At 39.5% G+C, this 144,179-nt stretch overlaps 3 protein-coding genes across 4 annotated transcripts; 1 reads left to right on the top strand and 2 right to left on the bottom strand.

The window, feature by feature from the left end:
- The first annotated feature begins 29,805 nt into the window (after positions 1-29,805).
- paqr3a (progestin and adipoQ receptor family member IIIa) lies at positions 29,806-43,131 on the top strand. Its single transcript, XM_038288131.1, has 8 exons — positions 29,806-29,960; positions 32,762-32,981; positions 33,123-33,285; positions 35,999-36,154; positions 39,980-40,177; positions 40,258-40,348; positions 40,424-40,603; positions 41,227-43,131. Exons 1-7 carry the CDS (start codon positions 29,900-29,902, stop codon positions 40,564-40,566), a joined length of 1,032 nt encoding a protein of 343 aa, XP_038144059.1. The 5' UTR covers positions 29,806-29,899; the 3' UTR covers positions 40,567-40,603; positions 41,227-43,131.
- bmp2k (BMP2 inducible kinase) lies at positions 42,767-119,371 on the bottom strand. Of its 2 annotated transcripts, none has more exons than XM_038288129.1 (17): positions 118,604-119,371; positions 86,266-86,384; positions 83,705-83,810; positions 79,286-79,428; positions 72,103-72,224; positions 68,248-68,329; positions 66,312-66,444; positions 65,717-65,820; positions 65,554-65,633; positions 64,991-65,139; positions 64,258-64,424; positions 61,268-61,393; positions 57,017-57,240; positions 55,673-55,842; positions 55,415-55,519; positions 43,792-45,284; positions 42,767-43,706 (listed from the first exon to the last, which is right to left on the bottom strand). In XM_038288129.1, exons 1-16 carry the CDS (start codon positions 118,752-118,754, stop codon positions 43,915-43,917), a joined length of 3,351 nt encoding a protein of 1,116 aa, XP_038144057.1. In that variant the 5' UTR covers positions 118,755-119,371; the 3' UTR covers positions 42,767-43,706; positions 43,792-43,914. The 2 variants fall into 2 exon arrangements, with proteins under 2 accessions (XP_038144057.1, XP_038144058.1); XM_038288130.1 differs by having other exon boundaries at positions 55,673-55,839.
- A 7,073-nt stretch (positions 119,372-126,444) lies between these two features.
- On the bottom strand, positions 126,445-143,407 carry LOC119785425 (ankyrin repeat domain-containing protein 31-like). The gene is made up of 15 exons (XM_038288107.1): positions 143,287-143,407; positions 141,901-142,164; positions 141,678-141,821; positions 141,446-141,588; positions 140,506-140,659; positions 140,310-140,389; positions 135,213-135,309; positions 135,031-135,127; positions 131,684-131,950; positions 129,939-130,213; positions 129,709-129,852; positions 129,480-129,622; positions 126,686-126,851; positions 126,525-126,595; positions 126,445-126,480 (listed from the first exon to the last, which is right to left on the bottom strand). Exons 2-15 carry the CDS (start codon positions 142,133-142,135, stop codon positions 126,445-126,447), a joined length of 2,052 nt encoding a protein of 683 aa, XP_038144035.1. The 5' UTR covers positions 142,136-142,164; positions 143,287-143,407.
- Between the last annotated feature and the right edge of the window lie 772 nt (positions 143,408-144,179).

The following is a 144,179-nucleotide window of genomic DNA, read 5'->3' as shown; positions in this document are numbered from 1 at the left end:
TTAAGGATAGTGCCGTTTTGTTTTTGCCTGATGCAACTTCTCTATCCCTGCTTGTGAGACACAATGTGATTCTGCAAACCACTGTTTGGTTGTGTTCCGGATAAACGTGACCAATGGGCCACAATCGGTGCTGGTGCCTATCTCCAGCTGTCTACGGGCAAGAGGTACACCCTGGATAGGTCGCCAGTCCATAATAGGGCAAAACAGAGACAAACAACCATTCACACACACACTCTAACTTAAAGCTAATTTAGAAAAGCCAAGAAACCTAACAGTCATGTTTTTGGACTGTGGGAGGAAGTCGAAGTAACCGGAGAGAACCCACACATGCTCAGGGAGAACATGCAAACTCCATGCAGAAAGAGACGGGAATCAAACCTGAAACCTTCTTGCAAGGCAGCAGTGCTACCCACTGCACCACTGAGCCGCCCATGTAAAAAACTAATTACTAGATTAATTTTACATATGTGTAAATAAGTATTAATTAATTACCTTCCCTCTTGATTTGTATAATCTGATTTCGAAAAGTCCTACATTTGCAAGAATAAAAACTGAAAAATCTCATTATTAAAGGAACAAAGTTATAATATTAAGTATTAAGGGTATCGTCTGGCTTTGAAAGTGAAAAATGGCTAGAAGTTAAACTTTAAAATCTATGAAAAATGTAATTAGAATTTGTTTTGAGAAAGTTTTACCAGAGGTTATATATATTGTGGGCAAAGAATTTTGCTAACATCTGAGACCCTTCTTCTTCATGGTTGTTTTAAATGCCCTGTGTCTTAAACAGCAGCCTACTTCTTGAGGCTTTCTTTTTTGCTGATTTTCAAGGGCAACATTTGTGAAGTGGTTAACTGATACTGGCCCTTCCAACACTGAAGCTTGCCCAGGGTTGTTTAAGGTCCTTCTGAATTTCTTTCAGGTCTATTTATGTGACCAATTGAAGAATAAGGCATTTATCCATTTGGATGTCAGGTTTCTTTGTTTTTTTCCATCACAGATAACACTAAAAATATCCTTTTAGAGTATTATTTCAATCAAGACTGCTCTCTGAATGCCATGCATGTTCAGACTGTCCTCTTTCTCCTAAGGCATCAGTAAGCTTCCCTCGCCGCCTGCAGGAGCATCTGTCTGGGCCTGAAGTCCTGAAGGACCAGATTAGAAGCTAGATGCTCCATTTGCTGCCAACAGGATCCATTTTTAATGCTTTGGGGCAATTTAGAGCCCCCTTTTAATTGCACATCGGTCCCAGTGTAATAGGAGTCATGGATGCTGGGAATGAGAAGCATTTGCTGGCTCTATGGCCTCGAAGGTGCTTTGGTTCTGGTCTTGGGACTTTTGTGAGATGCTGGAGTTGACGGCTGACCCTGAAAGTGTGAGTTCCAGCGAATGAAAAAGTCCCAGAGGTGGCTTTGAGGGAAAGATAAAATGGTCCTCCACTTGTGACGATCAGGGGTAAAAGCCGCTGAAAAAGCACTTTCTTGCAGTTAATGAACCGGAGTGTCCCAAGTGGGTCCGTCTACTGTAAACGATCAGAGCAGATGACATTAGGAAATGCCAGCAAAGAAGGATGTTTATCACAAAACTGCTCACTTGCAAAAGGATCAAATTATAAAGTAGATTTCTCTGATGAATTTATGTTTGGTTACGTTCTTCATAGAATACAGTAGAAACGTCAAACACAGATTCCAGACATTTGGTTAACTTGGGTGTATTTCCATGTTATTTCTTTTTATTTTTACATAAGCCATCCCTTTTTAAGTATGAAAAACTTGATTTATTTGAGAAATCAAATTCCACAGATTTATTTATTTAGGTTCTTATGAAAATCAGTTAAGATCGATAATAAATTTATCAATCTAATGTAGAAAAGTGACGTTTTAATCTAAACCAGTGGAGCCCAATGAATCCTGAGTGGTCGCTGCCCTGTATCCTTTCCCGGGTTCACTGCTTCTGAACCAAATGATGGTTCATTACCAGGCCCATGTAGAGCCTGAAGGCATCCTGAGGAGCTAATCCATACATTCAAATCAGCTCAGAATGTGTAAAGAGGCATTCAGGCCTTTAAGGAATGAAGTTAAACCATTTGGTCTGCAAAATCAAAGTAAAGTGTACAGTCTTCAATTGCTAAACCATAACAGCTAATTATTAAAGAAATCAGTGCATAACTATGGAAGGTTTTGTGGAAGGAAAAAATGTGTTAAAGAAGGTACAATGATAACACAGATAGCCACGGCCTCGACAGGATTATAAGGCAAAGTTCATTAAGGAGATGTACAATACATATTTTAACATCTTCCTTAACACCTCAGCAGGTGTTAGGGAAGAAATAAGCCAAGGTATTCTAGTTGATAAAGATGCATCTTTTCTATGGTTTTAATAAAAAAGGATTGAAAATGCTCAACACGGAGACAAGAAATGTTTTGTTTTTGTTTCTTTTTTTATGTGTTTAGCAGTTTAGTAAATTTTCCAAAACCCTGAAAATAAATGTGGAAGACACAATCAGCAACATTAGAGCATGTCTGTTTGCTGACCCTCCCTCTCTCTCTGTCTGATGAAGATAAACTTTATTTTCTCTGCTGCTTCGTGGTCACTGTCGGGTCACAAACAGGGCCAGGGTCAACCTGGTCTCAGAGTCGGTCTGTGGCCTCAGAGAAAATATGTGTGTACAAGGCAGACAGGAAGCCTCCCCTCTGGTGCTTTGGGTCAGGGTGGCGTGTCTGTCACTTAGCCTGGCTGACTCTTCCCTCTCCATCTCCGTCTCTGTATGACTATCAGGATGGCAGATGACAGCGGGGTCCACCAGGGGACCACAGGCTCCCAGTGAAGCTCCATTTGCCGACCTCTATGGAGAATAGTCCCCACCAGCTGTATTTCAAGGCCGTCAAACTGGTGCTGTCACGACAAAGACCACAGCAACAAGGCGAGGCCTCTCCCATAAAACATCAAAAGCATCCACTGCAATGAAAACAAGAGAGTAGGGGAGGGGGGTACATGTCAATCTGCTCAACCCCTCTTCTAAGTGACTCTAGCCCACTGCCACTCCACTCAGCTTCCATCCTATTCATTTTTCATGCTGCGCTGTCGGTGATCCAAACTGTGCCATCCATTCTGCAGCTGACATGTCCAAATGTCTGAGTTACCGCAGAGTGCTGCACATAACAGAGCTGTCTATGAAAAGTTTTATGATATGGAAATATGGTAAGAGAATGTGTGATGAATGGCCATTATGTAGGCAGGAATAACAACAGGGCATTCAAACGTGTGAGCATCTGGAGCCTTTTTACTGATTAAACAAATACTCTAGCGATATGATTGTTTTTTTTTTTTGCTTTTTGTTAAAATCAAATATTAGCTCGCCCTGTCATTCATGTCATTGGACACTTTTCTGTTTTGCTTCAATAAAATCACAGACTTTATTGAATGTTCTATAAAGAACCAAGACAAAGTGGACAATACTTATGACTCTGTAACTATTTAAGGAGGCGGTCACATTTTCCTGATGCTCTGCTACTCCCTGATCTGTTCCTGCTTTGCAATGTCTTGTCTTTTCTGAGCCCTCTTTTTATATCAACCGAATTCAAACAATGGATTTGCTCAGCTGGTCAATGCAATTGATCAAATGTTCTCAACTGGAAGAAAGGGAAAGGGGGACCCTTCCTGTCCTACCAGGACATGCTTCGTGGGATACACCATGGATGGCTTGGAGGATGGTGTGTTTTATAATGTGATCAGTGGAGGATATGAAAGCTGTATGGATTTTCGGATTTATGATACTTGGATTTATTCTGTTTGGATTTGGAGGATACCTGATGTTTCTACAATTACAGAGGATGTTGGTGGCAATTTGGGCATCAATCAGGCTGCTCATAAAAACTGTGAACGAGCAGGACCGGGAGCTGAGCCATATGCTAGGCTGCAATGGTAGAACTCATAGGTGAGATGGGATAATATCTTGGATGTGCACGCTCGCTTCAAGGCAGAAGAGCTCAACAAATTTGGAGTATTGGATCTGCAATGAACAGCGAGCAAGAAAAGACTCAAGGCTGATGGATAAATCCTGTGCAGCCTTCTATCAAAACAATAAGCGTTATTTTGTATTCGGACTCCCCTTTATCATACCTACGTTATGGCGGAAGGGCCCTGAAGAACCTGCGGATGGGGCAGCTGCCAATAAAGGTCCCAGAGGGAAAGAATTGGTCGATACATGAACTCTTTCGGTGGCTTATTTTGGTTTCTCAAAGGAACCATTAATCATAGAGCCCTATAGGGGATACCTCGGTCAGTCAAGACTAATGTATTTCAAAGACGACATATGATACGATTTTTCTGTCAAACTGGAAAGTAAATTGAGCCAGTGTTGCTGGCCTTCCGACTTTATCTGAGTGCTACCTTTAGCTGAGCCCAACCAGGAAGAAATGCTGTAGTAACTCCCCTGTAGTGAGGAGATATGGGCCGCTGGGGGAGAGTCTTGCCCTGGGTGTTATTTAATATAAAACCCTAATAGTATTTGAGTACAATGAAGTATCAGACTGTAAAAAGATTGATGATCTAGTTATTGACAACAGAAATGTTCCTACTTGTTGGTTAATTTTAGTTAGATTATTCCCTTAGAAATAAAATAAATCATTCTAAATTGAAAATTCTGTTGTTGTTTTTTTCATTTATTAAAATTAGGCTGATGAATACACCTTTCAATCTAAATATTTATTTGGTATTTGTTCATCATGTGTGTTTTTAGCTTATCTATCAAGCAGAATAGGACCAGAGAGCAAGAAAACGTCAGGTCTATAGAGAGGATGGGTAGATGGGTGATCTGTGCCTTCAAGCACTAGACTATTGTTTCTGTTTAGATGATGTGAGAGCTTCAAACTGGGAACAGATTGGTGTTAAAAAGTCTCTTTTTTTAGTAAGAAAGTCAGTAGCTGTTGTCTCAGGCTAAAATGATTTGAATAATGAAAACAGTATCTATGACTGCAGAATCATCCAGAACTTTGACATCGTTTATCTGTTGACAGGAGCCACTGGTCATTTTCTACACCACCATTAAGTCTGTTTTGTGTTCATAAACAACCATGAAGTTCAAATCCTCCGTAAAATAGGAAAGGTCTGAACTGCAGTGAACAAGGACTTGACAGGGCCAGGAAAGGGCAGCTGTTTATTCCCCCAGACTGTCTCTCTTAAGATCGGTATGTTAAAGTGTTACTGATCATTAAACACCTTCCATTTCCCAACACTTATTAAACTTTGTTTATATTCAAAATGTATTTATTGAGGGCAAAGAGAAACCAATTCAAACTCATTGTTTGTGTGCACAATCTTGAGAATTTCTGATATGATTTGAATAAAAAAAATTTTTCTAATACCGAGCATCCTCATGGTAAAAAGAACACTGTAACATTTGACCAAAGTATTAGCCTAATTTAACATATATTAAACCCTCTTTTCAGGTCAATATACAGCACTTGGTGCAGTTTAATTTTCCATGCGGGTTGCCCTTCTCTAAGAGCATCACTTTAGGGCAGTCTAAGCTCCCCTTAAACATGTGAGCTACCGGTAACTAAAATAAAGGTTGTTGTTATGCAAAAAAAACAATATTACATTTACAGAATCTAATTTTTTTTTAGTTTCTACAGTGTTTTCAGCTGCTTTTAAAGCCTATATTTGGTGCATAACAGTTAGGAATAAGAAGTCATTATAAGACCAGTTCAAATGTATATAGGAATAATCATAAAAGTTCATGAAACAATATAATTTATAAAAAGCATTTCATAGAATTCCGCTACATGAAAAACCAAACTGATAGATCAAACAAATAAACAGAAAAATATAACTTAATAATCAATGTTCTTTTAATTTGGTGGATTTTTTTCTTTTGCTCTTCAGGTTTTTAAAGTCTCAATTTGAACACAATCTGTGTGCTAAACACCCTCCTATAGTATAACTAAATGTCTACAAGTCAACTAGAATATCAACCTTTTACACCAATGGAAAAGAAGAATCCCCAGACTGATGGTTCAAGAGACCCTAGAGAAACACCCCCCACACACACATACACCATTACCCACACACACCACGTTCTTTTATCCACATTGTTCCAGGGGCCACACTCATTTACATAAACAGATAATCCTTGATAAAAATTTCCATTAGACAAAGGTGAAATGGATCAATTTCTGCTGCCAAGATAAATCTCACGTTTTACATCGACAGGGTCATTACACGAGCCACATTTCAGAAATAATGTATTTAAAAAGTCTGCCGATAGCGGCCATTTCCCGTTTTCCAATTACCTTTAAGAAAAGCTTATTCTGTGGACAATAAAGCACATTATGGCACAATATGATACAGTCCATAAAGATCAGTGTGTTTGATGAGAGGTTAGCGAAAGCTCAGCATATTTCAGCGGGTATGTCACAACCCCGTGGTTATGGTTGACACCTCGCTGTGCTCACCATGCAAATGTCCTATTATGCCCAGTCCAAATAGATTAAGAGGCCTGTTCCGAAATAAACAGTTTTTTTTCCTGTGCACTCCCTCCCTCTGTCTCCCCACAGTGAAGGTGGGAGGAAGTAAAGATGGCATGGGTGAGAAGAAGGGCCGAAGTGGCTGGGGGAGAAAATGAGGAGGTGATTGACAGGAAAGAGAGGTGATGCCACCTGTCCAGGTCAGGAAGAGAACGGAAAAACTCATTAGTCAGCCTCAATCCCAATTCCCTGCTCCGCTGCTGACCTTGCGGCATCCACGCCCCCATCCATAGTCAACCCATTCAGAACTCCCCAGATCAACCCCCACCTTCATCACCAGCATCCTTTAATTTAGCCAAATCTCATTTGGTGGAGGTATTTTAAGCTATTTCTGTGTCTTTAAAATGTATCATGATAGGTTTTCTTTAAATTAATAAGATTAATATATCTTGCTAGATGGGAGTAATGGCAGCAATACATTATGAGGCAAACTGATAGGTAGCTTTATGAGGATGTTAGATTGTGATTTCTGAAACATATGAGAAGCTTTTATAGACCAGTCAGCATTTAGATGTCCTGTATGAATACATGGGCATAGTTGTTGGCATCTCTTTAATTTAATGCATGAAAAAAACACAATGAAAAAAAAAATTTAATCTGAACAAAGAAACAATAAACAAAAATTCTATTAAAACTAAATAAATGAAAATCAACTTGCTTTTCGACCATGCTTCAAGACAACCATTCCTAGAGCAGAACAGAGCCTCATCCATGTTTCATAGTAGGGGAGTGCTCTTTTCTTGATATGCTTAGATTTTCTGTTTGCCAACATATACACCTAATGTGCCTTGGCAACAAATTTATTTTTTTAGTTTGACAAACTCCAACCTGGCTTGTTATAATTGGTTTTTAACAATGGTGTCCTCCTTGGTTGTCTCCTATTAGGACCAGTTTGGCTCAAAGACAGATGTTACGTGTTCCTTTAGCTTGAAGTTCACCTTTAATTCCTTCAGAGGTTTTTCTGGGCTCTTTTAATACCATTCATATAATCCTTCTCTTATAATCCTTCTTTGATTTGTCATCAATTTTGCTCCTGCAGCCACATCCACGGAGGTTGGCTACATTCCTAAGGATCTTAAACTTTTAACTAATGTGTTCAACTGTAGTCCCAGGAACATTAAGCTCCTTATTGACCTTACTTTTAACATGCTTGTCTGTAATTTTCTTCCTAATCTCCTGAGAAAACTCTTTCCTTCGCTCTGATCCATGTTGAGTGTGGTACACACACACTGACTACCTGTAGCCCTATATATAGGCCCACTAACTGATTTCAAGATTGTAGATACCTGATGCTAATTAGTGAGCACACCTTGATTTAAAATGTCGATTTTGCCCCATAATTCTTGTCCAGGCTTTTTTCCGTGAGTTTTTGAAATCATTCTATTAAATCCTCTTTAAAAAGCAATGTCTGACTTCATTTGTTCATTTCATAGAGCTTTTATTTTGTCAGGTTTATGTTATTTGTGTGACCCTTGTGGGTTTTTCTTTCATAAAAAAGGGGTAACAACACTTTTGTCTACCTGTCTAAATCTATTTTATGGTTTCTTTTTTGGTTCTTTTTAAGTTTCTCAAAATAACTTTAACAAACTTTCCAAACTTTGATTCATTTAGATTTATTTTAGTTTTTCAAACCAACATCTTAGTGTTAAGTGACCTGGACATAGGTTTTGGAGACATGTAGAGAGATTTTTGACATATCCAGAGAAATGCTTTGAAGCCCGACTTGTCTGATGATTGGAGTTACCATTGATTAAAAATTACATATTCTACCTATTTCTGTCAAGGCTCAGAAAGTAGAAACCAGAATTCAGGCAGACAGAACAGGTTTGTTTAAAAGTGCTTTATTGACTGCTGTGAGTATTGTGGCTCATCAGCTGGGACGGGCTTAATGGAATCTCTGTAGAGATGGATGCTCAGGTTAGTGACCGCGAAACTCAGACGGGGAACTATAATGAGCATGTGAATCACTAAACTGGTTCTTAAAGTCTGTCAGTGCCCAGAGGAAAGAGTGGAAACCAGTCGGATGATTTCTCCATAACATGCGGCGGGAGCCACCCAGAGAGTTCCCGGAGTGAGGCAGAGCAGACCGATGAACGGAAGCCAGGAGACACGGAAGAGCAGAAGAATCTGAGGGGAGAATCCAGAGCAGGTGATATACAAGAAGCAGAAGTCCAAGCCAATAGATTAGAGAATCAAAGAGGTTGTTAACAGACAGAATCCAAACAGCAGTCAGGAAACAGGAACAGGCAGAAACAGACCGGAAAAGGGGCAAACTCAGGAGTCCAGAGGCAGAAACGGGTCAGGGTCAGGTAATCAAAATACTACAGGGTACCCTAGAGAACTCTCACACTCGGCTTAAATAATCTGGCACTGTTGGCTGGAAACAGGCAGCTTGAATAGGAGCTGGAACAGGTGGATCAAATAAGTGCAGATGAAAATCGGTCGGAGCTAAGCTGGTGGAACAAATGAACTAATAATCCAGTCATCTGTGCCAAGATCATGCCAATATCTATACATAGTTATAATATTGTATTATAGGGCTATATTTTGTTGTTGGTGCTTCTTAAAAAAAAGCATAACTTTTGACTAAAGTAGTAGCTTAATTTAGGTATACTAAATATTTTTTCAGTTCAATTTACAGCACTTGGTGGATATCCATGCTATATCCAGGGCTGCCCTTCTGACTCAAGTGACCCAGATCACCACTTTACATCAGTCTTCCCTTAACCACGGATTCTAACAAAGCTAAAATTTGTTGTCAAACAGCAGAAGGATATGAGCCTTACCTGACCAGATGTATTTTTGTGTTTTGTGAGGATTTAATCTAGAAAGGTGAAAGAGGTCTTGTCTTCACATGCCACTCCATGCTTGTGCTCCTGCTTGTTTAAAGTGGTTTGCTATCAGATTCCCAAATGCTGTTTAATATTGTAACAGTGCAGTGTTGCCAGTTGCGTTTAAAGGGTTCTTAATTCTAAAAGTTGCATGTCTAGCGCCCATAGTGCCTTAAAGTTGCACAGCATTGCTTTAGATTTTTAACTCTCATGTCAATGCCATCCTGTGAAGCGTTATGATTCACCCATGCGCCCATTTTAAAGATGGCAATTATTTTATCTTAGGTAATTTAATGGATTAACTGGAGCTCATGAACTGTGTCTCTCTGTTTTTGCTCTATGGTGGAGTGATGTATGCTTTTCAGTCAGCTGCAAACATCAAACAGTTCATAAATCATCATTTTTCAATCTATCTCTGAAATCTGACGTTCCACAACATGCTGATAGCAACTTATCACACAGCTTTTCGTATGACCCCACCCTGCAGAAGAGCATTCTGAGAGGTGCTACAGTATGTTATGACACATTACCACTAAACACCCTGAAAAACATGTAAAAAAGGGAGAAATAAGTGCAGCTTCTAATGTTTCCATTATCTTGTTTAGCCATAAAATCAATGTAGCTAATCAACACTGTGGGGGTGATGGCCTAGTGTTGAAAGAGCAGGGTGTTCACACCCTGAAGATGCTGGAGTAGGAACCCGTAACCCCAGGGCAGCGCAGGGATTGGTTGAACCAAATTGATACATTTCTCCACTATCGGATGTAAACAGAACTAATTAAATTATAGATATAAGTATTTAGTGCTTTTATCTCCCAACAGAATCAGAAGGTTGGACTTTAAGATTTAAATATGTTAAAAAAGATCAAAGATTTCAGCCTTGAATTTTCCTTTACATTTGACTCAGGTAGTTAAATCATCAAGTCTTATGAACAGTTTTGATTTTCTGTAATTATGAGTGAAATGAAACTGGTATGTGAGATACAGACTGCAGCTGCCCTGATGGTTTACTATTATTTATTATTAGATACTAATGGTTCAACCCACAATGGTAAGCGAACTCCAACATTTAAAAAGACTTCAGACTTCAGAATATATAAAAATAAAAACATTTTCTTCTTCGTTCAATGAGAAGTCGTTCCCTTAATTACTACACTTTATTATTTTGTGGTTTATACACATCTGAATATATTTACTACATAATTACAACTTAAAATTGACAATGAATTTGTATGTAGAAAATGCTTTACTTATATAATTATATATCATCCAGCTTAAAGTTAGAAGAAAAAACATTACCAACAATTTCAATTTGTTTATTGATACAATTACTTTGTCTTTGGCACTCAGACCTCGGCAGTAGACATAGCGCTGAATTTTGATGGATTTGCATGAACAGGAATAAAGAACAGGGCTGTTTCCCCCCCCAGGCCTGAAACTGATGCTGGAGTTGAGATAGATGAAGTTGGTCAGTTTGTAGACTGCTGGTTAGCAAGACAGTATGCTGAACTTTATGAGGAGAAGAAGTGAATTGCGTGAGCTGATACTAGAGCTTCACTCAGGGACCTGGAAGATGGAAGTCCAGTTTGGATAACACAGGTTGAGAGAACCTGTCCATGATGAGCAAGCATGAAGCGACAGTGGAGAGGAAAAACTCCCCGTTGGGAAGAAACCTCTGGCAGAATCAGGCTCAACATGGCGGTCTTCTGCCGGACCGGTTGAAATGAAACGTGAAATGCAGTAAGAGTCCGCAAGTAATGAAACAGATCAGAGGCCTTTTAAGATTATCTTTGGATGCTAATTGGTCTTTCGTGGAGGTGTGGTTCAAAGCTGATTGGCTGTGTCGTAGGCGAATGAAGGCGAATAATCAATTTATTCAGTTGAACTTCCGCCTAGGTACCATTTTGTAATGAACTATCTGTTGGGATCTGGAGCTGTACCACCTTCCTCCAGCAGAGTGCACCGTGGGTCTCCTGGAGCTGGAGCCTTCCAGCACACCTGAGACGCATCTACTCATCAGGAGACCTCCCCTTTATAACCAGCTGCCAGACCTTCCTTCGACGCTGCAGTGTTGACCTTAGTTTGGTTAGCAACCTGAGCCTCTGATACTAAAGAATCTTTGTTGTCTCTAGTGAGAGAACTGATTCTAACTCTCCTCTGTTTTTGCCTCACAGGAAACCTGTCTCTAGCCTGAAGCTCTGGGTGAGCTTAACCTGCCAATCTGCCCTGGTGGGCCAAACCTGAAGATTCCTATGTGGATTTCCCCTGCTGATCTCTGTGAAGAGCTGGAAACTCTGATCAAGGTCTGCCGTTCAAAGTCAGAAGCTAGACGCTGCAGCTGCTCGTGTACTCTGCTGAACCAACAGTCTCTGGACCCAACGGTTCCCTCTCTCTCAAAGAGAAGCCCGGACCCAGTCAAGGTAGAATATGAATTATCTAAAGGACTCATTACTCATCTGCCTGCCCAGCTAATCAAACTATCATCTCTGCAGACTTCAGTGAACCAGCCCGGACCTGTTCCAGATCCTGTACATTATCTTGTGTTTCTGAACCTTCAATAAACTCTGTTAAACTTTTACCCAGCCTCCGTTGTGTTCTGCATGTGGGTTTGATATTAAACCAATCATGACAGAACACTGCGGCCAAACACAAAGCCCAGCAGATCACCTCCGGAGGAGGCTTGAGGAACAGGACGCTCAGATCCTTGGACATGCGCATACCCTCCGTGAGTTACACACAAAAATTGAACATCAGAACCAAATACTACAAACGTATGCCAGCTACATGGGAAATACTAATGCCACGCCAGCAGTACGTCCAGTTCCGGATCCACTTCCTTCTCTAAGGTCCGTCCTAGTCCGCCTGAAAGATTTTCAAGTAACCAAAGGGATTGTAAGGGATTTTTGTTTCGGTGTCGTTTACTTTTTGAGCATTCTCCCAGCAGTTTTCCGAATGACAGAAAGAAAATATCCTTCATTCTTTCTCAACTCACTGGATGAGCCCTTGAATGGGCGGAGGCAAGGTTCTCTTCAGAATCCAGTTTTTCTTGTACTTTTTCCGAGTTCATATCTGAGTTTTCCCAAGTATTTAACCACGACTCAGATAAAACAATTGACTCCCGAGCCCTGCTAAATTTAAAACAGGGAGATTCTACAGTGGCTAAGTTCTCCATCGACTTCCGGGTCAAAGCCGCAGCCTCAGGTTGGAACGAATGTGCACTTAAAAGTGCTTATTTTAAGGCCTTAAGTGATAACATCAAGGATGAACTAGCCACGATCAACGAACCAACTAGTTTGGAGGATTTAATCCATTTAACTATCAGACTGGATAACAGGCTCCGAACTAGAAATAACACTAGACAAAGAAGTCTAAATTGTTATGTGTCAGCTCCTGTATTTAATAATGCTTCTGTTTTTTCTGGATCCGCAGAACCCAGTTCCAAGCCAAAGTCTAAAAACCAGACTCTTTCTGTGCCTGTCCAAGTCTCTCACTCAGATGGAGCGGAGGTCGAACCCATGCAGATTGGACACACAAGGCTATCCCCTGAGGAAAGACAATGATGATTTAGGGGCAATCTGTGTCTATACTGTGGTGAGACTGGCCATTTCATAGCTTCATGTCCGGCTAAGTCAAAAGCCAGGGCCCGTCAGAGGAATTGAGGAGTCTGACGGGCCATTTGAAAACTGAAAAAGCTCCTCATCTGATGTTGCCTGCTACTCTTTTTTTTTTTCTAACCAGAACCTCACCTTGTCTGCTTTCATTGACTCTGGATGTGAAAGAAATCTCATTGATTCAAATCTGGTCCAACAATTACACATTGAAACCGTTCCTTTATCCAAACCTCTCAGAGTATCCGCTATTGATGGAAAGAAACTTCATCAAGTCACTCATCAAACACAACCTCTAGAACTTTTGATCTCTGGAAACCATCGTGAGACATTAACGTTTTTTGTTTTTCCTTCTGCATGCTCCCCTCTGGTGCTGGGATTCGAGTGGCTGGAACATCATAATCCCCATATCAACTGGGCTGAATGCCACATTGAGTCTTGGTCCACTTCCTGTCACGAGACATGTCTTCGTTCTGCAGCTCCTGCTATTCAGTCCCCTAGAGGTAGGGGGGAGATGGACTCTCCTGACCTTACTTCTGTTCCTCCCGAGTATCATGATCTGGCACCAGTCTTCAGTAAGGTCAGTGCGACGTCTCTTCCACCTCACAGACCATATGACTGCGCCATAGAATTATTACCAGGAGCTCCCCTTCCCAGCAGTAGACTTTATAACATCTCTAAACCTGAACGTGAGACCATGGAAAAATATATCAATGAGTCTCTAGCTGCTGGGATAATCCATCCATCTTCTTCTCCTCTTGGTGCTGGTTTCTTTTTTGTGGGTAAAAAGGATGGTTCCCTACGACCCTGTATAGAGTACAGAGGCCTAAATCAGATAACCGTCAAGAATAAGTACCCCCTACCATTACTGGCATCAGCATTTGAACCTGTTCAGGGTGCAACAGTTTTCACTAAACTCGATTTGAGAAACGCTTATCACCTTCTTAGGATAAGAGAAGGAGACGAATAGAAGACAGCCTTTAAGACCCCCTTAGGCCAATTTGAATATTTGGTCATGCCTTTTGGTCTCACAAACGCTCCTGCCTGTTTTCAAGCTCTAGTCAATGACGTCCTCAGAGATTTTTTGAATGTATTCGTTTTTGTGTACATCGATGATATTTAGATCTACTCCAAGAACCTCTCAGACCACAAGAAACATGTCCGTCTAGTTCTTCAGAGACTTTTGGAAAACAAGCTCTTGGTGAAGGCAGAAAAATGTGAATTTCACCAACCATCTGTCACTTTTTTAGGGTTTGTGCTCGAAGGCGGGCAGGTTAAGCCATCCGAAGACAAGATAAAGGCAGTTCTGGACTGGCCGACACCTGAAAACCGCAAACAGCTTCAGAGATTCCTTGGGTTTGCAAACTTTTACAGACACTTCATAAGAAATTACAGTCAAACAGCTCTACCTCTCACAACTCTGACTTCTGTAAAAAAGACTTTTAATGGACACCTGAAGCCCAGAACGCTTTTGAAAAATTAAAGAACCTGTTTTCTAGAGCTCCCATTCTTATCCAGCCAAATCCCTCTAAGCAGTTTATCTTAGAGGTGGATGCATCAGACTCCGGTGTTGGAGCTGTTTTGTCTCAGCAATCTGACTCAGACCAAAAGATTCACCCCTGTGCTTTTTTTCACATAGACTCTCACCTGCGGAGCAAAATTATGATGTTGGAGACCGAGAACTTCTTGCCATCAAACTCGCCTTGGAGGAATGGAGACACTGGCTCGAGGGGGCCGAACATCCAGTTTTGGTCTGGACAGACCACAAAAACCTGGCCTATCTCCAATCAGCCAAACAATCTAATCCACGTCATTCAAGATGGTCATTATTCTTCTCCCGATTCAATCTCATTATCTCTTACAGACCTGGGTCCAAGAACGTCAAGCCCGATTCTCTCTCTCGTCTGTACTCCGCTGATCAACCTGAGACACCCGAGCCTGTTCTTCCTGCCTCCAGTACTGTTGGAGTGGTTTCCTGGGAGATCACTGATCTCATCAACTCTGCCCTAGCCTCTGAACCTGACCCAGGTAACGGCCCTCCAAATAAAACCTATGTTCCATCTTCCGTCAGATCCCGACTGATCCAGTGGATGCATGCTGCTAAATTTTCCACCCATCCTGGAGTGAGCAGAACTATTGCCCTGATTACAAGACGTTTCTGGTGGCCATCATTACACAAAGACATTAAGGAGTACATTTTGGCATGTCCCATCTGCGCCAGAAACAAAACCTCTCATCAACCACCTTCTGGCCTGCTGCATCCTCTACCTGTTCCAACCCGTCCTTGGTCACATATTGCAATAGATTTTGTCACTGGTCTCCCGATTTCCAGAGGTATGTCCACCATTTTAATAATCGTCGACCGTTTTTCCAAGGCCTGTCACTTAATTTCCCTCAGGAAACTTCCCACGGCTTTCCAGACGGCCCAGCTTCTCGTGAAGCATGTTTTCCGACTCCATGGCATCCCACAAGAAATCCTCTCTGACCGCGGTCCACAGTTCATCTCACAGGTCTGGAAAGCCTTCTGTTCTGCGTTAAACTGTAAGTCCTCCCTCACCTCTGGTTATCACCCACAGTCTAACGGGCAGACGGAGAGAATGAATCAGCAACTAGAGTCCACTCTCCGCTGCCTGACCTCTAACAACCCTACTGACTGGAGTCAGTTTCTGACCTGGATCGAATATGTCCATAATTCATTAAGATCTGCTTCTACTGGTTTATCCCCGTTCCAGGTTTCTATCGGTTATCAGCCTCCACTTTTCCCTGCAGACGACAGAGAGATATCAGTCCGATCAGTCCATCACCACATCCGCCGTTGTCAGAGAGTCTGGAAGGATACCATCGCCACCCTGAACCGCTCATCAGCCTCCACTAAACGCTTCGCTGACTCCAAGAGACGCCCGGCCCCTGACTACTCCGTAGGCCAAGAGGTATGGCTGTCAACACGAGACATTCCCCTCAAGGCTATGTCTAAGAAACTGTCACCCCGGTTCATCGGCCCATATAAAATAGCCCAGATCATCAACCCCTCTGCTGTCCGTCTGCACCTGCCTCCGAGTCTTCGCATCCATCCCACGTTCCATGTCTCCCAAATTAAACCTGTTATTTCTAGCTCCCTGTGCCCACCGTCCGACTCCCCTCCACCCGCCCTGGACATCGATGGTCATCCAGCTTTCACCGTTCGCCGGATCGTGGACTCCCGTCGGCGAGGTCGCGGTTGGCAGTACCTCATCGATTGGGAGGGCTACGGTCCGGAGGACCGCACATGGGTTCCTGATTCATATATCCTCGATCCATCCCTAATCGAGGAATATGAGAGCTCCGTCCCGTCGACATCCTCTCGACCGCCAAGAGGCGGTCGTTGAGAGGGGGGTACTGTTGGGATCTGGAGCTGTACTACCTTCCTCCAGCAGAGTGCACCGTGGGTCTCCTGGAGCTGGAGCCTTCCAACCTGCCAATCTGCCCCGGTGAGCCAAACCTGAAGATTCCTATGTGGATTTCCCCTGCTGCTCTCTGTGAAGAGCTGGAAACTCTAAACAAGGTCTGCCGTTCAAAGTCGGAAGCTAGACGCTGCAGCTGCTCGTGTACTCTGCTGAACCAACAGTCTTCGGACCCAACGGTTCCCTCTCTCAAAGAGAAGCCCGGACCCAGTCAAGGTAGAATCTGAATTATCTAAAGGACTCATTACTCATCTGCCTGCCCAGCTAATCAAACTATCATCTCTGCAGACTTCAGTGAACCAGCCCGGACCTGTTCCAGATCCTGTACTTTATCTTGTGTTTCTGAACCTTCAATAAACTCTGTTAAACTTTTACCCAGCCTCCGTTGTGTTCTGCATGTGGGTTTGATATTAAACCAATCATGACACTATCGTCTATTGTTTATCTTAGATGTTAAATGCCTATTTATATTTCAAAAAGGATATTACATTGGATCAGTCTTTAAAATAGGCCTTCAGAAGATTTTTGGATGGTTAAATTCAATGTTTAACAATTAAAAGATAACTGCTAATGAATATGGAAAGTTGCAATATATTTATTATCACATTTTCATTAAATAATGTAGGACTAAGAACCAGCGTTAGCGGATGTCTAGCCTACAGGAGGGCTATACTGTAGGTGACCTTGATGCCGTGGTTCTGATGAGAAAATGTTTATCTTAGTTCTGAAAGAGATAAAGTTCTGGGAGTTCTCAAGTCTGAATTAGGGCAACAGACTTGAGACTACCTACACCTGATTTGGAAAAAAAAAACAAAAAAAAAACTTGAACATCACATGTTGTTTTATTAAGATCTAGAATCTGAACAAAGATACCCCCGTAGTTAAAGTAATAGTGGGGGATTTTCGCAAATTTTTGAAAAGACCCTCCCTCTCCACTTTAAAAAAAAATGCACATGCACAACCCTGTACTTGCTCCCAAAATGGACTGCCTAATAAATGCGTGAGGGAGCACTAGCATATTTCTCCTCGTGCATGATCCGTTTAAAAGTTGCTGTTTGCATCACTCATACAAGTTTATGTTCCAATTGCAAAATTGGATTTAAAATTTTTACAGTATGTCAGGCTCACCGCCGGTAAGTGAAAATGGGGACGAGGAGGCAGGACGGCCTTACGTTAACATATCACCAGAATGATTGAAAATTAGGAGGACCACTAATTTTGATGATCCAACTGGAAAAAGAATATCCTCGACTATACATTTACATAATTCCACAAGTCTACACTTGTGAGTTTAGTTTCCTTACATTATTAGCACAAAATGTAGAATAGCATTATATAGACTCCCTGGAGAGGATGCTGCTCTATTTGTTTCTGTGTTATAGTTTAAAAAAAAAAAGAGAGAAAAGTCTCAGTCTGGCAATCCTCTGAAACAAGTGGATTCAACCTGAACTTTTAAAGGTCTTTCTGTTTTGCCTTTGCATTGAGATGAGATGTAACTTTCAGAGAACAGTATTATAAGCAGTGGTCTGAAAATGTGGAAAATACAGCAGAAACAAAGGAAATCAGCTGCAGGTATCTTCTACCAGCAACACCCCTTTCATTGCGAGGAGACATTAAACCCATTATCTTGATGAAATCTGCAGAAGCATCCTGGGTTGCATAAGATAAAGGCCTCACATCTTTGAAGTAACGTTTCAGCAGTTTGAGATTTTCTGACAGCAGGTTGGGAAATAATCCTTGGAGAAAATACTTCTACAGGACCGTATTTAAAAATAGTTTCTCAGTCTATTTAAACCCAAATTATTTATCAACACTGATTTATCTGCTGATCCATTTTAATCATCTGGACGTCCCAGTCGCCCCTTTCACTAATCATAACCTCAGTTTGTACCAGGATTTAAAGCACTAACTTTTAATAAATCATACTTTGATTGCTGCCTTCTTTATGCAGGAGTCAATTTAGGGGCTCCCATGTCTCCATGCTGTCCCCCATCAGAGTTACCATAGCGCCCCCCTCAGCCTACAGAGTGAAAACAAAGGGCTCCTTTAACTGTCTGACTCATGGCTCTGCAGCTGGGAGTCTTTTGTTGCAGACACATAGTGAAGGAGCTACAACAAACAACTGGGTCCAGTCTGGAATTTACATCCTGAAACCTTGGTCATTTAGACTAACTCAAACTCACCCTTATTAGAATATCTAGACTCTTTTTTATAAACCTTTATTATATAACTAATCTTCCATATATTAAAGATAACCAAAGTATGACTCAGGAAAATAGATTTAAGGATTTGTAAGGTTCTAAGATAGCAGAAAAGATCCTTTAAAGCAAAAAAGAAAAATTAACTAACAGCTAACTAACATTTAACAGTTAAATGGGCAAATTTAACTCTGATCTATGGATCCTACAGTATGTGGCTCTATACTGTACCTCTTCTGCTCCACATTGATGGACAGATTAGAATCAGCAGCTCTCTACTGTTAAATATGAGGCAGCTGAGTTATTTACAGTGGGTGGCATTCTGTTGATGCCCAAAGCAGGTACAGAGTGACCTCCAGAGGAGAAGGCTGGAACTGCAGCCTCTCTTCTTACGAGACTCACAAAATTTAGACATCATTTAGAGTGTAAATATACATCAGGAAGAAAGACTCTGATTTATTTCCCTGAAAATGGTTGGCAATGTTTTTTATTAACCTAGAATAGCTTTTCCTTCAGAGGTGAAGCAAAAAACTAAATGATTTCACTGCAGTAATTTCAGTACACTTACACTGACAACCAAGTGTAATACAAGCTGATAAATTGTTTTTTGAGGGTTTTATTGATCGAACTAAATCAAACTGATGCATACAAACAAGAAAGAAAAACAAACCTTTCAAAGGGGAAATATCACATACAGTGGACATTAACCTAAAGGAAAACCATATTTAAAACACATAAAGGAATAAATCAGTGGGTTAAAGGGACAGAGATGCCATACACACAATTATAAATGGATTTGTTTTAATCAAAGCTTTTTGTTGTTTTCTCATCTTCTTTTACTCAAAAAAAAGTATGTTTCTCATAACCAGCCTTAACTAATATAATTTCCCTGTTTGTTAATTCTAATGTAAACCATAAAACAAATCTACAAAAATAAAAAAAGGAATCTGGAAAATATTAATATATCCTGGTGAACAGAGGTTTTCATCCATCCATCCATCCACCTGTCTGTCCGTCCGTCCGTCCATCCATCCATCCATCCATCCACCTGTCCATCCATCCATCCATCCATCCATCCATCCATCCATCCATCCATCCACCTGTCCATACATCCATCCATCCATCCATCCATCCACCTGTCCATCCATCCATCCATCCATCCACCTGTCCATCCATCCATCCATCCATCCATCCATCCATCCATCCACCTGTCCATCCATCCATACATCCATCCATCCATCCATCCACCTGTCTGTCCTTCCATCCGTCCATCCATTCATCCATTCATCCATCTTTCTTAGAAGCATATCAGGTCTCATCAGTTGTTTGCATACACAAGTTACAGGATGACTCATTTATGTCTTATTCAAGGTTATTCAACTCAGTCTAAAGGGAAATAGTATTCAGAAAGAAAATGAGAAGAAATAACATAAGAAAAAGAAAGTATAAGTGGAAAACACTGACAGTGTTTCTCATTTTGCATTTTGCTTTTGACCTAATTAGAATATATATATATATATATATATATATATATATATATATATATGTGTGTGTGTGTGCGCGTGTGTGTGTGTGTGTGTGTGTGTGTGTGTGTGTGTGTGTGTGTGTGTGTGTGTGTGTGTGTGTGTGTGTGTGTGCATATGGAGAGTTTTTAACAAAAAATGCTGGTAATTGATAAAAATAAAGGATTTTTAAGTTGATCTTTTACAAGAAACATCATTAATGCTATATATTTCCCATATTCGCTGCATTCTTGTAGCTGGGTTTATTTCAATATTGCAATATTTGAAATGGAAAAAAAAAACATAATTTCCTTTCATGGTCAGGTATTTTGAGCTGGCTTAAAATATGCTGCATATTTTCTGATCGCTACATGTTGCCAATCATGTAAAACCTCTTCAGGTTAGAAAAAATCCACAATTACATTGCTTTTGAAATCTAAATCTTCTTTTCAAAAGTCAGGAAAACTAATCTGTGTTCTGTGTAGCTCTGCAGAAAGCAGATAACTCGCGGCGCATATGCAGCTGCAATCTTTGCAGAGTTTTGTAATAAAGGGCTTATTTTAGCTTCACACTGAATTTAAGGGAAATAAATTACCAAGCGGACATCGTCTTTGTGTCATTAAGCTTGCTGTCTCTGAGTGATGGGGATGAGCTGTTTTCTGGTTTTTATCCATTAAGGATTACCACTAAGTTTCGTCCAGCTGCAAAAAAAAGTGCAACACATGCAGAGCTGTAATCCCATTCCCAACAGCAGCTAAGTGTCTTGGAACTACTACCCTGCCCTTCTGCTTAATCCCTACATTATAGTAAAATAAAAAATTGTTTTTGACTTTTGTTTGGACTCCCAGCAGGAATTAAAAGTCAAAGAACCAGATGTATCTTCTAAGACTCAAAAAAGTACACGTAAAATCTGCAGATTAAGATTAATGCCTTTCAATATTGTTACACAGATGAAACTTTCCACAAACAAATGAATCGCAGCAACGTCCCAGAAAGAGCTCAGTGGGCCAGATGCTTTGAGGATAAAGTCAGATATTTGTATTTGAACATTTGTTCATTTGACATTTCACTTTTCTTTTTTCAGTCTGATTCACATACGGGCTCTGAAACAAAGCTGCTTGCTCGGAGTTTATATATCAACTTAGTTTACCATTTTTCCAGTATCAAAGCAGAAAGCAAACTAATAAAAAAAAAACAGAGTGAGAAACTGAGGTTCACCAATCCAGCTATTGAGCAACAATCCATTTTTAGTTCTTTTTTTTATAAAAAAAAAAATTATTTAAGTTTATTTATCTCATATTCTTTTCTTGCCTCATCATTGTTACCTTTAACATGAAGAACTCTCCAGTAAGACCAGAACCAGGCTCAGTGTGAGCAGCCATCTGCCACTACTAACAGACAATTTACAAACAACAAATCCATTGAGTTACTCTAACTAAGAACCAGTCATGGTTGCTATGGCGATTCCCCTCTTTCTTTGGGAAAAGAAACCCACATCAACACTTTTTTCATCACCACATTTATATTATTTATTTTGCATAGCGCCACCTAAACTGACAGCAGGATATTTGGACATTTTTTACAAACTGGAAAAACGATCTAAAAATAAGTAAAAATGTCTTAAACTAGGTGTATTTAAACTTAATTTGAGTAGGTAAATTAGATAGTTTGCCAATGGAATAATTGTTTTCACACTTAAAATAAGATAATTAAATACTATGCACTTGAAATAAGACAGTTGCAAAGGCAATTGTGTTTTCTTATTTTAAGTGTAAATTTTCTCGTTCCATTGGCAAAATGTCTCTTTTACCTCCTCAATCCAAGAACAAATGCACTCATTTTAAGAAAAGAATGACTTATCAAGATTTCAGTTTTTTTGCAAACTGAGCATTGTAACAGATACAGAAGAATATAGAAAAGGAATAATAATCAGTTTACTTCACCGCTTTTGCATTTTCACCCGTAATTAAACTATGCAACTTTTTACAGTACTATGTATTAATTGTGGAAACAGCAAAAAAGCAAAAGGGGCGGGAAAATATGCATTAACATTAAAGTCTAACAAAATCAATACAATGTGGCAGTACATTTTTTAAGAACACCAGATTTCCTGTTTTGTTTTAGTATGATGCTATTTATATAAAAAACAGAAATATTGGGGCCATAGAAGACCTTGAAGGACACAGTGGGAGTTGATAAAGGCCTCTTATCATATCTTCCTGCAGGGAGAAACCCAGAATTTGCAGCTTGAGTATTGTGCAACAGAAAAAAATTGGAAAGTCACAGGACCCTGACCCTTAAGAACTGGAGTTTAAAGGCGAGTGGCAGGAGGAGCTGCAGACTATTGTTAAGGCAACCTGTTGGCCTCTTGCACCTGATCTCAGAAAAACAGAAGACAATACAAAAAGACAAAATGTATTTTCTATCCTGTTCTAATTTTTAACAGCGACAGACTATTAAGCTGCTGCAAGCTTTAATTAGTCATCACTTAGAGAGCCCAGTTTGCTTAGAATGCTTTCCAAAAACAGAGCGATTCTAACATCATTGTGTGAAATTTTTAGAGACATTGAGATTGCATCTTATTTTTTCTGAATATTCAAAAACCAACACTTCCCTTCTTGGAGATAAGTTAAAGATAATTAACTGATTTGACCAATTTCCTGCTTTACTTTCAAACTAATTCCCACACTGACAAAGTCATTTTCCTCAAAGCTCTTGTATTATTTGAAAATCAGATAATCCTAAACTTTGTGTAAACCTCTGTTGAGCTTTTAGATCTAATCTGCTGCCATAGAGCTTTTGTTAAAAACAGACCAAAAAGTGTCAAACAATATATATATATTTTGCAATATTCCCTAAGCAGGTGCTTTTATTTCTAACCACTGCTTTCCTCAGAGCTCTCCTTTTCAGGAACACATCAGCAGAATGTTTTCACACTCCTCTTCCTTTCCCTCTCTCTGCGGCAGACTGAATTCACCCCCCGCTCTGCAGGAAGAGCAAAGAGCTGTCCGCAGTGCTTTGTGTCAAGGCTGGAAGCGGTCAGAGGCGTCCTCAGTACGAAGAGGAGTGAACGGGAGAGGAAGAGAAACTCTGTGTGACATGGAGGCAGGGGGGAGGAGGAGGAGGAAGATGGGGTGAGGAGAAGCCGAGGCCGCATCAGGCGGTTGTCGAGCCACACCCAAGTGTCAGGGTCCCAAAATAGTGGCGAGCGACGAGCAGACTGAAGACACCAAACAAACAACAGCTCTCAGTTCGAGTAAACATCGGCTAAGATGCATGCGACAAACTGTGAAGCCTCCCTCTGTCTTCCGGTCCTGTTAATCAGATCCATGGAAAAAGCAATAGGAGAGGACACTCGTCCTGCTAGAGGAGACCTCTGCCTCCTCTCTCCTTTTCTGGCCAGGGTCCTTGCAAACAGTACGCCTTTGAAAAAAGACACAGTGACAAGCTCCCTCTGTGCAGCGCTGTGTGGACATAAAGGGACAGAGTCTTGTCTCCAGCAGATGTCTTGTGGCGCCGACTATAAATAAAGCCAATGAGACCCATCGACTGCTGACGAGCGCTCTGCTACAAGGCAGCCTCCGCCCTGTAAAGGGCCTAATGGTAGTACTGTGTTTCTCTTTCCTGTAGAAAGTACCTCTTGGTTGGTGCTTCCATGTAATTTTCTTTCTCCTTTATTTTTGCAATTCAAAGTCAACCAAACCTAGAACTACCAGGTGTTTAAAAAAAAAAGAAGTAATTTTTACTTTCCACTGTCGCCACCTGCTTGCTAGCTTGGATATACATTTTTCTCCCAATTGACATTACGAAGTAAATTCCTTTGAATTTTATTGTACCTCGGTTTGAATTGGAACATTTTTTATTTCATTCTAATCTGTCTTCACAGTGGAATTTTACTGGATTTGTTTTTATTATGCATACGCCACTTTATTAAGGGGAGCTGTTTAATTTAACAAATAACCAATCTGCCAAAAGCAATGCAGAAACTCATTTCTACCAAGAACTGGTGAAGACAACTTGCTCAAGCACTAATTCAGCATCAGTATGAGAAAAAGAAAGGAATTTTAGTAGGTTTAAATAAGCCAAAGGACTTTAGAGGAGTTACTGATGGTACTACTAGAGGGGCTGGTCTTGTCATTTCTGCTGCAAATCTCTTGCACAACCATCAAAAAGGTTTAAGGATAATGGATTAAAAATATGGCGAGGTTTGTTGCGTATGATTGAAAGGAAACATTAAAGCAAATTCACCTGTAACAATGAGCTAAGATATATAGATTGTCATTTCTGGACGAGATTCAGCAAAAGAACACTACCTGAAAAACCAAAACATCCCTGTCTCACTATAACTGGACAGTGACGGATCATGAAATTGTTTCCTGATTTAATAATTATCATTTTTAGTTGCTGCATTCGGACAGAAGGGTGATAATTTTTGGGCAACGTTAGCTCAGGAGGTAGGAGTTTGTTCTGTAACCAGCATGTTGCTAAGTTTGGCCAGTTTGTTGCTGGTTCTGTCTCCCCTCCTTCATCAAGGTGTCCTTCGGCAAGAGACTTTACCCAGCTTGCCAGCCGCTGGTGGTTAGACCAATTGGTGGTACCAATTAATGGCAGCCTTGATGCTGTCAGTCTGCCCAGAGTAGCTGTGTTTGCAATATACCTTACCAATTAAATTCAGTTTATTTATTTGTTGCCAATTCAAAACACATCATCTCAAGACACTTAATAGAGACAAATCAATTAGACCATCCATTTAGCTTGGTTCAAAGTCTTCTAGTCAATGCTTGGTTCAAAGTCAATGCAATCAGCTGGAAAACTAGCCTATTGCATTGACTTATTGACTCGAGAGCATTTCCTCACACTGCTTGCATGACAGTGGAGAGGAAAAAACAAACCTCCAGCAGCACCATGCTCAGCAGGACGGCCTTCTGCTGGTGCAGTCTGGGGGTTCAAAGAGACAGAAGCAAACATACAAAATGAAGATAGAAGCACTGATCCAAGATAGTTTATATGTTAGAAAAGGTAATAGTAAAGTGGTTCATTTAGCCAGTCAAAGTAAAACTGAACCCATAGCTAGGAGAAAAAAAGGACTGAATAATAACTAAAAAAAAAAAAAAAAACAGGCCCAGGTCCATCATCTATAATCTAAGACAGTGGTTCTGAATTCTGGTCCTCAAGTATCACTGCCTTGCATGTTTTAGATGTCAACAGGCAGCAAGTAGAGATCTAAAACACACAGGGCAGTGCTACTTGAGGAGCAGGATTGAGAACCACTGATCTAAGGTGTTGATGGCAGCAGTCCAGGTGATATTTCTCTCTAGGGTATAAAAACTAAACAGGAACAGACAAGATGAACCTACTATGACAAGAAAAGCAGAAGGAGCATGATGTTAGGGTTTACACTATCAAATACTGCAGAATGAGAGAATAGATAGATTGAGGCAGAATGATGAAAGTAGTCCCTATGTCCTCCAGCAGTCTAAGCCTATAGCAGCATAGCTATAGAGATAGCTCAGGATAATGGGAGCCACTCATCAAGCTTTGTCAAAAATGAACATTTTAAGCCAAGTCTTAAAAGTAAACAGGGTGTTTGCCTCACAGACTTGGCACCGTTGATGTGTTAACATGTTGGTAAATGACTGAATATGGCTGCTCCTGGCAGGTAAATGAGCCGTATCAAAAATTTTAAATAGACTTAAACTGGTAACAGGAAACTTAAGGATTTCTCCAAAAACTCCACAGTCTCCAGATCTCATCCAACAAAGCACATGTAGGATGTTGTAAAAAAAAAAAAAAAAAAAAAAGGACAATACCATTATTGGTGTGCAGCTAAATTGCTGCAAGTGTAAGAATTTATTTTAATTTGAATATTTTCAGCACCTTCTTGAATATGTGCCCTAAAGAATTAGAGTAGTTCTGTAGCTAAATGGAATCCAATCTACAGTAACAATAGCAAGGAGTTCCCAATAAAGTGGTCAGTAAGAGTACAGTATTCTTAATCTTAGTCTTTGTTTTGTGAATTTGTGCTGTAATAATAAATTGAATTGAGGGGAATTAAGCATCTAACACAGATGCATTTGTCTGGTTTTTCAGAGTTTGACAGAACAAAATATAACTTGCATCTAAAAAGCTTTGAATATGAAGTAAAGACTTGTATATAGTGCTATTCATGTCATGTTCAATTTATCCTCTTTGCGGAAATGTGCAGCCAACTCAAAACGACTCTAACATCTGTGAGACGATGCATAACATCCAGTGCATTTAGTATCTCACAGTCTTCCTGTAACTGTGAAAGGAGCGCACCAGTGTAGCTTTGTGTTCAGCTGATGACCTTGACAGTCCCAAAGGACATTGGTAGCCTAGAGGCTTGTCTTTCTCCATTTAAACCAGTCTAACAGTTCTTCGTTTGGAAGGGGCAGACCTAAAATTGTCAAGGAAGCAAAGCCAGCTGCAATTATAATGCAATTCAGCTCCATTATGTTCACATTTTTCTGTATCTGTTGGAAATGAGAAAATATGAAAACTTATGGTTCAGAGAAGTAGTTTGCAAATAAATAACTGATGTAGCGACAGCTATGTTGGGTACTTTGAGAAGCAATCTGATTTGTTACGGAGTAGAGTTCAGACAAGTGAAGCTAAAGTACAGAGGATAAATACTTAGAAAAGCAGATCAAAGTCATTTCCCAGATGTCAAGCAATTTCCTTAAACATAGAGGAAAAAGAGCTTACATATGACGCGCTAAGTATCTCTAAGGAGCATGTTGGGAACAGATTCAGAGATCTACTTTTCCTTCTCAGTATTTGTAACGTGTCACTGCTGACTGCTGTCCAGTAAAATCACTTACGATATTCACAGGGATGGTAGAAGCAGCAGATTTCTATCACTTGCCCTTGTAAGGCATGAGTTACAGTCTTAACTTGGCATGGCAGCTGACACTTTGCCAGAGTGGATGTGCTGAGAGGTGTATTAGAAGTGATAATGAAGAACTCACTTCCACTTGAGAATGAGGCAATTAAAGTGGGGGTGTAAACAGCCGAGGGAGCACCGAGTGTGACTTCCCTCCGGAGGGAATCCTCCAACATCCCTCACACCTGAAAGGTCTTTGGAGGATTCTCACTCGGATGAGGATTCCTGATGACAGTCTGCAATGGAGAGGTGTAAGACAGCATGAGGAGCCGCAACAACTTCAACTACCAATAAGTCCTGCATGTTTTACTTTAAGGACCCAGAAGTAATAATCTTTAAAAGCAATCTTCATTATTAGTTCTGAATGTCTATTAATGATGCAATTTAACATTTGGTTATTTTAACACTCAAATTTAGCGCCATTGTTTGAGCTTTTTCGCTGCAAAGACTCATGTTTGTACAGTCCTCTTTTCAGTCTTTTTCCATGACCTTTCATAAAACTAAAGAGATGGCTCTTCTTTTATGCCTTGTCTTCTTGAACAAGTTTCAAATGTTCTTGTTCTTTATTTAGTCGTGTCATGTACTCTAAGAAGGTTCTCAGTGACTTTGGAAGATAAACTGGCCCACAGCATCACAGAACCTCTATCTTACTTAACCGTCGGTATATACTGATTACCATATATTCAACTTTTGTTTTGCAGCAAATGTATCTTTTTCTCTCTGTAGTTTTTATTAAAGTCCAAGAACTTGCTAACAGTAGGATGCAACTCTTCATTGCAGATCTCCAACTATTAACTTAAATTTTATTTTCTATTTTAACTTAAAAAAATAAATCGATTGGGTCTTCATTCACCCTTTTTATAACTTGATCATATTTTAAATTTCAAATCTAATCAGTTTATTTATTTGGTGCCATTTCACAATTTATCATCTAAAGGTACTTTAGAGACAATTTAATCAAATCATACAGAATCTTAGTCTTAGTCTTGTTAAAAGTTTTCTATTTAAGGAAACCCGAGCTGATAGTTCTGAGTCAATGACTTGCAGCATTCACTTGTCCTGGATGAATTTGGATGGAGTTTGGAGAGACCAAGGAGAATCACCATGAATCAGCCTCAAAGCAATTAGGGCAAACTGTCCAGCGCCTCTGAAGGGGAAAGCAGAGTGGGAGGCACTTCTTTTTAGTTATCAGGCTCGAACTTTCAATTGTATTCTTTAAGGCAGACACCCTGCCTACTTTTTAGACTGTACTATTTACTTTTACTTATAGATACAGATTCTAGTTTATATTATAAAGACTGAAAAACATGTGTAATCTTATATTTATACCTCAGCAAAAAAGAAAAAGAAAGAATAAGTTAAAATGCTCTAGTTACGGTAGATGTTAAATGGTGTCAATATCTGAAGCACCACAGCTCTGTTAAGCTCTGTTAAGAACTATTATTTCCTGACAGAGGAACCACTCACTCCAAAAAATAAAATAAAGAATGGATTTATGGTTAATTCAAATTTTAATTTTTTTTTTTTTTTTTATCATTTTATTATTTTTATTTTTCCTCTATCAAAATTCAGGAGTGCCAATAAATGTATTGATCTATGAATTACTGAGGCATTAAAAAGCTGTTTAAACTCAAAGAACAAAACAATGTTGTGTTGACACATAACAGACATCTCAGCAAATCTGTTTTAAATGTGAACAAGCCGTAGTTGAGTCTCAAAATTGTCCCTTATCCAATAATCTCTCTATAGATAATTTTTTTTAAATATTCAAAACGCTGAGTTTAAGAAATTTAAACACAAAGAAAGCACAACTTTAAAAAGGTACAAATACTCCATTCGTATGAGCAGCTTATTTCAATTTTGTGATTTATAATCTGCTCTAATATAATTTTCCTTTTGTTTTTTGTGCCTTAGGGACCAGTGGTCTGCCTGGATGATCTACAGTTACCAATAAACTTCATTTATTATTATTAAAATAATAGCTCAGATGGAAGAATTTCTTGGCATAACACCAGTAAGTAATGTGCTACACAAATTAGATATTTATGCTAGAGGAAATACTGTTAAATGTTTTAGGAAAAGTCAAAATAACCTTCTCCACAGTTTCCACAATGCATCTACCAATCAGCAATCATGCAAAACAAGTTCTTGTCAGATGAAAGTTAATTATTTTGGCCCAGGGTGTGCCAATAAATTAAAAATAAACATCACACTGGGAACACCTATTGTAATAAAATTGTGGTGAGCATCAAACTGTAGGGATGCATTACTTTGGTGTGGAATCTGCTCAGAGTGGAGGTTTATCTTCCAGCAGGAAAACAAGAAAGCTTTTTAGTTGTATAATAAAAAAATAAAATAAAAAAATAAAATAAAAAAAGTATGAATACGTTATTTTTAACATTACTATCTATTTATTTGTTCCACAAATTCCTAAAACTATGTGTTTATTCAAAAATATCTAACATTGCAATGTAATCATTCTGTAAGACAGAGTCTATAAATGTTTCTAAATAATTTTTTAGTTTTAATAAAAGTTTTATTTACATAACATTTTGAACTGCATTTACTGACCTCAAATATACTACAAAAATATAAAATACATTTTAACCTTGTATGGGGTTTTGCTAAGTGTGTTGTAGAATAATGGTTTTACATCAGGGTAAACAAGTCTTTTTCTTTGAAAAATTTTGTTAGGATTTGTCTCCATGTTTAACGTCTGTTTTTCTTATGTGCAGAGGTTGATGTTCATTATTATTAATATTATTTTTTTTAATCAGGCAGTGTTTAGACGCGCTGAAGGGGTCCTTTAAATCTGATGGCGTCTTAAGCGAAGATGTGGAGAAGAATTTATTAGACTTTTATTTTTAATTAAATGTTAATACATCTTTACAAATGCGTAGTTCATATTTTAAGCCACAAAATGGCTCAAACTACAAATACACCAAGTTTAAAGGTAAGTGGAGTTTATATTATGAGCTATAAACAAAGCAAATTGCTAACTAGCCTGGTTAGCATCAGCTACCCGCTGGAGACCAAACCGCTTTGAAAATCCCGTCGATTTATTAGATTTATTTGATGAATAAATGTGTTTAATCACTCCAGACCTCATTATAATCTTAATCTAAGTTTATATGTTATTTAAGAAACATTCGGCTCATAGAAATGTGTAATGCGAAAACTATATAATTGGCAAGAATCAGGTGCTGGCGTAATCCTCTTTATGAGCTGCAGGATGTGTATGTATCATTATATTTGTATATATAAATACACGTGTTTGTGAGTAAAGTTTTTTTTTTCATTTATTTAAAACTGATAAAGCGTACTAAATATTTTATTTCAAAAAGGACTAAGTAGAGTTAAGAGTATATTTTGACTCCCTTTTATATCCATACAGTAAATAGGATTCCTGTAATTAAACTTACTACAAATTTACAGGCTGTAGTGATGCATTTTTTGCAATTTGCTTTATAAATGTACATCATAGACTTATTCACTTTTATTCATTTGATTCTATAATAAAACTCATTAAAGGGGGTCTGTTCAAATAAACTTAAAAGTTTATTACAGTTTTTTCTCTTTGTAGACTAGCTTAATCCTTAAGCATATATACAGTGGGGCAAAAAAGTATTTAGTCAGCCACCAATAGTGCAAGTTCTCCCACTCAAAAAGATGAGAGAGGCCGGTAATTTTCATCATAGATATACCTCAACTATGAGAGACAAAATGAGAAAAAAAAAATCCAGAAAATCACATTGTCTGATTTTTAAAGAATTTATTTGCAAAATATGGTGGAAAATAAGTATTTGGTCAGTTACAAACAAGCACGATTCCTGGCTCTCACAGACCTGTAACTTCTTCTGTAAGAGGCTCCTCTGTCCTCCACTCGTTACCTTCATTAATGGCACCTGTTTGAACCCGTTATCAGTATAAAAGACACCTGTCCACAACCTCAAACAGTCACACTCTAAACTCCACCATGGCCAAAACTAGAGAGCTGTCAAAGGACACCCGGAACAAAATTATAGACCTGCACCAGGCTGGGAAGTCTGAATCTGCAATAGGTAAACAGCTCGGTGTGAAGAAATCAACTGTGGGATCAATTATTAGAAAATGGAAAACATACAAGACCACTGATAATCTTCCTCGATCTGGGGCTCCACGCCAGATCTCACCCCGTGGGGTCAAAATGATCACAAGAACGGTGAGTAAAAATCCCAGAACCACACGGGGAGCCCTAGTGAATGACCTGCAGAGAGCTGGGATCAAAGTAACAAAGGCTACCATCAGTAACATACTACGCTGCCAGGGACTCAAATCCTGCAGTGCCAGACGTGTCCCCCTGCTTAAGCCAGTACATGTCAAGGCCCGTCTCAAGTTTGCTAGAGAGCATTTGGATGATCCAGAGGATGACTGGGAGAATATCATATGGTCAGATTAAACCAAAATAGAACTTTTTGGTAAAAACTACTCGTCGTGTTTTGAGGAGAGAGAATGCTGAGTTGCATCCAAAGAACACCATACCTACAGTGAAGCATGGGGGTGGAAACATCATGCTTTGGGGCTGTTTTTCAGGACGACTGATCCGTGTGAAGGAAAGAATGAATGGGGCCATGTATCGTCAAATTTTGAGTGAAAACCTCCTTCCATCAGCAAGGGCATTGAAGATGAAACGTGGCTGGGTCTTTCAGCATGACAATGATCCCAAACACACCGCCCGGGTAACGAAGGAGTGGCTTCGTAAGAAGCATTTCAAGGTCCTGGAGTGGCCTAGCCAGTCTCCAGATCTCAACCCCATAGAAAATCTTTGGAGAGAGTTGAAAGTCTGTGTTGCCCAGCGACAGCCCCAGAACATCACTGCTCCAGAGGAGATCTGCATGGAGGAATGGGCCAAAATACCAGCAACAGTGTGTGAAAACCTTGTGAAGACTTACAGAAAACGTTTGATCTCTGTCATTGCCAACAAAGGGTATATAACAAAGTATTGAGATGAACTTTTGTTATTGACCAAATACTTATTTTCCACCATATTTTGCAAATAAATTCTTTAAAAATCAGACAATGTGATTTTCTGGATTTTTTTTTCTCATTTTGTCTCTCATAGTTGAGGAGAAAACGTTTGCATCTATCTATGCAAACGTTTGCATATATCTATGATGAAAATTACCGGCCTCTCTCATCTTTTTAAGTGGGAGAACTTGCACTATTGGTGGCTGACTAAATACTTTTTTGCCCCACTGTAGCTAATCTACATTTTATGTTCATAGCATATGAAAGCATTAATTAAAAAAACAATTAACGTCTGTACAATACAGACTATGAGCAGAACTGGTTTCTTGTGGAGTTTCTTTTTTTTCTAGGAATAAAATGAACATGATTGCCCTTTGGAACTCAGACATAACTTCTCCAGCTAATTCAGACGTTTCTGGTGTGATTCAGGTCAGATCAGCCCAGCTGTCATCAGTAATTTTTAATTGACATGTGTCCATAAATTTGAATGATCCCAGGGTTCCCTTTCACCTTCACATCCTGCTGATTTTGGACTGTCGGATAAAAACAAAGAAATAGGCAAATTTGTCACATGCTCTTTAACTCCCAGATGCTATGGCAGTTTTTGCTTATGAAAATAGACAAATAGAATCAGTGATTTTCAAAGAAATGATTCCCAGTACAGTAAATGTGGATGCCCTTTGTTCCTGTTTCAGTCATTCTGTTGTTTAATGACTTGCTTTTTTTATTGTCTTATTTTGCTTTTAGCTTCAGCAGACACGGCTGGATCAGCCATGTCCCTGAAGCCCCAGAAAAATGCCCAAACTACATATTATATTGAGCTTGGAGGTTACCAGTACTGGCCTGTACTGGTGCCCAGAGGCATCAGACTGTACACATATGAACAGATCCCAGTATATCTGAGAGATAATCCATACATCACAGATGGATACAGAGCCTACCTGCCTTCCAGGCTTTGCATTAAAAGGTGAGATGCTAAAATATTTTCAGTCTTATTGCCTAAAGTTGCTCTAGTTGCAGAAACAAAGACAAAAGGGATGACATTTTAAATTCATACATGTGGAAGCACCAAAGTACAACATTTTTTATCGATCTGATGTCTGTGCAGCCTCTTCATCCTGTCCAATGAGACGGTAAATATCTGGAGCCATCTGTTGGGATTCCTGCTCTTCTTCTGTGTTGGGGTGTACAACATGGTGTCGGTGCTGCCATCCATCGGAGCATCGCGAGAGGATTATGTCATATACTCCATCGGGTTGTTCTGCTTCCAGGTATGAGCCGGATTTAGATCTTCAACAACAGATGGATTGTAAAATGAGCAATTTTTCTTAAATCATAACAAGCTGGCTGCATTGATACATATCATGCCAGACTTTTCCTTGTACTGTTTATTTCTAAACCATAATGGCAGATTAACTCGGTAACCGACCAACTTCTTTGAGGATTTGCAGCTTTGTTTTTTTTTTTTATAGGCCGCATATGATGAAATGTAGCGCGAAATTGAAAAAAAAAAAAAACAGGTTTATGCAGGGTGTTTATAAAGCCTGATTCATACTAAATAGATCAAATAATGCTGCTTCTTTTAGTGGGGATAAAGACTGTCCAGGAAAGGAGAGGAGAAAAAAGATGTATTAAATGAAGGAAATACAGACTAGGGCTGGTTAATTAATTGCATTTGCAATATAATCGCAATATAACAAAACAAAATTTTCAAATCATATACGTACTTAAAAGTATAGTGGAGGATGTTTTTTTTCCTGGCAGGATCATGTAAGTAAGTGGTCCTCCTAATTGTCAGTCATTCTGGTAATATGTATGTTTACATAAGGCCATCCTACTTGCTTGTCCCCATTTTCACTGAGAGATGCAAACAGCAACTTTTTAACAGAGCGTGCACAAGGAGAAATAGGCTAGTGCAGGCTCTCTCACACACCCTGTACCTGTTCCCTCTCGGGAGTGGGTACAGGGATATGCATATCCATTTTTTTTTTAAGTGGAGAGGGCGGGTCTTTTCAAAAATTCACTAAAATCCTCCACTAGACCTTTAATTTTGGTCACATTACAATTAAATAGTGTTAGACATTGTAGCTCCAATTCCAGACCTGTATGTGGCAGTAGGTGGCACCTAAAGTGGGTTTTGTTACCACACAGAGGAACAGAATGTTGAAGCTAGTACGCATATAGAAGTAATCACTTTTTCACTCTGAGTTACAGTTAAGTTTTGCAATGAAGGACTGTTTAAACGTCATCAAAAAACTGAAACACTTAAATTAAACATCTACATGTTTTTGGTTAGAGCAGCACAAAATTGAAGTAAATCGTGAGCACTTCGTTTGTCATGATATAGGCTAGTTTTAGCCACACACGCTAATTTCCACCTTGTTTTTTTTTCGTATCCCAGTAAATAGAGATAAACCAATTACGGTATCTGATTTTCAAACTTGTTTTTGTTGAGGGCTCATATCCCCATTCTGATTTATTTCCAAACTGTACTGATTTTTATTGTTGTTTTAACTCAACAAATAAATGCACGACTGACTTAAGACATATGTATTTCCTACAGGCTCTTTCATTTTGGCTCTAGGTATAATTTTTCCTTAAAAAAACCCTACTTTATCCCCATTTCTAGATCAGAATGTATGTCCATTAGAGATGGAATGGTTTATGAAAACCGTCCGAACCGTTCGGTTCTACTGTCTCAGTTCGGTTCGCGTGTGTTGTGTTCGGTTCATGCGCTGCTCCTTTTTCTCATAGGCGACGCGTGTACACTCCAGAGCAGAAGGTGGCGGTACTGCGACCAAAGCCAACCACCAGTAGTAAACAAGAAGAAGAAGAAGCGAAGCAGCTTAGCCGGGTGTAGCAGAAAAAAATCAGTTGTTGTGGAGAATTGTGTAGGAATGGCGAGTGGGAAAGAACAGGAGTTGGAAGACGCGCCACGCAGCACTTTATAGGTCTGCTGTATGGGAGCGCTTTGCATTTAGAGTGACCTACGATGACGTCGGAAAAAAAGTTGTGGATAAAAGTGCAACAGTGTGCAAGCATTGTGCAACACGTTTTGTTTATGCTAACAGCAACATGACCAACATGTCATGCTAACTCCGAAATCCCTCATACTCCATCAGCGCTCCGCCCCGCTGCGCTCCAGACCGGCTGCTCAGAGCAAAGCATACAGCCTCCGCTGTGGCTCCCGTCCGCTCCGCTCTGAGTTCCTTGGAGATCGTAGAGGGCATGCGAGAGATGATTAAATTCAAAGCAGCAAAACATGCGGAAATGATCCAGGGTTTCCGCGGATCATTAAAAATTATTACAATTCATAAATATTTTTGGATTTTTCATTAATTTTTATGGGATTTCGGTGTAACAATCAACATATACCGAACCGAAAACCATGACCACGAAACCGTGAACCGAACCGTGGATTTTGTAAACCGTTCCACCCCTAATGTCCATAACCTTTTGTTAGTTTTAGTAAATATAGAAGAAATTATGATTGTTTGTTGAAGAGTTTGCATTCCTCAAATCCTCTGTGTTTGACTTGATTAAACAGAAACAAATGATCAGACAGTTGATTGGAGCATCGCCACTAATAATCCTGATCATATCAAATAATTACTTAGTTTCTGACCCTCGCACCGCTGCTTCTACCTGAACTGAAGCTGTAGTGATGTCTGTGATGTACTTGAGGTGGGAAGATGAGGGAAAAAAAAAAAAGGTCTAAAAAGTTAAACCTCTGTTTCATTTTTTCCAGCTCAGTTATCACAATATGATGATTTGGGATGAGCCAAATATCATTCACGGGAACTGCTGTTGCCTTAATCCGAGCGATTATGGAACAAACATTAGACCTCAGTGCAAAATTCTCCTGGATGTTCTTAGCAAATTAAACTGAATCTGAGTCTGCAAATCTGCCTGAAACAAAGCTAGTCTGGATAATGAAATGTGTCTTTGAGGCTTTAATTCCTGATGGAGCGTTTCAATCCTCAGCTGTGTATGCTTTGCTCCGTGGGCTACCACCTGTTCTGCTGCCACCGCTCGGAGAAGACCAGCCGCCGCTGGATGGCGCTGGATTACGCTGGCGTTTCAATCGGCATCCTGGGATGCTACGTTCCAGGAGTCTTTTACACATTCTACTGTAATAATGTGAGTTCCTTCATATTTAGTTCTTATTTCTAATAGCTGTGATGCTTGCTTCAGTCTGATGTGATGATAAATCTAACCTTATCTTAAGGAAATATTTGGGTTCTTTAGGTGATCTGACCTGGTGTTGATCATTCATGCTCTATGAAGCTGATTCAGAAAAAGGGTTTAATGCTACAGGAGCAGCAGAGTTAAACCGTATTATTAAACTACTGCTGGAAACTAAAGTGAATGTTATTTAAATGTTGCTGGGGGAGAAACAAGCACAAAACCTTTATAAATGCTCAACTCTGATGTCATCTGATGCTTTAAAGTCATAGGGAAGTCATTTAAATGTCAAATCATTCTGGCTTAAACATGTAAATTGAAAAAAAGACAAAGTCTAGATAAGTCATTTTTTCTTGGATTGAGGAAGTAAAAGAGACATTTTGCCAATGGAACAAGCCAATTTACACCTAAAATAAGAAAACACAATTGCATTGTCTTATTTCAAGTGCATATTATCTAATTATCTTATTTTAACAGTAAAAATACTCTAAAAAATAAGGATAAATACACTAAATTTAAGACATTTTTATTTATTTCTAGATCGTTTTTCAAGTGTATATAAATTTCCTGTTAATCAGATGATATCGTCCCAAAATGTAGAAAATTTATAAAAAAAAAAATCCTGTCTCAAAATTTGTGTTTGTTTTCTTCGTTATCTTATGCAGGCCAGTTAGTTATACGTCAGCTTTTACACCTAAATTCGACCAATCATATATCAACGGTCATCTGTCGATCAAATGTTTTCGTCCATAACGTCTTGATTCATATGTCACAGCTTATATACGCAACGGTTGAAACAAGAAATAAGGATAATTTAGTTTACCATTGAGTTCCGTCCCAGTGTTCACGGGGATGGACGTCTGTGTCTTCAGCAGGCATAGAGCTAACAGAACTGGCAGCGTTGCGAGGCAAGGACTCAAACATGTACGGCTGTAAGCCTTCTACACCAAACCAAGCTTCTGCCGCCCTGGCGTCCTCTTCCGCATCTTCATCCCCGCTTTCCTCCTCTAAATTAAAAATGTATGATAGAGGAGACTCATCCACAGCCGGCAGCACAAAACTCTCCTCCTCTTGCATGTTTCCTCTGTCCATAGCGTTCCTTGACAGTGTCAAGGAACGCTATTGTCGGCCACAATCAAACTTGCTTGTGGACCTTCCGCCACAACAACCCTGCCCCCTTGATAAACAACTAAACACGTCCACTTTATTCACTTGTGTAAAATCGTGCACCAGTCGGGAGAATTTGGAAATGCAACGGTTGGAACAGCTGCTCCCTATGACTTTAATTCATCCCTGATATGCGTTTAAAGTCAACTGAGATCATTAACGTGTCTGATTAAGTCTTTTCCTTCCTGGACCCCTGAACGTTTTCTGGGTGACTCGGAGACCCTGGATTAGACCCAGAACCCTCTGGAAAGACTGCTCATCTCTTCTGAATGGAGAGAACCAATGAGTTCCCCAAAAAGAGCAAGAAAGTGTTGCTGATGAGAGCGCTGCCTCTGAAAAACAATGGATGCAGAGAAGCCTGGTTATAAGACCCTCAGTATTTCAAGCATTGAAGTTCTGCTGAGATGATATAAAGCAGCTGAGGTCTGGAAAAAGCCGGAATGCTCCTGACTAAAAAAGCTCTTTGTGGAGGTTTTTGTGACTCTACCTTTTCTTGGTCTGAATAAAACAGAATGGGATAATCAGGTAGTTAAAGGAAGCATCTGTTTCTGATGTGAAGTGTTTTTCAGATTCCCATTAAGAAGCAGGTCTGGTTGTGAGCGAGCGGAGCGGCCTGGGGAGCAGTAATTGAATAAAGCGAGCGCCTCAGTCTGGCTCCGCTCATTGACTCATTGTTCCCGGTGAATAAGCAACACAACACCTTTTCCGCTCTCATGCGTTCGGAAAACAGCCTCCGATGACACAAGCCGCTTCCAGCCGCCCACCACCACCGTTTGATTTTATTTTATTTTTTATCCCTGAAAGGTTTGGCTCCGCTCGCTTTCCCCCGCATATTGGAAGCGCCGGGTTATTTTGCCCCCAGAACTCGGCTGAAATCTGCTGCAGACTAAACCAGATGGCTGTGTTCACGGAGTGGTCCGTCACTCCTGTTCCTCACCATATGACGCTCGCAAGTCCAGGAGCACCCCCCCCTACACACACTCTTTCCCTCCCGCCTCCTCCTTCGTCCACGCCAAGACGGAGGCTTTGCTTCTGGGTGGCTCCACTCCAGTGGCAAGCCAAGTCCCTGAAGAAAAACAGATTTTTATATTTAGCCAGTCAAACTCTTGTCTAGTCCGAGTCTTTTGAGGGACGCAGATTTGGAGAAGATAGGAGTCTGTGAGGAGGAGGGCCTGAGAGGAAAATTGGCTGCGTCCGAGCCGGGGGCCTTGTTGCGGGTGCAAATTTATTCACTGTGAAATTCAGCAGGACTCGTCGCACGAGGACGTGTGACTGGACGGAGGCCTGCATCCACACACGCGGACAGAAGGGACCGAGCCAAGGCTGTCCAGACTTTCAGCGGCTACTTATAGAAGTTTAAATAGCAAGCACAGATCCGAGGACGGGTTCGCCGCATATCTGTGATAACGGCTGAAACAGTGGGAGAGCTTTCTTAACACTAGGAAAAAAAGAAACGCAGCCAAGATGAAGGACGAATCAGGCTTAGATTTTATTCTCTTAGCTTCTCTCTGTTTGCTCCAAAAGGGATTCTGAATTGATGCTGGTGAAAATCTTTTTCATTAACAAATAAGTGAAACACTTTTTCCTTTAAAGCATCGTCCAGTTTAAAAGGGGTGAGAGATATTTTGAATTTAAGACATGATGATGTCCTTTAAGCAGCTAAAGTTTCTTAAAAAACTTGGAACAGGGTTAGGGTTTTGTTTCTCAGTTCATTTTAAGTGTAATTTATATGTCAGAGCGGAATAGTGAACGATGGTGACATAATATGCTTTCGAATTCTTTTTAACAAATTTTAAAAAATCAGGAATTGTCTAAATTAGTTTTTAGTCTAATAAATCTAGTAGCTCTAAATGATGCAACCAATTGCATCAAAGGTCACATAAGTAAAGCACTTATAGTCTCCCAACAGGATCATGGTAACTCTGGAGGAGCTGCAGCTCAGCTGGACAATCTACTGACATGATAGATCTGTCTTCTAAGGACTCGCATCAAACACTGATCTAGCTAGATTTATGTGAGGAAAACGAGCGCTTTGATCACCCTAGAAACATCGGATAAAACTCAAAACGCAGTGGGGAAGATTTTCTTCAGCAGCTTCAGGGAAGCAGGTTAATGGAGTTAAATACGGATCGATCCTTAAAGAGAACCTGTTTGAGGCAAAATAATCTCCACTGCGCATTAGTCAGCGTTAAATGATTTAATCTGATCAAATGCTTGGTAAATGCATACACAGGTCATGATGGGATCATTTTAGTTTGTGTCCATGTAAACAGAGTTTTTGAATTTCTAATAAGCTAAGGTTTAGGTCGGATAGTTTGTAAACGTAGCTAGTTTTATTAAACGTATCATGTTTCAGGTTCATATCCTGCTCTTTGTTGGACTGTCACACTGAGAGACCCTGAGACATTTGGGTCATAACCTGAAAATGTGTGAAATCTTTAAAGAATTCCAATTCCTCTGTATTTTTTGTTTGCTTATTTTTAGTTGTTTTTTTTTTATCACAAGAATAAAAATCATTTAAAAAAGAAACAAGCCCTAAATTTTAGTTTGAGTTTAGGGGAGGTGTTCAGTGCAGACGCGAGGGTCTAAGTGTGTGTGTTGTCTTGGTTTCAGTACTGGCGGCAGGTATACCTGGTGACGGTCCTGGCCATGATCCTGGCCGTCTTCTTCGCTCAGATCCACCCTCTCTACCTCAGCAAGCAGTGGAAGCAGCTGCGCTCGCTCATCTTCTGCTCTGTAGCGGGGTACGGCCTCGTCCCGACCGTTCACTGGATCTGGATTACCGGAGGCTTCTCCTCCGAGCTCGTACAGGTACGCCTTTTAGGTTTTAATATCCCTTTCTGTTGTAACTTGTTGACTTTAGTTTTTAACTCCTTATTTTTATTTTTCAGGCTTTTGTTCCACGCATCCTTGGGATGTACTTCATTGCGGCTTTAGCTCTTGTTTTCCATGTTTCTAAGGTTCCTGAGCGTTACTTCCCTGGTAAGCAGATACCATTAGGATTTTCTCTCCGTGACTCCTCAGTTATTAAATGTATTTTTCCCTATGCTGCTTCAGGTCAGCTGAACTATCTGGGCTCCAGCCACCAGGTGTGGCACCTTCTGCTGGTTCTGATGTTCTACTGGTGGCACCAGTCTTCAGGCTTCATCATGGCCTACAGACACAGCCAGCCCTGTGCCAGTGCTCCACAGCACACGTAGCTGACTCCTCTACACAGCAGGACCCGACCCTTTGCATGTAAGAACTGCTGGGTGTCGTTTTTTTATGTTGGAGATTTAGGACGGATGGAAGGAGGAAAAAAAGTTTCTCAAATGAAGCAGAAGCTTCCGAGGTGGTTTAACATGAGAAGAAATGTTGGATTTTAAAAAAGAACAGGGAAATACATTAATTTATCAAGTTGACACACATTTCTATGTAATTCTCCTGCATATATTTCTTAACTCATCCATCTGTTTATTTGTATGTTAATCGGTTTATCATCTGACTCCATTCATTTTTATTCCTCCTGCGATCATCATTCTTCACTGATTATCCACCTCCATCCTTTTCTATTCATCCCTTTGTCTGGATTTTTCCGCTCTTTCTTGCAGTTTGATGTTTTTGCAGCTTCCATGATGTAAGATTTATGAAATGTCTGCATGACATCTACTAAAACTTTTTATTTAAAATGGCCTAAAAGGGATTTAAAACCATGTCTGCAGAAATTGTTGACCGAAAATTTGTGAGAACCTTTTATTTTTCTTTAGAAAGGTTTGATTTGCAAATAGTCTCTCTACTATGTAGGAGGCTGAGTCTGAGCATTTAGACCTGCTGTCTTTTAGAGTTCAGATGTTTGATTTTCTTCATTTTGGACACTGCAGGACAGCGTTCCAGTCGAATCTGCAGACCTGAGCCGCTTCAGGGTGTGTTGGGACGAGTCTCACTCAGGATCAACCATCAAAAGGACATTAATGTCAGAAGGTCACCTCCAGAAACCCGTTCTGAGTCCAGGCAAGCAGCCATGTCACCCACCTGGTCATCAGGTCTTTAACATTCTTCCAAGTGCCTGAAAATGATGTAGCTCCTTGGCTCAGTCCTGTATATTTAGACGTTTCAATGTCCCATCATTGAGCTGAATTTGAACCACTTAGTCACAGAAAGTGACCATCAGTCAATAATGTTACAGGAATGAACCCAAAGATTGTTTTTATTCAACATGTTAGTAACCAGATGTCTGTGTTTTTTGGGGGAGAAGGGGGGAAATGTTTAAGTAATAAACGATTCAGAGCTGCAGATAAAGTTTGGGGAGAAATTCCTCCCCGTTTAGTGAACTAGATCAGATTTAAAGGAAATAATGAGCAGCTCTGCCTCTAGAGGGCACTACTGAGACACTCCAAGGGTTTTAGTGGCAGTATTCACTTTCCTTTATTTCATGGTTGTATTTTTTGATCCTTTATTGGGCTCATATGGGAGACCTTCTTCCTCCCCCTGAGTTGATGGGAGAAGCTCTCACTGTGGATAGAAACAGTGTTTTATATGTAAACAACTAAGGTATGATGTTCTAGGTACTATGTTCTAGTTCAGGGGTCTGCAGCTCTTTGGAGCTTCCAAAGATTTTACATATAGACTAAATAACTGCTTATTTAGGGTTTGAATAAATCGAATTTTTTTTACCACATAATGACAGTATTAGTAATATCAATTTTGGTCTTCAGGTTTATCTAATTTTTTTAATCAAAACGTCCCATAGAAGAAAATGTAAATCCACATGATTGGCAAAATTCATGTTTTCTTTCTTGAATTTAATGTTGTAAAATAAAATGGGACTGTTCTCTATAGTGGATTTGAATCAAAAATTGAGTTATCATTCAAGGAAGGTAGCAGTTCTGAAGTTTTGTGTTCTGGTTTGAATCCCACAGACTGCCTCCCTGCAGCAGAGCCCACCTTATGTGTAAAGTTGCATTGACAAAGATAATTATGGAATGGCTCTCTGGATTGCAAAGGTTGCAGACCTCTGATACGCCTCCTTTAGGGTGATGTGCAATGTCTCTGTTTTCTCATATGAACTGACTTCATTCCAGAATGCAGCGCCTCCATGTTAGCTTTGGCTCCAGAGGCTGAGTGGGAGCTGATCGGCTCTGCTAACGGTCTGAGATTCTGAGGAATCCATTTTCTTCTCTCTAGCAAAATGGGATTTTAAATGATTATTTTTCAACATCCATTTTTAGGTTTAAGTGAAAATAATCCTATTATAGTTAGTCACATATAGAAATATTTTAGCCAAATTGTCCCCCTGATAATGAACATCTTTGTCTTCAAACACAGCAGATCTTTAAACCAGCTTTTTATGGCATTTCAGGTGCTGTTTAGAATCTGCTTTTTTGCAGCTTTAATTTAGATAATAAAAACCCACCACTGTCATTTTTTTTTTTTTTTTTTTATATAGAAGAGCAGCTCCTTCAATGTTTGTCTTTTGGGTCTCAGCTGAGCCCAACTGATCACGAGTCTCTCATCATTAAACAATAATGGAGTTAAAAAGATAAAAATGCAGGCTGGTTTTGGAATGAAAGGTTTCTGTTTTATAGTCAAATTTCTGATACTGTTTGTATTTAAATTATTAATGGTCTTCAAACTGTACTGCCTATAAATGACGTAAAAAATCTTTTCTTATCTGCTGTTTATAAAATGACTTATTTTGATGCTCAAGTTTTTGTCTTTTTCTTCTCATGACACTATTTAAAAATACAAAAAAACGTGACTAATAAAAGTAAAGCTGTGTAGCTAAACTTGTTTATAAGCCTGCTGTTTTTATATTAAGTTTCACATTACACATTTTCTAATAAATAATCCCAATAAAAGGGGACTATTTATTCATTTGGATTTGGCCAGAAGTGCTTAACAGGATGCAGCTTTGTGTTTTTATTTCTTTTTTTTTTTTCTTCAAACACAACTTGAGTTCATACAAAAAAAAAAAAAAGCCTCAGCAGAAGTTTTTCTGCTACAGTTAGCCTAAAAATTAATGGCATCAAACAAAAGCTTCAAATGTTTTAAGAAAGATAAAAACAAATTCCCTTCTAGTGAAATGTAGCGTGGCCACGCCCACGTTTAGCTGCAGGGAAAGGGTGCATAGATAAAAACCCACAGAGGACGAGACGAAGTGGTAAAAGCTGCTTTCAAACCATGCGGCAGAACTGTTGTTCTCCGAGGTGCTGAGAAGTGGGTCGGGCGCAGCTAAGGTAAGGCTTCCTGGTGCTTAAATCTATCAGAAGGCAGATTAAAAAGAGCTTTTAGCAGTCAAGTATAGGCGTTATGATCACAGTACGATTTCTCTCTTCAAAAAGTCCTAAAAGCGTTAAGATGCTAACCTGACAACAGCCAGATGCATGTCTCGCTCCGCCTAGCCGGAGCGAGACATGCATCTGGCTGTTGTCAGGTTATTAGGATGCAGCATAAAGGCAGAAACACTCCACAGGATTCAGGCTTTCTTATTAGAAAAAGTGGTTAAAAATGATCCCAAACCAAAAGGGCTCAGGGTTAACTGCTACTGGCAGAGCGGGAAGACGCATTAGCTACTGCTTGGAGGGAAACGGCGCCGCCCCAAAAGGGTCGAGGTCCAGCGGCTGCGAAGGCACCGCGGGCTGCTGCGGTCCACTGTGAATCACCAGTTCTGTGAAGGGCACCGCCCCGAAATCATCCATGCTCCTGCTTTCGCCGCCACTCCATGACTTCCCGTTGGCGGTGCTCATGTCACCCGTGGCGTCGCTGAGCTGGGGGTACTGGCCGAGGCGGCTGCTGTCTGGAGGGTGGAACGGTTTGGCCCCAAAGAGGTCCAACAGAGCATCGTCCACCGGCAGAGGCGCTGCTTTGTCTTTCCCTTCGGCCATGCTGATGTCCACGCTGATGTTCTCCTTGGAGTCGGAGGTGCTCAGGAACTCGTTGCTGCTCTGAGAATCTCTGCGGCCCACCTTCTTGTGCCTGCGGACCCTCTCTGGGGTGCGGTAGGTCGGCTTGTTGCCCTTGCGTCCTCCGGTCGGGGTGCTGTGGTGCCGCTTGCCGTTGCCGCCCCCCGCCGTCGCCTCCTGCTTGGTTTTTCTCTGGCGTGATGACAGCTTCTGCAGACTGCGTTGCTTCTGCCTCTGCAGGTTTGCCGAATCCTCAAATGGCAACTCGAAGATGTCCTCTGCGCTCCTGGAGGTGGTGGGAGGAGGCTCTGAGGGGCCCGGCTGAAAAGGCGAGAAGCCGAAGACGTCGGTACCTTCGGGAGATACCGGCGGCGTTTGTCCCATGGTGACATCGCTGCCGCTCCTTCCCGACTTGGAAACATTCCGACTGAACGGGGCTTTGGTAAAAACATCAAAGTCGTCGGCGGCCGGGTCTTCCTGGCTGACCTGCCTGAAAGGTGCTTTAGTGAAGATATCAGTGATCTCTGAGGGGCTCGCTGGTGAAGCTCCTCTGACAAAAGGGATGGCGCCAAAAACGTCAGTGTTTCTGGCTCCACTGGGCGACACTGGAGGGGTGACCAGACTGGTCCTAGACCCCCCTAGTGGACTCCTGGAAGCACTGGGATCGGCTACTTTAGCGGCTGCAGGTTTCTTTGAGCGGATTTTAACCTTGTTGGCATCGCAGTCTGAATCTGAGCTGTGTTTGTCCTCGTCCTCCTCTTCCTCAGAGTCCATCAGCAGAGGCCTCTGTCCAAGGTTCTCTGGCTCTGTGTCTTCACCGTGTTCACTGTTCAAGGCCTCCTCTTCCTCCTGCTCTTCATCCTCACTGCTCTTAGGCGAAGGCGGGTCGGACTCGAAGTCGCTGTCGGACTCATCTGCAGGTTTACAGCTGTTCTTGTTTCCTGGTTTGGACTCCTTGACCGACTGCGGGTCCTTGATGGGAGCTGGGATGTTGGAGACGACCTCCACAGGCTGCTCACTGCTCATCACTGCAGGTCCTACAGGGAAAAAACAAACAAACCATAAAATCCTGCATCTCTATTTATCCCAGACCCAGAGGCCTAAACGAAACATTTAAAAGTTAGTTGATTTTAGTTAAGAGGTGAAGACCATACTCGGGTGTAAAACAAGATCACGTTGATTTTCTTCAACATTTAAGGGGAGGCCAGCTTTCTGGTTAATCAAGCACACAAAGCAAATATCTGTCGTTTTATCCATCTATACCATTCATTTTCCATCAGACTTTATCCCAGCTGGGGTCATGAGGGGGGTGCTGGTGCCTATCGCCAGCTGTCTAGGGGCGAGAGGTGGGGTACACCGTGGACAGGTCGACAGTCCATCGCAGGGCAACACAGAGACAAACAGGACAACAACCAGAGGAGAATTTAGAGAACCCAATGAACCTAAAAGTCATGGTTTTGGACTGTGGGAGGAAGCCAGAGTACCCGGAGAGAACCCACACATGCACAGGGAGAACCCTCCCATGTGGGGAGAACATGCAAACTCCATGCAGAAAGACCCCGGGAATTGAACCCAGAGTATATGTTGCTGCAAGGCAACAGTGTTCCCCACTGCCTCACCGTGCAGCTCGGAAACTTTGAGATGTAATATTTTAAATTGTACTTCTGCTTTCGTCTATTATTCTTGTCAGTAATAAAAGATCAGTCAATCATTGTCTCTGCACCATTTACTGGGATGCTGATTGAAAGATTAACTAGAATTTAAAACTATCTTTTCCTCCAAGTACGATGAGCTTTAAAAGCTTATCTAGCCTCTTATCCTGTTTGCATAAGGACAGAAACACAGCAACATCGGATTTTCTAGGCTACAGAATTATATTTCTTTTGTTGCTTTTGATTATTTTTGCCAACACAGACCTATGAAGCAAGTGGCACTTGATAAATGCAAAAAGAGGGACGTGTTGAAGGCAGAGTTACAGCAAATTCATCATTTGAATTGCTGCAGCATCTCTTTAAATAGTCAATTTATTGTATTCCGGATGGAATTGTGTACAGTATTTGAAATATAACCTAACAAGCAAAAATAAGGGTAACAAGTTGATGGAAAAGATTAAAGCCATTTTTCTTTCTTAGATACGCTGCTTGTTTCTAATCCAAACTGTGTGAGAATGTGGGGATCGGGTCTGCGCCAGGAATCGAACCCAGAACCCTATTGCTGCAAGGCAGCAGTGCTACCGACCGCTGAGCAGCCAAAAGCCAGCTACTGTCTGATTTAACAGCAGCCAAATCCAGAGCAAAGGTCCTTTCTTCTAAAGAAAGGATTTCGGAGACCTGAACAGTTATTTTCCTCCTGGGCCCTGGGGCGATGTTTCCGAGACTTTTTCCTTCCACTAAATGTTCCAGTAATACAATAAACAGCCAGCTGGGACCTACTACCCTACCCTACTAATGATCATCTTCAGAACATTTCAAAAGAAAAAAGCCTTTTTATCAGATTTTATCTACATTTACTCCATATTCATTAAAACACCTCAAATAAATCAGAAAGTGATAGATCTAGATACCTAGAGCTGCGCTGACTTATGAGAACAGAGATCTTTTTGTTTCCTTGTGACACTAGCCTGACCTCCCTAATATGCAGCTTTAGTGGACTAAGGATTACTTGACTTTGAAATGATTAGCGCACAAACGGCGACAGTTTGACTCGCGTTGAAGCAGCAGAGGAGCAATATGGTGGAAAAGCTGCTGTGACTCTGATCGCGCAGTGAGATGAACAAGCTTAAAGGCCGAAGGAATAAGATGCTGAGCCTTTTCTAAGATTGACAAAATTACTTTTCACATCAAATCTCCCAGAAAAGATTGACTCTTTAAGTCGGAAAACCTGAAGCCAAAACATTCCTTTAATTCCAGCATTTAATGAAACAAGGAAAAAAAAAAAGAAAAAGAAAAGAACCTTTGTGGGATTTATGTCCAAGACATTTGCATAATGGCAACTAAAAAATTAGCCTAATTAGCGAGTGGAGAGCCTCCAATTGTAGGGAAAGTAAACGCTGCCACAGCGGAGACGCCAAATGATTGTTCCTTATTAGAGGAAGCTCTAAATCAGACGACCCCCCGCTGCGAACATGGAAAAATGGAAAGCTCTCCCCTTCTTTATCCAAACTGGCAGGACGAGGTCCAGAATAGCAGGATATTAGGAAGAGTCGTGCATCTGTTCAGCTCACAGGACCGGTCACAGATTAGAACTTTAATCATGTTCACCTCACCGAGGCTGCAAATGGAAACATCTTTAATCGCACGGAGATGTCAGCCTGACGCAGATTGTGTTCCTATGGAAATAAGCTTGCAGGATTACGAGCCGCGCTGCCGCTTTAAGAGAAACAAATAAGTGGTGAAAATGCGATTGCTCTCTTGTGGGAATAAAGAGGAAAATCTGGTGCAGTGCTTAAAAAAACACCCTGGTGGAGTCAAATGTTAGAAATATTCACGTTAAATTGTTTTTGGATCGACAACTTTAAATGGATTTATGGCGATTTGTTTTGATCAATGCATGTTTAAACAATAATTAGAAATGTCGACATCTGAATAAATATGGTTTTAAAAAGAGGATGTTAAACTACTTCCACATTTTGTCCAAAAACTATGAGAATAAATCTCAAAATCTTCTGAGAATAGATTTGGTATCAATAATAAATAAAATAAAAAACCTGAAACTGCAAATCAACCATTTTAGAGTCAGGGCCTAAAACTGGGTCTGGTATTAAGCTGTGGTGGAAATAAAGTTAGATAAGTTATCGTATATAATCAATAATCTGTATTTAGTCATTCTCAGATACGCTGATGAGGGTCAGGAAGGAAAAAAGTGGTGAAATGTTCTTTTACTTTAACACCTTGACATTAACTCAGAAACCTTTTTTTATTTTATTTTTTACAGAATTTCTGACAAGCATAAACAATAAAGCTAAAGAATATAAATGTTGAAAACTTATAATTATATATATTAAATTTGCAGAAAACGTTAATTTCTCTTTAAACTGGACAATTGAAACTGTAAATCTAAATATTTTTCCTCTAACATAAGGATTTAAATTTAAAATGTAAACAAATTATGTCAAACACTTCCTCTAAAAATAATGTGCACCGTTATGATGCTGTAAACATGTAAAGATGTTTGCTGAGGTCAGCGATCACCTTTAACTTTTTATTCCCGTCATGGTTTCACTTTAAACTTTAAACCGCTTTGAAGAATTCATTTCAAATTCAAAGTTATCCTTTTATCCTCTACTTGCCTGGTGCCCTGCTGAATTATATACCTACCAGCAGCAGGCAGAATAGAGTTAGTTTGGTTTGATCAGGGGTCAGAAGGATCTGCCAAAAAATTTAAACCAGATGCAAGACTAGTTTTTAGCACTGGAGGACAAACTGATGCTCAAGATAAGTTTGCATGTTTACAATTTTAGTTTTCAAAAAAAAAAAAAAAACAAACAAACATTTTAATTAAAATCTGAAATCTTCCTGTGTACTAGCAAAAGAACCAGATGTGAGCAGGAAGCAACATTTTAGTTGATTAGGATGATTTTCTTTCTGATCGATAAAAGAAAACACAGGGAAACTCTGGAAATCGATACCAATAGTTTAGGAAATCCTGATTAAATGATTTTCAGAAATAGTTGCTGGTAGAAAACAGTTTGGGTTTTTAGGTCGGTAAGATAATGATGTAGAATCAGAGTTTCTTTCACCCCTGGCAGTATCACCATGTTTCACTGTGTGTAGAAAGATTCTCATGGTGCATTAAAGTACAGTCTGTAAACTAAACAATCCTTTTTTAATAAAAATAAATCAATAAAAGTTTTTGGACCTCTGATCATTTCTCTATAAATGCAAAGTCCCTTTTGTTGTTTAATAATGACAATATTTACATGTTGAGCTCTTCTAATAACAGGACTACTGTTCTCTCATGAAGATAAACACTTTCAGTCTCTTTTAATCCAGTGTTTAAATCCGATTTACCTGCTGAGGAGGAAATCGAAGGGTTTGACCCCCAACCCTAAGTAGATGTGGTTGAAATGTGTCAGAAAAGCTGGTAGTGAACTGGGAACCTCTGAAGGTTCAGGGCCCTACAGCAGATCGGTGGACTGGTTCTGTTCTAGTCTATCATGGTGGGAATGAAACAGACGACCTTTTTGATTCACAGCTTTCTGCCCTCAGCTAATAAGGGCTGGGCTGCTTTTAAGGTTATGGACTTTAACACATTTCATGTTTGATCCACTTATAGCTGATTGATTGATTCTAAACTACAGGGTCACATCATTTTCTGCACTTTAAGGTCAAATCATTTCCATCCTGCTCAAAAATAAAGCACTATTCACTATTAAAACCAGAGATAATAAATTATCTGCAACTAATTAAAAAAACTTTAATCATGTTATTTTATTAGAAGTCACTGTCGGTAGAAGAAGGTGTCGTTTTTGATAAATTGCCCTTATTAAATTTATATTGATTTATAAAGTGTCCCCCAAATGACACTGAAATACTTTTATCTTCACCTGATTTTAGTTTTTTTCCCTTTTTCCCTAATCATTTTATACTTTAGCAGGTTTATTTAGGTTATGGATGACTTTTCCCCAAACACCAAACAGAGCAGCATGTTATGCTGCTTTAATAAACAAATTGATGTTTTTGTTTTATCAAAGTAAGGAAGATCCCTTTTATTTTCAATAAACATACCAGCATGAGGCTGATCAGTTGTATTTTAAGAGTCGGAGCAAACAGGGATTAGAGCAACGATCTACGAGTATAAGGCGCAATATAAAGTTACCAATAAGAAGCCGTCACAACTAATATTAAATATATGCAAGATTTCAGCTAAAAGCTACTGCTGACACATCAGTTAGATTAACTAACCAATTGTGCTCGATGATATTTCACCTGGAGGCCTCGACTAATTTTACAAAACCTTAAAAAAAGTCCTATTAATTATTTTGTTCTTTATGTGCTTCCTGTGTTCTGTTGCTTTGATTTATTTTTTCAGACATTTTTGTACATTCACTACACATAGTGTTCAAGTCCTGATGCCTTTTTTGTTTGCAACATGTTTGGTTGATGATAAAATCAAGCAAAAAAGGAAAAAAATACTTTGATTGGGTCTCTCAGTTTAAAGAGCCGGACTCCTGATCTTTAGAACTTTTAAATATTTGATGTAATAAATGACTTGGTTTCCTACACTTTTATCAACTACATGCATACAAATTTTAAGATGCAAAAGTTATTTAAATAAAAACTCTAATAAGCAACTATAATAAACCAAGTACAAATACTTAAAATACACAAATTTTAGCGCACATGTTAAAACTAATGTTCTGAATTGTATGTTGCTACAAAACATGTATTTATTTCACTCTATAAGTGTTTTGCATGATTGTTCTTATAGAAACACAGTTTGGAATATCTTTTACCATATCAGGACAAGTGAATGTTTTTGGTAATTTTATTAATCGCAATATTAGGCATGAAAATAATTTTTTTTTTTTTAAATGCAACAGAAGTAATGATGTCTTGTTCTGGCCTCCTACAACACTCTTGGCTTAAAATGTTTAATTTCAAAGTATTTCAATGAGTGCCCTATAAAGGGTTAAGGCAAAAAAATAAAATAACTTCGATCAATGTGTTCTTTTATTAAAGTTGAGTTAAGAGGGTTATGATTAACATTGAGGTTTCTCTTAAATGTGATGGAAAAGTGTTCAAAGCTGCTCAGTAGAGTAGTGGGTCCAAAAACATGACTGATATGAATCTCAAAGTTTGTCTCCGTTTTGCCCTGCACTGGACTGGTGACCTGTCCAGGATGTGCCCCGCCTCTTGCCCCTGGACAGCTGGAGACGGGCACCAGCGCCCCTCGCGACCCCAGCTGTAATAAGTGTGACATAGAATGACTGGATGGAAAAGTGCTCAGTTTCACTAAGAGTGAGACACAGAGGAATAGGTCGGAAAGCTGGTTCAAATAAAGTAAATCTTATAAATGAGTTTACTGACTGTAATAGAAGAGACGGCAAAGCATCTTTTGTTGCACCATGAATGAATCAACCTTAGATACATGCAAAAATAAAGAAGAATCTAAGTTTTCTTTTATTAGTTTCTTTTTTTAAAACCCAGAGACAAAAAGATGGAAAGGCTGAAATGAACCAAAGAAATTAGCAGGTTTTTTGTAAATGTTCACCCAAACCTTTATAAATTTTTTCTAAAAACTGGTGAACCATATTTCATATTTTCAGAACAGTGCAGGAAACCCGACCCAGTTTGTGTTCGGCGTCAGAGTGAACGGCGAGAGCTCAAAGTGAGACAGCCACATCAGGAACATCTTGCTCTTGGTGGAGAGACTTAAAGAAACAACCAGAAGGGAAATTTGATTTGAAATATTTTTTTTTATTGGTCAGAAATACATTCACACTTACAGAATGTTACAGGGGGGAAAAACGATGGCATGACATGTTAGTGACGCTGTATAAACTAAAAACAGACTTTTATAGTTTTAGTCGTCAGTTGGGAGATCTCTAGCTCCTCTGCAGGAAAAATAATAGAGATAAACTGAGAACAACAAAAACAAATACAAAAATGTAAACATGTAACATTATGCTCAGACATCCACTGGGACAAGAATCTGGTTCTGCATGTGCAGTTCATGGCTCTCCTTATCCCTTGTTTTCATTTTTGTTTTTAGGACTCTGAACAAGATGTTTCTGAGTATGGCTGTCTCACTACATGAAGAACGAAAAGAGCAAAAACAAACTGAACTGAGATGAACTGAAGCCGTTCTGAAGCGGGGAACTTACCTTGGTCTAAAACACGGAAAAAAGAGGGAGTGACTGAGCTGCGGCGGGCAAACATGCAGCCTGTCACACACAGACCAACAAGCCATCAGCCAGATGCCACAAACACACAAAAAAATGACCGGAAATGTCGCTTCTCTCTAAAGGTTTGTCTATGGTCTTTATCCAAATTTAGAGAAAAAAGCAAGAGAGTCTTTTTTGGAGCGTCACCTCCGCCGCTGCCTGCTGAGAGGCTGACATCCAGCAGATTTTAATCCTGCTGGGTTAAATGATCTCTTCTTGTTGGACCAATTACATTTTTCAAATCAGACTAGCAAACAATAAAAGAAAAAAGCAAATTAACCAACTTTACAGCATCCCCAACGTGACTTCAAAGAGGTCTTCAAGCCTCTTAAGTGTGCACCATTATGCAAAAGGTTCATTTATGTCATCAAAATGGACTTGATGCTCGTTTATTCAGGATTATTTTAAAGTCTCGCTTTTTTTTTTCTTTTTTTTTTTAGAGAGAAATATCTAAAGTTTGTTTTTTTCCTGTAATTGCAACTATTCACTCATCTTGTTGCAATCATTTTTGAGGCTTTTTTGTTCTTAAAACAGAATATTGAGCTAAAAACAAGCTACCATGTTTTGAATTGATCACTGCGACCTTATAACATTACTTTGAGACGTAAAGTAACCAATTATATTTACATGGATCCAAAAATCATAGCGGAGGCTCCGGCAGCTGGTTTAAATCCAGTGGAGGTTACTGGTACAGATTTACTTCCTGTCTCATCTGATTGGGTTTAAAAAGCATATCGCATTCAAAGTTTGATTTTTCCAAATCAACGATATTAGAAAAATCACATAAAAAGGAATCTGGACAGGTTCAATTGTGGGGAGTTGGTTTGCATAACCTGATAGATTCTTTTTCAAAGCAGTTAAAGCTTAAAAAAAATGTTTCTCTATTTTTTTTTCTACAATATGTAAAGTTATTTGTTGGGATTCTGCTGAAGGAAAATGAGCCTCAACTACCAATCAAACTGATGTTTTCATAACGTGAATATCAAGGAAAAACGAAGTAAAGCAGGAAGCAATGATCAAAACAATGAAGAACTGAAACCTAAAGGAACTGATGGCACAGACACATGAAGCTCAAAGGACTTTTTTTTTCATGCCAGCCAGCAGGAATGAAACCGGAATAAAATCTGTTGGTCTTTTTTTTTTTTTTGAATTGATTCTTTGATCCAGATTTTACTGAAACTTCAGTTCACAAATAAAATGACTCAAGACCACGGAAACATTCCCGCTGACATTCAAGTGCTTACAGGGTTATATTGCATCGCTATCTGGCCTTCTTCTACTCTAAGTGTAACCGCTGAACCTCTGATTCAGCCTCCATGTTGACAGGCAGGAGATGGGAGGGAAATAAAAAAAAAAAAAAAAAAAAACATATCGTAGTTTTTCTAGAGAATGTTTGGGATTGACGGCTTATCTTTAAAAACACTCCATGACTCAGAAACAGCATTTCTATTGACCCTACTAAACCAGAAAATGTTCACATTAAGAAGCAAGAGCAAACAGGCACAGGAGCTTATTGCTGCCGTTAATTATTTGACAACGTCGTCCTGGTTGGCGAGGGGCAAAGGAAAGAACCCACGCCATCTGAGGCTCCAGTTTTAATGGCTGCAGTGTTAAAGGCTGTAGGCGGTCAGCTGTGTTTCAACCCCAATAAAACTTTAGTGTAGTTTCTGTTCTGTAGCGAAGCCGAGAGGAACGCCATCGGTTGGGACGGGCTTGGTACCACAATCCACTCTGTTCTACAGGTGCATCTAAACATCAAAGTGTTGACTAATTACTAAAATGCACATAGATCCAAATCTTATCATTTATCAAAATACCAAAGAAGGGTTTGAGCATAATAATGTAACAGTAGGTCCATGTTCTGGTCTGCATAAACTGATCTGATGGTGAGCCAGCAGTCACAAGGAAGCTAAACCTGCAAAAGGTAAAGGAGCTGATTCCTCATTAGCAGCTGTAGCTCCTTATAGTGAGGTAAAGTTGAGTGGAAGGAGAAACTAGGTTAGACCAGGCTCTTGAAGCTAAGGATTGTAAATATAACCCATATACAGTTTACTTCCAAAAGATAAAGAAAGGATTTTGAACCTAGGAATGTAAAGTTCATGTTCTGGTCTATATAATCATAGAGAAGACTCTCAACTTTATAATTATCACATTTATAATGAATTAAGGCAACAAAGCTCCCAGCTAATGAAAAAGAATTCGCATAAACTACTGAACTTAAGAATTTTCATGGAAAGTTGGGTGGAGGGAAAAACTGTGGCAGGCGCAAAAGTAGATGGTCAAGTGTCAGTGGATGTTTTCAAGAGAAATGTGAGAAAGACCAGAGCCGCAGCACAGGTGAGCTGAAGGGTAGAAACAAACTAACATGAACCACAGGCTGATCATCGCATGCAAAAAGGGAAAATACAGCACAGAACATGGACATTCAATTCATTTAAGTTTTGTTTTAATATTCTAAATGAGTAATAACCTGATTTTTCTGGTTTTTATCATCTGTATCGCAAAAATGACCAGGAAATAAAGCAAATCTGTGGCAAATCTAACTTTTTGGATGTTAAGATGCACCTGAAGTCATAGTTTTACAGACTGCCTGAAGATTCACCAAACCCAGACAAAACTAAAATAAAAAAATAAAACATACATCTGCTAAAAACAACAACAAACAAAAAAACTCTGTTCTGAAACAACATGAGTTTGATTCACATAAAACAAACTGCATTAGAAACCAGTTCAGTGCTGCATAATCCGCTAAATAATGAACCCTTCTGTGGCTCAAGTTTCATCGAGTTACTTCTGTAGTTGGTCCTGGATTAAAGTTTCTCTGCAGACATTAAAGTTTGCTATGAGATGAAAAAATTCTTAATAAAAAAACAAACACAAAAACTAGTTGGCATTTCTTTCTAACCAGAATCATTCAGCCCTTTCAGTGGCAGCCCTGGAACAGGTTTTAACTTCTCATCTTCATATTGTTGTTAGCAAAAACTTTAAGCACATCTGTACCTTTCACTTCTGCACATTTGGAGCAAAGTCAGTTTTTTTTCCCAAACTGCAAAGGAGAGTTCTTTATGAGGAAAATGTGAAGATTTCCTTAAAATAATGTCTTTAAGAGCAGAATAGTGGTAACTAGTGATAAAAGTGATTGGAGATTCCAGCGCCTGTAATTAAAGCATTAACCCCTCCCCTCCTGGTTGGATCTGCACACCGTTACTTGGGAACCGTTTGCACTGGGTTTTGTGGCTCCACAGTACTGGTCGTCATGGCAGAGACTCCTCTAAGACTTGCCTGCGTTGGCCACGAATGGGACTGAGCCGAACAGATCCTCCGGTGGAAGAGCTGTAGACGGCGATGGCTCCGTTTCCACGCCGGCTGTCCTCTCCTCTGGCTTCTCTGTTTGTTCACAAAGAGGAAGATCAGAAGATCATCATCATCAGAAACAGGCACACATAAACAAAAAATTTCTGTTTTTCTTTGCCCCGTTTCCTCTACATTAAAGGCTTTGGGGCAAACTCTGAGAAGAGAGTTAAAAAAAAGATGACTTGCTTGCTCTGAGCAGGTCGAACTCTCTGTCGATCAGCTCCTCCTCCGTTAGTTTGGAGAAGTTGTCCTCTCCAAAAGGGTTCCAGCCCGACATGTCGGGGGGGTGACTGACGGCGCTGCTGCTCTGAGAGGTTGGGGTGATACCATCTGTGGCCAGCAGGGCGTTTCTACTGCTGATGGAAGAAAGTAACAGAAAGTTAACTTCAGCCGACTGAAGGAGGAACTGAGGAGAGAACAGCAATACAGAAAAAATGTAGTCAAAACTAAGTATATTATATAAGGTTTGAAAACAACAGACCAACAGAACTTTTATTATATAGAGACTAACTTTCAAAAATATACTCAGCAGGTTTGGAGGAGCTGTAGAGCTTCACAGGTCAGCTGACAAAAGGCAGGACATTTGCCCTAAACATCCATTTAGAGCAGGAGTCTGCAACCTTTAATATCCAAAAAGCCATTATATTTATTTTCATTAATAAAATATATATATATGTTAATTTCAACATATATATGTGTTGAAATTAACATTTTCCCATTCTCTAGCTTTTTTATCCGCCTCAAGCTTCTTTTCCAAACATGCTGCTTTGCGATCAAGCGGAAGCAGTTCCGCGCAAATATATTGCGACTTAATATATCTGACCAAATAGTTTTTATAAATGTTTTTTTTATTTAAATAAAGCATTTTAAATGCAACAATGATTACATTTAATGAATTTTAATGCCAATTAAGGCCTCAATTTAAAAAAAATAATAATTTAATGACATTTAATGATTTTTAATGAAACTGTGACAAAACAATAAAACATTGTAAATTTGATACAAATAAAGAAGTTTAGCGAGAGGTATATATCATTCGATGATTAGCTTGCTTATTTATTTAAATCCTCCATCTTAAAGGAATCTGAATCAAGGATCTCCAGGAACTGGGATAGAAACAAGGAATTGGAGCTGCAGCAGCTAAAATCATAACAAATGCCCAGACCTAATGATGACCTGGATGCTACCTGCAGATCTGAGCAGGGAAACGGAAATCAACATCATATCAGAACCTAATGGAGAAACATTCATATTTCTCTAATCAAGCATTTTTAATTTCCACGTTACTCTATAGAAAGTTCCTCAATACTCTACAGACCAGGATGTTATACATCCTCCTTTAAAAAAGCACATATTGTGCTTTAAGACTCCTTCTTTGCTCAAAGGATTCTTTCAATTGTATTGATCCTAAAAGAGAGGATTTTTTATTAGACTGAAGATAACTAGAGATTTGTTCTTTTAGTGTCTATAATCCTTAATTAGGAAGAGCCCTATTGCTTCATTTCCAGTCTACAGATATCTGAGGGTTACCTGGGGTTAGTGTATGAGGTTTCAACAGGGGATGGTCCAGATCCCGGTCCAAGTGTAGCTCCGGATCCAGCAGTGGGCGTGGTGGCGTTTAGAGAAGCCAGAGGGATCTGGAACTCAAGAGGGGAAGACATATAGGGAAGAGGCTGCTGAGCGGGAAGCTGCTGCTGCTGATGATGATGATGGTGCTGCTGCTGCTGGACAAAAGCCTGTTGGTACTGGTGCAGCTGTTAGGGAAGGAAGAGGGAGAAGAGGGGGACGGGAATGAAGGACGGACCATTGACTTCATGGTGCATAATGATGATGATGAAATGTGACCCTGCCTATGAAAACCCAGCTAAAGTCATTTTTTGGTGAATCTCAACTTAATGTATAAAACCATTCTACACAATGTTAAGAATGTATTCTGAAAAATTCAGATTGATATCTCTAAAATTCACAGAGTAGGGCCATATCAAAGATTGTGCTGCATACGGGTTCAGAACAACTGACTTTTGAGAAATTCCAATGTAAAGATTTGGAACTCAAACTTCTAAACTAAAAATACTTTCAACACTGATGCATCTTGGAATCACAATTATCCTGGCAGTGTGTCATACACCAAATTCAAGTTTAGATTCTGCTTTTTCAAGTAATATCCAACAGGTGTATATAAAAATGTTCATGTTTAATAAAAATTGATCTATTTAGTATGATGATCATGGCGAAAAAGCATACAAATTACACTAAATTAATGTCTAGGTGGTACCAGATGAAGCTGATTATGTAAGCAGTTGCATAACACAATACCATGATGTTACTATCAGATCATGTAGTCATGTTATTTCATTATTATTATTATTATTATTATATTATTATTATTAGTAGTAGTAGTTGTCAAGTGATTTGATCTTTGCTGTGCTATTCCCACACTTGTAGGGTTGTATTAAGCTGAACATTAAACTGGATTCCACTCAATGACCAAACTGTTGTTTCATTTTTCCCTTTTTTATTCTTCTTCTTGTGTTGTTTACAGGTTTACAGAATCATTTAATTAAGCAGGTGAAAAACCTTTGAAAGAAATGAAACCAAACAAAGCATTTACCATATAGCAAATTGTAATAGTTCTGAGAAATGCAACATTAAATATATTTATGAAAATAGACTATGTTTTTAACTTTAAATTAAGACCATTTAGTTTTTAATTATCATAAAAAATGCATCAAAAAACGTATTAACGCATTTTAACCGAAGCAGATTTATGGAGGTTATTTAACTCCATAGATTACATGAATTCTTAAATAGCAATAATAAATAACCAGTGAGTGATTTTTAGTTTGTTTTAAATATGCATAACATAGACTATGAAATTTCATTTTAACTCTTAGAAGTCTATTTTAATCACACACAGAAGAAAGATGCAAAAATTACCCCGTGCAACAGTTTCACAAACACATTAATTTGGATTGTTCAACCGCAATTTTAAATCACTGGAAAAAAAAGTTACACCAGCATTTTTTCCAACCAAATAAAGCAAGCAAGCAAGACTTACAAGCCAAAATCTTCATGACGTACCGTGTGAGTATTTATAAGCTTAAAACTACAAACAAACATTTCCCACACGTCTCAACGCCTCATCAGCGCGGCGCATACATTCTTTTCACAACAGAAATGCAAGCTTACCGGCTGTCTGTTCAGTCCTTTGCTTCCTTAAAGGAATAGTACACCCAAAACATGATTAGCCTTCATTTTCTACTCACCTCCATGCTGAACAACACTCTGGAGTACTTTTTTGATATCTCAAATGCATCTGGAGATCTGGGAGACTTCTTGCTGTCTGCTGACATTCAAATAATGGAGGTCTATGGCGCCCGAGACAGAAAGGTCCACAAAAGTCCACAAAAACTTGTCAATATTCCTCCATACTGCTCGTCCAATGTAATCCAAGTGTCCTGAGTGGGTAGCATCCAGAATTTACTCGAAACGAAGTCATTTAGAACGTTTTAGAGCCTAAACAGTAGTGTATAGGATTTCCTAATAGCGCCCCCATGCGCGCTCACGATTCTACGGAAGCCGGCAGACCAAACCAGCGCATTCAGCTCGGCAAAGAACTCATGCTCTTCCTCAACACTGAAGTCCTCAGACATTTTTCTTTCGTTGTTTCTTTCTTTGCACAGGTAAACAGCACATTTCTTCTTCCGTAGAATCGTGAGCGCGCATGGGGGCGCTATTAGGAAATCCTATACACTACTGTTTATGCTCTAAAAACATTCTAAATGACTTCGTTTCGAGTAAATTCTGGATGCTACCCACTCAGGACACTTGGATTACATTGGACGAGCAGTATGGAGGAATATTGACACGTTTTTGTGGACTTTTATGGACCTTTCTGTCTCGGGCGCCATGGACCTCCATTATTTGAATGTCAGCAGACAGCAAGAAGCCTCCCAGATCTCCAGATGCATTTGAGATATCAAAAAAGTACTCCAGAGTGTTGTTCAGCATGGAGGTGAGTAGAAAATGAAGGCTAATCATGTTTTGGGTGTACTATTCCTTTAATACACATTTTGCACAGCTTCTTCCACTGCCCGAGTAAACGGGGGCTTTTTATTTTCATGCTGCGATCCTCTGCTTGAACTAGGAAGTTTGTCTCACCTTTTGATTGACTGATTGATTGCACACAGGTAAACTGCGCGCTCACGCTTAAACAGCTGATGTAAACAAAAGGGGCGTTCGCCGCAACAGTAGTAGTCGTAGTAGTAGTAGTAGTAGTAGTAGTAATTTAATAGTATCACATAATGTCACTTTACATTTTGCTCAAGTCATGGAGAGTCATAAGATGGGGTCAGGGGAAACAACGAGCAGAGGAATGGAAGCAGGGAGTAGACAGTGACTGAAACCAAACTAGCGAACTGATTTGACTAACTTGAGGAGTTTTACCACACAAGCTTGTACACTTTTTAATGATAGAAAACACACGTCTTTCGATAGAAATGCAGTGCCTAAACCAAACCACACCCAATTTAACCGTTGTTTGTACACATAAAATAATCCCAAAGATCATAGAAAAAGCAGCGCGAATGCATCAAACTTCCGGAAATTTTTAGCAAAAACAACACGATGTAAGGTTTATAAAATCACAAAATACGCTATTTATCATGTTAGAAATTGACTTTTAAACAAGCCATCCATAAACCTCAGTACTTAATCTATCATTTACAGCAATAATCTCATATAGCACAATTTTGACATTTTTATCAATATGACAGCTTTGACGACCTTTATTGAATAATTAGACGTTGCGACTTTAGCCGGGTTCTCATGGGCGGGGTCACAAATGTTGTTAGAAACCAGTTCTGGTTTTGGAAAGCTGGGGACGTGGTGGGAGGGGGGGACGAAGGAATGAAAGTCAAAGAACAGAAACTGAATACATTCAAAGTTCAACATGCAGGGAGGATCCTGTCAGATAAACGGAGCACCTCAACCTTTCACAGGAATATTGTTCCTTAAATCTTCGGCATGTTTTTTTGCTTTTTAACATTTAGCTCCGACATTATCAGGAGGATAAACCACCCCTCTGAGTTTTTATATGCAGCACAGGTCTAAGATTACAGCGAAAGCCGCCTTTAAATGTTCAGCAGGTATCTGGGGAATAAAAACCCAGAGATGCTCTGCTCCCCTTTCCTGTGAACCGCTTCGTATGTCGGTACAAAACGCCGACGGAAGCGCTCGATTTTCCACCCTCTGTTCCATCCCCTGGTGGCTTCTTTCAGACCAGATTGCTTCTGAAATAAAGCAGATGGTGCGTGTTCGGTGGGAGAGATGGGCTAAAAATTGCGCCGCCCTTACGCCGCACATTTGGGGGACCTGTGTTTGTGTGTTTGGTTTCAGGAGCTGCGTAAATACGAGTTCGCTCAATGTTTGGAGAGACGGAATAGGAAGTTTGAGCGTCTGTTTCTGATGCTGCTTGGCACAGACAGGGGGAGATTTGAGTGAAGGAGGACTTGCTGCCAGTTTTGGGAGCAGAGAAAAGCAAACTCGAGCCATTCTGACATTAAATGAAATATGCAGCTCGGTGATATTTCATGCTGCGCCTCCATGTGTTTCACTGTCATTTGATCAAACTATTTACTGCAGTTTTGGGTGAAATCTGCCCTGAAGTTCTGTCGTGACTTAGATAGAAAGCTTTAATGGGACAAAAAGAGAAGCTCATTCTGATGGGTGTTTATCTCGTATAGGAAGGAGATCACGGATCTTTGCTTTGGCACAACTCACCATGGCAGCATATTGGGCCTGAGCGACTTGCTGCTGATACATGGGCTGCATCATCATCTGCTGCTGCTGCTGGAGCAGAGCCTGCTGGTGCTGAAGCTGCAGGGACTGCTGCACTGCCTGTTGGTACTGACAGATGTTGGACAAACATTTCAGCATCTCTAAGATATCTCTTAAGATAAAAAGTGTGGATCTGTCCGTCATTTCTGCTAAAACTTCTAAATTGAAATCGTGAGTAAAATCATTGCAGTCCATAAAGCATAAAGTTCATATAAAGCCTTTTATTTCCATACATGCAGTAGCTCTGGGAAAACTTCCCACTATATTCCACATCAAAAATTGAGGACAAATTATTACATTTGTTTATGTAAAGAAAGGGAGAGAAAAAACGAAATGAAACTTACTAAAAAAATAAAAAGGTGCAGACATCTGAATCACAAAAGAAACCAGCTTCTGGCACCTGGCAAGAACTTTATAAGCCCATTTTTTGTAAAACGCCCATTTCAAGGAATTTTCCTCTTCAGCATTGATGCAACATTTTTTTTTTTTTTTATAATGGGACAGGTTTATTTCATTGATGTTTAATTTTTCACATTCATCATAAACGCTATTTTCAAAGATTAATTTAACTTTTTGTGATATTCAATCAGAATCAATTTCAACAACTTTTTAATAAGTTAGTCTAGTTTCATCATAGTTTTAGTCCTATGAACTGTTTCTAATTAAGATTTAGTCAAGGGTTGCAACTAACGATTATTTTGCAAATCAATTAATCTGTTTTAATTAGACAATTTTTTTAGATTACTCAATTAATAATCTTATTGCCAACGGTTACTTGAAGAAGATTTTTTACAAAATCAAACCAGGCGAAATTAAACTTTTCCACTTCAGGAGTTCTGGATAGAGCATATTGACGGACAAAAAAAAATCTTTTTATCTTAAATTCAAAATGTTTATATATTTTTTTACAATTTGTTATAATTACTGCTCTAAGTGGGTCGCTCTGACAGCTAAAGGCATGTTATAGAGTCTCTATACTCCAGTTAATGATTAATCGAATGTTAAATTAGTTGATTATTTCAATCATCGATTAATCACGATTAATCCGATTCATTGTTTCAGCCCTAACTTGGTCCCATTTTAGTCAACAAGAATCTGGATTTGACTGGGAAATTAATATGAATATTGCAGTTGACAAAACTAACTTTTTTTTCTCAACATTTAACTTTGTCAGAAGTAACACCAGCGCTGAGATTCAGACGTGAAATCTAGACCAGATTTTTACCTTCAAATAGCCATATAATCATATTGCAGCTGCAAAAAAAAACAAAACAAAATGAAAGCGTGACCTAGATAGAGGGAGGGCTGCCCCCACCAAACTTTCCCCTACTGGGACATAAGCAGCAGTGAGGTTATGATTCCATGTTTGTGGGAGAGCTGGTGTTCAGTTAGGTAAATCAGTAACATATCTGTAGATGCGTTTCAGCCGAGTAAACCTCAGAGTGAGGCAGCTTTATGAAAATGATGAAAGGTTTTTATGAAAAAAAAAAACCTAAACAACAACAAAACAAGCCAGACTGGGCCAGTTTTATGAACCAGCCCTCAGCTGTGTCTCAGGAGGCCCCCTGGTCACTGTAGGTGGGAGGAGACAGAAGGAGTGGAGTTAAAATAGCATCACTGTTTGACAGCGTCTCTCATCCCAAGCATGAAGCTGATGCAGAGCTGGAGAGCTCCTTCAGAGACAGCCTGTTGCACCCCAGGTGCACAAAGGAGCGATATCACAGATGCTTCCTCCCAGCTGCTGTTGACACTTTCTAACCGTCGGTGCTCCAACAGACTCATCTCTGTACATATCTGCTGTTATTGACAGTTTGTCATTCTTTTAAATAGCTTGTTGCTGTTCCTGTGCACCAACATACCTGCACAGTTTTAACATCTTTTAATTAACCTACACAGCAACTACCTTGTTATACTATACAGTAACTTTAAGGCAGGGCTGGGAAATTAATTGTATTTGCATTAAAAACAAAACAATTTTAAAATTACAGAGGCTGTTTAAGTCACGTTACATGTAACAAGACTAAGAGACTGATTTTCTTTTCCATTCCAGCCCTTCAATAGGTGGTAATATATGTTTATAATGGGCTTCCTTCCACAAAACAGAAGCTTCCAGGAGGCATGCAGATATTTGCATGCAAGTTGAAGTGAACTATTTTTCCACACACAGGCTACAGTAAGTCTTGCAAAAATGGACTTTGGACATGGAAGCTTTTAAATAATAAAAATATTGGTATAATATTGCAATATTGGTTGAAAATAATTGCAATTTGAACAATTTTCTGCAAAGTCGTTCAGCGCAAATTAAGGTATGTTTTTTTTCTTCAGCTTTTCTTTAGCTTGTTTGTTTATGTTTGTCTTTCTAAGTGTGAATCTACAACTTTCTATTATCTGTCCCTTTGCTGCTGGTACGCGTGAAACTCCCCACTGATGGGCACGCTCTATCCAACAGTTATTGCCTGAGTCTTGACTAATGTTTATTTATTCTGACCACATAGGATGATAAATTGCTTTTTTTTTTAGAGTCTCTGTTTTTGGTTTACATTGCAAAGCATTTGAGACCCTTAAAGCTTAGTTTTGGAGACACTTTAAGTGCTCCTCCTGCTTAATCAGAAATGTAACAAAAGTCTATAGAGAAAACGACCTATCGTACCCAGATTTTAATGAGGAGCGCACATAACCTGCATGTAAAACATCCACAGCCTTTGCAAAATCAATGAACTTATGGACTGAGTTCACCACAAGGCTATTAGTGTAACACACTCCTATCAGGAAGCATTCAGCCTGAACCATCAGCCTGCATCACATTAATACTATTCTATTACCCTACCACACCTACTGGTACATTTTGCAATGCAAGAAGTAATATTTCTAGAAAACCATCATTGATCTGGTCAGTCAATGATGAACCAATATAGTTTTGAACTCAACATTACCTGCAAGTATTGCAGATGCTGAGCATTAGCATGTTGCTGCTGCACTGCTTGTTGTTGTTGAAGCTGCTGCAGACGCAGGTCCCCAGGCTGCAGCTGCTGCAGGACGCGGTGCTGCTGGCTGCTGGGCGCCGTCTGCACAGTCGGCTGCCCCGATCCAGGAGTGGGAGCTGAACAGACACAAGGACCATTTAATTACTTTGAAACTAAGCAAGGATCTCACATTAATATAAAGAGTTTGATTTAAAAAAAAAAAAAAAAAAAAAAAAAAACATAAAGTTGCATCCTAAAACAAAGCTTACATATGATTACAAGATGCAAACCTACAAGGTCATCAGAGTATTTTTTGTCTGTTTTCTGCAACCAAAGGTATAAAGCTATTAAATGGGGAAATAGTTGGTACAGTAGCAGCCATTCAATATGTCCCTCCCCAGTCCAACGAATGACAGCCCACTTCCCTGCAGCTCCCAGCAAAATCCCATTCAACTTCCTTCCTGCCTTCTCCTGGGCTTGTATATATTGTTTTAATATGACTCCACCCTTTCATGAATTACAGGGTCTGACCAGCAGATGGAGCTTCTCTTTAGATCTTAATGTCCACAAATCATGACAGAAATAATTTTTTTGTCAAAGATTGATGTTTAAAAAGGAACTGTAGGATAGCAGCCAAGGGACCATCAAGGAAAGTGGGGAGATTTTTAATGGCTACCACTATATAGAAAACAGTCTGACGGACCTTTCTGGCCGTTGCTGATGGGTGCTGAAGGCACGGTCATTTTGACAGGAGTGACTGTGTTGGGGAGAGGCAGGACGTTGCTGTTTGCAGCCTTCGGCCTCTGCCTGGGAGCTATGGATGTTTCTGTTGGACCCACGGAGTCGGTTATCCTGGAGAAAAATGAAGACAATCAAAATGTCACATTCTTTTCACATCTGATCCTCATTGCATGATTCTTAAAAAAATTCTCTGTGCAAAACTTAACTTGATATGACAGGCAAAGAAGGGAAAGGAAGAAATGATAGAAGGAAGTACACCAGGAAGGAAGGAAGAAGGGAACTGAGGAGATAGAAAGAAAAAGAGGCAAGGAAGGGCATAAAGAAAGAAAAAAATAAACTAAAAGGAGACAAAGACGAAAGGGAATAAGAACAAAACTGATCACAGGAGTGACCGGATTTAGAAAAATGGAGATTTAAAATCATTAAGACTTTTCCAAACTGCATATCATCTTTGCTTCCTGCAATAAATCAACCTGGACAGAAAACTCTTCCTCTAAAGGAGGAAGGAATGAAAAGTTAACGTACCTGGCTTTAGTCATACTCTTCTTAGCAGCCACCTCACTGGCTGTTAGAGGCTCAGGAAGAGATGTTGGGATGGGAGAGTTCTGGAAAAAGTAAGGAAAACCGACCCAGTCAACCACTGCAGATATTACAAACACCCCATCTGATGTTTACTGATGTTACTCACTGAGAGGTTTGGGACTGGGCAGTCTCTTCCAGCTAATTTAAAGGCAAAGTAGGACACTTGGTAGATGTCTGGTCTTTTCTCCTGGTCCGGCTCAAGCATATATCCTTAAAGACAGTGAAGTGTGTTTATTAACATGCAGCTCATGTCTTTCGCCACATGGGGGAGCCTTTGCACCAAATTTCAGTTGACAAACTGAGCAGCAGGCTCCAGTTTAGGGAAGTGAAATAATTCAAAAGACCCGGTCTTGACTGACAGCCCTCGACTGGTTCAAACAGGAACAAGTTGTGCAGAAAAAAGAACAAAGAAGCACAAACCAGCTGCAGATGTTGAAAACACCACACACACCCCCCCCAAACAACAATCCAGCTAATGAGAGAGAAGAAAGCTAAATGTTTCGAGACCACAACACATCACTGTGGTTGCATAATTTCAGTTTAATTGCTTAGCAGCACAAACAGTGGAAATATTTCAGACTTCGACTCATTATAATAGACAATCGGAGTAGAAGAAACAGATTTGTGTAAACAGAGAGAGATGAACCAGATCAGAGTCGCAATAATCGTCCAGACCGTGGTGGGTCTGCTTCTGGACTTACTGATCAAGCAGTGCAACTTGGTGGAGAACTTGGAGTTATCCGGGACGATAAAGGATCCGTCACATATGGCCACCTGACTCTCCCCAAATGGAAGTGTGAAGAAACACAGCTTGTACAACAAGCATCCGAGTGCCTGTGGAGAAACAGGCAATCCATTAAAAACAAAGCATCCATTACTTGCTTATTGCGAGTCCCAAACGAGGTCATCAATTAGAGATCAGTCATATCAAACTTAAGCTGCAGTTAGATCACATCTCTTCTCAGAAAAACATCTTTAATCTGAAAACACCCTGGATGGGATCTGCAGCAGTTTTCAACATGTTCGTGATTACAGAAACAAATAATAAAAAAAGATAAATATGTTTCTACTTAATCAAGTCTAAATTTGCCAGATTAAAATTTCCTCAGATCTTTGCTGTTTTCGTAAATGTAAATAAAGCGGCTCTGATGTTATATAAGACATTTCTAGAAGAGAAAAGCTTTAAATATGGACAAAAAACTGAAGATGGATAAATGAATATCTGATAGATGAATAGATGGACAGGTAAGTAACAAAATAAAGCCATTTAATGGATGCCTGTCATCTTCGGGCATATTTTTTTAAGCAACGGAATATGAAATAATGTGGAAACATTCTCTATCATTCACCACTCTCTGCTTCCTCTACTTGACCAAAAGTGAGAAAAATGCATAAACCTGAAGATTCCCTGAAGAGAAGCCTTTTATATGACAGAGCTATTGCAGAGAAAACATTTCACATCCTGAAACATAAACCAGGTAGAAGTATGTGTCAGTAGGTGGCAGGGTGATACAGTTTGATTGGATGAAAATCTGAATCTATTCAAATCAATACGATCAAATAAAGCTATTCTACAAACCAGTCACTGCAACGTATTAGAAACTGCAACAGAAAATAAAGCCCAGAATATTCTTCAACTCTGGGCAATAATTTAAAACAGACACAACCTACTCAAAGTAAAGCAATGCCCCTTTATTGAACAAAGCATGTTTATACAATCTTGTACGGCTTAATCCATTAGTTCAGTTTGTTAAGGTGTTATTTAATAAATACTGGTAATATGGCGGCATTATTGAAAGAAGTGTTTGTTAAACATGCTACACCAACGCTGCTATCCAATTAACTAAACAAAATCCATACTTTCTCAATTAACAGCCTGTATTGATTCTGAATGAGATCTCTAATGTGTGATTAAAATGTTTGATTGCTGTGTGTGTTTACAGAAAGGCTTAAATCAGAAGTGGTGCAGGCAACCAGATTTTACATACTTTATGAAATCATTTGCATAACTGAAGCTGGAAGCTTTTTTCATGCATCAGCAAAGAGCTTCACAGCACAGAAGAAATGTTATTTATGTCGCTGTGGCCTGAAAGATGAATCCACATGCAGAAAGTCGTTGCTCTTTATTTATCTGGAAGCAGCTACATGTACCTTTGGTAAACAGATGACAACAGCCTCAGAAATATAGAGGAATTATATTTTCCATGATTCTGTTAAACAAATCTGACACAAAACTTCAAGTCAGTGGAAGCAAAGAATGTTTGTTCAATTTCTAAACGTGGCTAAAGAACAGGAAGTGAGAAACATGGGGGGGGATTTTCTACTCTTAGGCAAAGCTGCAAAACAAACAGTGTCCATATGAACTGCATACTTTTTAGAAGCCCGGTTTGTCTTTGTTTTTGCACCTTTTAAACCATATGAAGGGCTGGGCCTCCTGATCTCAAAGTGAGAAAACGGTGAGGCAGAGATAAAACAGACAGAGCTTTGGTTTGCTGCTTAATGGAGGAGAGGCTGTCGGAGAACAGGAGTCAGTAAAAGGCCCGGGGTGTGTGGAGAGAGGAATAACCTGTTGGGTCAGAGTGACACCCAGGAACCAATCACATGGTTACACTAGAGATACACAGAGTCAGAGCTTACCCAGATATCAGCTTTAGTGGTGATGGCTTTTCCTGCGTACAAGTTAATCATCTCCGGGGCCCGATATGAGAGGGTTGTGTACCTGGGAGATACAGCAACAGGAAACCTTCAGTGACGGGTCAACGTTCAGCCTTGTTTTCTCACTTATCTCTGATCTCCAAGCAAAACTGACCTGAAGACATTCTTGACCATGAAGCCTGATCTGCTTCATATAAGCACCAATTACAAAATTAAATTTATAGAGAAACAAATGAAGCCTCAAAAGAAATTAATATTTATGGTTCTGTTACAACATTATCTATTATCACTGTTGCTGATCTTTTTTAAACATATTTTTTGTTGCAGTTTTTCTTCTTTTTGTTGATCAAAAGAATGCTGCTGTTTCATTTTTGAACTTTTTATTGGCCACTACAAAGAAACGTCATCCAAGTACGGATGTGCTGACGACAGCAGGTTTAAATCCAGTACTTTCCAACTTTCGGGGTCAACATCACAACAGTAAATCCTCTCCTTTTACAATAATGACTTTAAATAAACAAGAGTTGCAGAGAGTCGTGCATCAGATGATCCGGTCAACACGGCACAGATGACTAAACAATCTTAAAAAAAAATCATCCTCTCAAGTGTTTAATGCTGAAAAAAATCCAACATTTGAACACATCTATTAGGTGTGGCGGAAGAAAATCTCATTTTAAATGATTGTTTTTCTATTGCACTTAATGACATCACTAGGAATTCCTATAAAATAAATCAAACAATACATAAAATGTATTCTCTATCATTTTCTTAAAGTCTTGCCATGACTGTTTCCTGAAAAATATGATGTGAAACAAGCTTAGTTGTCAAAGCTGCTGTTCTAAATGGATAAGAAAGGACAACACAGCAGTTAAATAGGAAATGAGTAGCCAACTTCTGTCTAAGCAAAACCCTGACACCTTCTGTCAAGTATGGTGAAGGATCTGTGATGCTGTGGGCCAGTCTCTCTTCTAAAGTTTTTAAGGAACCAAAACGACGGAAAAGGTTCAGCAGACACAGAACCACCCTAGCTCTGAAACTTGAAAAGCATTTGAAAAATCATTATCAGTCTTATCTTTGACTCCATGTTTTAAAAGATAAATGTGTAAAGATTTATAAATTTGTGCTGAAACAACCCAACTGCACATCATTTCAGTGGTTTTCGATTTTAAAGCCAAAAGTGAACGTTTAGCATCTCATGTAGTGAGTGGTTGACTTTGCTTACAGCTTTCTAGTCTCATATCTGTGAGCATCTCTAGGGTTTAGTGATGACTGGGTCTGCTTATTAAACTGAAACTTTCTAATGCGGTCACAAGGGACATCATGAAATCATCCATTCTATTTCCTATGGTGCAAAAATATCCAGAAAAGATTATGACTGCAATTAAAGGGTGAAGATGATTTCCTAAATATTCTGGTCAACAATCCCAGAAACAAAGATAGAAAAAATAATAAATAGAAATGTTGAGCTGTGCAGAATCGCTCTGGGTAGAAACAAATAGAAGGTAAAAACATGAAAGGTAACTGCAGTGTTCAATATAAAGGCTGATTTATACTCAGAAACCAGGTCATCTGCGTGTGTGTTTGTATGACCGCCACTGTGGAAAACGACTTGTGAAGTTGGACCAGCTGGAAGAGCGAGGTGGGCAAGAACGCTGGGACCCTTTTTCCACCTGGATCCCCGCTCTTTTTTACCCTCACATCCCTCTGTTGTCGCACAAACTTCCTCACTGCCTCGATCGTATCTAGACCCACAGATGGTGCGTGATTGTCCCTTTTGCGTTGTGGCGTGTAAAAACATAGAGCAGACCATGCTTCAAAATTGGGCATAAATCAAAAATAAATGCGACAAGCTCACTGCGACACACTGCTGCAGGAGGATAACCAGCCCTTAAGGCAGGTGAGTTCATTTATTAGGGATTTTTTATTGCTCAAAAGAAGCACAGTGACTTTGGAAATAGCCCAAAACAGCAGGGTGGAGATAGAGCTTAGCTTGTGGATGATTTTTACCTTAACAGATATCTTTAAACAGAAATGTGAACCCTTAAAGGGTTTATAAACAGCGAGGATCTGCAAGAGTCCTCACAACCACAGCTGAAAACCCTGATGGTTTTTATCTGAATAATACCATGAAGAGGACAGGTTTACACACAGCCATAAACCGCTGATAAGCGCCACACGATGCACTTTATTCCTGCTGTAAATGTGGGAAAGCCAACAGGCCAGAGCTGACCGGCCTTCTGAGATTTTACTCTCTGTAAATATGAATACAATGGAAAGCAGCAGAGTGAGCAAGCAGCAGTAACCACCTGATAAACCACGATTTGCAAAGGGTCAATAAGGTTGTGTTTGCAGCCGCAGGATTGTTCGGAGTATTCTGAGGTTGCCAGGATCTGCTCCCTGTGCTACAGTTCATCAATAAAAACTAACGGAAACCCCAAATCCAAGCACCTAAATCATTAGAACGTTGCAAGAAATCAAATAAAAAGGTTTCTAAAATAAAGCCTATTAAAAATGTTTATGGTATTTATTGCCCAGCCTATGCAGCTGAAGCATTAACCACAGCTTCAGTTCACACCTTCAGTCTTTATTCAAGACTGAAGTTTTTTCCATTAAAATGCTGCTATTCATCCCTCTGCAAACATTAGGTCATGCCCACACTTATTAAGATAATGCACAGAAGATTTCTCATCAAAAACTAATTTATTGTTCTTTTTATAGGAGAAACTAAACTTTGGGTTTTAATTATTTAGTATTAAAACTTTTCCTGTGTGATGTATCCATATGCTAGTTTTACTTTTTGAAATAATTCACAGAAAAATGTCATTTTCAATGATAATCAGGTATATTGACCTGATTATAAATGAGCTTCAATCTCACAGGGAAACAATAGAAAGGCAACATTAAAGGAATAGTACACCCAAAACATGATTAGCCTTCATTTTCTACTCACCCCCATGCTGAACAACACTCTGGAGTACTTTTTTGATATCTCAAATGCATCTGGAGATCTGGGAGGCTTCTTGCTGTCTGCTGACATTCAAATAATGGAGGTCTATGGTGCCCGAGGCAGAAAGGTCCATAAAAGTCCACAAAAAACATGTCAATATTCCTCCATACTGCTCGTCCAATGTATTCCAAGTGTCCTGAGTGGGTAGCATCCAGAATTTACTCGAAACGAAGTCATTTAGAATGTTTTTAGAGCATAAACAGTAGTGTATAGGATTTCCTGAAAGCGCGCACCTGCGCGATCACGACGCTACGGAAGCCGGCAGACCAAACCAGATGAAAGTGCGCATTCAGCGTCTGCTCTGCCAATAATGCAAGAGTAGAAGAAGAAATGTGCCGTTTACCTGTGCAAAGAAAGAAACAACGAAAGAAAAATGTCTGAGGACTTCAGTGTTGAGGAAGAGCATGAGTTCTTTGCCGAGCTGAATGCGCTGGTTTGGTCTGCCGGCTTCCGTAGCGTCGGGATCGCGCATGTGCGCGCTTTCAGGAAATCCTATACACTACTGTTTATGCTCTAAAACATTCTAAATGACTTCGTTTCGAGTAAATTCTGGATGCTACCCACTCAGGAAAATTGGAATACATTGGACGAGCAGTATGGAGGAATATTGAAACGTTTTTGGGGACTTTTATGGACCTTTCTGCCTCGGGCGCTGGGCACCTCCATTATTTGAATGTCAGCAGACAGCAAGAAGCCTCCCAGATCTCCAGATGCATTTGAGATATCAAAAAAGTACTCCAGGGTGTTGTTCAGCATGGGGGTGAGTAGAAAATGAAGGCTAATCATGTTTTGGGTGTACTATTCCTTTAAGGAGAAGTCCAGGAACCTACTTCTTTATCTCATCCTCCACGGCCGTCACTCCGTCTTTAAGAGGCAACAGGATCTTATGAGTGGAGCTGCCGAAGTCACACAGGACGTAGTTTCCCTGGTCGTTCAGAAGGATGTTTTCAACCTGGTTAGAGATAGAAAGAAAACATAAAACCAGATATCACTACATCTGCTGATGAGCAAGAGGTTTTCTGGTAGAGTGGGAAGTAGAATGTTTAACTTTTTGGGTTTTATTAGGGTGTATCTGAGTGTAACTTCCACAAATCATTAGGTAATAATTTTCTGAGTTCCAATACTTTTACATTTAAACCTAGATTTTATTTTATTTTTATTTATTTTTTATTAAGTGGCATTAGAGGACACGGTTTACAATTTTAAGACACGAAACGGGAAGAAAAGGAAAGAAATACTGGGTTTAGGAGTCAAACCCCCAGCAGCAGCTTCCAGGATTAACAGCCAATTTGAGCTGCAGGCAGTAAAGTTTCCCTTTAGAATGGATAAGCATTAATTTATGCGTTTCTGTCAGTAGAATAAAAACCCTGCAATATCAAATTCATCCTATTTCAGAAAATCAATACCAAAGACATCCGATGAATGGAATTCACAGAAAAACAACAAAACAGAGAGTTCCTCGCCTTATATCCCCCCCATAAAAAAGTTATTTTTTAATGTTTGTTTTTATTAGACCGCTGTGAATTTTAAAGTATTAAAAACAACACAAATAAAAAATAACTTCAAACTCTAGAAAGCAGCACAACTGAGTAGAGAAATGTCTAATAACAAAAAAAAAACATCTGTTGGTTATTCAGGGTTAATGCTTTTTTTCGCACTCTCACTTCCCTTGGCGATGCATGACTGGGCCTCCATGCTCCTTTGTGTCCCTTTAACGTTACGTAAGCTGTGTAGGCTGAACACATAGACGGCAAACAGAGGACAAGCCTGTGGAGCCACACTGGGAAACTACAATGAGACTGAAACATCAGCAGAATGAAGGTGAATCAGTCAGTTAGCTTCACAACCAACACAAAATCCATCCTACAAAAATTCAACCTTCAGACAGCCTCATGCAAGGCAGTAGCTGTGATGCTGTAGATCAGTGGTTCTCAAACTTTTTCTGTCATTCCCCACTTTGGACAAGGGGGAATTTTCAAGCCCCGCCTGTCCCCATCGCCCCAACACAATGCTAATGAAATATGCAACAATCTTAAAATGTTCCAATTTTATTGAAGTAACAAGTAGCATCTAAATACAAACTATCTACATCAAATAACAGCAAGCTAAAAAATAAAGAAAATAAAAATGCAGCTGTGTCAAAATTTGTATCAAGCTCAAAGATAGAAAAAATTAAAGTGCCACTCTGCAATCTGTTAATAAAAGAAAAGAAGTGAAATCCATCTGGCAATACAGGTCTATTTATCCCTGCATTAGTGGCTGCAATGAGCCTGTTTTGCATTGCACAGTTTCTCAAAACGGGGTTGCAGGCTTGATACTGCCACTCTCAAGTCATGCTCAATGTTCAGCTGAGATCTGTATTTTGTTTTCAGTGAAGCAACAGTTGAAAAGCCCATCTCACAGAGATATGATGTGGCAAAGGGAAGAAGAATGCACACAGCTCTCTGCCCGATGAGTGGAAACTCCCTCTCCACTCCAAACCAGAATTCACTATGAGTCTGAGCATTAAACCTGAGCCTCAGGGTGGAGTCAGACGTCATTTCAATAAACTGGTCCTATTTATTTAAGATAAAATATTTCAAATTCAGTTAATTATGATCAACCTGCGCCGCCAATCCCGGCGCATGTGCGCTTTATTTGCAGTCTGGACGCTGAGGGTAAACATGCTGTGTCTCTGCAGCGCTGAGAGGGACTCCTGCGATAGCGGGGGAGAACGGGGTTGGGATGGGGGAGGCGCCCCACGGCAGCACCTGCCGCTGGAGGACAAGAAAAGGAACGATACGTGCTTTCACGTAAGAGTCTCCAAAAGTCGCTAATTTGTCGCTAGTCGCTTTTTTGATAAAGAGTCGCTGGAGGGGTCTGAAATATAGCGACAAAGTCGCTGAGTTGGCAACACTGGGGCGCGAAAGTTTATTCCGTTACAAATAATATGCCGACGTCACGTCAATCATTATTTTGGCACTTCAGTTCCAGGTGAAATTTTTCTCATATCTAATGTTCTTTTAATTAGACTGCATGTAGGCTAGTAATGATTACTTTGAGGGTTTGATTGGTCTAAAAAGCGGCAACATACAGCTATAAGGACAGTTTGCTCTCACACGTTCTACATTTATAGTCACACACACACACACACACACACACCGGAACTTGGCGCGCCCCACCTGTCACGTCTCAATTCCCCACCAGTGGGTCGCGCCACACACTTTGAGAACCGCGGCTGTAGATGAAGGAGGTGAAAAAAAAAAACAAAGAAAAGACGCATGAGCTGTAAAAGGGTCAGCGGAGAATCAGAAGAAGTTAAAACTAAAGCCGTCTGCAGATCAGGCAGGTCTAGATCCTGTTTGTGTTGCTCATGTCTCATGCAAATCAAACTGAATGTAGTCTATAAACTGTCGTATTTAAATGTATCTGTCTCAGGGTTTTGGGGATTTTCCCGAACAGAGATCTCATGAATAAAGGAGCACTTGGGCTGCAGAAAACTTTTCCAGAATTTCCAGAATCTAAACATACATACCGTATTTTCACGACTATAAGGCGCACATAAACGTCTTTTTTTTCCCTCAAAATGTGCGGCGCGCCCTTTGGTGCGGTGCGCCCTATGTGTGTTGTAACTGCGACTTTTGAAACCACCTCATTGAGGAGACGATGAAAGAGTGGCTGAATGTAAGGAGACCAGGTGTTTTTTTTTTCCACTCATCACCATCGCTGTTAATCTGACTCCATGCGTGCCCATCTCACAGCTGATGTGAAAAACATGGTGAAACAAATTAATGCTGTGCTCGCTGTGAACCGGACGCAGCAGGTGCAGCAGAAGCAGCGAGTTTACATGCAAAGTCAACAGTTGACGAGCGTATAGACGCAGCAAAAGGTCCCGCAGCGCGTTTTGAGCAGCAGGCGCAGCGAGTCGGGAGCGCGCCGTCAACGCGCTGCTGCTGCTCGAGATGGAAAAGTTGAAGTTTTGCTGCTGGAAGCGCCGCATCAACCAATCAGAGAAGCTGATCTGGGAGCTGACAGCGAGACAGACACATCGCTCTGATGACATATGATTTTAAAGCAAATGAAAGGGTTGGATGGATGAGGAGATGATGAAATCGTGGCTGAGGGAGGTGTATGTTAGGAGACCAGGTGGTTTTTTTCCACGCATCACCATCGCTTTTAATATGTGACTCCATGCGTGCCCATCTCACAGCTGATGAAAAAACATGGTGAAAAAAAAATGAACGCTGTGCTCGCCGTTATCTCGGGGGTCTGACAAAGGAACTTCAACCGCTCGACATCGGTGTGAAGCGGCCGTTCAAAGTAAGGCTGCGAGCTGCGTGGGAGCGATGGATGACAGACGGAGACCACTGTTTCACGATAAGTGGAAGGTAGCACCGGGCAAGTTACGCCACCTTTAGCGGATGGATTGTTGATGCTGGGACTAACGTGTCTGCTGGCACTGTTGTTCAAGCTTTCGCAAAAGCCGGCATTATTTTTGAGGAGCCGCGCTGCACGGAAAGTGACTCTGACAGCGAAGAATGGGAAATTGGCATGTCTGATTTAGCGCAGCTGTTTAATTCAGAAACAGAGGATGATGACTTTGATGGGTTTGATTAATACTTTGTAATAAATACATGAATAAAGCACAATCATACTCAGTTTTTCTCCCGCTCTATTTCTACCTGAAACTTAATTCAACAGCTGCCTCTGGGCGCGTCTCCTCCTCTTCACCGCGGTGGCTGGCAGGTGTTTTTTCATCTAAATAATCTAAATCTTGCAGCTATATTTGCTGTGATCAGTGGGAATAAAGTAGTTTTAATATGTTTTTAAGTGAGAAAGTCCACCTGAAAACTTAATAATTGCAGTCAGTTCATCCAGATTATCTATTTCTGTCGGAGCCGCTCAGACCCCCACATACCAGCAGTGCACCGACAGTAGAAATCCTTTCATCAGTAGCTTTGCCTCGTCTGTTCCTGTTTGGCTGTGACGTCATCCTGGAAAAAAACATCAGCTGTGCTGCTTCTATCAACACCCTTGTTAATAGATGTTGGAGATCGGCCTGTTTTCCAGTGTGGTCCTGTTTCTCTGACCGTGACTGAGTGGATGTGCTCTCTTCGTCCTCTGGCATGGGAGCTGCCTTGGAGCTCGTCTGCCTGGCTGTGTGTTTCCTGGACGGGGCCGCCTTTTACAGCTGCTTTTTGTATCTCTGCTTCTGTCTCCTTGAACCCCAGTCGGCCTCGGCAGATGGCCGCTCACACTGAGCCTGGTTCTGCTGGAGGTTTCTTCCTGTTAAAAGGGAGTTTTTCCTCTCCACTGTCGCTACAAGCATGCTTAGTGTGGGGGATTGTATTTGAGTCAATGAGTCAATGCAATCAACTGGTTTTCCTTAGATAGAAAACTTTGTATCAATTTGACTGTATGATCTGGTTGAACTGTAAAGTGCCTTGAGATGACATGTGTTGTGAATTTGGCGCTATATAAATAAACTGAATTGAATTGAATCAGCAGCCTCTAGGCTGGGCAGCCTCCGGGTTCACGCGGTGGCTGGCAGGTGTTTTTCATCTAAATAATTTAAACTGCAGGCACCAGGATACCGGTAATAAAAGCGAACATATTCTGTCGGCAGGTTTCAGGATTTTAAGTTAATTTAGGAGTGATCACAGCGCTGTGTCATCTGCGATGTGTCTGTCTCACGGTCAGCTCCCAGGTTTGATTAATACTTTGTAATAAATACATGAATAAAGCACAGTCATACTCAGTTTTGCCCCCGCTGTATTTTTAAATACGCAGTAGAGGTATTTAAAGGTAGTAGAGGACATGTACCTGTATATAAAAAACGCGCCCTATAGTCCGGTGCGCCTTATGTGTGTGTTAAATACAGAAATGGCACACATAACTGAGACTGCGCCTTTTAGTACGGTGTGCCTTATGGTCGTGAAAATACGGTATTTACATATATAAAAGACACACACTCAAGCAAACAGGTGTAGGGTTAATGTCATGAGGTAACATGCTCATTCTGTTGGATATTCAAACACTATTTCTGTCAGAATTGGTGAAGTTCATTTAAATTAGTCGGTTTCCTTGAATTAAACAAAGCTTTTATCCAGAGTCAGTAAGGGGAGTAAGGTGGGTGTGTTGGCCTAGTGCGGGAGTCGGGAACCGCGGCTCTTTAGCGTCCCCCTTGCAGCTTCCTGGATCTTTTTCAAAAATTTATGAAAATCTTTTTTTTTTATTTTTTTTTTTTATATATGCTGTGCAAGAGGTCAAATAAAAATGTATTATGTTTTCTAATGCTGTAAACATTTGTATAATAAATAAATCTAAACAATAATTTGGGTCATAGTCATAGAGAATAATGGCCATAACTTGCAACCAGCGCTGTGCGGTGCCAGGCTAACAAAGCGGTGCGTGTGTCTTGGACCTTGGTTCTCAAAGGGAAAAAAGAAGGAAGATAGCTGATGATAAGAGAGGATTTAAAGAACAGAACGAATCATTTGCTTTCATTATCAATATGGAAGGATTGCCTGCTTTTTTTGCTTTATAATGAGAGGTTGTCAAAAAAGAAACATTTGGAATGGCATTTCCAAGGAATGCAAGCTAAATATGCAGCTGACCACCAAGCTGGGAGGGAGAGAAAAAGTGCGATTGCAGAACTTCTGGATAAATTAGAGGAGCACAAAGACAGATTTAAGAACTGGATTACATTTCCAAACTCCACCACTGCTGCTAGTTTCGTTGAAGGGATGGAAAACAGTCCACAAATCAAAACATACAGATCAAACAGGTAGTGCTCTGTTGCAAGTATGTGAACTTTCTTCCATTTTTTTCCCCAAATCCTAAAAATATAAATCACACTAAAGAACGCTGGTGACTGAGGATGTGGGACTTCGGGGGTTAGAGATCACTGCTCTGATGGATGTCAGTTCCTGTTTGGTTCCTCATGACTCAATCGACTCCCAACAGAAACACGTCCACCATAGAAAGATTCCTTTATTGTGTTTGTATGATTTCATCAATGCAATAGAATCTAACCATGCAGTGTAAGGCGGTGAAGCGGCGAACGGTGAATTCCATGCGGTGAGCGTGTTCACTGCTCCTCCCTCACCTCATGCATCTATGTGACATTTGCTCCAGGATAAACATTTAATCATGAATGCTTATTATATATTTAAGCCCTCATAGTCATTTTCTATAGTGGGATAATACACTTGGAGCCCATGTTGCCATACGAGCATGTATAAGACTTTTACATTTTTGCGGGTCCAGACAGATTTTTTTGTTTTTTGGTCCAATATGGCTCTTTGATCAGTTTGGGTGGGTTAGAGCAGTGCGCTTGTGCTCTGAGGAGGTTGCAAGGCTCGGTTTTACCCCCCAGAGCCTCCACTCTCGGTTCCCTGAGCAAAACCCATAACCCCACACTGCTCCCCGGGCGCCACACGATGCCAGCCCACTGCTCCCTAAGGGGATGGGTAATATGCAGAGATAAACTTCTCCAATGTGAGATCAATAAAGTTAAATCATTAATTATTAGTATAAGTGTTTGACCATCTGCTGTTTGTTGCAGAGAGTTCATTCTATTGGATCAGAAAATCACAAATGATGAGAAAAGAACTTTATAACGCAATGACAAATGTATATTGGAGTTTCTTTCATGCCATTATTAAAAACCGTTCTCCAGCCAGTTTGGAATATATCTTATCCAAAAAGTTTGTTTGAACAGAAGCATATGTAAAAGATTTTCTCAACACCTTCCTCTGGGTGGAAAATGATCTAAATCTTAAACCAAAGAAAAAAAGACTAAAAAATATTTTTTGATTTAGCATTTATAGTTCTACTGCTGTCACATCTTATTTCCCCTGATTACTGCAGCTATTTGACATTCAGTCACTTATTTAGAGCATACAGTTATCTTAACAGCCAATATTTTTTGTATTCCTGAATTTCTGCTTTTATACTCACCCAAACCTAGAAAACACTTATAGACTTCTGCAGACAGTGCAGGAACTCCAGATGTACTTATGTCCCCCTCACCTTAAGGTCCCTGTGAATGATGGGGGTCTTGCATTGATGAAGGCGAGCCACAGCTTCACATGTGTCACAGAAGATGTGGAGGACCTCGGCTTCACTGAAACCCACATTTAACCGCTGGTTCATCTGCTTCACTACCTGACCCGCTGCAAAAAAGAAAAACAACACTCATCAACTTCCTCGTTCAGGCTGTAGAAACAAGCCATGCTAGTATGTGTCCGGCTATTATCAAGGTTATTTTTCCCCTGTAGGAACATTTGCTTTTTTTCCAATTTTGAAAAACAAAATGAGGAGCATCAAGATTAAAGGGGAATGCCATTTTTTTTTTTTTTTTTTTTACATTGGGCCCTTGATTTTAGGTTATTACATCATTTCCTACTCACCCATATGAGATATTCGGTTAGGTTATATCCAAGTAACGTCGTAAACTAAACTGTTCATAATTTATTATTTATGGTACGCCAGCATTCATAACATGTAGGCATTTCACTGTCCCCCAGACATCCACGGTTATATTTTTATATTTATGTTTTTTTTAAAACAAAGTGGAGTGTGTATGACGTCATCCATGCGCGCCGGCTACCATTCATTCATCCTGTCCGCTGAACTGCTTCCAGTTTCACTCACGTGCCTGGAAGATGTCTGGTGCTACTACCACAGATGATCTCTCTCTCCAAATGGAATTGAACGATTCAGATTAGCTAGTCGAACGAATAGAAGGGGTAGAGCGTAGCCGCCTGATGCCTGGGCTGCCTGTCACAACTCCAGTCCGGAGAGCGGATGACATCATACACGTTCTGCTTTGTTTTAAAAAAATATAATCGCGGATGTCTGTCCCCCAGACAGCTCCAAATGACGCAAAACTGATATGGGTGAGTAGAACATGATGTAATAACGTAAAATCATGGGCCCAATGTAAAAGAAAAAAAACAAAAAAAAACGGCATTCCGCTTTAAGCATTCAGCTCCAGTTGACCAAATTTGAATCTTTATCAAGTAGCTGTTAGGATACAACAGATCAGTTTTAATCATTACTTTTAAAATTTAGGGGAAGCTAGCAACTGAGACAGTCGTTTACCAGGTGAGCCCAGCAGTGGCATGATCTATAAAATCATTCAGACTTCTGAGAAGTGGATTTTAAAAGCAGAAAAATATATCAGGGTTATTAAAAAAAATCCTCTGATTTTCTATTTCCAGAACGTTTTTTTTTTTTTTTTTTTTACTTTTGCAGTATTACAAAAATTGTTAATAAACAACCCATTGGACTTTGTTTTCCAAGTTTGAAGACGTTTCGCTTCCCATCCATGATGCTTTTTCAATTCGAAATGTCCGGATTGGCATTGAATTCCAAGCTTTATAGGCATGCAGGTCAACAAAGACCTCAACAAACTTAATGGGTGGACTCAGCGGCGGCTGGTCAATAGAGGGCGCTAGCGTGCCGCACCACCTACTCAATGACCCTGATTAAGACAGAAATGTGTGTACTGTTTCTTATAATTTCATTTTAAATTCAAATTTAAAATATTTCGAAATATATTGACACACATTTTTTTTAGATTTTCAAGTTATGTATTAAATCTTTAATGACAAGTGAAGCGTCACTTCATTTTACGTTGGATTGAAGAGTTATTTCTGCACTAGGGGGCAAAAATCTTTACCCATTGACTCTCGTTAGAAGTTGTCCGTGCGCCGTAGCTCCTCTGCAATACAAAGGTATAGGAAAGCTCGAGGCGGGGGGGAGAGAGAGAGAGAGAGAGAGAGAGAAAGAGAGAGAGAAATGGGGCAAGAAACGTCCTTTTCCAGGTCCTGTTTAGCTGCAAGGCTTGGCTAACTGCATGGAGCGAGACTAACGCTTTATTCTGCTTTCCCTGCCTCCTTTTTTAAACATCAGGATCTGACCCAGCATGGATAAAGAAAGGTAGGACTGATTTAAAGCACTTTTTAGAAAAGGAAAGGAAGCATGAACAATCTGAGATTCACATGGAAAGTAATATAATACTGTACTTTTTCTAGATGTTTGTAAATTTGCATAGTTGCTCTTAAATAGCTTTTATATACAGGTGCTGGTCATAAAATTATAATATCATGAAAAAGTAGATTGATTTCAGTAATTCCATTTAAAAAGTGAAACTTGTATATTATATTCATACATTACATACAAACTCATATATTTCAGATGTTTATTTTGTTTAATTTTGATGATTACAAATGACAACAAATGAAAATCTCAAATTCATCATATCAGAAAATTAGAATATTGTGAAAAGGTTCAAAATTGATGGCCCCTGGTGCCACACTCTAATCAGCTAATTAACTCAAACCACCTGCAAAAGCCTTTAAATGGTCTTTCAGTCTAGTTCTATAGGCTACACAATCATGGGGAAGACTGCTGACTTGACAGTTGTCCAAAAGACGACCATCGACACCTTGCACAAGGAGGGCAAGACACAAAAGGTCATCGCTAAAGAGGCTGGCTGTTCACAGAGCTCAGTGTCCAAGCACATTAATAGAGAGGCGAAGGGAAGGAAAAGATGTGGTCGAAAAAAGTGTACAAGCAAGAGAGATAACCGCACCCTGGAGAGGATTGTGAAACAAAACCCATTCAAAAATGTGGGGGAGATTCACAAAGAGTGGACTGCAGCTGGAGTGAGTGCTTCAAGAACCACCACACACAGACGTATGAAAGACATGGGTTTCTGCTGTCGCATTCCTTGTGTCAAGCCACTCTTGAACCACAGACAGCGTCAGAAGCGTCTTGCCTGGGCTAAAGAGAAACAGGACTGGACTGCTGGTGAGTGGTCCAAAGTCATGTTCTCTGATGAAAGTAAATTTTGCATTTCCTTTGGAAATCAAGGTCCCAGAGTCTGGAGGAAAAGAAGAGAGGCACTTCATCCACGTTGCTTGAAGTCCAGTGTAAAGTTTCCACAGTCAGTGATGGTTTGGGGTGCCATGTCATCTGCTGGTGTTGGTCCATTGTGTTTTCTGAGGTCCAGGGTCAACGCAGCCACATACCAGGAAGTTTTAGAGCACTTCATGCTTCCTGCAGCTGACCAACTTTTTGGAGATGCAGATTTCATTTTCCAACAGGACTTGGCACCTGCACACAGTGCCAAAGCTACCAGTACCTGGTTGAAGGACCATGGTATCCCTGTTCTTAATTGGCCAGCAAACTCTCCTGACCTTAACCCCATAGAAAATCTATGGGGTATTGTGAAGAAGAAGATGCAATACACCAGACCCAACAATTCAGAAGAGCTAAAAGCCACTATTAGAGCAACCTGGGCTATCATAACACCTGAGCAGTGCCACAGACTGATCGACTCCATGCCACGCCGCATTGCTGCAGTAATACAGGCCAAAGGAGGCCCAACTAAATACTGAGTGCTGTACATGCTCATACTTTTCATGTTCATACTTTTCAGTTGGCCAACATTTCTATAAATCCTTTGTTTTTATTGGTCTTCAGTAATATTCTAATTTTCTGATATGATGAATTTGAGATTTTCATTTGTTGTCATTTGTAATCATCAAAATTAAACAAAATAAACATCTGAAATATATGAGTTTGTATGTAATGTATGAATATAATATACAAGTTTCACTTTTTAAATGGAATTACTGAAATCAATCTACTTTTTCATGATATTCTAATTTTATGACCAGCACCTGTATACATTAAAAACTATAAAGCTTACAAATAGCTTCTCCATTATTAAACTGGTACGTTATTGTTTTAGGTTTGTGAAACAATATTGGACCATGCAAAACACAGATTTACTCTGATAAAGCCTCAGAAGGGCATGATTTATGTAAAAAGAATTAACTCCACCACTGGGTGGACCTGTTTTTTCGGTTCTATTTGCATGTTTTCTAAGCCATTATGAGGCTTTGTTTCGCTACTCTATGAACCTTGGAACTCAACGCTATTCCAGACATTTTACATTGAAAAAGCTTCCTGAATGCGAAGCGAAACGTCTACAAACTTGGAAAACAAAGTCCAGTGGATTGCTTTTTAAAATTTTGAATCTTTTTTTTTACGACTATGGCCTAGATCAGGGGTCTTCAACGTTTTCCAGGCTAAGGACCCCCAAACTGATGGCGAGATGGAGCGGGGACCCCCTTATTTTATATATTGTATGAAATTTTGTGTATTTGACTTATTTTTACTCAGAAACGCAGATCTGCATTGATGACTGAAAGACATCTTCTGCCTCCATTTATCTGTTTACTACAGTGTGTTGAATTCATCTTAATGTGGATTTAAAGACATTTCAATTAGTGGAAAATATTGCAGGGGGGAACATAAGTCTAATTAACCAAAATTTTGCGACCCCAATGCAGTACCTCTGCGGACCCCCTAGGGGTCGCGGCCCCCCTGTTGAAGACCTCTGGCCTAGATGACTGAGAATCTTCCCCAGCTTACCTTTGCAGTACTCCATGAGAATCAGGACCTCCCACACACTGTCTGAAACCGAGCTGATTGTCGAGTCCAGGTAACGGACGATGTTCTTGTGGCCCGACAGCTCTTTCTGCAGGCAGGGTGAAAAACATAGGAAAGATAAGGATACAAACATACATTCTCGATCCATCAACCAAAACAAATGTTATTTTCTACTTTCCTAACAAGTTCCCAGGGAGGCAGATCTTTTAGTTATCAGGCTCCTCTCCTGTGGAACCAACTACCAGTTTTAGTCCATGTGGCAGAAACCCTGTCTACTTTTAAGGGTAGGCTTAAAACTTTCCTTTTTGATAAAGCTTTTAGTTAGAGTGGCTCAGGTTATCCTGACCTATCTCTATAGATATGCTGCTATAGGCTTAGACTGCTGGATGACATAGGAACCCCCTTTTTATTATTCTGCTCCATTCTATATTCTCCAACTCTGAAGAATCTGTTAGTTCGAAATAATCTGCCTGGCTGTGTCTTTCCTCAAAAGCTTAAAAGTTGCCTTTTGTATCTCTGTTTTTATCTGTATATCTGCTTCTGTCTCATTGAACAGCAATCGGCCTCAGCAGAAGGCCGCTCACACTGAGCCTGGTTCCGCTGGAGCTTTCTTCCCATTAAAAGGGAGATTTCCTCTCCACTGTCGCTACAAGCATGCTTGGTGTGAGGGATTGCCTTTGAGTCAATGGGTTGATCTGCAGGTTTTCCTTAAATAGAAAACTTTGAATCTGGTTGAATTGTTTCTGTAAAGTGCCAAGAGATGACGGGTTGTGAATTGGCGCTGTATAAACAAACTGAATTGAAATGACAGAAAGACAGATAGATAGATAAATAAATAAATAAAGTGAAGGACTGAGAAAAAAAATAGAAGGACAGAATGTATAGATGAGACAGTCAGATGGATTGATGTGTGGACAGATCAACATCCTGACTGGGGAACAGATGGAATATTATAGAGTAAGATCTAGAGGCAAGTCCAGAAATACAAACATGTTCACACTTTATCTGAAACATGTGACACAGAAAATGTGTCCAAACTTTAACTGCTAAGAAAAATAGTTACTATTTTGATTAAATGGTAAAAAAAAACAAAAACACAATAGGCCTGTTGGAGTAGGTAGTGGTTATCGTTTTATTCCGCCAGTGCTGAGTCACAACTGGGAATAGTAATCTTTATAACAGAGCTTCAATAAAAGGCTCACACTTAAATAAGCTAAATGCTTTATGTGTTTTTATATACCAACGATTCACTGCTAATGACTTAAGAAACCTTAAATAAAAAAATAAAAAAACAGATCCAGTTTGTTTACAAAATATGTGCTAAGTGCAAATAAATCATACAGAGTCCATCCTGGGTATAAAAGTATTACAGTTCAGTTTATTATATCAAATAATACATTTTCTAATGACTAAATCGTGTTGTCTACTTTGCAGCAATCGCTCATGCAGAGCATGCATGAAGCAAAGCAGAAATAACTGCTTTGTAAACGTAGTTCCTGCTGTGTCAGGTTTGTGACGCATGCAGCAACGACAAGGTGGATTACAAGGTGGAGTTTTTTTTAATAAATAAGGTTTTCTTTTCCTCTGATGGAAAAAAAAAACAGACTGGTTGCTAAAGCCAAGGAGCACTGAGGTTCAACTGTACCTTTAAAGCCTTAACTAAAATGACTAGAATACAAAAAAATTCTAATCTCACTCTTTAATAAATGTAACATTTTCATATTCATGTTGAGCTACTTGCACTGAATTAGTTTACCTTTTCATTCAGCTCCCATCTTCTGCTCAAAGTAATTCTGCTGATTATGCTTTACTGACATAAAGCGATTGTTTGTCGGTAATTAAAGGCCAGCATGAGAAGTGTGTGTTGTGGAAACCAACACACCTAAGGCAATGTCCCAACAGGCCCAAACTGTGTCAACGTTTAAGGTCAGCTGTGGGTGTGGGAGCTGCACATCGTTCTAGATGATGACACAGCGAACAGACTGACAAAGCAGCCTGAATGGCTCTGATCGAGCTGCTCGTCCGCACTCTGGGGTCAAACGCTCATAACGATTCAGTCCGTCAGGGTCAAATATGTCTGAGGGGCTTTGGAAATATATAAAAAAAATTATGAGGGTTTAGCAGCTAAAACGTTTGGAGTGCGCTGAGGCAATCATGTGCAACAGATCGAAGTCGTTTAAAGATCGACCAGGTTCATTTACGCCATGTCAGTAAGCTCTCTGCTAAAAGTCTGTTTTGCTCTCACCAGACTGGAAATGCTGGAAAGAGGAGGGGGAGGGAGGTGTTTATGATGCAACCTGCTTCATGATTCAATGTGTTTTACAGTGAGCCATAAGGCTCTGTGGAGTGTGGAGCTGCAGAAACAAGAACTGTAAACAAACCCAAAACTGATTTAGTCAGTTTTTACATTATAAGCCAGGTAGATTCCAATGTATTATTTAACAGAGACTAGAAGATGTAGGTGGAACAAACTGACTTCTAACATCACCTCATCAGAGCCGCAATATTGCAGTCATTATGAGCAAGAGTGCAAAACTTCTCACCATGATGGTGATCTCTCTCTTGTAGACATTCAGGTCCGGCACGTTGTTCACGTACATTCTTTTAAGAGCGCAGCGGACGCCGCTATGCGTCCGAGCCAGGAACACCACAGAAAAGCCCCCTAATGGATAGAAAAATGTAGATCATTAATTACAGTATTTCACTTATTTGACCAGGTTGATAGCAAGTTAAGCAGTTCATCAATCAAGGATTTTATTTTTGTGTTTTGTTCCTTCTGACTGAATCTATTACATAATAAAAAGAGGAAAGATTACAGATAATTTAAAATAATACAACAAAAGCATGCCTTCAAATAAAAGGTTTTCATAACTTTAAAGTGTTTTTATGTCTGAACAAAACCCACATTAGCACATTATTCAGAGCTTAAGTAACGTCTATTTTAGCCTGAATTCAATCATTATCACAAACACTTGCACTCATCAAACGGCGCCATTTTTAAATGTACATATGATGCGTAAAAAGTTTAGTTTGATGGGTAACTTTGCCTTATGGATCCACCTTTGATGAGGTACTTAAATGTTCTAAACTTCAACTGCATTATTGTACACCCATAACAGACTTGTATAAAAACATACTGTGATCAGAGAAACGGTAACCTTATTTGCAAGCAGGAGGATTTTTAGCATTTTTATGTAAACTTTGCTTGCAAACTATCACGAAAACCATGCAGAGAATAGTGACGGGAGCTGATTAGGTCACTGGATCTTTCCTAGATACTGGAGGATGGGGACTCAGAACATTGCCAGGACTCTGGACCGCCTCCATATGAAAACAAGAAAACGGCACCAGAGCATCTAAAGCAAAATCCAACTGATTCACAGCTTTCTATCTCAAACTTCTTAAAGAACCCCATAGATAATTGGCTTTTTAACTTTGCTTTTGTTCCAAGTTTTGTCTCTTAAAGTTTCAAACAGGATGATGAGTCCAGCTTCAGCTCTGAGGTTTATGAATTGAATGTTTGAGCATAAACTCTGCAGCTGATTTACAACCCAGAGAAACCGATAACAGGATCTGTGACATGTTTTAACAACTCACTGAAAATAGAGATAAAAAAAAACAAGTGCAGAGTTTAAACCCTGGCTGTCTCATTCTAGGACACAGCTTTTAAGATTGAGCTACTTAAGCTTTATTGGCTCACCAGGTTTGAAATGGATCCCATCATTCCTAATCCTGAGTTAAAGCAGGGTCCAGTAACACCCCGAACAGAAATTTCTTCATACAGATAACAGTTTTGAATCCAAAAGTAAAATGAAGCAACCATAAAATTATGTATCCATTTTTTTTAACCCAAAAATTTATGTTTTAATATTAAAGTCTTAGGTTGATGAAATTATAGTCCGCAAAAAATGGTGGATATTCTCAGAGTTGAGGCTCATTAAACAGCAAAATAAAGATTTTTCAGTATTTGATCCAGTAATCGTACAGAAAACAACAGATTTCCTCTCAACTAATTGGTGCAAACAGTGATGTAAGGCTTTGTGATCAATGCTTCAATCCACTGATCAGAAGGCCAGAAACAAGTTCAACTTTGGAGCTGTTGTTCCTGAAAAGGTTCCCTTTACAAACATATTTAAAAGCTAATTCAGAAAAGATTAAACTGTTGCCCCAGGAGGACTAAATGGACCACAGCAGGGCTTAAAGTGAGGCTTAATCACAAACACACTGAAGCAAAGTGTTTGCTTGTGTGTAGTCGCAACAGGGAGTGATACAGTAGCACATATTACCAGATTAGGAACGGCTGAAGTTATTCTGCAACAAAAAGCAAGTCGAAAATTACACAAGGATCAATGGCGCCCCAGCAGAGCTATAAAAGAGAGTACAGTGAAACACAGCAGCTCAAAGAGAGAAACCAACATTGGTTTAGCTTACTGTTGAAGTCGACTCAGACTGCTCACATCTGTTCACATTCAGCCACCAAAGAGGCCAACAAACAGATAAGTAAAGATAGAGCTGCTACCATCACAAGGTGAAGCAGAGCCTTGGGGCGCAGCTGTAGACATGTGATAGAAACTAAAGCGATACAAAAACTGCATAAATGCTTGGAAAACAAAACTGCAGCCTGATAAAAAAAGATTTCCCCAACTTCTGCCCACATGAAGGGAATTTAAACTGAAAGGTTGCCAGGAGAGCAGCCTCTGCTGGAAGAAGCTCATTGATTCCCCTCATGTTCCAGGGATGACTTCCTGGTCAATTCAAACGGCTAAATCAGGCTTTAATAGATTTTCTGACAACACTGTTGATTAGAAAGTCGTTTAAAAGACTTCCATCTTTATGGATCTGTTAGAAATTTTCAGAGTGACCTTCTTTGAAGCTAGAGGGTTTTGACTTCAAAGCTCAAAGTTGTTGTTTTTTTAAACTAAGTTTCCAGAATCGCACAAAACTTGGGGCACGCTTTGTTCTTTGGTTGGCTTTAACAAGGCTCATACACTTCAGCCCCCATTACAGAGGAGGCTAGATCAGCAGCTGGAAGGGATTTATAATAAAAATATATTAGCAGCAGAAATTGACAATATTCCACACCGGCGGTCTGCAGCGGCAGGCTTCACGACTTGAGATGGATCCCCTTTTACAACAGAGCTGTGGACAGTGGGATTGGGATTGAGATTGCTGCTCTACACAAAGCATATATTAAGGGGATGATTATTTAACATTGTAGATTAAATTCTAATAAAAAGGTATAGATAACACAACTAGGTTTGAGTACGTTATTATTTGTGCAGCATTATAAAAACTGTTGCATTTCTGTTATGCATTTTATTTCCAAAGTGAGAAATGCAGAGGTTAAACTAAATCCCACAAGCCGTGCATGATCCCACATCTTGTATATTTGCATTTAGCATTAACATCTGTCATCCATATCTGTACCTGTACTGTTATTCTGTGTGACAGAGATGTGTATTAAAAGAGCCCTGTGTCTCATATCTCTGAGACCTGTGAAGTTAGTCACCATCTTCCAATTGATGATTAAGTTTCAATCATCTGCACCCGTCAGACAAATAGCCTCAAATTTGACTCCTGACTTTCCTCTATATATGAAGGAGTTAAGGGGCAAAACAATGACCGCTAGCCAAACAAACAACAAATGTAAATCATAACCCCCCACCTACCACCATCGGGCTGCGTAAGCCTTTCAAACAGATATGATCTATTAGTTTTTTTTTTCCTGCAGCTGTACATCACTGCCAAACATCTGGACTTTTTAGTCCCGTCATTCAGAGGCGTATCAGCTAACTAACTTATGCAATCCTGGAAAAAGTGCTTCATCTTTAAAGTTTCCAAGCTGATGAAACTTAACCCTACTTTTAATTATGTTCAGTTTATTCATTTTGTCCTTAAAGCCAATACAGGTGCTGGTCATAAAATTAGAATATCATGAAAAAGTAGATTGATTTCAGTAATTCCATTTAAAAAGTGAAACTTGTATATTATATTCATACATTACATACAAACTCATATATTTCAGATGTTTATTTTGTTTAATTTTGATGATTACAAATGACAACAAATGAAAATCTCAAATTCATCATATCAGAAAATTAGAATATTACTGAAGACCAATAAAAACAAAGGATTTATAGAAATGTTGGCCAACTGAAAAGTATTAACATGAAAAGTATGAGCATGTACAGCACTCAGTATTTAGTTGGGCCTCCTTTGGCCTGTATTACTGCAGCAATGCGGCATGGCATGGAGTCGATCAGTCTGTGGCACTGCTCAGGTGTTATGATAGCCCAGGTTGCTCTAATAGTGGCTTTTAGCTCTTCTGAATTGTTGGGTCTGGTGTATTGCATCTTCTTCTTCTTCACAATACCCCATAGATTTTCTATGGGGTTAAGGTCAGGAGAGTTTGCTGGCCAATTAAGAACAGGGATACCATGGTCCTTCAACCAGGTACTGGTAGCTTTGGCACTGTGTGCAGGTGCCAAGTCCTGTTGGAAAATGAAATCTGCATCTCCAAAAAGTTGGTCAGCTGCAGGAAGCATGAAGTGCTCTAAAACTTCCTGGTATGTGGCTGCGTTGACCCTGGACCTCAGAAAACACAATGGACCAACACCAGCAGATGACATGGCACCCCAAACCATCACTGACTGTGGAAACTTTACACTGGACTTCAAGCAACGTGGATGAAGTGCCTCTCTTCTTTTCCTCCAGACTCTGGGACCTTGATTTCCAAAGGAAATGCAAAATTTACTTTCATCAGAGAACATGACTTTGGACCACTCACCAGCAGTCCAGTCCTGTTTCTCTTTAGCCCAGGCAAGACGCTTCTGACGCTGTCTGTGGTTCAAGAGTGGCTTGACACAAGGAATGCGACAGCAGAAACCCATGTCTTTCATACGTCTGTGTGTGGTGGTTCTTGAAGCACTCACTCCAGCTGCAGTCCACTCTTTGTGAATCTCCCCCACATTTTTGAATGGGTTTTGTTTCACAATCCTCTCCAGGGTGCGGTTATCTCTCTTGCTTGTACACTTTTTTCGACCACATCTTTTCCTTCCCTTCGCCTCTCTATTAATGTGCTTGGACACTGAGCTCTGTGAACAGCCAGCCTCTTTAGCGATGACCTTTTGTGTCTTGCCCTCCTTGTGCAAGGTGTCGATGGTCGTCTTTTGGACAACTGTCAAGTCAGCAGTCTTCCCCATGATTGTGTAGCCTATAGAACTAGACTGAAAGACCATTTAAAGGCTTTTGCAGGTGGTTTGAGTTAATTAGCTGATTAGAGTGTGGCACCAGGGGCCATCAATTTTGAACCTTTTCACAATATTCTAATTTTCTGATATGATGAATTTGAGATTTTCATTTGTTGTCATTTGTAATCATCAAAATTAAACAAAATAAACATCTGAAATATATGAGTTTGTATGTAATGTATGAATATAATATACAAGTTTCACTTTTTAAATGGAATTACTGAAATCAATCAACTTTTTCATGATATTCTAATTTTATGACCAGCACCTGTATATTAGTAGTTATAAAATAATCTGGATTCTAAGGGAAATGACTGCTAGAAAACAACATCTGTCTCTATTGTTTAGAAAATCATATTTCAGGCCCCATTTTTTCCCCTCCAATCTCACGCTACATCAAGACTTATTTAAGATGCACCTACCTACGATACAACTAATTTAAAGTTTTAGGAGCTTTCTTGACTAAAACAAGTAGGATGTAGATGCAGTTACTCAAACGATACAGGAGAATGAGCTCAGATGTGGGACCTGATGGATGTGATGGATTTTATAAGGGAAAATCCATTAAACCGGGCGAAGGGCCAGGGAGTAGAAAGGAGAAGGCTGCTTGAGATGTAATGACAAGGTACAAAGGGTGAGCCTCTAAAACATGAAAAACTTTAGGGCATTCTCAAATCAAAGTTAATCCAACAACTTTTTTTTTTCCTCAAATAGATAAAAGTGCCCATTTGAGACATAAATAATCTCATAATGTACATTATATTCCACATTATCAAGTGAAACTATTTCATTCAAGTCATTTGCTGTAGCACTGAACAGATGACAGGCAGAAATCCAGCAAAGCCTCTGAAGGATCCTGGAGTATCAGCATGGTTTGGATACAATAAGCAGCAAAGCAAAAAACATCTGACACTAAACCCTAGATAAGATCTATTTTCAGGAATATTATATCCACCAATCAGCTGTCAGGCCGTTACCATCCGACTTGTGTACACATGAGGAAATGGGGCGGATTCTGCGAATCAGTTGACACCTGTAATGCTTATGTGTCCAGTTACAAACAGTACAGTTGTTCCACTTAAAATGAACTGTTCTGCTGCATCAGAACCAAATACTTTACTATTTCTGTGATGTCATAGTTGTCATCTATATTACGTATTTGGGTACACTTTAGTCCTCGGAAATTAAATTTGCATTTTTGAGAGCCCCTCAAATTACCATGTTATTGCTAAGGTAATTGAAAACTCGTGCTGTTAGGGTGCCCTTCAGTTCCAAGCACTATGAAAGCTGAGGTGGGTATAGAGCCAAAGTGTAGAGCTCAAGCTATATTTTTGTGTCATTCTGCAACATCTGTGCTGCAGTTCTGCCATTTCTAGAGATCTCTGCTCTGGAGTAATTGGTATACTGTAAACTTAAAATGATCATCCCAGTGAAGGATTTAGCAAGTTAAACAGAGTCTCTTGGCAGCAGATGTTCACACCACACACTACTTATGTTATCCAGGATGCTAAAGGTCAAAGTGTAATGGAAGCACAAATGAATAAGGGAGAAAAGATGTAAATAATCATCCTAAGTACACTATATTGCCAAAAGTATTTGCTCACCTGCCTTGACTCACATATGAGCTTAAGTGACATCCCGTTCCTAATCCATAGGGTTCAATATGACGTCGGTCCACCCTTTGCAGCTAGAACAGCTTCAACTCTTCTGGGAAGGCTGTCCACAAGGTTTAGGAGTGTGTTTATGGGAATTTTTGACCATTCTTCCAGAAGCGCATTTGTGAGGTCGCACACTGATGTTGGACGAGAAGGCCTGGCTCTCAGTCTCCGCTCTAATTCATCCCAAAGGTGTTCTATCGGGTTGAGGTCAGGACTCTGTGCAGGCCAGTCAAGTTCATCCACACCAGACTCTGTCATCCATGTCTTTATGGACCTTGCTTTGTGCACTGGTGCACAGTCATGTTGGAAGAGGAAGGGGCCAGCTCCAAACTGTTCCCACAAAGTTGGGAGCATGGAATTGTCCAAAATGTCTTGGTATGCTGAAGCATTCAGAGTTCCTTTCACTGGAACTAAGGGGCCAAGCCCAGCTCCTGAAAAACAACCCCACACCATAATCCCCCCTCCACCAAACTTTACACTTGGCACAATGCAGTCAGACAAGTACCGTTCTCCTGGCAACCGCCAAACCCAGACCCGTCCATCAGATTGCCAGATGGAGAAGCGCGATTCGTCACTCCAGAGAACGCGTCTCCACTGCTCTAGAGTCCAGTGGCGGCGTGCTTTACACCACCGCATCCGACGCTTTGCATTGCACTTGGTGATGTATGGCTTGGATGCAGCTGCTCGACCATGGAAACCCATTCCATGAAGCTCTCTGCGCACTGTTCTTGAGCTAATCTGAAGGCCACATGAAGTTTGGAGGTCTGTAGTGATTGACTCTGCAGAAAGTTGGCGACCTCTTCGCACTATGCGCGTCAGCATCCGCTGACCCCGCTCCGTCAGTTTACGTGGCCTACCACTTCGTGGCTGAGTTGCTGTCGTTCCCAAACACTTCCATTTTCTTATAATACAGCTGACAGTTGACTGTGGAATATTTAGGAGCGAGGAAATTTCACGACTGGATTTGTTGCACAGGTGGCATCCTATCACAGTTCCACGCTGGAATTCACTGAGCTCCTGAGAGCGACCCATTCTTTCACAAATGTTTGTAAAAACAGTCTGCATGCCTAGGTGCTTGAATTTATACACCTGTGGCCATGGAAGTGATTGGAACACCTGATTCCAATAATTTGGATGGGTGAGCAAATACTTTTGGCAATATAGTGTATCTCTATCGAAATGTTTTCTAACATTGTGCAGCCCAGTAGTGTCCCTACTGAGGATTTTGCCCTTTGGATAAAATTGTGTTACAGGACGAAATGGGAGTTGCCTGCAATCCATTCAGACAACTCCATGCCTGCCAACTGGTTTGCTCTGCAGCTGACCGGGTCCATATGCTACAGGATCAAGTTCTCTCTAAATCACCACCCTGGGGGCTTTTGTTGCCTCCCATGACTATGCCAGCCGCGGGAAGCAGTGTGCTATTGAATAAGTTGGTCCGGGTGGAATGATTTGTTGTAGAGTGGGCTTTTTGTGCCCCGCATACAAACTTCCAAGACCAATGAAGGGCTTTGGAATGCCTCAAAACATTTTCAGATCCTAAATTAGCTGAAAAAGCTACATTTTGGCACTTTTTTTACCCAGTTGTTTGGTAACCAACAGAAAAAGTATACTCTGCTTTAAAAGGTTGAGTCTGAAAGGTGAATTATTACCTTCTGTTTTTAAATTCTTCTAGTAATTCAATATTGAGTAATACACCTTATATTTATTCCAAAAAATAATAATTTGATAACTTTGAAGAACCTAACCATAAAAAGGACATTTCAACTTCTTGAGTAGATTTTAAAACGATGATCTAAGCCTAATTGCATTTGATGATTATAAACCGCGAGTTTTAGAACAACTATCTTTCCATTAAAGAAAGAATAATACGCATGTCTAACGTAATCCGCCACCATTAAGCCAAATTAACTGTTGCTACACCTCCTGCTCGTCTGCTGACAGGCAGCAGGGTGGAAGGGATATGCAAAACTTCAGGGTGAGGACTGAGTCAGCTGTCAGAGACAGTTGGGAGGAAAACCCCATAATCCATCAGGCAAAGATAGCAAAGGGAGCGAAGCTACAGCCTGATGCTGAGTGAAGGCTTTAAGTGGAGAGTCCTTTTTTCCCCCCCTTTCTTTAAATCAACAAATGAATACCCAGAGTTTTGCAGCCTGACATCATTGATAAGCATGAAAAAAAAAAACAGACCACCAGTTAACCCAAAGTAAACAGTTCATCTACAATGTTTTTTGTTGGTGGTGAGGAGGAAACTAAAAGTTTGCAAAGTCACTGGGAGCAGATGTTATTCCTTTGGGGAATGATATCAGCATTTGTGATGGCAGTTTGAAACAATCCTTCTGTCCAAACCTCTTGTCTGATCAACGACCTACAGGAACACCAGAGCAGAACGACACTTAAAGAGGGAACATTTCAAGCCAAGAGAGGCATTTCCTCCTTCAACATCCTTTAACTTAAACTTACAACACTTCCCCAGACACTTCCCCAACGTTGAAGAATGTAAATTATAAAGGCATCAAGAGACAGACCATCAAAAACTTTATTTCAGTAAGGTTAATTTGTCTCTTCTACGTAACCAGTAAATTTGGCCGCTTAGACTGAAGAAACCCATCAGTCTGCTAAAGGAAGGAGTTCTGCTGAGCAGAGGTATTTTCTCTGCCCTTTTCAACTCTAAATCTCCTCTTGACTTCCTCTTTAAATTCAAAACCGAGCTCAGAGGAGAGCTTCGTTTTTTTTTCCAGTGTAACACACAAAAGTTTCTCAGCATAAACTACCCAGCCATCTTCACATGGCATTAAGACGGCCCTGGAGTCTCCCGACCGTTTCCAACACATCATCAGAAATACCAGATGATGTAAGTTAAGATTTTCCATGCCCGAAGACTGAATCCTGTGCAATGCATATAAAATCTGTTAATCACACAGCATCTCATGACCCAGGGGATGTTTTTTTTTTATGAGTCATGCCTTCACTCTTGCAGCCATCCAGTAATTTCCTTTTGCTTATCCGATATTAGGTCAAGGGGGTAACATATCTAGGAGGGAATCCAAGGAATCCCTCTCCCCAGCTCATTCGGAGGCATCTCAGGGAGATCCCAGGCCAGGAGGGATAGCTCAGCTAGTAGGCTTTGCTTCTGCACTGGGGATCTCCTCCTAGTTGGACATTCCCAGGATATCTCTAAAGGGAGGTGTCCACAGCATAACCGCAATACTTTAAATTACTACTTTTAATAGAGGGGGGCAGTTGCAGTTTCACTTTCAATTAAATCTCAGTAGGGGAGTAAGTTCCTCACCTTTTCTCTTCCAATTAAATAAAGTTATTTCAGTTGCTACAACCTTTGAGCTTGTGCCAGCGTTGATTCATATTTCATGACCAAAGGTAAGGGACAGAGCAGTAATGGAGATGTCAGCTTTTTTTAAACTATGGCTACAGTTATGATTCCCATGAACTACTGTGTCTGCCTTTCTTCCTAAACACATCACATCCGTCATATCGTTGCAGGACACAATTTAGGTACAGTCTGAATAAAGTTGACTTCCAAGCAAGCATCTTTTATGCAATTTGGAGGTGTGTGTACACACATCTTCCTAGCATAGGTTACTATCATATATATATATCTTATATGTGTTATGTATTGTTTTTATGGCTTTGTTGTAAAGCACTTTGGGTACCATTTGGCTATTATAAAGGGCTATACAAATAAATTTGATTTGATTTGACTATCATGCAACTAAGGCCGACATTGTAAAGATGGCATTGAAGCAAATTTATTAGGAGGGCAACATTTGAGAAAACATTTAAATATTTAAACAAAAAATGAGAATATTATTTATGATAATCTCACATTTTGCAGAGTAAGGTTTGTTTCCATCAACCACTGACAACTTGCACAAGTTTTGGTCAACAAGAGCAACTTAAGTCCAACCAATTGCCTGAGAATATATCAGAAATGTGCATAGTGTCAGTTTTTCCCACATAAAATCTGGTATTCCAAACTAGCTTTTGTATTTATTGACATGGAGATGAAGTTTTGTTCATTTCAGCTTTAGTATGAATATTGGAATTTAATTAATACAAGATCACAGTGTCTGTGCTAAGACCATCTACTACCATCTAGATGGGAGCTCAGAGATACAGAAAAAAGACAACTGAACTGGTGATCTTGTTTGAGCAGCAGGTGCAGTTTGTGTTTACTCAGAGGTCGTTATCCCCTTGTGTGAATACTGGATCACATGAGTTTGGTGGCTACTGTGTCTTGCCCAGGGGCACGCTCACATCTGGCAGGAGACAGCTGCACTCAAACCAACAACTTTGTGGATTTGACGAAGACTACCCTTTCCCAGTTAGCTGCAGTCGTTTTGTCTCGGTTAATAAAAGAAAAAGAACTCCCCTTTTTTTCCCATTTAAACTATGTTTTGTCTCGTAAAAGAGGTGTTCTATCCAGTGGCGGCTGGTGAAAACTATTTTTGGTGGGGCTGATATAGCCTAGTGTATGTCTCCAACTAATCCGGAATAAGAATTCAAATAAACAATTGGACAATACATACAATTTAACAGTAATGATTTAATTTACTATATAATAACAGTAACAGTGATGATTTGGGTCACTGTGACGGGGTTCGGCCTCCAAGAATCCAGTCTCAGTCGGGTTACCGGTGTTGGTGATTTATTGAGCTCAAAAACTCAAAACAGGGTGCAAAAGAAACTAAACATGTACAAGATACTCTGGGCCTCAGCCTCCCTGCAGTTACCAGCAATGTGACAAAGAAACAGAAAACAAAAATTGCCGCTTTTCTTCCCACAGCCCTCATTAAATACAGGTGCTGGTCATAAAATTAGAATATCATGAAAAAATAGATTGATTTCAGTAATTCCATTTAAAAAGTGAAAGCCTTTCAAACAGATATGATCTATTAGTTTTTTTTTTCCTGCAGCTGTACATCACTGCCAAACATCTGGACTTTTTAGTCCCGTCATTCAGAGGCGTATCAGCTAACTAACTTATGCAATCCTGGAAAAAGTGCTTCATCTTTAAAGTTTCCAAGCTGATGAAACTTAACCCTACTTTTAATTATGTTCAGTTTATTCATTTTGTCCTTAAAGCCAATACAGGTGCTGGTCATAAAATTAGAATATCATGAAAAAGTAGATTGATTTCAGTAATTCCATTTAAAAAGTGAAACTTGTATATTATATTCATACATTACATACAAACTCATATATTTCAGATGTTTATTTTGTTTAATTTTGATGATTACAAATGACAACAAATGAAAATCTCAAATTCATCATATCAGAAAATTAGAATATTACTGAAGACCAATAAAAACAAAGGATTTATAGAAATGTTGGCCAACTGAAAAGTATGAACATGAAAAGTATGAGCATGTACAGCACTCAGTATTTAGTTGGGCCTCCTTTGGCCTGTATTACTGCAGCAATGCGGCGTGGCATGGAGTCGATCAGTCTGTGGCACTGCTCAGGTGTTATGATAGCCCAGGTTGCTCTAATAATGGCTTTTAGCTCTTCTGAATTGTTGGGTCTGGTGTATTGCATCTTCTTCTTCACAATACCCCATAGATTTTCTATGGGGTTAAGGTCAGGAGAGTTTGCTGGCCAATTAAGAACAGGGATACCATGGTCCTTCAACCAGGTACTGGTAGCTTTGGCACTGTGTGCAGGTGCCAAGTCCTGTTGGAAAATGAAATCTGCATCTCCAAAAAGTTGGTCAGCTGCAGGAAGCATGAAGTGCTCTAAAACTTCCTGGTATGTGGCTGCGTTGACCCTGGACCTCAGAAAACACAATGGACCAACACCAGCAGATGACATGGCACCCCAAACCATCACTGACTGTGGAAACTTTACACTGGACTTCAAGCAACGTGGATGAAGTGCCTCTCTTCTTTTCCTCCAGACTCTGGGACCTTGATTTCCAAAGGAAATGCAAAATTTACTTTCATCAGAGAACATGACTTTGGACCACTCACCAGCAGTCCAGTCCTGTTTCTCTTTAGCCCAGGCAAGACGCTTCTGACGCTGTCTGTGGTTCAAGAGTGGCTTGACACAAGGAATGCGACAGCAGAAACCCATGTCTTTCATACGTCTGTGTGTGGTGGTTCTTGAAGCACTCACTCCAGCTGCAGTCCACTCTTTGTGAATCTCCCCCACATTTTTGAATGGGTTTTGTTTCACAATCCTCTCCAGGGTGCGGTTATCTCTCTTGCTTGTACACTTTTTTCGACCACATCTTTTCCTTCCCTTCGCCTCTCTATTAATGTGCTTGGACACTGAGCTCTGTGAACAGCCAGCCTCTTTAGCGATGACCTTTTGTGTCTTGCCCTCCTTGTGCAAGGTGTCGATGGTCGTCTTTTGGACAACTGTCAAGTCAGCAGTCTTCCCATGATTGTGTAGCCTATAGAACTAGACTGAAAGACCATTTAAAGGCTTTTGCAGGTGGTTTGAGTTAATTAGCTGATTAGAGTGTGGCACCAGGGGCCATCAATTTTGAACCTTTTCACAATATTCTAATTTTCTGATATGATGAATTTGAGATTTTCATTTGTTGTCATTTGTAATCATCAAAATTAAACAAAATAAACATCTGAAATATATGAGTTTGTATGTAATGTATGAATATAATATACAAGTTTCACTTTTTAAATGGAATTACTGAAATCAATCTACTTTTTCATGATATTCTAATTTTATGACCAGCACCTGTAGTTTAAGCCCCTACAGGCTCTCTTATTTCTGATTTCTTCTCATTAATCAGTTTTGTCCATATATTACCTCCACAAACAATTGATGTACAAAAACAAATAATTTTTACAACTTAATTCTTTTACACAGATTCATTGACTTATTCAATTACACCAAACTGGGTTTGAACCCAGCAAAGACGCAGCCAGACTGAAGATGACAAGTCCCCGTAGCATAAACACGTACACACACACACACACCCACACACACACACGGCTAACCCCACTGAAATATTAAGTGTGCACCCTCAATATGCCAGCAGGTAACCAGGAACAGCTTGTGTGTTTTAAGTTCATGGAGCTACTGGTCTCAGCGCGAGTGTATTGGTCCTCACAAACACAGTATAACAGGAATGTGTGTGTGGCGCGCAAAGTTAGAGAGGTTGTTTTAAGCGACGAGGTGGATTCGTCACAGTCACAATAACCATGACATGAAATGTTCATATCCTACAACAGGGATATTCTTCTGGCAAACGGGTAGATAAATAAGGATCTCACCGAATTTGGTGGAAGCTGCATCTCGGTCGTTACATTCGCCATCTTCCCTCTAACTGTCTGCACCTGCGCTTGGGTTCAGAAGCCTGTTAAAGTGCAGTATTTTCAGCGCCCCAAGACCATAAAGTTCTGAGACGCTGATTGGCCATTAAATTCACCTAGCAATAGTACATGATTGACAGATTCTCTGCAAATGTGGGTCAGTCTGATCAGCGCCCCCAGAACAGAGACGGTAGGAGTCTGTCTGTGGAAATCCACAAATTAATGACAGTAGGTAGGGAAATGTAGTTTATATAATTTGTTTTGCTTATAGGTACACAGTCTAGAGAGTAAAACTGACATTTATGAGTTAATTTCTAAAAATATATTTTACGTTTCTCTCTTCTTATCAGGGAGGGCGGTGCCCCAGCGCCCCCTATGGGCCGGCCGCCACTGGTTCTATCTGTAGCAGCTGCTCCTGTTAATTACAGCTGATGACTTTCTGATCCTCAACACTTCAGGAAATCCTCTTTGATTCAGTATGACAGAGGCCAATGCAGAAGCTGTTGTTCTCTGGCTGGTTGAACACAACAGGCCTGTTTTCATCACCGTGTAACTGGAACTGCAACAAAGCAATGCAAGTAATTTAAAAATAGCAGAAAAGTACATGTTAAGAACAAAATTAAGAATGAATTTAACTACACATTCTCCAGACTAGCCTTGAAACAGTTTCAGGCTAACGATCGTCTGTGTTGGCATCTTTGTTTCTTCTAAGTTGTAAAAAGTTGCACTACAGCAACACTCCCACCTAAAAATAGATGTGCAGATGATTTATCGAGCCATCGAGACATTCTGCACCCTGTGGTCTTTCTCTTGATTTGAACAACACACCAGCATGCTACTTTTATGCTGGACTTTTTAAAAGTCTAGAACAGGACAGTTCTTATTGATATGAAGAAAAAAGAACATATTCAAAGACATCTTGTTAAAGTGAGAAGGATGGGTCAAGGCCACAGGGCTCAGAGATGAAAGGTTGTTGCAGGTCAGAGAATCTCTGCCAGAGCACGGAGGTGGCAGAGGAATTCTGAGGCACTCAGGACTGAAATATGTGAAAAGTACTTTTACAGAATCAAATGATCTTAATTTACGTAGAGTTTCTTTATGAAACTCTAAATAAAGAATTTAAAGGTAGAGTCACCACGGTTCTTTGACAAATGTCGTTAGACAAAAAGTGTCTACGAATGTATGAGAAGAAAAGAAAGGCCTAAGAAGAGGCAGATATATCCCACAATGCTTTGTGCAGAGAGCTCTCCTCACAAAACATTATGGGATTTGCTGTCACAGCAGCCCGCTGTTAACACCCGACAGTGGCGACTAATAATGAAGATGGTGCAGGCAACGTGCAGTGAAGGAGGAGGAGTTAGGTGATCAACGGGAAGTAAAAAGTAGTGGTCATCAACCCAAAGGGTAAGTTAATTGAGTCCAATACATAGTCCCCACTCTGTATGGTGACTGAGGGATTTAGGGGTTAGGGCGGACATTCGGACACAGTAAGCTTGTATGAACTATGAGAACAGCAACATTTAAACAGAGCGTGAACAAGGAGAAATGGGCTTGTGCATGCTCTTGCACGCGTTTAATAGGCGTTCCCTCTTTGGAGCGGGTACAGGGCTGTGAATGTAGATTTATTTTTAGTGAAAAGGGTGGGTCTTTTAAAAAAATTTGCGAAAATCCTCCTGTATACCTTTAAAGATTAGTCCAAACATAAACATTTAAAAGGTTTTCTCAAAAGAAAAACAAATACAAACATATTTTCTGCAAAGCCTGATTAAAACAGCAAGACATTTATAAAGGCAGATTTTAGGACCGCAGGAATTTGTTGTTCACAATCTAAAAATTAAATTAAAGTTTGGGGGAGGGGAGTTGCCCTTGTAAGAAAAGATCTATAATTCTTCAAAGATGCTCTGATAATGTAAGAGTGTGTCGTAAAAATGATCTATTCCTCCTGTCCCTCGTTATTATTTTCCATTAGATAAAATTGTTTCCACTGATTGCTTATCTTCAGGCAGAGTCATTCTTCAAGGTTGGGTCCAAATATAGTTTATTAGACAATTTAAAGAGATAATGAGGCACTTTTAGAAAAACGGTTGATTTCTTGAGCTAAGGAGATGGTTAGTGAATTTAAAGATTTCTTAAATTGATTAGGGTTTTTTTATTTGCATAACCACAGTATTCAACATCATGAGCTTTAACTTCTTATCTGTGACACAGCAGAACACTCTGTGAAACATCCCTGGTCTTCAAGTTCCCTCCATATCCTGTTCTGCTCAGATCAGCCCTCTCAAGAGACACAAATTCCTTTAGAATCAGCAACTTTTTTCACAGAAAAGTGGTACTTTACATCCAATTAAAATGAGAAAAACTAATTTAATTTACATCAGCCTAATTATCACTATAACTATATAGTGCAGCTAATTGATTATATGTTCAAAGACAAATGTGGTGCATTACAAAGTAAAATCAATTTATAAGAAGTGTGAATCTGAAGACAAGAGAGTCTGAAAATGTCTAATCTGAAGATTATTTTTCAGAAGGCCGTTTGGCATCATCAATGTGCCTTTATGTCATGTAATGACGTCTGCAAGGCTAAAGGCTGTCTGGATTCAGCACAGCTGTACGAAGGTCCTTTCCTTCCCAGGATAGTGTTCTTAATGTTGAACCCACAAAAGGTGAAAGAGGAGGAGCAAGGAACAGGAAGTAGGAGCTTCAATTTGGAGGGAAAGTCTTTCAGATCTTGGATTAGCGGTCCACAACTACAATCTACAACCTTTAAACTGCAAAACAGCAGTGATATGCTGTAGAACATCTGAAGCTCTGAGACGAAAACTTTAATACCATTAGTGAAACTTAGAAAAAGCTTGTTTCACCTCAACAGATACATCTTATGAAATGTGTACAGCTGTGAAGGAAATGCATCTTCCAAACAAAGGCTTTCTCTAACCGCAGCAAATCTTGCAGATTCATCTTCACCATACAGAACATCTCAGTTTTGCAATCAACCTTACCCCTTGCTCACACTGGCTCCGGTGCAGTTACCGAGCCGACGGAGACCGCAACTCCCGCACACCCCCTCTCACACCGCCCTTTTGACTACGGTGCGGTGCGGCTCCGGCAACAGGTCCGGAGATTTAACAGAAGTTCACGTAACTTCACGCGATAACACGGCCCAAATAAAGGATTTTTGCGAGAGCTTGTTGCGGAGGGCTCCGGCACGCCGCAAGGATAGCTTTCTTACGGAATTTTCTGCAGCACCGGAGTGTCTCGGTAACCGCAGCCGGACAGCTCAGCAGCCGGTGAGAGAGGTTTACGTCTTTTTAATGACTTGGAATCACTGCGGCGCCGCACCCACCGCACCGCAACGGTAAGACCGGAGTCGGTGTGAGCCTGGGGTTACCCTCTGCTTGGCTAAAGGGAACTGCAAACACAGTTAAAAGTTTGTGTTTACTAAACTGTCTGCCTTGACTTTTACTCTTTATTCTTCCTCAGCTCATTCTGCCACTTAAGCTTCCATAGAAAGCAAGAAGTCTGACTGTAAGAAAACCAATGTTTACTGTGACAGAGGCTCAGGTTAGGAGTGAAAAGCTCTGGGAAAGACGGATTAACATCTCTTACAAACTCTTTTCTCCATAAAAAGCTACATGAGGTGCAGTCACTGGACTTGTTTTTTCTTACTGGGATTAGTGAACTGGGAAGGTTCTGGCTCTGAAAGCTTGGAAAAGTCTGACCTCAACTTCAATTGATTCATCTAAAACTGAAAGGAGTGGCTATGCTTTCAGCGCCATGATGGAACAGGCAAAGACGTACAATACACGAGAAAGATTAAAAAGGTTAATTCACTGCAGCATTAAAAGGTGAAGCAATTCATTAAACATACAATAAAATGAATGAGGGTTATCTCTTCATGTTCAGGAGTGTCAAGGAGAAACCACGTTAACTTGAGGGAGCCCAACAGAGCGCAACTTTTGCTCAGAAAAGTTATAGAACCTATAAGTACAAAAAAAAATTCTACATATATATCTTTGTGATAAATACAATTACAATGTGGAATACATCATTTATACCAAATGCAGTTCACTCATTTGTCTTCAGAGGGCATCTAATGAGTAAAAGCATTCACATTTGGGACTATTTACAATTCCAGCTATTGTGTAAAAAAGCCTCAGAGGTTAATAAAACAATATCCCAAAGTTTGGTGAGAGAACAGCAAAACTGAGAAGACCTACAAAGGCAAGACCGTCCACCTACAAAATGCAGCACAACATCCCCATATGTAAAGAGAAATATGTAAACAAAATCTATAGTCAAGCACTCTTCAAAAGTAGCATTAGTGGCCTAATTGCAGTTTGGTACTCTGAGTGCGTAAAGCCGGGCTTTTCACTGTGTGATTTTTTGCCCTTTTCGGGGCGATTTTCCAGTCGTGCGAGAATTTTCTGATCGGGCTGACTTTAAGCCTGATCGTGTGTCATACGTCATGTAGTATACAGAGGGTAAAGAGGGGCGAGCAGCCTCTCACGACCACCTCCCGATCAGTAATTGTGAGGTCATGGGCAAATCACTCAGTGGGCATGCACAAACAAGGATTCTTTTTCTTCCTCCTCTCAGATGAAAACACAGAAGCATTGCGGGGGTGCTGATGAAAAGGAATTCTTTTTGTAAAATAGACAGACTGTAGTAGCCACGTTTGCTCGGCCATGTGTTTGTCCAAATACATCATCGCCTTTTCATTTTATGGCTTTCAACACAAAATTGCACACATTGCCAAGGCAACACGTTTCACTCTAAAGGGCTTCTTGCTACTCTTCTAGTCTTTGGCTTCCGGATAGATGAGGCTCAGTAGCGCCATCTCACTGTGGAGTTGAGTCTGTTTTTTTTAGACGTACAGTGTGAACACGTAGATTGCATCAGAGTGTCGGGCTGAACATGCATCATGAGCTGTGAACTCACACTGTACGACAAAACTCTGCCGTTTCGTCACAGTGTGAGCTGTAGCTGCGTGTAACGATTGAAAAATATCGCACAGGGTTTTGCTCAGATAAAACCCAATAAGTGATACTACATGTAAAAACTTGAAAGACACAGCGGGGAAAAAGTCCTCTGCAATTAACAACATTTATCGCTAAATTAAAGTTTTATGTTTACGAGATTTACTTTTTGGAGAAAAAAGTTTTTTTGTTTTTTTACATCAATCCACTCATTGTGCTCCCATAGCTTAAAGTGACATCAGTTTATCACTTTTTGTTTTTAGAGGTCTTCTCATTACAGATAAACTAGCTGTCTGTGTGATACCATTAGCTGCACACATTAGTGTTATATTTTTATTGTTTCAGAAAGTTTGCCATTTCTCTTTATCTAACTTGAGAGAAGGAAAATAATAATAATAATAATCATCCCCAGTAAAACATAGGGGTGGCAGCATCATTCTGTGGAGATACTGCTCTTCAGAAGGGCAAGGAGAATGGATGAGAAGATGCAAACCTTTGAGACTGCTTCCAGACAACCTGCAGGAAATACCTGCACCACCACCTTTCTGTGCTCCTCTTTGTCCCTTGGATAAAATAACTATTAATTGCATTTGTAAAATAAAATGCAGCACCAACAACAGTAATGGCGGCCATAGAAAGGCACCGATCAGGCTTTTTCTAATAGCATTTTCTCATTTTTCAGTTGGAGCTGCTACTTACAATTACGACTCACATTGTTTTTTGTTTTTTTTTGGCACAAAAGAGAACTAGCATTTCAACTTATCTGTGTGATTACTCCATGTTTTCTTTACAATATATGTCTCCAAAATTTGTTTACATCTTTGATAATAATCATATTCATCTAGGGGCCAAGAACAAAACATTTCTGGTTTTGATAGAATAGGTTTTATCACATTCTCTGAATCTAACCTCCTTATCAAGGGTGAAAATCGGTAGACCAAACCTCTGGCCGACTGACAGCTTTACTGAGACCACCACCACAATCACCAAAGACGCTATGACTCATTGGGCGTGTCCCTCTGCTCTTTATCAGAGTTTTTAAAAAAAAACTTAAAATTTTTTACTTGCTACCACTGTAATAATGATGTTTTTTAAAATTAACTGATCCAAACTGTGGTTTTAAAGTTAGTTTTGCTCTGTATACTGATCACTATTCTCTGCCTGTTTTTGACTTTTAACTTTGGTTACCTGCTAAAACAGTTCTTTCCTGTAAGAAGACTGAAAGAAATGTAATGAGTTAACACAATTCTGGAAAGGCTAGATGATCTAAATTATTTACCTTTTTTTTATGTTTCTTTATTCTTGGAATCTCAGCTAAAGAAATTAGAAAATAAATCGCTGTATCAACCAACCTCACTCCAACACTGTGTTCTTTGTAATAGTTAGAACAGCAGAGGTCAAAATAATTCATTTGCAGTTTCCTGAAGAGAGGAGGCGGCGAAACAGAGCAGCAGGAACAGAAAGCCTGAATGAGCAAGCATAAAGGCATCGATGCCCATCACGGGACCGGGAGCTGCATCGTCGTACCAGTATTCTCTCTAGGCCTCTGGATTAAGACAACAAAGTCGCACAATGTATCCATTCATCACCAGAACAGTATGCTAATAGCTTAGATGAAAGCATTCTCATCAAACTCCCCTCAGAGGAAAAAAAAAATCATAAAAAAGGGAATAAATATTTGATATCTTATAAAAGCTTTATTTGAATCACGCATAAAAAGGTGACACATTTTATAAGGTACAGTGTTAGTTACTGTGTGTTATGTTTTTGGTTTTAGCTGGACATTTTAATGAGGATTTAATTAACAAAACAAAACAAAAAATTCAGGAAGAACCATTCTGAATTATCCACCTTCCAGACAGCATCAGAACCATGGCACTTTTTCAGCGAGTCATTTGCAGTGGACTAAAAGGTGATGTCCACTGGGCCCTTAACTCCTACCGGCCAGTAAGTGATGAACTCTAGCTTTCCTCTAAAGATTCAGCAAGAGATAATTTAGACGCTTCGAGAGGAGATACATTCGAAGATATAGATAAAGAAGACTGTAATGAGGCATATTTAAAAGCACAAAAACAAACAATTAACACACTATTTAATCTTCTGTAATATAAATGTCTTATGAGAACCTTTATAACACCAGTTAGGCTTCACCATATGTCCAGTGATATTCAAGATACTTGCACTAAATGTTTATTTATGTTTATGAAAAGGAACTATTCTCCATTGTTTGTAGGAAGTCCAGAAGTTTTGGAAGGATGTTATTAGGTGTCTATCTGAATTATTATTATAATTGAAAGTCCCATTACAGATTAAAATCTGTTTTCTAGGAATATATCCAATAAATTTAAACAATCACAGAGGACAACTACATTGTTACACTACGGACTTCTTTAAGCAGGAAGATCTATTGCACTATGCTGGAGGAGCAAGAAGGCCCCCTCCATGGGACTGCCAGTGTCAGCATTGTAACCAGAGGTAAATATTTATATATGTTTGACCTGTCAGATTTGACTAAACAATTCCTTATATAGTACATACTTAAATACTAAAATTAATGCTTTTATTCTGCAGCAAAATTTTCTTAAAAATGTTTTAGATTTTAAAAAAGCTGTGGCAATGACCTTCAAATATTATTTGTATTTTTATTAAATTTTACTTTTATTAAATATTTAATTTAACTCATCGAACGCACTTTACAATAAATGAAGATATAAATTTACAAAACGAACAGCAAATAAAATGCACAAAACATACAAATAAAATCCCGTTTAAGCAACGCCTACCCAGATACAGGCTGCCAAAGGGGAAAGCCAAAGAGCCACGTGTTGAACACAGAAAATGTTTGCATGGAAACAGAGTTTTTGCATCCGTCTTGTTTACATGATCCATGGCCCGTCATGGCCGCCACCTCAAACAGTGGAAAACGCACCTAGCTCTGGATGCAACAACAAACAAGGCACATATATCAGAAAGAGATGGCATGTTTTAACCTGCTGACAACATGCATGGCTTCTACGTGCAAGGTCAAAATCTTCATCAGGCATTGTTTCCTTTTGTTGTTTATAGGTTGTATCTTTTAGGGCAATTAGTAGGAAGAAAATTGTGCAAAATAAGACCAATGTAAAAACTTCAGATTTGACCAAGTGGAATACTTCAACATAATCAGATACCCTTAAATTCCAACCTTTGTAAATGAGCTTATAAAAGTGCTCGTGTAGGAAGTGAAACCCTAGAGGCTTAGTCTCCAGTGACTTGTAAATTTTGTGACATTTTATCAAGAGCAAACCAACACATGCAAACATTTTTGGGACTTCTAACCTCATTTGGTCGATGTCGATGCAGTTAACAAACAACAGCTATCATATGCAGCTACCATGTTACAGTCACAGTGGTGTGTGTAAATGTGTGGCTAGGGATGCCAATTATTCAATATTTATCAATTTAATTTAGTCCAATAACACCAATATGCCGTAACATTTCTGATATATCATTATATGACATAACAGTCTATATTTACAGCATCTGTCCCTGACTAACATTCCGTGTTTTATGTAGTTAATTTTTTTCAGTAAATATTTTGAAAATCTTATTCTGGAGGATTTTTTTAAACATGGCAGGATGTTTTTTTTTTTTTTTTTTTTAAACAATCTACAGCTTTTATTGTGTTTATATTGTATAATATTGTATCAACCAGAATTATGTCCCTTGACAAACCTGTATCACTATACTGTACTGTAAGAAAACCTCAAAGACACTGGTAAAAAAAAAAAGTGCTGCTGGTTAAAAATGGACAAACATAGCCAAACTCTGATAAACATTTTTTTTTATTTTTAGGAAAATTATTTACATTTTGAAAAGCTTACCTCACCTTACACCAAATATTTCAAGAAATTACTTTTCAGCCTATGGATTATGCAACAAGCTAATTATCCAAAGCACACCAACAAGTTCACCCCGGATTAGATCGAAAAACTGAATTAAGGTTTTGGGGCAAAATCGAAAGGAATTACTATAATGTAACCTTGAAAAGGGGGCTCAGGCTAGAAAACCATGCTATTGGATAGAATAAAAATGTAAAAAAAAAAAAAAAAAAGTGTTTAAGCAGGTGAATTATCTATGGCACTATAATTATCTTATAAACTCTTAAAAACACAGACTGTAAGAAAAGAAATTATTAGATCTGGTAACTCTTGTAGAAGAAATCGCTGTGTGGTAAGAGCTAGAGTGACGCGTCAGCAGACGCATCCTGTTAGTGCGAGTTGCCTCTGGGTTCCTCTTGATAACAGCAGGAGCTGAAGGGAAACCACAAAGACTTAGAGAGGAGCAAAGATAAAGTTCCAACTCGGCGCGAAAACCCCAGCAGCGCTGCTAATATACCACAGAGGAACTTATTGGCCATAAAGTTTCACCTTAAGGGAATCTCGCGCCTTTCATAAAACTGATGTAAGTGCTGGATTAAAGTTAAAAGAGCAAAACATCACATGACAAATTCGGTACAGAGACATCAATGGTCAAAGAGAACTGCCAGCTCACATGGTGGAGCAGAACATCTTTCAGTTCCAGAATAATCAACCATCTCCTCTGAAGAAATCCTCAAAATGTTCTCTGCTTAGAGAAGGGAAATACAATTCTGCAATCTGTGTTTTTTGACAAACAGAGATACATAGGAGCATCAGTTTCATTATCAGTGAGGAACAGGGAAAAAGAGCCTTTTTAGTAGATCAGCAGATAATTGCAAAACTATAAGGGGAAGAGAAGTGGCTGGCACAGTAGGTTAGACGTTCATCAGCTAAAGGTTTAATCTAACGGCTTTATTTCACCCTTGGGGTGGTTTGTTTGCAACGCAATAATAATTTTTTTACATTTCAGTGAAATTGCTCCTCTGCATTTTACCTGAGACTAAAGACGCATTGGGTTGCCTCTGCGCAGCACCCAGGGCGTTAGTCTCCGTTTATACATAATCCATTATCCTTGCAGTTTGCTCTCCATTGCAAACAGAAGACATCCAAATCAATTCTGTAATTCCCGCTGGCTCTGTGGCACAGAAACATGACACAGAACCCTCACCTGGTGCACTACAGATGGGATGGGGACTTGTCTTTACAAATTAGGCAGCAAAACACATTAATTCTAAAAGCCAGAAAAGCTGCACAGGTTGTCCAACACAGGAAGAGCAAAATAGATCAGGGACATTTCAAAATAAGAGGCAGGAGCAAGTCCAGTTTCTCCTCCTAGTTGCATGAACGTGTCCAACCAGCAATCAGTAGAAACTCTGGGTCTAGTTCAGCATCTGCAGGACTCAAACCAGAGACCTGCATTAAGGTGCTGACCCAAACAACTTCAGGTCAGTTTATTAATGGTGCTATGAGATCATCGCTGTCTCTCTATAACAGGGCTTGCTTTGCATTGTGGGATACGGTGGAGTAAGATGAAATCGTCCAGTGAGCTGTTTCCAAACTAAATTTCTTTTTGTTTTACAAGTGTAAACAAAATGACAAAATCTCTCTAAAGTAAACAAACTAATGAGTGTTTCGTTTATAAAGAACATAAAGCACCGTGCAACTTTCAAGACGGCCCAAAGTTCTCATAATTTGTTCATTGTACTTCCCAAATAGTTTTACTGATTAAGCATGAAAAGAAATACTAAGAAAAATATAATATTTTCATCTTTTTCCAGCAGATTGGAACACATCACATGTTTAATGTATTTACATTTGGTTGTCCTGAATCGTTAACATCTGACAAAGTGATTCAAATTTTTGGGTAGTTCGTAGTAAACTACAGGTTGAGCTCGAGTTTTTCAGTTTGGAAGAGCAGGTGGAAAAACACCAATAAAATATACCCACGTTCTCTTGTTCGTAGTGACCCTTGATCGATATAAATAATAAGACCAAATGCAAAGTCAATTAAATTAACTTAAAATGCATTTTTCCCTAACTAGTAGGTATAGATACTACAACGATCCACAGAAAGGACTATGTTTGTTCATCAAACCTCTAAAGACAGGGAGTAAAGCGTTAGTGACAACATAAAAGGCGGTTTATGGACGAGTAGAGATAACGCTGCACTTCCTCTGTGGTTTGATGACTACTTCATGTTTTACTTTTTCAGAAAGAAATCTTCATGACGTTTCTGACAACACAAGAGTTTCTATGCAACAGAATCAACTAATGCATCAGCATTAGTTGATGTTTAAAGATCATTTAAGCAGCTTTAAGCTCTGCTATGCTGATAAAAAGCATTGGGATGATTATGGTAAATATCTCTAGGCTTGATCTGTACTTACTTAGCTTTTATTTTTTGTACAGCTTTCATGACATTTCCTTTTCTTAAAATGCAGCAGTGCTTAAACGTAAACAGTACTAAAGAATCAGATTTTCACTTGGATTATGAATAAGGGCTGCACTATATCAGAAAATCATATAAAGGACATTAAAGCGAAGCCCTTTGATTATAATATCAAATGTGATATTTCGCTGCTTTGTTCTCCCATCAGTCCCAAACCCTTATCATTTTTGGGTAAAGTAATTGCCTGATTTGAACATCTGCCACAATGAGAGGCAAAACTGGCTAAATATGACATTAGCATGCAAAAAGACTTCCAGGACCCTTGGCATATATTAGCAAAAAATGATTGCACTAGGCAGTTCTTTACAATATGAATATTGCTCAAATGGACGATTAGCATACTGTCGCAATTTATTTGGCAGTTTTATTAGGAAGACCAGAGAATCGAGAGATGTTTCAATCAAGATTAAACAGGAGAAAATAGAAAAACTGTTTCACATGTGCACAAATCACATCTGCTTTCCATGTCGGAACGCTCCTAATTTGACATGTATTCAGTTTAAGACTTCATTTTTTATAAGTTTAAACTGTCTGGACAAAACTGCTGCTTTATGGGAAACTGAACAGACACTTAGAAAGCTAGTTTTCCCAGCTTTTTATTAAAAAAGGGAAGAAAAAACAGAGTAACAATGACTGTTTCTTTTCCCACCGCATTATGACTATTGGTCTGCAAGTTAATGTTTCAGGTACAATGTGTAATAATTACAGCTATTTACTGACATAAATGTCATATAGTATCTATCTGTATGTTATTTATTATCACCTATGAACTGAAAGTCATTATGTTTGTCTTGCCTTATTTATAATTCCATAGGAGAGGTTTGCATTTGAGGAGGCAGACATCTTTTGTGTTACAAAACAGTGACTATAGAAATGACCAAAACACTTGCATGGGACTGCAGCAAGTTAGGCCCATATGTAATCCAACACAGACTAATAAAATACTGATATCTATGTAATAATTTAACTTTTATCTAACATTGCAGAAATTCACTCTGCATTTAACCCATACCCTTGAGCCTTGCAAAAACTGTGCGATTTTTTCAATCGTTGCGTGCAGCTACAGCTCACACTGTATGACGAAACCGCAGAGTTTAAAAGCGGCTGCCATCGTGTGGCACCCGGGGAGCAGTGTGGGGTTAAAGGTCTTGCTCAGGAACCCACAGTGGAGGCTGTGGAGATCAAACCGGATACTTGCAACCCTCTCAGAACACAAGCGCACTGCTCTAACCCACTAGGCCAACACACCCCAACTGTTTAAAACGGTTTGGAAACCAGACTTCCACCAGCCACGACCGGCAACCGCCTCGTTATTATGAAGATGACTGATTTCAAGCGCAGGCTGTTTTTCTTTGGGGTTTTTTTTTTCCTGAGCAGACTCACATCTCTCTCCTGCACTCAGTCCATGTCTGTTTTGGTCAGGGAGTAAAAAACAGGGGGACGAATCGTCTGGACAACAGAGATTAATGGGAGACGGGGTCCTGAACTCATGGAGCTCTCAATAGATTCCCTGCTGTAGCACCCTAACAGGGGAAGAGCCGGCGAGTTATAACCCCTCTGGAGCTATGGGACCACAGCATTAGAGGTGGCAGCTTACCGCTGCCAGCTCAGGAAGAGCTTGGACGGGCCAGTCGGGAAACTGCTGATTCTTAACTAATCTTCCACTGTTAACAGAAAGCGGTCTAAAAAGATCTTTAGACAGTGATTTCATCCAGCTCCACTATAACCAAAAAGCGGAAACATCAGTCTAATTCACCGTGGTCGCATTTAAAGATCAATCCTGTAGACAAAAGTCCTGATTTGATGCTTTGGTTGTTCCACATCAATCTGTAGCGTTTAGCAGTCATGTGTTACGTGTAGGTCAGTAATGACCGTTTACTGATGGCAAAAGACAGGAGACGGCTAATGGAAGGGTGGAAACTCCTGATGTGCCACGAAGAAAACAAATTTTCTGATTTTTAATGTTTCTAAAGTATACAATTCAGACTTCCTCATTGCATCTATTAGAGAACAAATATACATCTGGGATCATGTGGAACATACTTCTTTATCAGCTTTTAAACATAAAATCCTCGAGTCCAGCACCACATGTTTTAGATATTTGTCCACTTAGGCACAATGTTTAAATTTATTTTTTTTTTTTAATCGATAGGCTATTAACATGCCCATTGCCGAACTTGACCTACAGAAGGTAATTCATTCATGCGTCTACTGCAGGGGTAACCAATTGAAAATCAGCGGGGTCCGAATAAAGTAAAGATCCGGCGACATTTTTAATTATAAACTGTTACTTTAAACAGAATTTAACACTGAAATAAAAGCAGGTTTTTATGCATGTGTTTTTTTAAGTAGCGAACAACAATTGTCAGTTCTGTATATAGACAATTTCCTGAATCACATATTTTATAAAACACCTGAACTGACTCTTTGTTGTTTTTGTTTTTTTTTTTTTTCCTTTTTATGGCTAAACGAGAGCAGAGGGCTTTACACTGCCCTGCAAGACTTTAAACCTGGGTTTGAATGAAGACAAAGCCATTCTCAAGCACATATCAAGGTGCTCATTATGAGGCTGGATCCATATTTATTTCTGATTAAGTTCTTGGTGGAGAATCCTGCTTCACAGCAGTAGGTTGAACCAAACATACTCTAAATGTGCAGGGTCATCTTTGAGCACGCCATTTCACTTTTCTTTCACAAGTTCATCACAGTACTTCCAGCAGTCCACACTTTCTCTGCTCTCTTTTTCTCATCTTCTTCTCCTTCTTTCCCATCGCCCGGCTTGCCACAGGTTTGCCTGTTTTGTCGAAGAGTAGCTAGCAGCAGTGACCCAAATTGACACAGCTCATTGGCTAATGTGTATCACGTGTAGCCTGGTCCCGGCGTTGCAACAGCATTACCATATTAACCGGAGAAGCGCCGCAAGTGAAGTTAGACACTGTCGTTAGACAACATGCAGTGATTTATAAATGTTTTAAATCCGGTTGGGTCCGGGTCCGGAGCGCGGTCCGCCAATCCGTGACCTCTGGCCTACCGTGTCATGCAGGAAACCTATAAGAAACGACAATGCAAGGAGGTATGCACTAACAGTTATTGCCTCACCACTTTCTCTCACAATGCAAAGACCACCTTACACTCCTTAGAAATATTTTTGTGAATGACTCTTTAAATGTTTGCTCAAGGAGGTACAGCTTAACATATTTTCTTTACATTTATCTTCAAAATGTTCATTAGGGTTTTCACTTAAAAACATTTATAAAACAAACAACTGTCCTACTTCAGTACAGGAGCTAAGTGAAACACAGTGTAGTAATATATGACTAAGTGTGACGCCCCGACAGCTAAGCAGTTACCTTGAGAAAGAGTGATGAGTAAAGGTCATGGTGTAACCTTGAGTTGCTGGAAGTCAGCTAAAACTAAAAGCGGCAGTCACCACTTCACGTGGTTCAATGATCACACACAGATAATATGACTGCTCGCAGGAGGAAACGTGGTTTTTATTTCTGATTTTAGTGTGGAGGAGTCAGATCAGGCCTGAGGCCTGAGATCACAGCTTGTTGACATTGTTGTGTTGCATGAGGAGACATGTTTGTCGCATCTGATCTGCTGACTCGGCATACCTCTTCTTTAAGGTTGAGAGATGATTTCAAGAGGTGTTTGATTTTGTCATTTTAGGTGCTATGATTTATAATATAATCTAGCCCTCATTTATCTTAAAATTTAGATATTCAAGCTTTAATTTGTTTACCCAATCTTAAGGATTAGCTGAACATCCAATCCAGGTCGACAAAGAGGATAAATCTTATCAATAAGTTTTGTTTAGAGTATTTAATCTCCCTGTTTAGATTTTGTCTAGCAACAAAACAAAAGTTCTTGCCTCAACATAAAAATAATCACATGGCACAACTTGTTCTGCTTTCATCAGGGTGAGACGAGGCAGTTCTAACTCAAAGTCTCTTGAAACCCACAACGCCATAATTGTTAAAGCGTTTCAGAAATAACAGCTGTTATACAAAAAAAAAAACTTCCTCGTTGTAAGTCAGTCTGACTGAGGCTGAAAAAGATTTAGTATTTTCCTTGAACAAAAGGTGTTTCGCTGAGTCACAAAAAGCAGAGTTTGAAACTTCACGAGGAGTCTGTCCCACATCCTGAAGAGCCGTCTACAAACACAGCTCATTGTAAACATTCATCTTTTCATCTGTGACGCCTCTGCAGTTACTTGTCTTACCGTTGCAACCCAATTAAGTTTGCACACGTCAACTACTCAAAAAACATGGTTAGTTTCCTTTCATCCTTTTCACTTTCTGAGACATTAACAAACTGATCAGGAGCTTTGATGAAAACGTTTCTCATGTCAGAACTCATTTCTTTTCCAGACTTGCTTCCCTGTATCTCATTCTATCCAGGTTTGTCTGACTCCATTTTATTTGAAACACTATAAGAAAACACAAACTTCCCATAACGTGGCTTTTTTATTAATTAAATATTACTTTTTAATTGCCGGTGTACACCTGTATGTGTTCTCGGTACCAAAAAGACTCTCTATGATACACAACTTTGTAGGACTTTATTTTTTAGAGGTGATGGTAAAACCTAAAAAATTATAACCAAAGGTAAGCATTAACAGACATGACAGTGCAGGACAGAAGCACCACTTATTTGCCAGGAGGAAAAACTTGAAACTACAGGCTTTAACGGTCATACTGACTATTAAAATTTGTATGCCTTCATCATGTTTTGCATAAAAGAACCAAAAATGTTTCACAAGTTTTACATTATAGATTAATCATCCTCATACTGGCTCTTTACAAACCAATAAAAAATTGTTTAGTTTTTTTGTTTTTTAACGAGCTTAGAATAAAACATAGCTTTAAAACAAAACCATCTTCTATAATCAGGGTTTATACAGGAATCAGTAACTCCAATTTAATGCTTTTTAATGTTGTTTCAATGCTCTTTGAAATATTTTTTATGCCAACAACAACTACCCATGGCTCTCATATTGCTATCATCTGCTATTTGTGCATTTTGTCTTAAAGTCAAAGTTTTTGAAGTTCTTATTTACTTGTAGTCTGTAAGACTAAGACAAAACCTAAAAATCAGATGTGAAAAAACAGCTACTTTTATGAATAATTAGCCCAAAAAAACATAATGTTTTGTAGAGAGCTGTAGGGGTGTTTCATCATCTGTCACGTCTTCCAAGAATGATTACCAGACAGCCAGACTTAAAGCAGGTCTGGAAAAACTAGTTTCTCCCCAATGACTCCATCTGCAGCACTGCCCAGAAAACTCAACATTAATGAAAAGTAAAAAAAAAAAACAATGTATTTTCAAGTCTACCTGAAGAAAAAGGACCAAAAATATGTTATCAATTGGAAATAATACTGTGACATCCCTTCTAGCAAGAGAAGTGTGCATAAAAAAAAAAAAAAAAAAAAAAGAAGAGGTCAGACTTTTAAATCCTGCAGAGGTGGAGGGGGGGGGGGAACACATTTAGCAGCTTTAAACAATGCAGTGATTCCCTTTAAAGATGCACTAAGCTGGCTTATTATGATTTCCTAGGTTCTATCTAAATGTATGACCTGGAACTTTTTAAGAACCATAAGACACAGAAAAAAAAAAAAAAAAAAAAAAACATAAAATTATGGCATTTGTAACAGTAGTTTTTAATTTCTAACATCTAACAGTTACTTTATGTTTTAAATTAGATGTAGAACGGATTACTACATCTAATCTAAGTGTTTCAAAGAACTGCTGTTTAATGACATTAATAAATTGAATAAAGTGGGGGACATTTTAGATTTTATGAGCTGAAGTAGAAGTGTTTTTGGGAGGTTTTTTTTTTCCGTTGTTCTTCAAATTTCGACCAGTTAGAGATAATAAATCCAGGATGTGGCAGATTGATTAGATGCATTACATCTATTTACTAGTGTTGCACCGATACCAGTATCGGGCGGTGCCCCTATCCAGCACTAAAATGATGGTATCGGTATTGGCGAGTACCAACAAATAGGGATCGAAACCATTTTGAGAGCCAAAAGTTTATTCAACTATTGTCATCCATTCAGGGTAAGCAAAAAAAAAGTTCTTCTGGATTCACTCTGTATTAGTCTTTATCCTTCTTCACAAAGTTAGGCAGCAGACAAAGCCATGATGGCAATTATTTTACATCCAAGTAGTATGCAGTTCTTCATTTATACACACATACATCAATTTCAAACAGAAGGTATTGGTATGGTATCGGCCGAGACTACACAGCCAGGTATCGGTATTGGGGCCAAAAAATGGTATCAGTGCAACATTCATCACAATACCGTACTTTCAGTTTTGGCCATACTGTCCGCCCCGATGTGGAACTAAAAACACAACCTATCAGCGCATCGCTAAGGAAAGATCCTGGTTAAATCCTGCATTCAGTCTGGAAACAATTTGTAACCCAACATTAAGACATTTTTAAGATTATTGCTCAAACATTCAAAAAACAAATACAAAAAACTAAACTAAACTAAATAATATAACCCAGGTTAAAAGAAGATTTAACTAATAAAGTGAAAAAGGGCAATCTAAACCAGAAACATTACAAAAGGGTACCAGACTCAATTCATGACCAAATCAAATGAACCAAATCAACTATGAAAATATTGCTAAAAAAATATTATTGTGATAATAAAAAAAGATTTCAAAAAAACTCCTGGTAAGGGTAACTGTATGGCAGTGACTGCTTACAGTATCAATCATACTCCCAAAATAGCAAATAATACTCTTAACAAAAAGAATCAACTTTTAAATTTGGTTTCTTCAGGAAATCAGTTACATAATAAGTATAATTTATATCACCAAACATCTCATAATAACTGCATTTAATAATTTGTAAATATCTATCGGCCAATACTGCACAGCCATATCGGTATCGGTATGGCATCGGTGCAACACTGATATTTAATAGCAATCCTATGAACTGTTATGGAAAGCTCAGTTCAGATAAAAACAGAACATTGGGGCTTCATGACTGCAGCTTTCCAGCCCTGTATGTTGACACAGCAGCAAGACTGTAGTTACCCTGGGGGGTAGATCCTCATAGTGCAGCAGCCTCACCAGGATGTTCACCACAGCTGTATATGTGTGTGTGGGGGGTGGGGGGGGGCGATTCTTAATTCCAGCTATGAACCAAACCCCTGGTGTTTAAGTTCAATAGCCCGGAAGTGGAATGACCTCTTTAATTGAACACTTTTCCATGTTACTGGGACACAGGCAGGCGGTTAGAGGAGGGGGCGCTTTAGAGACACTGCGGCTCCATCTCTATGCTGAGGACCACAGAAAGAAGGCGGGTGTGACCCAGAAATGGAGCACATACCTTCAGCGACGAGCTCCTCCACGGTGACCTGATACCGGCCCACTGCGAACACTTTCCCGAAGTAGCTGCTGACCCCCGAGCTGGAGCTGGTACCGGACGGCCCTCCGAGTCCTCCGCTCTCGGACTTTGGCATTCTGGAAAACTTCTTCATCCTTCACTTTTCCTCTCGGGCCACGACCTCTAATCTGTGACTAAACCACACAGTCCTCGTTCAACTGACGTCCCCTATCTCTTTATCTGGACTCTGTTCTCCTGCATGCTCCGCGTGCGGGACCCCGCAGTTAATATAAAGCCGTCATATCATGATGGCGGTGGAGGGGGGGCGTCCAACGACTCCTGACAGCAAACCTGGGTTCGTTAGCTGGCTAGCATACAGGCAGTGGGGACGTTCCGCCAGCACATAGAGAAAAAAAGGAAGACACGAAGAACAAAGCAGCTGTCTGTGGGTGGAGAACACCTCCTCCAGGAAATTTACCCAGTCCTATACAATCCGACCGCGGCGTATTTTGCTCCACACGTTCAGCCGAGACAGTTAGCTGGTTAGCCGAAGCGCTGCAAAAGATGAGCCACCCCGAGAAAAAAAACAAAAAAAAACTGGAGGAGTCAGAGATAGTAGTTATCGGGAAATGTCCGTTTCATTAGATAAAATCCCCTCTTCCCACCTATTCTTGTTTTCTGCTCGTTTCTTTTAGTTTCGCCGACATTAAACTTCCCGTGATTTGCCCCAATGGCAGGCTTCAAAATAAGTGGGTGGTTTGTTATTTACCCAATGAGTGTGACAACCAAACCTAACGTGGCCCCGCCCACTTGTATTGTTATGATTGGTGTAAATGGAGATAGTATGGAGGCCCGTTGATGCATTTAGAAAGGGGCTTTAATGAATGAATGAATGAATGAGGCGGAATATATACAGTATATATGTATATATATATATATATATATATATATATATATATATATATATATATATATATATATATATATATATATATATATATATATATATATATATATAATATGTTTGGGGGTGGGAATACAGATTGGTATCTTGCTTTAAGGATACTAACCATTTTCTCCTTGTTTAACTTTTAATTGAAAAAATTTGTTTTTTTTAAACTTTCTTTTAATTGTCCTGCATTTATTTATAAACTTAACATAATTCTATTTTGATTAAGTTTATTTTCTTGTCCAGTTTTTCTTTGTTCCACTCTTTTGATTTCCGTTCAGTTTGAAAATTGCTAATTACAAAAAAATTGATTGTAAAGTGTGATTTTTTTTTTCCTTTCCGCTATATCTAATTTAAGGATTTTTTTTTCTGGTAGCAATGGTCTTCCATATAGGCACCCCAGACAATACTCATCTGTGACTAGGCTGCAGAAGTGACATAAGCTGTTTGGTTGAAGGAGGAGAACAGAAAACAGGCTGGGAAAAAATGCAGTGTACAGGGAAATTAACCACAGGCGACTGTGAAGTGATGAAACATCCTGTTAATTTGATCTTTCTGCTCCGTCTTACAACTCCAAACTGCATCCAGAATATGGCTCTTTTTAAGGTTTTCTGACTTCTGAGGTTTGCTGTTAGCACAAAGTGTTTAAATATTGCCCTCCTGTGGAACAAATGATGCAGTTTTTTTTTTTTAGCAGATACTGCCAATGAGGAAGTATCATCACTGAAGCACCGCCTCTGAACAAAGAATGAATATGGGACAAATTTTTATAAATTCGTCGATTTCACCTCCTTACAGGCTGATCTATAACAGTAAACTGAAAGTCCCCTATGGTGTGTACTGTTAGGGGCTGTGGGAAGCAGAAAAACTTTACAGCTTTGATTATCAAAAGTAGGCCAGTGGTTATGGGGAAGCACATGGCTAATATGGGGATTACATAAGATATGAAGAGGAGTGGAGTTTGGTCACATGACTGCATTAACCCCCATGTCTGGACGCATCCTGTGTCTGTAGGGTGGGGTGGAGGGGGATCTTCCCTCTTACAGTAGGTTAAAGTTCTGGGATTATCTGTGAAGTGTATGCTGCCCCCTGTTGGCCTGTTCTGTGACTCCTAGTGAAAAACTTTACACTTAAACAACCAACATCTCACATCTTTAAAATAAAAAACAGAAGCATTGAAGCATAATGGATATATTTGATTACAAATAATAATAAAAAAGGCCTCTGCAGTTACAGAGTTAAGCCCTCCTGTTTTCAGGACTAAAACCGTTGTGGCCGGCCAATAGAGGGCGTGAGGGCGCCGCCCCACCCACCCAATGACCTTGATTAAGAAGACATAAAAAAAAAAATATTTAGAAATATAGTTAATATAATATCATTTTTGGAAGAGCAAGACAAATAGTTGTCATCTGATTACTGACATATTTCCACTTTGGGGCGCAAAAATAGTTGCCCATAGACCAGGCATACCCGAAGTGGGTCCTCGAAAGCCCCTGTGCTGCAGGTTTTGGAGGTTTCTCTGCTTTAGCACAGCTGATTCTGATTATTGCAGTTCAGCTATCAATGAAAATCAACTTTGCTGTTGCAGGGAAATTTGCAGGACAGCGGCCCTTCAGGGCCCACTTTGGGCATGACTGCATAGACTATTGTTAAAAGTTGTACATGTGCAGGAGCTCCTCTTCAATGGAAAAGTTAGGACCCTCCGGGGCGCAGCTCTCCTGCGCACAGAGCTGACAGCAACTTTATTTGCAACATTTTACTTTGGCGTATCTGGTGTTTCCTCCTTGATGACCCCATTTAATCTACTTCATCTCTGCTGTCGTTGCAGAATGAGCTTCTCCAAACAAGCTCTGCAGCACGGAAACAAACGCAAGGGACATTGGCTAAAATTAGCCACTACTCACTCTTAATCTTTGACTTAAATTTTCCTTAAAAAGTAAGGATTATGGGGCTTGTTTTACAAGCCGAATTTTAGTTAAAGGTTCATACTATTAACTAATGAAAAAGTTATAATGATTTAGTTGGTTTTATTTAATTTAGAACTGTTTATGGGATCTGTTCAAACAGCAGCTTGTTTTAACTTTGCTTGAGCAAGTTTATAAGCAATTAATTCCAAACTATTTGATGAGGAGTTAAATGAACTTAATGAATGATAAATTAATGAAAAAAGTTTGAGCTGATATTTTTTAACTTAATACATTTTTCTTATATCTGAACAAAAATGTTTTCAAATAAATGATTTTGATAAGGTAGCGATTATTTTCCGAATGGGATCAGATCACGTTTCTTTTTTAGTGATTCAGCTTGACATTTATCTTTTTGTAAACTGACAAATATTTTAAATGGTTGGCGGGTAAATAGATAATGGTTTCATAAATGAATGAAATACTCATTTTTGTGTGACCATTTTAGGTCAGCTTTTATTCCTCCCTGGAATGAAAGGAAGAAAATGAACTCATATGGCGAGCTACCCTCTGCTACCTGTGTGGTACGAGAAATTGACTTGGACAGAAATAACTTTTTTATTGTCTCATTATTTCAGGATTGTATTTATTTATTTATTTGCAGGAGGGGTCTCAATTTAAGGATCTTTTGGACTTGTGAAGGACTGAAAGCATAAAACCTTTAAATTAATGGTCATTGCTCATTATTTTATGTTGTCCTCCTCAGCCTGTTAAAATTATACTAATACATATTTTCAATTTAAAACATTATATTTGGTGTTGGTCTTCAATCACCTACCAGGCCCTCCTGATGCTACTAGTTGTTAATATCATTGTGAATGTGCGCTTTTCAGCTATTCTGCTTCCCTGCCTCATTTTTCAAACGTAGATTTACATAGATTAAGACAGGTTTGACTGATTTAAAGCACTGTTTATAAAATTTTACAATGTTGTTTTTTTGTTGTTTGCATTCATGTAAATATACTGTACTGGTGTGATACCTTAGTATACCTTTGATTGGTTTTTGGTATACATCTATTTTGAAGTAATAGCCCCCCCTGGTGAAAACTCTACCAGCAACCATTTCTAAGGTTTTCCTTTCTACTGTACAGATGGATCCAAAAGTCTGTGCTGCCATGCAGACAAAGAAGATTCTGAGGGTATATGTAGGAGAAACAGGCTCACAGAGGAGATGTCCTCTCCAGAACCGCTGGGATTGTTTGATCTGGTAAAAACTCTTGGAACTTTAAAGGTGTAGAGGACGGTATTTTATTTACGGGTGGATCATCTAAATAAGTGGTCTTCCTAATTGTCAATCATTCTGGTGATATGTCTACATAAGGTCATCCTACATGCTCGTCCCGTTAGCTTTCTTTTTCTGCACGTGTGCACTTTTAGGCGTATATCTGTGGTGAGCAACAGTTTCAGACAATGAAGCTCACCTTTCTCACTGCGATTCTTTGAAAATGGCCGAGGGTCATAAGAGAAAAAGGGTCTACGAATGAATGAGAAGAATAGAAAGGTCTCGGAAGAGGCAGACATATCCCATAATGCATTGCGCGGAGAGCTCTCCTCGCAAAGCAGTAAATTAACTGAGTTTGCTATAATGTCCACTATATAGTCCCCGCTCTATATAGTGATTGAGGGATTTAGGGGTTAGGGCGGACGTTCAGGCACAGTAAGCTTGTATGAACTTTTAAATCGAGCAAGCATGAGGAGAAGTGGGCTGTGCATGCTCTTGCATGTGCATTTTTTATTTAAGTGGAAAGGGTGGGTGTTTTAAAATATTTGGCAGTAATCCTCCACAATACCTTCAAGCCAACATGTTTTTTTATGTTAATCCAAAACTATTCATATTGATTATCCAACATTGTATGCATTCTGGGAGTTTTATCGTTTCTCTACACAGCTCCGACATCAAATACAGATCATGGTATACCAGCAGTGCAATCAAACTGTCTTATGTAACTATATCTGTCCTGTTATAATGAAAGTATGTGGGTTTTTACCAGAGGATGCGAGAAATGCAGAATGAAAGAGAAGAAACTGAGATCAACCTACAGTACAAGAACCTTTATTTAATATAAATATTTGGAAATTAAGGGGGAAAATTTCCTAAGCTCAAACAATGACAGTGAACTTTGTTTTGTTTTATGAACCGAGTTAATAAATAACAAAGAGGACATGGAAACCTTAATATACTTTGGAAGCATTCTACATCAGATACGGTTCTACAGAATATAAATAACAAGTTAACAAATAAATACGTCTTGCTGACTTCTGAGGCATAAACAATTTAAATGCTGTCTATAGACTGTAGGCAAATGCACAATAAATAAAAGTGTGAAATAAAACAGAATCCATACAGAATGATAAGCAAACACCTACTTAAATATTTTAAAACAAAACTAGAGAGGGGTCTCCCAGTCGTCAAATTCTTGGCTGTTTTGCTTCAGAAGCTTGTCCCAGTAGTAATCCATTAAAGCACTGGGTATGAACATATCATCGTCCATCAAATGTACAACTTTTATATTTCTCAACAGTTGCAGTTGGCACACTGGTTCTGCAGGAAATCGAAAAGATAAAATCTCTATGCATAATGTTACAACACAAGTCAGGTAGACAAAAAGCATATATATATATATATATTTATTTATTTATTCTTTTCTTATTTATTAATACAAATATATAAAAAATACGGATTAATTTGGACTTCATCTGGAACTAAAGGCCTGATATAGAGATATAGACACTTGGACAAAATGTTGGTACCCCTCATTTAATTTAGAAAAAAACAATGTTTACAGAAATAAATGAATCTAAAAAGGTAATAATTATTAAAATAATTATGAAAATTAATAAATGAAAGCCAGACACTGCTTTTCAACCACGCTTCGACAGAATGACTTTAAAAAATAAACTCAAGAAACAGATCTGGACAAAAATGATGGTACCCCTAGAAAAGACTGAAAATAGTGTGACCAAAGGGACATTAAATCAAGGCGTGTCCACTAATTATATTACAACATATTACAATCTAATAATCAGTTTGTTACAACCTGCTTGTTGCACGGAGTTTGCTGCACTTTTTCCTCTCTCCCTCTCCCCTCCTGTCCTTTGACAGCTTAAGACACACCTTTATTACACCCATTCATGACATCCACTTAAATGATTTGTCCGCTATTTAAGGTGGTTCCTGACTCTACTTTGAAAAAAGTCAGTTTTCCAGTGACAGAAACATATCTGCCACAATATCTTCTGTATTACAGCTATTAATACAGAAACTTAAAAGTACATCCCAGGCTGTTCAGTCCCTCGTAGTGATATTCTGATCCCTCCGTTTTGGATTGTTTTTATCTCTCGCTGATCAGAAAAAAGAAAAAGCTGACATGTAACCGAGGACTTTTGGGAAGCCTGTGATGTCACGGATTAAAATATTTGAAATATCAAAAATTATATTTGAAGCAAAATGCATCAGTGCAAGATTCCCATCATCTGATTTGTAAGTCTATTTCATGTATGTTTTGTTTGTGATGTTGTGATTATAATGGTGCAAAGTAAAACTTAAATAATTGTGTATGGGATTTTATTTACATGGACATTTATTTTGTGGGGAAGGGACTTTCTGTTTATTTTTGGTCTGCCATTTATCAAATACAAGAAACATTTTCTGTTGTTGGCCTTAGGTGTAAAAAAAAAAAAAAAAATATATATATATATATATATATATATTATATCATCAAATAGGAGGAGCTTCAGCTGCGTGACGCTGAAACCCCACCGAACATCAGTGGCTTTTTCTTTAACTTAAAGTGGGGTACCAGCAATTCTGTCTGTGTGTTTTTTCTCTGATTAATGAAGACTGTTTTTATATGCTCAGACTTTACCTAAGACACATTCAATTTGGAAGGTGATTTTAATACATTAGCTAAAAAAAACACTCTTCAACAAATTGATGTTTGCTAATTCTGTATCTGTTTTAGTCCATCCAATCCAAACAGTTTTCATCGTGTTCAGATAAACAAGCAACACACCTGGACTCAGCTCCTGTTGAGAAGAACCGTCTCTTTCTTGTCGAGCACCCTCCTGAAGTGGGATCATCGAGGGTTTTTGTTTAGCCTTCAGGTTTAGAAAGTATGAAGACAAAGCTTTGTTTAGTCTAACTAATAACAAGGGTAGAATCTGCATAAATTAGAGACTGATAAAAACGTCATAAAAGTTACAAGCTGAGCCTTTCTCTATTGATTGAATTCTTTCTCTATTGAATTCTGACCAAATGGATGACGTGGAGGGAGACATACATCTCTATATATCTCTACATATCTATATATATATCGGTATAAGCCAATGTTTAACATTTATGAAGCATGGCGGTATCAGTCACTCAAGTAAATCTGGACTGATACTAAATTCAATGTTCATTACATTCTTGTGGCTGTTAGTGTATCTGCATGAGGAAGGGAGGTGGTTGGCCATGTTGTATTAAATTGGTTATAGGTCAGTAATGAGGCAGTGAAGGATTCTGGGTGTTTAATAGGATAAGAGAGCCGATGTCATTAATGGTCTTTTTCTTAGTGTCAAAAGGGTAAGAAAATGTTTGAAAATACATGCCAGTAAATATCAGTTATCACACAGCAACATTAATATCGAATATCGACCTAGATTCCCTTATCAGTTGTCCGAGAGTGCTTTTAAACCACTGGATTTGGCAGCCGTCTTCTCCTACGCTCTGGACAATATGCCTTACAGATCTTTATTTATTGAGGGCACCTTTCAGCATGAGACTTAACAAACACGGCATTGTTCTGTTATGCATTAATGTATAGGACTCTGTATGTAAATCTTTGACAACAGAATGTTTGCTTTCTCTTATTTAAGCTTTTCTTTCAGAAAATCAAGTTAGATTTCTTTTTTAAAGATCAAAGGGTTATCCAAACCAACCTGCTCCTTTGTTAAACAGTAATTGTACTCTTAACACCGTTAATCTCCTGATAAAAAGTATTAGAAAAGGAAAATATGTAAATGTTCTCACATGAGTATTTTCTGCACCTTCATCTCCCACTCCTCTTTGATTAAAGTTTGTCACAGTCCTGTGCTTAGATCCTTCAAGAAAAAAAAAAAATCAAAATGTTTTAGGATTTTCAAGCCCCCACCAGATGTTTCAATGCAGCCATTTCCCCCCATTTTTCTCACCTGGTTCTCCACATGGTGCTGACCCTTTGCAAGGCTTACCCTGCCCCTCAGAAGATGTTTGAAACTTCCTGAGCAGGTCTTTCATGCCACCCTCCTCAGCAATGTCTAAAGCACTAAGATTCCCATCAGAGGGGTTTGATCCGTTTTCAAGCAGAAGTTTCACAACCTAAAAAAACAGATTAACACGTCAAACATCCTGTTAGAAAAGCTCTAATGCATAGTCTTATCTGTGCATTTATGATAATTAACTCAGCAGAGAGCCTGTGTATCAATTAGAATATATCATAACAAGGCAATGCTTCAGAAATCGCAGTGAAACACATCTAACAACTATATAGAGCATTTCTTTTTATCAGCCTTACAAAGAAGATCTTGTGGTTAGCCCTCCATAATGATATATATATATATATATATATATATATATATATATATATATATATATATATATATATATATATATATATATATATATAAAAGAAAATAGGTTTCCTGGCATATGCAGTGCAACTACTAAAGGGTGCACACATTAATGTTAAATGTCCTATTTTTATTATGTGAAAACAAAGTGAAAAAAATTAAAACATCTTTCAAACTTCATTTGACAAATGTACAATCATATGAAAAAGTTTGGGCACCCCTATTAATCTTAATTATTTTTATTTCTAAATATTTGAGTGTTTCCAACAGCTACTTCAGTTAGATATACAGTATCTAATAACTGATGGACATAGTAATATTTCAGTATTACTAGAGGGTAGCCCAGCTTGTAGCATTGAGAGTATCAAGCACTGTATATTGATTGGCCCGAGGAACCATTTAAAATAATTCATGTGCATATGCAATAAATATGGTAAAAAAAAATACAAAGGAAGAATAAAACAGACAAAAATATTATAACATGCCTTAAAGCTACAGTGTGTAATTTTCAGCGACATCTAGCGGTCAGACTACAGACCGCAGCAACATGAACATCTCCCCCCCACCGCTTCTCCCCCCCAACAGTACGGCGAGCGTTACGGGACAAAATTTCTTCCACGACGTCCACATCACCTACCCTCTCAAGTGATGAGGTTTGTTTACATAGATAATTTTACAGATAGTATTTCATTAGTCTGTGTAGGGTATAGATTTCATGTAGACTTAAGATAATAAATATACCCGTTATTTTTTCTACATCGTTGTGACGTCTTGGTGAGCTGCTTTGCATGGTGATATAAACAGACGAAGTAATTGTAGTCATTAGTTTAACAGCGAGATTGTGTTCGCTGGAAGAATATATATCCCCCGTTTACAGAGTCCAAGTCATTTTGGTGGCACGGGGGTTACAACGCGAGGGAGAGGGAGAGGACGAGGGCGAAGGCAGGGAGGCCGTGCAGCTAGGGCCAGGCGAGAGAGGGGAGCCAGCGGGGTGAGAGCAGAGGAGGAAAGGCTTGAAGATCTCCAAAGGAGCCGGAGAGAAGTAACCGAGGTATATATCCAGAAAATTATTTTACAGAAAATTACTGAATCATTACCTGTGAAACGTCAGGGACGTTGCTGAATAAGTATACTGGAGAGTAACAGCATCATCACGCAGCATGTTATTGTTTTAGACAGGTCTGAGCATCCTGTACTCCAAAAACTGCAGTGATATTAGACAATTGTGTGTGTAGGATTAATTACCTGTCCAAGAGAAAACTGGCAACTTGAGCGTCACTTTGAAAACCTTTTTCCTCCATCAGTGACTTCCATCGTGTAAATGCCGTGCCAATGTTGATCCGTGTTTTTTGCCGTTTCTTGTCACGCTTGCGTTTATTCTCGTCGTGTTTCCGCTTCTTAGATGACGGGGGTTCGGTGTCCGCCGCTTTTCGTTGTGATACAGAGTAGGCATGATCCTCCATTCGTCTGATGTTTGGCCACACAGTGCCAAACAGTTTGCAAAGTCACTCACGCCTGCCGCCTTGTTCACCTTTCTTGTTACTGAGGCGCAGTATACCTGCTTCTTCTTCTTCTTTGGTTTCAGGCAGACTAAACGCTTCTCAGGCATAATACTGCCATCTACTGTTCAGTACCGTCTCAGTTAATCTCTCTCAACTTGCCGTAGTTATTTTTGAGCGTCATGGGAGATCTCGCAATCGCTAGTTTGTTGCCTCTGCGCTGCCGTAGCGCAAAGATGTCTGCCTCCATGGCTGCGAGACCCGCTCCTATGTAATTATAAATAACGAATTCTAAGGCAACGCAAATATTATGGTTAAAAGGCTGAGCTCATAGGTGATGATAAATAACATAGTTATGTATAATATATTAAATTTCTGACTTTATATGCCTGTAATTATTACACACTGTAGCTTTAAATAAATACCTTAAAAAATAGGTAATTAATAAATAAAGACGTTATCATGCCAGATCTGATGTTTGGTCATTTTTTAAATAGCCCCTATTTCATTCTTATGAATTTCTGCTTCATTTATGTCAGATGTTTTCCAATTTCTAATTAAGTTATACATGCCTGCTCTAAGTAATACACAAGTAAAGAGATTTTATTATATTCTGTTATGGTTGTAACAGAATAGAATATGTGTAAAAACGCCCAAGCTGCATCAGTTCAAATATGACTCAAAGTTGTTTTTATTTTTCTCGAAAATAAGTCTTTTTTTGAACAGCATAAATAAAGACATTCTTGCTTGTTGTGGCTGCTTTGTCATGCTACCGGGTGACCCACCGGACGGTTTACAAAACCCACTGGGTGGGTATGTTGGGTTTTGAGAGGTTAATTTTAGATCCTAAAGGTCTCTTTTGTAGTTTTCTCCATCACCTGATAGTGCCCAGCAGAAACAGCATTAAGCAGCGGTGTCACACCATCACAGGACCTGGCGTTGACGTTGGCCCCGGCCCTCAGCAGCTCCTCGACCACAGACTTGTCTGCAGCAGCAGAGGCATCATGCAGAGCGGTCCATCCTGACAAATCGAGAGAAGAAATACCAACTGAACAATAAAGGAGAGATTCAGATGGAAGAGATTAAAATGTTAGGACTGCCTAAAACCTGCATAATCCTCAATGTTGACGCCGACTCCAGCCTTAAGGAGCATCCTGACTTGAGCCAGATCACTTTTCTGGCACGCCTTGTGGAGAAGAGTCTCTCCCATGCTATTTCTCTTGTAAAGCTGACTTTGTTTTGGAACGTTTGCTTCAACAAATAAAAAAGAACCAAACAAATAAAATTCTCCAAGATAATCCTGGTAAACATGGAGCTGTATGGGTTTTCCAGCTCACCTGACAGCGACGAGGAAGCAGCACAGCCTGCAGTAGGCGCTTGGCCTCTGTTGATCTCGGGTTTGTTTCTTTTCTGCCGGTTCAGCTCCAGCTTCTTTCTAATCTCTGTGTTTGCAGTGTGCGAACCTGAATTAGTCACAGCCATGTCCTCAGCAGCTGCTCTGCTTTGGGGGGCAGGAAGATCCTGCAGCAAACTGACAGAGTCCTGGTCTGAAAGCAACGTCTCTTCATCCATCTCAGCCTCATTAGCAGGGTTGTTTACCTCTGCGGTGTTACTAAAAGCAGACAAACAGAAGGCACAGTCTACGATCACAAGCTCATGTAGCTACCTTCTAAAAGTCTATTAACCCTGGAGTCTTTCTGTAAGTTAAACAGCGATGTGTGCCTCAGGAAATGCCACAGATATGCTTTGGACTTCAACTTTCAAAGGTTGCCAAAGAGCCGTTAAAGCTCTCTGACATCTGAATAATAAAGCATATTACTGGAAAGTATGAGTACAAATTAAAGGGGTCATAGAATGATTCTATAGGGTATTTGGTGCTGGTCCTTAAGGTCTCTGAATAGGGTGTGTAACATTGGTTGGGCTGAAAATGGCATATTTGCTTTTCTATGAGCCTAAATGTAAGCCTGGTTAAAAGCCCCAGAATGAAATGACAGGTTTTCTTCCTTTTATGGTATGCTCAGGAATATTTTGATGAGCTGTGCTCTGATTGGTTGGTTTACAAGGGAAGCTGCTGAGCAAAGACGCATCATAGCAACAAGCACTCACTCATAGAAACATCAAATTGTTGATATGGTAGGTGACCAGATGTCCTCTTTTTCCCGGACATGTCCTACTTTTCATACCTAAAAAAATGTCCGGGGGGAATTTCAAAATCATCCGGGATTTTGGTCGACTACAGTGCAGCAGAACCAAGCCGTGAGCTCCGGGCCTGGTCCGGGAACTCCGACTAATGGGGGCAGGGAGCCAGCAGGGGACGGAGTTTACGTCAATTCTGTGCTTCATCTGAATTCGCGCGTATTATGGTGGAAGTTTAGAATTGTGAGATTTGCAGAGAAAGGAGGTGTCAATGGGTTTTCAACTTCTCTGTACGTCCATTTCACCCACATAACTATCATTATTCCATCTATGACAATGTAAACTCGGTTTTGCATTCTATGACCACTTTAAAAAAAAAACTGAAATAAAGGGAAAATGGTCAATATTGCAATTCATTTATTATACATATTCATTCCCCAGAGGGAAATTAATTGAACCTTTTTGGAATTCGGATAAACAGAAAAGGAAAACCTAAAATGTACTGTCTCTAAGATTTTAACTGTCACATGACATCCAAAGGAAAACGGAAGTGATTATAGTATAGATTATAGTCACAGCTGAAGCTTTAGGCTATGACAGTTTTGGTATCTCTGCTTCTGTCTCCTTGAACCCCAGTCGGCCTCGGCAGATGGCCGCTCACACTGAGCCTGGTTCTGCTGGAGGTTTCTTCCTGTTAAAAGGGAGTTTTTCCTCTCCACTATCGCTACAAGCATGCTTAGTGCGAGGGACTGCATCCAAGCCAATAAGTCGATGCAATCAACTGGTTTTCCTTGGATAGAAATCTTTGAATCAATTTGACTGGATGATCTGGTTGAACTGTAAAGTGCCTTCAGATGACTTGTGTTGTGAATTGGCGCTATATAAATAAACTGAATTGAACTGAATTGAATTAAACAAAATGAAAATATAATGAAATTAAATCTACCCTTTGATGTTCATAATATAATTCTTTGTTCCAGTAGAATTCCATTCTGCACTGTTGTGATCTGTCAGTAGAGATTCCTGCTGGTTAAATGGAGCACCTCTCTCTTGATGATTCAAGGACTGAGAAGAAATGTTAGCCTTTGCTGTAATGTAAGCTTTTTCCAACTCCAGTTGATTCTGGAGGAGATTCACCAATTTCCTCTGATTTGAAGCCAAGGCGAGGACGTTACTTTTCAGCACTCGTTCGTGAAAGTAAACAGGCACAGTCCTGGAGTGAAGAAATAGCATAATTATTACAAAGGGTAAAAGTGCGACTAGAACAGTAAAATTGTTAAAAATATGCATTATAGCAAATGGGAGAATATGACAAAATATATTCTGAGATGGATTAAGGTTATTTATCCAATCTAAAATAACATTTTGACTGAAGGTGGACATTAAGAGGTGTTTGTGGTGGGCTGTTAATCCAACACAAAAACAAGACATTTTGGAAATATTGGCATTCCACGCGAGCAGCCTGGGAGCATTGGCAGAAAACGTGTTTCCACTTCAGAGCAACAATTTAAAATAAATCGCTCTACTTGAACTTCGAAATGCTGGTAAAACATCCCCCAAAACTGTTACTTGGTTGATGCTGTGCACTTATTCTAACATTGTGCACATCAGATGGTTCCGGAAGGGGCACCTCTTCTGTCTGCTGCTTTGAATGCCAAGTACAGGAGAAGGGAAACAACACAGGAGAATGAAGAAGAAGCATGCTGAGCATCTTCTAATTAAGTAATAAGTCCAACTTTACTTTAATAATTTTATCAATAATTTTATTGTGTTTTTGTCTGCAGATAATCATCTGATTTTAATTATTCTCTTTAATAATTTGTGTTGCCTTTATGGCACTAGAATAAACCACTTTGATCATCTTGCTACTGAAATGTGCTACGTAAACAAACCTGCCATGCCTTACCAGCACAGCAGAGTGAGCTTGGGTCACCAGTGGAACACAACCGCTTCTAAAAGGAATTCCCCCAAAAATCTAAGGCAGTGTCTGTTTGTAGCGATTCCACTGTACTTTGTTGTTTTAAACGGTACACGCTGTTAAATGCTGTCTAAATTTGATAAAAACTGTTTGTTTGTTTTTTCTAAAGTCACTTAAAGGTTTTATATCAGACAACTTTAGCGACCTTAAGTGCGGATTATACTTCTGCATCCGCATACATCAAATGTAACTTGCATCGGGTCACACGGCAGCTTTACTGGTATGCTTCTGCAATGTCGGTCTGGAATTTCTAGGGACGCACAGCAGTTTGCTGCCAAAGCGAGCAAGGGGGAGCCTATTCAAGAACTTGCTAGAACTTCGGCGGATGGTCAAGAGAACTTCTTCAGCAGCACCAGCAAGAGTGTTTATTTTCCAAAACAACATATGTCTGAGGCATTGTACAAGTGGGTGTACTTCCAAACCTCCTCGATCAACCTTTTGTCATGGTTGTCCATTGTTGTTATTACTCCTCGGTTTTTAAAAATGGCGCGCCCTGGGATGACCACACAGACAGCCAGAAAGGTAAGGCATACCAAGGACCAATCACAGCTGGTTTTTGTCTGTGCACTTCCTCTTGAGGTCTGCACGGGTTTGTGACCGTCCGAACGTGTAGTCAGGACTTTTTTGAGGTGCGCAACGATGGTTACAGAGCCTCTGTGGGGGGGGTGTGGATTCGCACAGAGACAAATTTGACGGTTGCAGAGGCTATACATGAAAAGTATAAATTGCCAGTATAAATCTGCCACTGTAACCGTTTGCATTACTTATTTAGAGTGAATTACTACTGGGCATTAGGGCCATTAAATGGATATGCAAAAAATCAACAGCAAATGGCTGCATGGTTCTATGCCACCCTGTGCTCTTATCATAAAAACCATGCCTGGGTCTATCCACCATTCCTTACAGCACAGAAAAATGAATGCCACCTCTGGACAAGATGAAAATGTTTTCCTTCCCCTTGGGAAGGAGTGGGCTGCCATCGTGGAGCACCCGGGGAGCAATAACAGGTTGAGGATCTTGCTCAGGGACCCAGGGTGGCAGTCTGTGGGAGTGGGGCTCGAACTCAGAACTCCCAGATTCCAAGCTCTATGCTCTAACCATTAGACCGCCATTCCTCTAGAACCAATACAGACCGGGTGATAACATTTCATAACTGCCCCCTCAGAGAAAGTGACAATAATGGGCAGTGTCTGATTCCAAGTGAACCTTGGAATTACCTATTTAGCATCAAAAACACATTGTAGGCAAACCAGGCCAACAACCCTGCACCTACAGAAGCTACAAAGATCTACCAACGCTTTATAGGTCCTCCGCAATGACTGACGGACATAAGACCCCAAACTCATCAGGGGCTACCAGCCCCCAACAGTGGCCACTCAGCGAGCCACACTACTATCCATCTGAGACAATAGGTCTCATTCCACTGGAAACCACTACAGCTCTGCTTCCAACACCAGAAGGAGCATTAAGAACCAGACCATTATGGGGCACAATGGAGCCAGTAAGAAAACTGTCCGAGACTCTGAATTCATTTGCTGGAGAGTGTGCAGAATCCATTGAAAATATTGGAATGAGTCGGGGTCTTCCAGGAAAAAACAAATAAAAACAATCAAAAGTTGTAATGTTTTGTTCCTCTATGGTAGAATCTTCAATGTTTTCCAGGCTAAGGACCCTCAAACTGATGGCGAGATGGAGCGGGGACCCCTAATTATATATATTGTATGAAATTGTGTTATATCAAACTGGTCCTATAGTCACTGTATTACAGATGGATTAATGTAACAAAAGTCATTTCTCCCTGGGATTATTAAAGTATTTCTTCTGATGGGACAGGTGTTGTGAATGAAACGGTGCCTAGCTTGAAAGAAATCCTATGTGTTGCTGAATGTGTGCATTGATGACTGAATCTTTTGCCTCCATTTTTGTGTTTATTGCAATGTATTGGGGGAGGGGGGTTAAATATAAAAAAATATATAACCAAATCTTTTGTGAGAAAAGAGATGCTACTTATATAAAGATGCTAAAAAACAAAATAACAACAGCTCACCTTACCCATTTCCTTATTGTCACTTATTGTTGTTCTTGAATTCTTCAATTTCTACCAACCTTTTCTTGACTATTTTACATGAATAAATAAAAGCAAAGTAAATTAACGTGGAGCTACAATTAAAAATAAATATGAAAAATAATTTCATGGTGTGAAAAAAATACTGACAGTACAAGGAAGTGTTGCATCATTTCCATGTTTCATTTTAAAACATTTTTATTGCCCATCCATTCTGAAGAAACTTAATCAATGATTTTCCTGAACTGACCTTAACTTGTGGCTTAAAGTGTCTTTCTCTAAACGTTGATTTACCAGGACATCCATCAGCACATTTTGGGTATCCAGTAAAACCTCTTTGTATCTCTCTGAGAAACAAGAAAAATGCAGGTTATTGGTGAAACTGCCAGTTGTATCGCTGCTGTGAGATTTCTACAGTCAAACAGCTCTCACCTAAATCCGTAAGATTTGTCAGAGGCAAGGTCAAAATTTCTGCTTGTTTCCAAGAAATATCTTGCAGAATCGCAGTGCAACTCAGAGCTGTAAATGGCTGAATAAAACCAAACAGGGTTCAGTAAACTGAGGCTGTAGTAATGATCTCAACAGAGGAAAGTCAGCAGTGATGTTTCTTCATGGAGTCAAAAGGATAGGGGAATGTTTTATAATATATATCTTATGAAATAACCACGATCACTGCAAAAAGTAATGTCCGATATCAGCTGAAAGTTTTATATCAGTGTTTTCTATTTACCGCTATAGGTCATGGTTCCAGAAATATTTCTAAATCACAAGATATGGAGCTGATCTGTAAGATCTTCTGAAGATCATCACATGTGAGCTTCGTACGTTACAATCAGGGCTTTGTTCTTGTGTTCAAAGCCTTCCAAAGCACTTAAGGGCAAAATAAGCAGCAAAATAACAGAAATATAAAAAAAACAACACACACATAAATTATAATGAAAAGGCATGACGTGATGCCAGCTGTCAATCAATGCTGGAGGCTTGATAGCAATGGACCAATCAGGCTTTTAGCTTGGAATATTTCATAGGGTTTACACCTTGGTGTATCTCTTTTTTAGGCTTTGTGCGGCGTAGAGGGAGCCAGGGGAAATTTAGACTCTCTGTTTCCTGCATTTTGAGGTGGAATGCAGCTGAAAATTTTGTCTTTGTTACAACACTACTTCTGTCCTGATTATGCAGTTGAGTTCCAAGATGTGCAAAAGGCTCCATTACTTTTATGCAGAAAGTTTTCAAGAGGCAAAATTTTTCTCTTATTCAATGAGACATTGTTGAATGTTTAAACCTGAATGGGTACAAGACGCACATGACCCACGTACAGAGGCCTTAGTTCTCGACCCTGCCGACCCGGGTTCGAATCCTAACTGTGGTTCTTTGCCACATGTCTCTCCCCCTTTCTCATACTCCCTCTCCTGTCAGCCTACTGTCAAAAAACAAAAAACAAAAAAACAAGCCAATAGTGCCATACAAACTCAAAAAAAATAAATAAATACATAAAAAAAGATTTAATGCGATTCATTCCATAAATTATAAATTGATCAGTTTCATTTCCTCCACATGCCTTTATATCTGATAGAGGAGCCGGAGCATTTATTGTTATCAAGGTAAAACTGCCCAATTTATGGTGATATTGATTTAAGGTCATATCACCCAGTGTTAGCGTGTCCACCTTGGTATATCATATCATTTATGTTTTGCGTGTGTATGGTCCCCCCAGAAAATTTTGAAAAGTAGACTCTCTGAAATGTTATTTCCTGCCTTTTGAGGTGGAACGCAGGTAACTTTTTGTGTTTGTAACAACACAACTTTTATCCTGATTATGGGAACTATCTGTGCTTGACTAGAAGTGGAATTTTCATAAGGAAGACATGATATTATTTTCAGGTACAATTTTATGTTTCATAGGTTAATTCAAACAATCAGAAAGTTTAATGCCACGTTTGAGCAGCAAAAAAGCAGCTGCTGTTCCATTTTTGATGTTTGTACACATTAAAGTCAGATGCCCGTCAAAGCCATCCTTTGATGCTCCTGGAGCGCGTCCAGTAAAGTGTGTCCAGATGCATCTAATTCTTCTGCTGCTCCTGTGTTAAATGTTAGAAAGTTGCTTTGGTAGAGAGTAGCTTTGCTATATTTGCTGTGATCAGTGGGTAAAAAGTAGTGGTAAATAAAAAGTAGTTTTACTATATTTTTAAACAAATCCACCTCAAAACATCATCTGTTCACTCAGTTCCTCAAGATTAAAATCCTGCCTTAAAATATTATTTTACTGCCGGAGGTGCACTGTCACTGAGAATCCCCAGCGGTGGCTGCCTGAGACGTTGTCTCTTGGGATTTTTCCCCCACTGTTAGCGGCTGGAAGTAGATGTTAGCATTTTACAGGTATGTGGTAAAAACTGCAACACCACAATAATAAAAGCAAACATATTTTTCCAGGAGATTTCCACATTTTAAGTTAATTTAGGCATTAATAAACGTTTGTTTTGTTTCAGAGGAGTGCTCAGAGCTTTCTGCATAAGCAGTACTGTGTCTGTCTCCCTGCCAGCTCGCAGATCAGCTTCTCTGATTCGTTGATCTGGTGCGTCGAGCAAAAAAAAATTATATTGTTCCAACTCCAGCATCTGCTACTTGTGAAATTTTGAACATTTGAGCAGAGTTTCCAGGGGAAAAACAGGACGTACAATTTTACATTTTTTCAGTAAAGGCAGAGCAATGTACAACCGTATGCACTGCTAGCTAAAAGCCTGCCAATCAGCGATCCTGATTTGCTCCAAGGTAACACTGCTGTTGCTCTCTATCTCTCTTTATCAACAGTCATCAGACAGGCCCAACCTGAAGTATTTAGGAGGTAGTGTACAGTTAATTATATTCCCAAAACCAAATAAGGAGTCTTAAAAATTTAAAAGGAGCAGCTGAAGACGACAGAAATACGAGCTACTGGTTGATCATTTGCACAAAGTCAACAAACAGATCATTCTTTTTTTGTCATAATTACAGTATTTGCTTCTGTTTAGTGTGGGAAAAGCTTCCATTGGTTGCTTAATTTATTTAAACAAGTGTGGAAATAAACTAATCTAAGGCAATGTCCTGTCCTATTGGGAGTAAATCTTGCCAATGCTGGTTTTCTAAATCCACAGACAATGCCCATCACTATAATTCACTAGAGTCCCAGAGCTATAGAAATGCACTTCTGTTCCTTTCTGGACTGCTACATTTAGTTTCTGACATTTTCTGTGTTGCTTTTGAGAAAGTTAGCCTACTTCATGTTGTCACAAAGGAACAATTGGCCAAGTTAATTTAGAATAGTTTGTAGGCCTAGGCAAAAAATTTATTCAAATAATTAATTTGATTTTTTTTGTTGCAGCAATAAAAAAAGAAAAAAAAAAGTATTTTTCTGTATAATAAAAAAATTTTGGCTCCCCAGAGCTTTTAGCATCTTAAACAGAGGCATCCAGCTGAATATGAAAAATACCAGCCTTTCCAATGTGGAGAATCTAAGCCTTCTAAAGCCGGCCATACACTGTGCCATTTTTTGCCCTTTTCGGGCCGACTTTGCAGTCATGCGAGAATTTTCCGATTGAGCCAACTTTCAGCCTGATCGTGCATCGTGTAGTGTACGGGGGTAACGAGGGGCGATCAGCCTCTCACAACCACCTCCCGATCGGGAGTCGTGAGGTCAGGAGAAAATCAAACATGTTTGATTTTCAGTCGTGGGCAAATCGCTCAGTGCGCAAACAAGGATTCTTCTTCTTCTTACTCTCAGATGAAAACACAGAAGCATGCCGGGGGTGCGAGTGAAATAAGAGTTCTTTCTGTAAAATTGACAGACCGTAGTAGCCATGTTTGTTCAGCCATGTCTTTGTCCAAATACGTCGCCACCTTTTCTTTTTAGGGCTTTCAGCACAAAATTGCACAAATTGCCAAGGCAACTCGTTTCACTCCAGGGAGTTTCATATTTCTCTTCTACTCGTTTGGCTTCCAGATAGTCCGACTAGGGCCATCTCACTGCGGAGCTGAGTCCGACATGGTTTTTAGATGTACAGTGTGAGAACAGACATAGCGAGCTTTGAACTCACACTATATAATGAAACCCTGCAAATTCGTCATACAGTGTGAGCTGTAGCTGCGTGCAACAATTGAAAAAAATCACACAGTGTATGCCCAGATGTATAATATGTCTATATTGGTAAAAGTTTAACCAGTGTTATTTTCAAGCGCACTCCTGTGTTTATTGTAAATACACAAAACGGACCGCCGGCACTGGGTGAATGTTAAGAGGTTAATAAGTAGGGGGGAAACCTGAAAAAAAATCTCGACTCGAATTAAAACTAAAAACAATCTAAACTAAACAAAAAGGGGTTATTTCTGAAATTTGGAAACTAATTTGCAGAGATGGGGGATCTGGAGCCAATAAGTCATTTCTGTGGCCGTTTCTCCTTATGTGGACTTGTGAGTTCTCGTTTACTCGTGAAATGTCATCAGCCTAAGCCCTAGTGCTGTTCCAATTCACAGAAACAGCAGACAGAAAACAGACAAAGTCCCTGGATGTTGTTCTCGCCCCGCCCTCTTTATCAAGTTTGCATTAGAGTAGACTTGTCCATTCTTGAGATTGACAGCTGTCCCAACATGCACTGCAGTAGCAGCAGCTTTCCATGGAGCTCACAGAGCTCAAAGTATGAAGTTAAAAGTTCTCTTTTCTGTTGCTGTTGTTTATTAAAAGTACATTTTAAGATCATTTGCGGCGAGAACATAATACTTTTAAGTGTCACTATATGGCCCATTTACTGATTTAGTGCGTCATAAAGAAAAAAAATAATCGAAAGTTGAGAGGACCGTGGCAACCAGTGGTCCTCCGAGGTTAACGGCAGCCTGGTCTAATCCCAGCCCGTCTGGAGCAGCCCTCTCTCGGCATAGCCGTGTGTGAAGGACCGCTGTTTCTGATGGCGAGTTTTTTGGTTTATTTGGCAAAATATTAATTTGATTTGTGTTTATCTGACTGTGTTCATTATTATTCCCCCACTAAATGAAAAAAGTCAGAATTTATAATCATCAAGAGACTATTAATAACAGGAGGTGAAATGCCGCTTCAGACTAGCCGAGCATGTGGTGACGTCACGAGTACGCTTCTGTTCCAATTGACCCATATTTATGCTGCGTGCTCCTATTCTCCACAAGTCCATACTTTCCTGTGCTTGCCTCAAGAACATACTTGGCGAGGAAACAAGTCCGTATTCGTGTACTTATGGCTTGAAAAACGGCCTATTTCCTGAACATGTTCTGCCCAGCCACTGAACAGGGTGAGTTCTGTAGATCAAACTAACCTGTGCCGATCGGACTCACCGGATTCAGTGGCTGAGCAGAACAAATACATGACATAAAGATGACTTGTTGATCCCCCATCTCTGCTACTTTGTGTATTAACTGTTTTCGCAGAACTGTATTTGTTTAAGGTGCAGCTAAAAAAATCAGTGAAGGCCAAAAAAAGTATAGAAACACAGACACAGTTTAAAAGGAAACTAAATGGACGGGTCTCACTTTATCTCTGCCTTTGTTTTGTCTCAGCTGAACATCAGCAGGTTCTCTGCTTGCAGCACTTGCTTCCCTTGGATGAATGTCTGTAATGGAAGTAAAGCAGCAGTGCTGTATTGAAGAGCTGAAAGTTGAGCAGTCCAACCCTCAAATTAATTTTTTTCCAAGCCTCTATTACATTTCTTTTCCTTCAGGTGCTCACCTGGTGCTCTACATGCTGCTGGTTCTCTGCAGGTCAAGGTTTGAAAACTAAGCAGGTTTCTCATTTCCTCCTCCTCAGCCATGTCAAAAGCACTAAGTCCACCAAGATTCTTGTCAGAGGCATTTGACCCATTCTCAAGGAGAACTTTCACAACCTAATCAACAGATACATGTTTTATACTTCCTATTGGAAATGTATATAGCATCTATTACAAAGAAATTAGTTTAATACAGAAAAACAGGATTTAAAACTCTGTGGCGCCATCTAGTGCAGCTGAGAATATTGCATCAAGATCTATCAGGTATTCCTCCACAGCTAAAAATGTCCTAAAACAACTCCGACAACAGGCATATATTGTAGAATCAAAGAAAAATGTGGCCTTTCAGTAATGAGATATATCAGGTTCTCTGTATATGAACCCATTAACAGCATAAATGATGAATCCAGGCAAAAAACAAAGAACTTTTTAACAAATATTTAACCAAAATTCTTCCTACTGCCAGCAAAATAGCTATGACTAAAGAATGGCTTAAAAAAATGTAGCTAAACAAGCTGAAGAGATTAAATACCAGAAGCAACAAACAAGATGGAGAAACAAATCTACAAATAATTGAAGGAAAAAACTTTACATTATGAGTTTTCTGCAGCAGTTCTGGTTTTAAATGTTTCCTCTGTCATTTGCTTTCACTTTTGTCCTTGCTTTTTTCTGCATAACAAAAAAATATATATATTCTGTGCAGAAAAACGGAACAGAAGCAAAAAGCTATTTAAAAAAAATTAGAGAAACAGCCAAAAAAAGCGTTAATTTTGGAGGAGCTGCAAAGATCCCACGCTCAGGTGAAGTTTAGCACAACTCTTAGTAGTGTAATATTTCATTTACGAGAAAGGTTGTTTCAGGCTGCCTGTGTATTATTTGATCTTTTGTAGTTTTCTCCATCACCTGATAGTGCCCAGCAGACACAGCATCATGCAGCGGTGTCACACCATCACAGGACCTGGCGTTGACGTTGGCCCCGGCCCTCAGCAGCTCCTCGACCACAGACTTGTCTCCAGAAGTACACGCCTCATGCAGAGCAGTCCATCCTGACAAATCGAGTCAAGACAAACAGACAGAAGGACAATAAAGGAGAGAATCAGATGGAACAGATTAAAATGTTACGACTGTCTAAAACCTGCATAATCCTCAATGTTGACGCCGACTCCAGCCTTAAGGAGCATCCTGACTTGAGCCAGATCACTTTTCTTGCACGCCTTGTGAAGAAGAGTCTCTCCCACGCTGTTTCTCTTGTGAAGCAGATGTTTTTTTGGAACTTTTGCTTTAAAAGAAAATCAAAACAAAAAAATTACCCCAAATAATCCTGGTAAACATGGAGCTGTATGGGTTTTCCAGCTCACCTGACAGCGAAGAGGAAGTGGCACAGCCTGCAGTAGGCGCTTGGCCTCTGCTGATCTCCGGTTTGTTTCTTTTCTGCCGGTTCAGCTCCAGCTTCTTTCTAATCTCTGTGTTTGCAGTGTGCGAACCTGAATTAGTCACAGCCATGTCCTCAGCAGCTGCTCTGCTTTGGGGGGCAGGAAGATCCTGCAGCAAACTGACAGAATCCTGGTCTGAAAGCAACGTCTCTTCATCCATCTCAGCCTCATTAGCAGGGTTGTTTACCTCTGCGGTGTTACTAAAGGAAGACAAACAGAAGGCACAGTCTACGATCACAAGCTCATGTAGCTACCATCCTCTTTCAGTAAATTAAACATCGATATGTGCCTCAGGAAAAAGATGTGTTTGGCTTGAACTTCTTTTAAAGAGACACCAGTACCAATACATAATCATTAATAATGTCTCACGATTTTTAAAGTATTTTTCTGTGAAAACATTGACATTTATTTACTGTTCTATAGATTCATTAGCCAGAGTGATAAACGCCTTTTTTTGTTTTAATTCTGATGATGAACAGATCCTGAAAAGTCAATAAAAAAGTATGTCTATACAGGAAGGCGGAAGTTCCTTAACTTCTAATAGTTTTGGGATAATTTTGTAAAGTACATAAAATCAATCAAAGCTTGTCCCTTCTTCTTAATCTATCAATCACTGTGAGACTCCAGAAAAGCTGTTTTTCAGTCAGCTGATATGTTTAACAACTGTTGCTTCGTTATAAATAACCCAACTTCCTTTGGAAACTAGCAGTTTCTCTTCCAAACAGCTCATGTTGAAGTTCTAAAGAGGCAAGCATTCATCAGAAACCTAGTAAATGCCTCACTTCTTTTCAAGAGTACATTTCTAAGATGAAGTCTTAAACGTTTCTTTACCCACCCACTAGGTGGCAGCACAATCTCAGGAAACTAAGAGCAGCTCAGGCTCTCTAGATACGTATGAACTAGTGAACCGCTGCTCAAAGACCAACATTAAATGTCTACTCCAATTGAGTAATTAAATAGTATTTTAAGAAAAAGTGCAACAAGGGTAATGACTAAAGCGATTAAAAGTGATGTTTTGTTGAGTATGCAGAACCAACATGATTAAATGAGCAGCTAACATACATCATCTTATGTACAAAATCCGCTTTTTTCAGTCATTTTGTTTAACATAAACAATAAAGGTCTTACGTCTGGGTTTAGGACCGTATTTAAGCAATACGTCAACTAAACCTTGAAAAGGACATGTTTTTATTTGGAAATTGAGGCATTTTCTACACTCTTAAAATGCTAATAGCTCTTTGGCTAGCTGAAGTTTTTTAGCTAAGACGACTACCAAACAGCGGTCTGTTCGAAATTCGGGACAATACTTACCCAGTTTTTTTCCGAGACTGGTTCTAAATAAATATCTGAAAAGTAACAACAGATTCAAAATGAGTGAATAAATAGAAATATTACAATAAATCCATTTAAATCCTGCCTTCTTTTCGCGCCATTACCTCGACTCAAAATGGCGGATAGTCACTTAACATAAAACAGTTAAAGCAACCAGAAGACAATTTTTTAAACTTTTTTTTTTTTTTTTATGAATTACAAGATTAAATGAGTGTAAAACTATTACACTCATTATTTAAAATATTTAAATAATTTATTAGGCTACTTCACAATGTAATCTTAATTTGAAACAATATAGCAGTTATATCCATTTAAAATGTCAGACTAGGTTAGAATACACTTAAAGCTACAGTGTGTAATAATTACAGGGATATACAGTCAGAAATGTAATATATTATACATAACTATGTTATTTATCATCATCTACGAGCTCAGCCTCTTAACCCTAATATTTGCGTTGGCTTAGAATTCATTATTTATAATTACATAGGGGGAGATTTCCATGCGTGCTGGTTTACTAGCAAATAAATATTGCTCTTCCATTCCTGTCTGTTGAGTCGGTATTGACTTTAACACCTTCAAGATTTAATTTCAATCTATTAGAATATATTTTTTAATTACTTTTCAAATCACCTAAATTGACAGAAAAGTTGGGGATTCCATTATAGTGAGGCAAATTCATCCCAAACCAGCTAGTAATGCATTAGAGCGTAGGTCTTCAACAGGGGGTCCGCGGCCCCTAGGGGTCCACGGAAAACTGCATGGGGGTCACGAAAGTTTTGGATTATTAGACTTCCCCCACCCCCCCTGCAATTCTTTCCATTAATTGAAATGTCTTTAAACACACATTAACATGAATTTAATACACTGTA

Source organism: Cyprinodon tularosa, unplaced genomic scaffold (genome assembly GCF_016077235.1).
Source record: "Cyprinodon tularosa strain WSP-4 unplaced genomic scaffold, ASM1607723v1 ctg249, whole genome shotgun sequence".
Taxonomy (NCBI): Eukaryota; Metazoa; Chordata; class Actinopteri; order Cyprinodontiformes; family Cyprinodontidae; genus Cyprinodon; species Cyprinodon tularosa.
The sequence above is the reverse complement of the archived record's forward strand: the minus strand, read 5'-3'. Positions and strand labels throughout refer to the sequence as shown.

Coding starts and splice junctions, on each gene's coding strand:
- paqr3a (XM_038288131.1), top strand. CDS start 29,900: ATGCGTAGTTCATATTTTAAGCCACAAAATGGCTCAAACTACAAATAC. Junction 40,178..40,257: donor TCTCCTCCGAGCTCGTACAG/GTACGCCTTTTA, acceptor TTTATTTTTCAG/GCTTTTGTTCCACGCATCCT. Junction 40,349..40,423: donor TCCTGAGCGTTACTTCCCTG/GTAAGCAGATAC, acceptor ATGCTGCTTCAG/GTCAGCTGAACTATCTGGGC.
- bmp2k (XM_038288129.1), bottom strand. CDS start 118,754: ATGAAGAAGTTTTCCAGAATGCCAAAGTCCGAGAGCGGAGGACTCGGA. Junction 65,140..65,553: donor AAGAGTATGACTAAAGCCAG/GTACGTTAACTT, acceptor ATTTTTCTCCAG/GATAACCGACTCCGTGGGTC. Junction 57,241..61,267: donor AGGCCCAATATGCTGCCATG/GTGAGTTGTGCC, acceptor CTTCCCTAACAG/CTGCACCAGTACCAACAGGC.
- LOC119785425 (XM_038288107.1), bottom strand. CDS start 142,135: ATGGATGAAGAGACGTTGCTTTCAGACCAGGATTCTGTCAGTTTGCTG. Junction 135,128..135,212: donor GACAAATCTTACGGATTTAG/GTGAGAGCTGTT, acceptor CTTGTTTCTCAG/AGAGATACAAAGAGGTTTTA. Junction 129,623..129,708: donor CAACATTGAGGATTATGCAG/GTTTTAGGCAGT, acceptor TCGATTTGTCAG/GATGGACCGCTCTGCATGAT.